This window comes from Aethina tumida, chromosome 4 (assembly GCF_024364675.1).
Source record: "Aethina tumida isolate Nest 87 chromosome 4, icAetTumi1.1, whole genome shotgun sequence".
Classification (NCBI taxonomy): domain Eukaryota; kingdom Metazoa; phylum Arthropoda; class Insecta; order Coleoptera; family Nitidulidae; genus Aethina; species Aethina tumida.
This window is the reverse complement of record NC_065438.1, coordinates 1,917,191-2,060,381: the sequence shown is the minus strand read 5'-3', so window position 1 is coordinate 2,060,381 and position 143,191 is coordinate 1,917,191. Positions and strand designations below refer to the sequence as shown.

Sequence of the window (143,191 nt, the reverse complement as noted above, 5' to 3'; positions counted from 1 at the left end):
GAAATATTTCAACTAAAATAAAGAAAAAATACAAAAAACACACTGTTAAATAATAAATAAAAAATATTTAATGTTAAATACCATTTTTTTGGATTAAATTTAGGTTCTGATTGTTACTGGGGTTTTAATAAAAGTAATTATTTTATTTTTAACATTAAACATTATTTGTAGATATTTTTTTTAAATATTTTTTGATTAATCTAAAATAAAATTTATACTAATTACACAAATTTTAGAAATATTTCAACTAAAATAAAGAAAAAGTATAAAAAAACACTCTGTAAAATAGTAAATAAAAATTATTTAATGTTAAATACCATTTTTTTAGACTAAATTTAGGTTCTGATTGTTACTGGGGTTTTAATAAAATTAATTATTTTATTTTTAACATTAAAAATTATTTGTAAATATTTTCCTAAAATATTTTTTGATTAATTAAAGTCAAAATTTCTACTAATTACTCAAATTTTAGAAATAGTTCAACTAAAATATAGAAAAAATATAAAAAATACACTGTTAAATAGTAAATAAAAATTATTTAATGTTAAATACCATTTTTTAGATTAAATTTAGATTCTGGTTGTTACTGGGGTCTTAATAAAATTAATTATTTTATTTTTAGCATTAAAAATAATATGTAGATATTTTCCTGAAATTTTAGTCTAAAATAAAATTTATACTAATTACACAAATTTTAGAAATATGTCAACTAAAATAAAGAAAAATTATAAAAAACACACTGTAAAATAGTAAATAAAAATTATTTAATGTTAAATACCATATTTTTAGATTAAATTTAGGATCTGATTATTACTGGGGCCTTAATAAAATTAATTATTTTATTTTTAACATTAAAAATTATTTGTAGATATTTTTCTAACATACTTTTTGATTAATCTAAAATAAAATTTCTACTAATTACACAAATTTTAGAAATATTTTATCTAAAATAAAGAAAAAATATAAGAAACACTCTGTAAAATTGAGGTTCTAGTTTAGAGTGGGGTACTAATAAAATTAATTACAATATATTTTTAATTTTAAAATTTATTTGGAGATATTCAACTTCCTGTTTTGATTGAAATATTAATAAGATTAATAGTTTTATTTTAAAAACCATTTATTGATACTATCCATAAATGGTATTTATAAATAAAAATTAGTCGTACAAATAATTTCTCTTTCAGTTATTAACATAAATATTCAAAAATCGATATTTCCCTTAATTTATTATTCCAAATATAAATCAAATTGATCAAAAAAGGAATGTGTATCGTTCAAACATACAAATTAGTGAACGTACCACAGAAGAACGTGGCGCAGACCAACTTTCAACAAGTGACGTCATGTGGTTTCATCAGGAAATCGTCCATTGTGGCGCCGTCCTTGCAATCGCACGAGCAAATCTCGACTCCTGCGGGCCACGGAAATCCAAACACCAAAAAGACTATTTCAACGAAAGAATTTCACTGATCACTCCCAGTGAGAATTTCAATAACAATATCGATTTCAATAAACACACCACCGCCGAAGGATAAATCTTTTAATGGCGACATCAAATTTTGTGGGGCGGCTGATGTGTTAATAAATTTTAAAGTTGCCAACTCGTAAAATGGATGGTCGGTTTTACATACGCCTGGAAATAGAAATGACAACGCCATAAAGTCCTTTAATTAAACTCGGCGATAATGTTTGCCATGTTTTGTGACGGTCCCGAATCGTTATTTTCGAATTAAGCTCCGAAAGGGCCCATCTGTTTTTAAAATAAATGCGTTATTACGTCCATCATATTTTTTAAACACACGTAGTAAGCACACCATAGTAAATTAAAAGAAAAAACAATGGGAGAAGTCAAAAACCTGACGCACTCAATTACATAAAAATTCAATTATTCCACGGGACAATTATTTGTCGAAATCGCCGTATGAATTAATCCAATAATTTGTTGTTGTTCGTAGAGTTTAAAGACCTGCGCAGCCTTTTAATTGCCTTTGTCGGTGCACGACACACTTCTATTGTAAATTGTGAGACGCAACTTAAATATTTAATATTATTAAAAAAACCACACACACGCATATATACAGAGAGAAGCAGTTTGGGTGACCAATTGATAGTTGAAATGGTGCAGCGGCTCTCGCAGTTGGCACGGAATTACGCAACCGTTTCAATGGCCAACTCTCTCTTCGAAGATATAACCGCCCACCGTCAGTCCATATAGAAATTGCGAATTACATCACCTGTTTGGATTTCAGCAAAAACTAGTCGGTTATATTAAATGTAGTTACAATGGGATTGTTATCGATAGTGTATTCCATGGGATTAACCCAGTAAATTGGATGGGATCCACAAACAACCTGACGTGTGGATGGTATCATCGTTCTGATGAAAAATGAGACAGGTGGTTTTGAAATTATTGTTGTTTATGTTTATGTTTAATTGTGGATGGTTTATTAAACTTTTTATTATTGTTAATATTTAGTAATAAACATCTAATTGTGTTCATCATCATCAAACTTTAATTTTGTTTCAAAAAAGTTTATTTAACTAAATAAATACTTTAAGTTAATTCGTTGTAAAGGACAAATTAATGAAGTTTAAGATTGTAACAAGTTCTAAAATCATTCTAAAGACATTTGTTTTGGTACTCCCAAAATCAAAAGGACAAATTAGTAAAGGAATTTATTTAACAAGAGGATAAATTAATGAATAAGCATTTTAAGACAACAAAAATTTCTGAAATCAAAGTACTCTTAAGACGTTTGTTGGTGTACATTTTTGAACAATAAATAAAATTGAACGACTTTGAAAAACCTGAAAGAGTCAGAAAAATCTTAATATTACAATTTTGATTTAAAGAAGGTATCATAGAAAATAAACCCATTAATTTGTGCCCAAGAAAAATTATGAACCTGAAAAACCTAAAAAAACCTAGAACTAGAAGCATTTGGTACTCCCAAAATCAAAAGGACAAATTAGTAAAGGAATTTATTTAACAAGAGGGTGAATTAATGAATAAGCATTTTAAGACAACAAAAAGTTCTGAAATCAAAGTACTCTTAAGACGTTTGTTGGTGAACATTTTTTGAACAATAAATAAGATTGAACGACTTTGAAAAACCTGAAAGAGTCAGAAAAATCTTAATATTACAATTTTGATTTAAAGAATGTATCATGGAAAATAAACACATTGATTTGTGTCCAAGAAAAATTATGAACCTGAAAAACCTAGAAAAACCTAGAGCTAGATGCATTTGGTACTCCCAAAATCAAAAGGACAAATTAGTAAAGGAATTTACTTAACAAGAGGATAAATTAATGAATAAGCATTTTGAGACTACAAAAAGTTTTGAAATCAAAGTACTCTTAAGACGTTTGTTGGTGTTAATTTTTTGAACAATAAATAAAATTAAACGACTTTGAAAAACCTGAAAGAGTAAGAAAAATCTTAATATTATAATTTTTATTTAAAGCAGGTATCATAGAAAATAAACACATTGATTTGTGCCCAATAAAAATTATGAACCTGAAACACCTAGAAAAACCTAGAGCTAGAAGCATTTGGTACTTCCAAAATCAAAAGAACAAATTAGTAAAGGAATTTATTTAACAAAAGAATAAATTAATGAATAAACATTTTAAGACCACAAAAAGTTCTGAAATCAAAGTACTCTTAAGACGTTTGTTGGTGTACATTTTTGAACAATAAATAAAATTGAACGACTTTGAAAAACCTGAAAGAGTCAGAAAAATCTTAATATTACAATTTTGATTTAAAGAAGGTATCATAGAAAATAAACCCATTAATTTGTGCCCAAGAAAAATTATGAACCTGAAAAACCTAAAAAAACCTAGAACTAGAAGCATTTGATACTCCCAAAATCAAAAGGACAAATTAGTAAAGGAATTTATTTAACAAGAGGGTGAATTAATGAATAAACATTTTGAGACTACAAAAAGTTCGAAAATCAAAGTACTCTTAAGACGTTTACTGGTCAACATTTTTTGAACCATAAATAAGATTAAACGACTTTGAAAAACCTGAAAGAGTCAGAAAAATCTTAATATTACAATTTTGATTTAAAGAATGTATCATGGAAAATAAACACATTGATTTGTGCCCAAGAAAAATTATGAACCTGAAAAACCTAGAAAAACCTAGAGCTAGATGCATTTGGTACTCCCAAAATCAAAAGGACAAATTAGTAAAGGAATTTATTTAACAAGAGGATAAATTAATGAATAAGCATTTTAAGACAACAAAAAGTTTTGAAATCAAAGTACTCTTAAGACGTTTGTTGGTGTACATTTTTGAACAATAAATAAGATTAAACGACTTTGAAAAACCTGAAAGAGTCAGAAATATCTTAAAATTACAATTTTGATTTAAAGAAGGTATCATAGAAATAAACACATTGATTTGTGCCCAAGAAAAATTATGAACCTGAAAAACCTAAAAAAACCTAGAACTAGAAGCATTTGGTACTCCCAAAATCAAAAGGACAAATTAGTAAAGGAATTTATTTAACAAGAGGGTGAATTAATGAATAAGCATTTTGAGACTACAAAAAGTTCGAAAATCAAAGTACTCTTAAGACGTTTATTGGTCAACATTTTTTGAACAATAAATAAGATTGAACGACTTTGAAAAACCTGAAAGAGTCAGAAAAATCTTAATATTACAATTTTGATTTAAAGAATGTATCATGGAAAATAAACACATTGATTTGTGCCCAAGAAAAATTATGAACCTGAAAAACCTAGAAAAACCTAGAGCTAGATGCATTTGGTACTCCCAAAATCAAAAGGACAAATTAGTAAAGGAATTTATTTAACAAGAGGATAAATTAATGAATAAGCATTTTAAGACAACAAAAAGTTTTGAAATCAAAGTACTCTTAAGACGTTTGTTGGTGTACATTTTTGAACAATAAATAAGATTAAACGACTTTGAAAAACCTGAAAGAGTCAGAAATATCTTAAAATTACAATTTTGATTTAAAGAAGGTATCATAGAAATAAACACATTGATTTGTGCCCAAGAAAAATGATGAACCTGAAAAACCTAGAAAAACTTAGAGGTAGCAGCATTTGGTACTCTCAAAATCAAAAGGACAAATTAGTAATTAATAACAATTAATAAGATTAAAAGACTTTGAAAATACTGAGTCAGAAAAATCTTAACATTACAATTTTAAGGAAAATACAATATGAAATAAACTATAATTAATTAATAATTTAAAATTTCTATGACCCTTATTGACTGTTTTCGTACCACAATAGATGTTGTAGGTAACTTCTGTGCGTGATTGTAGATTTATATTGAACATTAATTTTTATGGTGCCTTTCTTTTGTTACTGATAGTGACTTAATCGCATTAGTGATACCACCATAATAGATTTAATCACCGCAAACAATTGTCACGTTTGCGGTTGAGCCATCGCCTCCGCACAAGGTGTCCACACAAAACCCGGAGCAATTGAACAGGTGATCCGTGGCGGTCGGTTGGCTCAGTTGGCATCGGATCGGCTGTCTGGATTTGCGTTAACTGGGGCGGTTTAACAAGTCGGTTCGACCGTTGGAAACGATGCGACGGACGCGATGGCATGGCACCCCGACATCGGACAGGTGTACCGCGGAGGACAGCCGGTCTTTCGTACGCGGCATCCTTCCGACGACGGCCCAGACAGGTGAAATGCAACCGGCCAACTTGCAACGTGCAACGTGCAACGTGCACATACGAGTTTCTTTCTTTTGCCCGCAACCGAACGGCCGGCAGCCAACCGTGGGTCGCGGCACCACCAACTGAAGGACAACTCAAAGACTTATCAACTTCCTCCAACCACATCCATCAACATGGCCAAAGTTATGAACCTAGAGGAAGACTTTTTAACTCCAATTTAACACCAGCTTTATGTAACAAAAGCAATTATGATGATGATATGATGAATGCACTTCCTAATAACACAGACGTGCAGTAAACATCTAATTAATTAGAAAACGGACAAGCTGAAGACAAATTTACTTAACCAAAGTTCATAACTTCTCAAAATCTATGTGCACAACAGATGGATTTAACCGTTACTAACTACAGTAGACTAATTAATCAAACGTAAAGTTGTTGATTGTTTCCTCAACAGTGCGATACAAGTTAGCAAAAAGGACATGCATTGCACGTCAACTGTCACGATGTTATGATTTGTACTGTGCACCTGCATTTCAGTCGGACTTCTTGTTGCAATTAAAATGTATTTATTTCAGTTTTAATTTAATTCTACAGACCACTTGCCTCGTTTTTTCAGGTTTTTGAACAAAGGACACTCGTGTCTGTTGCTAGTTTTACATTATTCCTTCGACATTTCAATTATAAATAATAAAAATAAAAAGTTATTATGTATGAGTTAAATACATTGTATATTTATATTTTTCTGACTCTCATTTGTGTCATTTTAGTCTTAAGAAAACGTTCTTTCAGAAGCTTTTGTAGTCTTAAAATACAACCTTTTGTTATAAAAAACTTTTACTAATTTGTCCTTTTGATTTTGGGAGTACCAAACGCTCTAGCTCTAGGTTTTTCTAGGTGTTTCAAGTTCAAAATTTTTCTTGGGCACAAATCAATGTGTTTATTTTCTATGATACCTTCTTTAAATCAAAATTATAATATTAAGATTTTTCTTACCCTTTCAGGTTTTTCAAAGTCGTTCAATCTTATTTATTGTTCAAAAAATGTACACCAACAAACGTCTTAAGAGTACTTTGATTTCAAAACTTTTTGTAGTCTCAAAATGCTTATTCATTAATGTATCCTCTTGTTAAATAAATTTCTTTACTAATTTGTCCTTTTGGTTTTGGGAGTACCAAATGCTTTTAGCTGTAAGTTTTTCTAGGTGTTTCAGGCTCATAATTTTTCTTGGGCACAAATCAATGTATCTATTTTCTATGATACGTTCTTTAAATCAAAATTATAATATTAAGATTTTTCTGCCTCTTTCAGGTTTTTCAAAGTCGTTCAATCTTATTTATTGTTCAAAAAATTTACACCAACAAACGTCTTAAGAGTACTTTGATTTCAAAACTTTTTGTAGTCTCAAAATGCTTATTCATTAATGTATCCTCTTGTTAAATAAATTTCTTTACTAATTTGTCCTTTTGGTTTTGGGAGTACCAAATGCTTTTAGCTGTAAGTTTTTCTAGGTGTTTCAGGCTCATAATTTTTCTTGAGCACAAATCAATGTATCTATTTTCTATGATACGTACTTTAAATCAAAATTATAATATTAAGATTTTTCTGCCTCTTTCAGGTTTTACAAAGTCGTTCAATCTTATTTATTGTTCAAAAAATTTACACCAACAAACGTCTTACGAGTACTTTGATTTCAAAACTTTTTGTAGTCTCAAAATGCTTATTCATTAATTTATCCTCCTGTTAAATAAATTCCTTTACTAATTTGTCCTTTTGATTTTGGGAGTACCAAACACTTCTAGCTCTAGGTTTTTCTAAGTGTTTCAGGTTCATAATTTTTCTTGGGCACAAATCAATGTGTTTATTTTCTATGATACCTTCTTTAAATCAAAATTATAATATTAAGATTTTTCTTACTCTTTCAGGTTTTTCAAAGTCGTTCAATCTTATTTATTGTTCAAAAAATGTACACCAACAAACGTCTTAAGAGTACTTTGATTTCAAAACTTTTTGTAGTCTCAAAATGCTTATTCATTAATTTATCCTCTTGTTAAATAAATTCCTTTACTAATTTGTCCTTTTGATTTTGGGAGTACCAAACACTTCTAGCTCTAGGTTTTTCTAAGTGTTTGAGGTTCATAATTTTTCTTGGGCACAAATCAATGTGTTTATTTTCTATGGTACCTTCTTTAAATCAAAATTATAATATTAAGATTTTTCTTACTCTTTCAGGTTTTTCAAAGTCGTTCAATTTTATTTATTGTTCAAAAAATTGACACCAACAAACGTCTTAAGAGTACTTTGATTTCAAAACTTTTTATAGTCTCAAAATGCTTATTCATTAATTTATTCTCTTGTTAATAAATTCCTTTACTAATTTGTCCTTTTGATTTTGGCAGTACCAAATGCTTCTAGCCCTAGGTTTTTCTAGATTTTTTAAGTTCACAATTTTTCTTGGGCACAAATCAATGTGTTTATTTTCTATGATACCTTTTTTAAATCAAAATTATTATATTAAGATATTTTGTGACTCTTTCATATTTCTCAAAGTTGTTCAATCTTATTTATTGTTCATGAACAAAGTTCTTAAGAGTACTTTGATTTTAGAACATTTTGACTAACTTTGAAGCATGTTTTCCTTGGACATCACTATTATATATTTTATATTTCAACTGTTTATACAGAGCCAAACTGATGACACCAACCATCAACAGAAAACCAATACTCTTGTGAGGACAGACGTGCCGAATTTGGCGCCGAGGACAAAGCAATTTAGCTACGGACATCGACGTTGAACCTTTTTAAATTAGTCGACTTTTTACCAAGAAGGTCACTAACAAATCCTATTAATTTGGGTCACGCAAAATCACCATGCGCACGTATTTATTTTCTACGCACCACACGAAATTATCTCCGTGCCATTAAAACAACGCAGAAATTGTTTATGGATTTTATTGTTAATGCACAAAACAAAGCTAAGACCAGAACGGTTGCCGCGTGTATATTGACCTCAAAAACGGTGTAGAAAGTGAAATTTTATTGCTTTTATTTTATTCAAAGGAGCCAATCGTCGGCGGAGCACGGTTTCTTGTGTCTGTTTGCTTAAATCCCCGTTTGGTGATCCACCCCGGCCAGTCCGGGAATTATTTATAACCACCGAAGTGTTTGGGGAGTCCTCGGCGTTGGTTGCTTCTTTTTGGGTCAATTTACGTGTCAATCGATGCGTTGATTAGAACAAAATTGTAAATAATGGCCTGAAAACGTTACTCCGAAGGGTCCGTTAGATGACAGTATATATTTTGTTGCATAATTGATTCATGTACTGTTAAATTACTGTAATAGAAAGTTCGATGGCTAATTTGGACAACGTAATAAATTTTTTCGACCGAAATACAGAACGATGATCTCGACCATTAGCACCATTATTTAGTCCTGATTTGTTGTAGTTTGTGTCACCACTTACTTAAGGCATTTATTTTGATTAAATACGTGTGTCATTGTTTGAAGCCGGATAAAATCGTTGACGGGGTTATCTGTAGGTGGTAGTAAAGGGAATCGATCCCCCAAACAAAGCCCATTCACACGAGCAACAGTCGCCCCCATCGATTCGACGATTCGGGGGCGTCGCGACGCCCCGAAACGGACGGAGATCGCGGAGATCACAATCGGGCCGTGCGTCCGTTGACGAAATCGCATGTTTATCGGCGGCGGCGATGCGGGGGCGGCCCGGCCCACGTCGGGGGGGTTGGGAAAAATCAATTCGTTCGGGGAACGAAACGGTGTGACGTAGAACAGTCGAATCGACGAGAACGGCTGAAAGAAAGATCGCAGGCGGCCCGAATGGCGGGTCGCCGCAAGGACGTACGCGATCATGCGATGCCGTGGACACGGTGGCGCACAGTGGGGTAACGCGGATGGTGTTGACTTTTGGCTACTTGAGATTGCTTTGAATTTTTTAGGTCCCTTAACGTTACTCGAGTTCTTTAAATTATTTATAGTCCTTGGATTCCATTAGTGGCTTTAAATTTCTTGGATATTGAATGTATTCTCTTTAAATTAGTTACAATTTATACATTATGTAAAATAATTACATCATATTACAATTTTTATGTCCTTTAATTCAAGATTTTTTATTTTCAATTATTTTTTAATTTAATTTGAATATTTAAATTACTTAAAATCTGTGTTTGTGTTAAAAAAATTCTATTAACATTTTGGAATTTCAGATTTTTTTAAATGTCCTAAATTTTTTAAAATTCTTAGACTTATATACAGGGTGATTCCCCTAAGTTATTCATTAAAAGTTTATAGAAAATGGAAAAAGTTTATATGTTTTCAGCCCAGTTTACATTTTTTTATATCCTTTAACTCTAGATTTTTTATTTCCAATGATTTTTTAATATAATTTGAATATTTAGATTACTCAAAATCTGTTTTTGGGTTAAAAAATTTCTATTAATATTTTAGAATTTCAAATTTTTTTAAATATACTAAATTTTTTAAAATTTCAGACATATATATAGGGTGATTCACTTAAGTTATTCATTAGAAATTTATGAAGAACAGAAGAAGTTTGTATTTTTACATCTCCCTTTATATTTTTTGATGTCCTCTAACTACAGATTTTTTATTTTCAATGATTTTTATATTTAATTTAATTATTTAAATTACTTAAAATCAGTTTTTGGTGTAAAACATTTATTAACATATTGGGATTTCAATTTCTTTTAAATATCCTAAATTTTTTAAAATTCTCAGACTTATATACGGGGTGATTCCCTTAAGTTATTCATTAAAAGTTTATAGAAAATGGAAAAAGTTTATATGTTTTCAGCCCAGTTTACATTTTTTTATGTCCTTTAACTCCAGATTTGTTATTTTCAATGATTTTTTAATTTAATTTGAATATTTAAATTACTCAAAATCTGTTTTTGGGTTAAAAATTTCTATTAATATTTTAGAATTTCAAATTTTTTTAAATATATTAAATCTTTTAAAATTTCAGACATATATAGGGTGATTCACTTAAGTTATTCGTTAGAAGTTTATGAAGAACAGATAAAGTTTGTATTTTTACATCTCCCTTTATATTTTTTTATGTCCTCTAACTACAGATTTTTTATTTTCAATGATTTTTATATTTAATTTAATTATTTAAATTACTTAAAATCAGTTTTTGGTGTAAAAAATCTATTAACATATTGGAATATCAATTTTTTTTAAATATCCTAATTTTTAAAAAATTCTCAGTCTTATATACAGGGTGATTTTTTCCAAAAATTCTAACAAGTTGATGATCTAACTAAAATGTCTGTAAAGCCAACAATTTTAACGTTGGAAAGTTCATTTTTGGTATTCACGTTAACCAAGAACCACCTTTTTAAAAACCATAATTTGTACACGCAAATTTTATACAGAGTGTTCGCTATTTACGTTTAATTTTGAACATCTTACTACTTCAATGATTTTGTTATTTTCAATGGAACACCCTGTATATTTTGGTTTTTTAAATTCTACATGTAATTACAAATAAAATGGCTATACCATAGCCTATACCTATACCTCATAGTTTTTGAGTTATTTATTTTCAAAAACCTTGACAGTTGATGATCTAACTAAAATGTCTGTAAAGCCAACAATTTTGATGCTGGAAAGTTCATTTTTGGTTTTCACATTAACAAAGAACCACTCTTTCAGAAGTCATAATTAGTACACGCAAATTTTATACAGAGTGTTCATTATTTATGTTCAATTTTCAACACCTTACTACTTCAATAATTTTGTTATTTTCAATGGAACATCCTGTATATTTTGGTTTTTTAAATTCTACATGTAATTACAAATAAAATGGCTATAACATGCCCTATACCTATACCTCATAGTTTTTGAGTTATTTATTTTCAAAAACCTTGACAGTTGATGATCTAACTAAAATGTCTGTAAAGCCAACAATTTTGATGTTGGAAAGTTCATTTTTGGTATTCACGTTAACCAAGAACCACCCTTTAAAAAGCCATAATTAGTACTCTCAAATTTTATATAGAGTGTTCGTTATTTACGTTTAATTTTGAACCTCTTACTACTTCAATAATTTTGTTATTTTCAATGGAACACCCTGTACATATTGGAATTTTAATTTTAAAAAAATATAACATAAATTATATATAGAGATTTATTAGATTCTTATATATAAATATATAAATCTTTTGATTTATTGGATTTTTGGTTTTCGAAATGATATTTTAAATTTATTTTTTTAAATTCAATAAATTAAAAATATTTTATATTAATAATTTACAGATTCCTCAGTATCTGAATTTTTTATATGCTTTAGATTTTTTTTCATTTTTAAAAATTTTTATAACTATGTTTTTTTTTTAATTATTTAATTAATTTAATTTTTCTGTGTTTTAATTTTACATGCCAAAATCTGTCTAAGAATTAGTTTTTAAGCAAAAATTTAAATTGTGACGTATTTTCCAAGGTCAGGAGATATTTTTTTTTATATTCAATAATCAAAATAAAAATAATGATACCCTTTTATCATCATCGATATTGAGTAAAGTCCAAAAACAAATATTTCATTTACAAACTAATCTATTTAAATGAACGTCGTTCAAAATAAACTTATAAAATATAGATGTGCTTATCCTTTAATTGAAATATTCTCCAAATTATTATATGAGGTCAAGGGGGAAATTATTGATTGTATTAATATTTTATTTCAACCTAAATTCGGCCAAAATTATATTAATGTAAGACATTATTATGATACTTATTCCTTTCTAGAAATTACCTTCAGGTCAATGAAATATTATAAATTTATCTAACAATATATATTTATTTTTAACACCCAGGTGCTCTATTTCCCTATATTTTTTTATGTCGGACACCAGATATTGTATTTGACACTTTCTCCCCCATTGTTTCGTTGTTTTTTTTTGTTCAATCAGTTGGTATTTGTTCATAATTAATTAAATCCATCTACATGAGGAGTATTCGTGCATCACACCGAATGAAATGACCATCGACAGACACATTCCAGTCATCCGGTTGGTCCGACAATGGTCTCCGAATCGTACACCGTCTACCTGCCCGGGTGGATTAACCCACATGCATAATTTTTATTGTTCACGTTGCCACGACTCCAGCCACACTCGAATCCGATCGGAAAAGAGTGACACCGCACGGTTCTCGTTTCGACGGTGCGACGTCGGAGAGCCGTCGTTCGCTCGCCCCGACCTACAAAACGGGTGGATGTGGCAACGGCGCATTGTAGTACTACAAGTAAACAAAGTGTGTACGAGTGCCCGCCAAGTATGTATACGTATACAGTCAATTTGGTTTGGCGTTTTGTAAGCGGCACGGCCGGTAAATTGGTCACTGACTTTTGCTGGCGGTCCAACACACTGCACAGTGGGAAACACCTACGAGAGATGCCGATTAGATATCTTCAGACGATCGGCAAGTATCACCGGAGTGACGGGGCACCTCCAAGCCACCGTAGGCATATTAAATTACTGTTTATATTTTGAATTGACAGTAAATACACTTTGTATCTGTTTTTTATCACAATTCAAGACAAATTTGATTGACTTTAAGATTTTCAGAGTCTATGGAATCTATGTAGATTCGTCAGATTCCATTTAAATATTTTGCTGCTTTCTTTAGATTCTATGAACTCTTTAAATTCTCTAGATTTCTCAGATTTTCTGATTCAATACATATATTGTTCAGTTTTTTTAATTTTGTTTAAGTTCTTTAGGATTTATTTATTCTCTATTACCCTAATTTATGTATTACATTAGAGATTTATATGCAGATTTGTAGATGTCTTGGATTTTCTAGATTTTCTAGATTCTTTCGACTCTCTAATGTTCTCAGATTCTCTCAACTCTCTAACTTTTCTAGATTTTTTTAATAGCTTAGAATCTTTAAATTCTCTGGATTACTTGTATTTCTAGATTCCTTGGATTCATTCATTTATTTCATATATTGTTTAGTTTGTCTCAGAATCTGTAGATTTTATAGACACTTTCAACTCTAAAGTTCTCAGATTCTCTCATACAATACGTACATTCTATGCTCATTTTTGGTTGGATTTGTTACTCATATTTCCTCTTTAGAATAGTTTAGTTTCTTTAGACAATCTTTCTTTAGATTTTTTGAATTTTCTAGATTTTTTTAATGGTTTAGGACCTTTAAATTCTCTAGACTACTTATATTTCTAAATTCCTTGGATTCTTTTAATATTTTAGTGTTTAGATTTCTTAGATTTTCTGATTCAATTGTTTAGATTGCCTCAGAATCTCTAGATTTTATAGACTCTTTCAACTCTCTAAAGTTCTCAGATTCTCTCATACAATACGTACATTCTATGCTCATTTTTGGCTGGATTTGTTACTCATATTTCTTCTTTAGAATTGTCTAGTTTTTTAGACAATCTTTCTTTAGATTCTTTGACTTTTCTAGATTTCTTTAATGGTTTAGGATCTTTAAATTCTCTACATTACTTATATTTCTAGATTCCTTGGATTCTTTTAATATTTTAGTGTTTAGACTTCCTAGATTTTCTGATTCACTTGTTTATATTGCCTTAGAATCTCTATATTTTATAGACTCTTTCAACTCTCTAAAGTTCTCAGATTCTCTCATACAATACGTACATTCTATGCTCATTTTTGGCTGGATTTGTTACTCATATTTCTTCTTTAGAATTGTCTAGTTTTTTTAGACAATCTTTCTTTAGATTCTTTGACTTTTCTAGATTTCTTTAATGGTTTAGGATCTTTAAATTCTCTACATTACTTATATTTCTAGATTCCTTGGATTCTTTTAATATTTTAGTGTTTAGACTTCCTAGATTTTCTGATTCACTTGTTTATATTGCCTTAGAATCTCTATATTTTATAGACTCTTTCAACTCTCTAAAGTTCTCAGATTCTCTCATACAATACGTACATTCTATGCTCATTTTTGGCTGGTTTTGTTACTCATATTTCTTCTTTTAGAATTGTAGTGTTTCTTTAGACAATCTTTCTTTAGATTCTTTGAATTTTCTAGATTTTTTTAATGGTTTAGGATCTTTAAATTCTCTAGATTACTTATATTTCTAGATTCTTCGGATTCTTTTAATATTTTAGTGTTTAGATTTCCTAGATTTTCTGATTCACTTGTTTAGATTGCCTTAGAATTTCTAGATTTTATAGACTCTTTCAACTTCCTAAAGTTCTCAGATTCTCTCATACAATGCGTACATTCTATGCTCATTTTTGGATGGATTTGTTACTCATATTTCCATTTTAGAATAGCTTAGTTTTTTTAGACAATCTTTCTTTAGATTCTTTGATTTTTCTAGATTTTTTTTAATGGTTTAGGATCTTTAAATTCTCTAGATTCTGTATATTTCTAGATTCCTTGGGTTCTTTTAATTTTTTCGTATTTAGATTTCTTAGATTTTTTAATTCAATACGTATATTATTTAGTTTCTAGATTTTCTAGGCTCTCTATTGTTCTCAGATTCTCTCATACAATACATATATTCTATGCTCATTTTTTGCTAGATTTGTTATTCATCTTTTTTCTTTAGAATTATTCAGTTTCTTTAGACAGTCTTAGATTCTTTGACACTTTTAGATTTTTTAATTTTTCTTTCTTAGAATTTTCAGGATTTTTTAAATTCTAGAGACTCCTTTGTTTCTATTATTAACAGTTAAATTTATTGAGTAATTTGTCACAACCTTAATTTTTTATAAATGTCTAATTCATAACATTTAAACCTTTTATATACGGAAAATTATTTGGAAAATCAGGTGGTGGTTATCGATTAACACCAGATATTATTATTATACATAAAATGTTTCATATAAGTAAATAGATGATTCAGAAAGCTTATCTTAGGTTATTCATATCATCGATGTGAAAGTTGGTTTCTACATAAAAATGTCACAAATATTAGACATATATATTCAAGATCAGTTTATTTAACTTTATTAAGGACACAATAAAAAATTAATAAATTTGAACTAGTCTATTATATGCATAATTCAAGTGGGTGATGAGATAATTCAAATCAAGAATTAAAAATCAATATTAATCTTGTCATTAATCCAAATGATAAACTAAAACAACTTTGAAGGTAAATGGAAAAATTAATAAGTTAATTTCCATCAAAATAAATTATGTATTTAATACAGTTATTCTAGTAACAATTTATCTTTATAAAGGAGTGAATAAAATTCACTTTAAATTAGGACGAAATAATCGTCGTTAATCCAACTGGTATTGTGTTACGACCGCAACACCCAGAGTGTTAACAGATTCGCAGATACTCCCATCGGCGGTGCTGCGAGCGTTGAGCTGCGCTTAGGCATCGAACCCTAATAGATGTGCGGTGGCTGATTAAATGTAAATTCGTTTATGAAACAAACCTGTTAGACAATGTGCATTCCCATGGCTGGAGGAAAACGCGGTGGCAGAACGCAAGGAACGAACGGGGCAGGAGTGTGGAATGGCGGAGAGGCGAAGAGACAAGGAGCAAGTGCAAAACACGATCGGCAACTAACTATATTGGAATTTCGCATAAACAGTTCTGTCCGATTCGAGCCAGGGACGTACGTCGACTGTCTCGTCCAGCTGAAGACCGCAGCTTTTTGGGCAACTCATCTTTGTTAACAAAAAATTCTTATAAAGCTCACCGTTCTTCTTCAGTTCAGTACTCTAGTGTCAGAACATAATTGTTGGGCTTATTCACAGGTTATAAAAACGTTATTGAGAAACATCATCATCTTGGTTATAATAGAACCTTCGAAGTGTAATGTTTTGCAAGTAACAGTTCAATAACATCTGTACCCTTCTCTAACTATGATTCTCAATCTTAGCATGGTCGTAAAACTTAACAGTTTTTAATCTGAATTAGCATAGAACTCAGTACCGAAGTCATTATTGTTTACATTAACGGTTTTGCATATATTACATAAATATAACCTTTTAAAGATAAACATTTTGACGTAAAAAAAGGAATTACAAGAAAAAATTATCCATACAGCGTATGCTCCTCATACGACATTGAGGTGCCTCCTCCGTAAGACAATAAAATTCATCAGTGGAATAGCTGTGGCGGTAAATCACGAGTGTGCTCTCGAAATAGAGCAGAGCAGACGGCGACGACAGGTGGGTGTGAGGAGGTGTAGAGGTGCAAACTTCGTATCAGGCCCCGAAGAAGAATTATAGGACGGACGGTAGCCAAGCACTATGGTGGCTTGGTTGATGGGCCGATGTCAGTTCAGCGATCGGACCATTGTGGTCGATGACCTGTTGCCCTGCGGCCACGCCGCTCGGTCCTCTCTTGCCATCCTGCTGGCTCGCTGTCCCCAGTCCACACGCCAAGATGCACGGCCAAGACATCGGACGAGCTTTTGGTGCGTGTGTGGCAAATATTAACCAAATATTAATCAATGGCTTAAGTTTAGTTTGTTGTTCAAGGTCAAGTGGTTAACTACTCAATAAATTAACAGTAAAGAAACATCGTATTTCCATTTCCAACAACAACAACACCAACAACAACGTTTCAACAGTTGCATTGTGCAGCTCCAATGGAGTTCAAGAGCACAATGCATCAATCGCCATCCAGCCACACTGAAAATGGACAAAGATAAACACCAGGTTGGGCATGTAAACAGCACCATCACCAGCTAATTCAAATCAATGAAAAGTGCAAGCGAGCGACACAAACAAGGTCACACCCTTTTTGTGACCATTCATTCATTCGAGCTGGATGCTCTCGTAGAAAAAGTCGAGCCGCCGTAAAATTAGAAAGTATTTACTACGGCACTTGTAAATACGCAGCGGGTTTTCAAAGACGGCGACGAATGGATGTCGAACGCGTATGCAGTGGATGTCGGGGCACGCGGCCCTGTTTTTATTGTGCCTCATTTATTGATTCGTATTCCCTAGTAAGATGAGCTCCGTGAACTGTTCCCCTCTTCGCTAATCTCTATCGGGACCCCTGCCATTAAACGTTTCGTTATGAATCACTGATGGACGTGGTGGCTTGTAGTCAAATGAGTCATTACACCATTTATTCTATTAAACTATTTTACTAGAACTTAATTAAAATAATAAAGATTTGATTAGATTAATAAGTTAAGCTTATATACTAATAATTTTTTATCCCACAAATGAAGTGAGTCACAAAATAATTATTTTTCTTGACTTAATTTTTACCATTTAATAAAATATTGTATTATTACATTTATCTGTTAAATTAATGTTGGGCGCCAATGTTACACGTTGGGCGCCAATTTTATTAAAAAAAACCTCAAAAAAATTAGTTGTATTAGATTAAGAATTAGCCCCACAATTTTAATGCTTATTATTTACATTTATAGTAATTAATTGACTGTGATTTAGTCAAAATCATGTTCTCCATTTATCATCTTGTGGTTGAAATATTTAATTCTAAAAAACTAATTTAAATTTAAAACTAAAGCATGATTAATTGTTACACATTCCGATTATAACGACATGACTAACATTATTACTAATTGTGGTTACAAATTTAATTGATACTATAAGGAAATTACTAAAGTGGTGGTAATTTTTTAATAGTTCACCTCCTAAAAGTTTAAAAATGTCCAAATAATAGGGCATATTTCAACTACTAACAAACCTATAAAATTTGACCAGGCCATTTCACGTTGAAACATGTTGCCTGGATCTTGGGATGACACACCAACAAACAGGAAATTGCAATAAAATAATTTAAAATAATCCTTTTGGAGAATTTCATGTTGGGACAGGAAAAGCAGCAATAATTTTTTGACTCATATATTGCGCAACATTATCAACATCCAACATTTATCATTAATAAATAAATGATAAATGTATATTGAATAAATGATTTTATAAAATTGTTATGTGAGTGAATCACGGTGGGCAAAAACGAATTTAAGCACAACTACCCCATCAGGTAATAAATTCATACAATAGAACATACCTGACCCCTTAAAAATTGGGTCGTTAACAAAAGAGAAAGTCTAAGCGTACCAGAATTTTTAAGAGTAGGTTCTGATTTTCTTTTTTCAATATTAATTTTCTAATATTAAAACAAGTGGCGCCCAACTTGTGACCTTATTGATGCATATCCAAATTATTTTTTAAATGTTTAATGTTAAGGAAAATACAAACAATATGTTTTCAAATACACATAACGTTTAAAAAATGCGTAATAAAATAATTACCACGTTTTGTATTCCTATTTCGAAATATAACGTTTCGTCATAATCATTGTGTTCAGTTCTGAGTTCAAATGCACAAAAGCATTCATACCCGAGTCAATTAGATATTTTCTCTAGTCTCGATGACCTTGTAAGAACTGTTTTCTAAAACATAACTGTCTTGAAGCCAACGAGGTTTTAGTAAGTAAATACATAAACGAGATCCACAATGTTATACATTATGGAATTTATTCACTTGTTTTAAATTGTTTTTTACTTTGTTTAATTTTATTTAATGGCACCATTATAAAAAAATTATGCAACTATTTGTTTCTTGCATAATGATAAAGAATTTTTTTTTAATTAAATACCAAATAGGAAGTTTTATTTATTTATTGTAACACGTTTGAAAATAGAACTTGACCTATCATGCAAACATTATTATAACAGAATTATTTATAATTAAGTTTTTAGTAGTCTGACCATAATTGAGTTGAAAATTAATTTGCTACATAAAAACATCACGTGATAGATAGAATTTAAGTTTTTATGTGTGGTTTACTACAGTGCATTTAAATGGAAAGAGCATTTGTATGCGTTGATAAGTTTTTAACGGAACCAAAATGTACCTTGGCACAGGTCAGTAATCGAACGTGCAATATTACGAGTGATAATTAATATTTTAACATTCTACTACAACAAATATTATGGCTAGATTGTTTTTATTATGAGTCAAATTTATTACGTTGGGCGCCAATCTACCACGTTGGGCGCCAATCTACCTCGTTGGGCGCCAATCTTACACGTTGGGCGCCAATCTATCCACGTTGGGCGCCAATTTTATTAAAATAACCTCAAAGGAATTACATATATTTAATAAAATTGGAATTTAGAGGGATAATTAAACACTATTATACTACTAATATTAAGTTTGGCGCCAAAATGGCGTTATTACAAACATTATTTTTAAAGAGTTGAGAATTAATTCATTATTTCTCAGGTTGGGTTAAAATAATAATTCTTTTTAAAAAATAATATTAGTTTAGTTAATAATGTTTGTAGTCATTAAAATTTCAGTTGATATTTGTGTTGCTCCTCAGATGATACTTACCAACATTTTCTGATATACAAGGGAAAAATCAATAAATAACAATGCATTTAGATATTAAAAATTTTATTTGAAATATATATAATATAATTATGAAGTCATATGTACAAGAATAAAATTACAAGTCCCTAAAACGGGACAAAATAAACAACAATTTGTGCTATGTACAACAAATCGCGCCTCGGAACGATCCAGACCGCGTAACTCGCGAAAACAAATCGCCAAAATGAATAATAATAATAAAAAAAAAATAAAACAACTGAAGTGACGCCGCGAAACAATGGAGCGACGCGTAGGAGAGAGAGACGGAGGATCGGGGTCGCGCGTCACGGCTACCTGTGCGAAAACTAAATGGAATGTATCTGAATGCGAGCACGAGAACTGGTCTGGAGCGTTACGGAGGCCACAATTGTCTCACCCATACGGATATTTATACAAAAATACAATCGGACTGTAGGGGACGCTGCGAGATACCAAAACACACGCACATCTGTACACACGAATGGGGTTGTGTTCTGGCGGGAGATGCGTCGTTTCGTATCTGATTGAAGAGCCCTGTTTCCGCATAGTTAACATCTCACTATCACATGGTCTGGTATTATCAATACCGCAGGAACTCTCTTTGCAAATCTGGGCAATTTGCAAAGAAAATTGGTATTGTTCGATGCCTGATAAAGGGGAGATCTTGAGACGCCACAATGACACCATGGACAGGTCCACTGCCCACGGGTTTCCTTTTGCCTAGACATTGCCTACGGTGGATTACACGGTCATGGCAAGAAAGGGCCGCTGTTGTATACTGTCCGGCGTGTCCTTGGCTTGTGCTGAACACAGATCCGGTGTCGACATGGATCTGTTGAGTTTGCCTTCACCCATACTGAAGCTAAATATTGATACCAGTGATGTGATGCGATCGATTTCCATTGCTGAACCACCATTGTTGACTTCTTGTTGCTGGCTCCTTTCGGCCTCGGCCACCTCTTTGCTGACGGCGTCGGACAGCAAGGCGGCGTCATCCAGAAAAACGGAGTCGTCGGTCTCCTCGTCTTGCTTGCTCCTCTTGGGCAGGATGGACTGGACAGCCTCCTCGGTTTCCCACTCAGCCACGGCGCGTCTCCTCTTCAGGGATGGCGAGTTGCAACGCTCCCTAAGTACATTGTTACTCTTGTCCAGGTCCAAGTAGGTTAACTCGGAGTTGGAGTGGTAAGACGGGGGATGGTTTTCTTTGTCCTGGTTGTTCGCACACTTTACGCAGCTGGGCTGGAGGAACTCCTGGAGGTTGTCGCTGCCGGAGCTCTCCTGGAGATCGTCGGGCAAACCTGTGGCTTCGAGGCCGGCTTCCTCGACCGTCAACCCGACCAAATCTTCCTCGGGCACCGGGCGGATTTGGATTGGAGTCGGGGGTTGGCAGTGCACCATATTGTAGGCCTCCTCCATGAAGATGTACCGCGCTTTCTGGAGCACGGTGGCCACCAGGAGGTTTTTGTGTAAACTGACACCACCGCGATGAGATCGGCTTTGTGCAATCTTCGTTAGGGAGATGCCGATCAATCTTTGTGCTTCACTAGCCATTTTCACAAATGTTATAACTTTTGTTTATTTCAAACTACACGCTTCTGATCACTCTCTAACCACCACACTGTCAAAACTATCTCGAGCGAGTTCTTGACTAAAATGCAGAGGATCACGCTCCGACCTATACTTATAGCTTCACCACGTGACGTCACAACCTACTTTCAACGTGTGCCGGACCAATCAGGCGACGGCCTTGTCGACCGGAGCCGTCGAACACTCGGGCAAGAACGGTGGACTTGTAGGCGATAGCAACAGAAGCACATTGGGTTCAATCAGCGTGGATATATTCCTTATTATAACCTCTATATACTCGCTACGGTAACGCTTATTAAAAGCGGAAGTTGGACGTTTGGAAAAAACACATCTTGCGTACGCAAACACACAAGATTTCTTTGTCTGATGCATACACACAACGGCGACGGGATTATTCCTGAATATGTGATTCACGAATTGCTCCGACCGTTTACGGTGCCATTCTTTATCTTAAAAATGCTGAATTACTAAGTATTATTACGGTTATTAAATAAAACAATTCAGTTCACTTATAATTTGTCTTTAACACTTCATAAAACGGCCTCATGGTGGGTTGAGTTATCTGTATGGATTGAATTATTTGGTTCACATTTTCCTTAACCAGAACAACAGTTCTGAATTGTAATTTTTCTACAAAATTCTGTAGATCAATTGTAAAGTAACATACGGATTTATTGTTAAAATAATGATAATTTTCTTCAATGTGTGATTCATAACAATTACACCAATAATTACTCAATTAAAGTTGTACCCATCAACTTCAATTGGCCCCGTGTATTGGACATTGTTATATGATTCACACATAGGTGTTTAAATATGTAATATTTTCAATCAGGCTTATGCAACTATTTTACAAATACAAATATATAAAAAATAAATATTTTTATAAAATAAATAAAAAAACTCAAATATCAATGTTAAATTATTTATGTGATGATCTAAAAATAATTCTGATATCAATCTTCTTATCAATGACGTACGAACTTTATCAGTTTATAAAATAATATATCATGATATATAAAATTTTGCTGCGTTTGCTACCTAGAAAGTAAATCCCAACAATAAAATGACCGTCATTAGTTATACACATTCACTTTCCAAAGAAGAAATAAAAGAAATTCCCTTGTAAACATTTTTTAAACAGAAATAAGAACTCTGAACAAAAAATTTTAATTAAATATTTTATACTCCAAAAAAAAATTGAAGAAGTTTTTAAGGGACTGACAAAATTTCACATACATATTTTTGGTATATTCGTAATATTTTCTATAATATAAATTGAATATTAAATAAAGGTACATAATGCACAGTTGTTAATAAAGATGCTTTTTATATTATTTGTAATATAAGTTTTAAATGATGAGACGTTTCCTTTATTTCCCCCAATGTTCTGTAAGAGGGCGCTGTTAACCCAAGCCATTGACTGACTCCATTTTAATATTACAATTTTATTAATTTAAATTTAGTTACATAAAGCATTTATGCTCCTTAACTATGAAATATCATTAAATATTAAATGTTAACTAAATATTTCAGAAATTCATTCTAGCAAACTCCAGAAAAGTAATTCCCTAGTGGAAGAGGATTGTTGGCGAACCTGCCTGTCACAGTTATTAAATAATAAAGTCAAAAATGTCTAGTTTACGGCAATTAACAAAATTTTCGAAAGAGCTCCTGTTGAAAAACAACAACATCATTGCCGCGGGCGCCGTAAGGAACTCCTCCGACTGGGTGCCACAGGAAAAAGTGACCCACACTGGACAGGTTATAACTAATAATCGTACCATTCCTCCCGAATCTACGGTAAACTTTTACAGAAATGGGAAGCGGACGACTACAGGTTGGCCCGTTTCGTAGACAGGCCGAAGCACGTCAACCCCAACTTCGCCATTGATTTGATCGCACAAGTGCCCCCGAAGGCTTGCAAGGAACGTGTTGTATGGTGTGACGGGGGCAGCGGACCCACCGGACACCCCAAAGTTTACATTAATTTAGTAAGCCTGTTGCCATTCCTGTACATGAATTATGTAATTGCTCTTTTCATTTGCTTCAGGACAAGCCTGGTGAACATTCTTGTGGATACTGTGGATTGAGATTCTATAAAGAAGACTCTCATCACTAAAGAGACTTTTGGGTAGTATGTAAATATTTTGTTGCTTAAATAAAAATTGTAACTGTAAATACATGGAGTTTTATTCGATTTGTTTTGTGCATGTATTGTTACATAAGCTATTATTTTGTAAACGTAAATATTATGTAATTGAATACTATGTTATTTTTTCATTTTTGTAAAAATTGATGTTTCCAGAGAAAATAATGTAATTAAGACTTTTTAATTCTTATTTTTAGGATATTAAAATCAAAATATACATTTTAGTAACTTTATTATCCACTATGTGGTAAGACTGGCTAAATTGACGAGGAAATTTCAAATATTAATTAATGTGTTAAGTTCATTATAGACAGGCAAATTGGAAGAATCAGAAAAAAAAATCTTTTATTATCCACTAGACAAATAAAAATGAATTCATTAAATCACAGTGTGTCTAGAAAAATAATCAGACTACAACTGTCGAACAAAACTAGAATAGGATTAGATGGTAACAATATGTTCACTGTCCACCAAATAAAAGTTTGGACCCTAGATACATAGAACAATTTTGGAACTTTAAATTTATCCACTCATTTGTCCATTATTATTAACTTTTGTCAAGGCAAGCCTGATTTAAATATCAATATTTATTGTTTGATTTTGACACTCTGTATATCATTGAGGACATTTAATTTCTATCCACGTTATTCATAATTTATTTTTAACATTTAACTGAGTCTTATTACTTAAAAACAATTATAATTGAATACTTACTATAAACTGATGAATTAAGCATCTTTTGGGGTCTTATTAATTGACTTACAAATAGTTCCTTTACCTTCTATAGCTGATTTGGTTTCAAACTGAAATATTTCACCAAAATATATATAGTTCCTGAATATAAAATATCGATTACATTCAAAAAATAAACCGTTATAAGTAACCAGATGGGGGGTTATTTTACATTTATTAAAGTTGGCAACACTTATGACCTGCGCAGAACATTAGTACAGTGACGCGCTTTTTTCGGCCATCATTTCCGCCTGTCCTCTTGTGTGTGTTGTTTTGTAGGTAAGTTGAGTGCTTTTTATCCAAACTTATTTGCTCAATCATATGACTTAAACCTTGTTTAATTTTACTAAACCATTTCGCTTAGCCTGTAGTTCGTTTTAAACCTTGTATTTTTGTCAATAACTGTTAGCTGAGGTTGAAAAACCCGATTTAAAATTTTATGTATAATCCGCCATTGTGTGTGTGAACAAGTAGGCTGACGTTTAACGGTCGTTTGCAGCCAGTCTAAATAACCGATAAAACCAGTTGAAAATGGCCGATGCCGACGATCTTTTGGACTACGAAGATGAGGAGAACACCGAGCAGACCGCGACCGAAACGGCGGCCGCCGGCGAAACGAAGAAGGGCGTCAAGGGTACCTACGTATCCATCCACAGCTCCGGCTTCAGGGACTTCCTTCTGAAACCCGAAATTCTCAGAGCCATTGTGGACTGCGGCTTCGAGCACCCTTCTGAAGGTGAGTCTTTTTTGTTTGTTTTGTCGGTTGTTTGAACCGTGCCCTGATGTGACGTCACCAGTTTATGTTGTGCAATGTTTTTCAATCCGCGTCTCTTTCAAAATTATAAGTACAACGATTATGTCACTGAGTTACAATGATGAATAAATTACTTCTTTCGCGGTTTCCACCAGAACTCCTGTAGTGATGGCCTAGAAGCTCTGATATCACAGCTGTGAGCTTCGTTCTTAACATTTTAATGGAACACAAGTGACCGATGTGTGTATGTTTCAGTTCAACATGAGTGTATCCCTCAGGCAGTGCTTGGCATGGACATTCTGTGCCAGGCCAAGTCTGGTATGGGTAAGACGGCGGTGTTCGTCCTGGCCACGTTGCAGCAGCTCGAACCCACCGACGACGTCGTCAACGTCCTGGTCATGTGCCACACAAGGGAGCTGGCATTCCAGATCAGCAAGGAGTACGAGCGTTTCAGCAAGTACATGACCAACGTCAAGGTGGGAGTCTTCTTTGGCGGTCTGCCCATCCAGAAGGATGAAGAACTGTTGAAGAACAACTGTCCTCACATTGTTGTCGGCACCCCCGGCCGTATTTTGGCACTAGTCCGTTCCAGAAAGCTGAATCTGAAGCATCTCAAGCACTTTATCTTGGATGAGTGTGACAAAATGCTGGAACTATTAGGTAATTATAATTTTTATATATATGTTCCTCAAGTTTGGGCCTATATTCTTGTAATAATACTATGATGACAATAATAGGTAGGGACAACTGAAATATTTGATGTTAACTGGGCCTATCCTGACAAAGTTTGACCTAAATAATACATGTTTAATTTATTATTTAAGTTTCTAATGTGTTTGTTGTACTTTTTTCCAGATATGAGAAAGGACGTACAAGAAATCTACCGTAACACGCCGCATGGAAAGCAAGTAATGATGTTCAGTGCCACGCTCCGCAAAGAAATCCGCCCCGTCTGCAAGAAGTTTATGCAAGATGTAATTCAACTTACTACTCCTTATTCTACTACTACCACTACTTCAACCCAAATGAGTTACGGCTACCATCACGCACCCAATCGCAATGCTGCTGCTATTCGAGAACGGGGTTAATAAACGAATCGGAAACGAAAATACATGCGGTGTATCACACTAACGGAAAAATGTCCTTTTAATTTGCTATCGCGGACCTATTTGGGAAAACTTAGTGCACTGTAGCCCGACGCGTAGGTGGGGGTTGGGCCGGGCTAAGAAGATGGAGTTGGAAGAAGACAAGAAGAAACGAAAATCGCGTGGGAATGCGTCGTTTAGAACATTTTTGGCCGTGCTACAGTGTTGAAAAATTGCTTAGGACACGTCCACGTTTATTAATAAAAAATGTCAGTCAAAAACAAATTTCGCCTGCCACACTTGGTTTATGTTTTCTGTTCTGTTTCGATGCAACGAAGAGTCTCGAGGATTTTATGTTGTTTTCTATCTAACTATCCGAGTTGTGCGTAGCGGAATATGGAAAGCAGCGATGGGATGCGACACACCTCTTTAATGTACGATGAGAAAGCCAGACCCTCAACATCCCCTGAACGAATTAATCAGTCAGTAACTATGCAAGAGAGTGAGCTGTTTTAAATTATTTATCAAATTTGCAGTCTTGGAATAGCTTTATTTAATTGCAGTCTTTGTTACCTTTAAATGTAACTAAAGTAATAAAGATATTACAGAACATAACTTGATTTTATGTCTGCAATTTTGTAAAGTTGATCCTAAACTTTCAATTTAACTTTTAAAGTATTATTTCATGATGATTAACTTATTCTTTCGCGGTTTCCACCAGAGCGTCTCGACGCTATGATGGCCTAAGAAATCTGACCTTTTTCTAACAGCCGCTTAGCTAGTCTGATGTTACAAAAAGGTCCCTGTGCCCTAACTGTTTCTTTTGTTTAGCCCATGGAAGTGTATGTGGACGACGAGGCCAAGCTGACGTTGCACGGACTGCAACAGCACTATGTCAAACTAAAGGAGAATGAGAAGAACAAAAAACTCTTTGAGTTGCTTGATGTGTTAGAATTCAATCAAGTACGTATCCATTTACTTCAACTTATATATAATACTATAATGAATTTAAATGATGAAAATAATTAATATGAACTTGTTGATTAAACCAGAACTCTCTCACTGAATTAATTAAAAAGTTTTAATCTGTAGAACAAAACTGTGGTCCAGATTATTTAATGGGTGTAATTCCAGGTGGTGATATTCGTAAAATCAGTACAAAGATGCATGGCATTGGCCCAACTATTGACAGAACAAAACTTCCCCGCCATAGGAATCCACAGAGGAATGGAACAAAAGGAGCGTCTGTCCAGATATGAACAGTTCAAGGACTTCCAAAAGGTTTGTATTAATTTTGATTATCTTAAGTATTACATTGATCTTCATGATGATAAGTGGATGTAGGGACATATGAACCCCAGTGATTTGAAAACATCTTTTTGGGAATCTTACTGACTTCTATATCAAACAGTCAATTTTTTACTTAAATCAAGACACCTCCAATAAATTTGATGTTTTTGCAGAGAATTTTGGTGGCCACAAACCTGTTTGGTCGTGGTATGGATATTGAGAGGGTCAACATCGTCTTCAATTACGACATGCCTGAAGATTCCGACACTTACCTTCACAGGGTGGCCAGAGCTGGACGTTTTGGTACCAAAGGTCTGGCCATCACTTTCGTGTCAGAAGAAAGTGACGCCAAAATCTTGAATGAAGTACAAGATAGATTTGATGTCAATATTACGGAACTACCTGATGAAATTGATCTTAGTTCCTACAGTAAGTTTTTAATTTTTTAGCCTTATTGCAGAAACTAACTTATTGTTTTTTTATTTTCAGTTGAAGGACGGTAAATTGACGACTTAACGTTGTATGTTCTTAGATAAGTGTAAGCATGTGTTGTGTTACTGATTAAAGTATTATGTACTTTTACCTTTCAACGTTTTGTAATAAAATTTCCTTATGAGTACCTCCTGTTTTGATCTCAGACGTCTGGTGTTGACAAGGATGATTGTAACTATTCCACAATCTTGTGGTACTGATGTTTAAGGTGATACAGATATTTTTGTTGGAAACTATAAGTTTGAGGATTTAACTCTGTAAATAATTGTAATTTTAAGTTGAAAAAGAAAACCTCTTTTTATATTGTATAAATAAATTTTGAAATCACTTAATTTTGTGTGTTATTTTATTATATTTAGAACATAAGAACAAGTATACTAAGTTCTGAGAGAATAAAGTATTTAATTTAAATTACCTGTATTAAGTATTAAAGGTGATTTTGAGCTGATTCAACATAATCAAATTAATTACTACAAATTACTTAGCTGATTCGTAAATTTGTAGTCTCTTAAGAAGTTAAATATTAAGCAAAAATTGAGTTAATTAAATACATGAATCGTTTTCATAAATTATTCAATATAGGATATTAGATTAACTAAAGTAACGAGTTATAAACATTTAAAAAAGAGATCAATACAATTCACTTATTCACCCAAAAGCATATTAAATAAATTATTACAAAATATCAAGTCCTCTTGCAAAAATACATTTGACGCATGCGTCAAGCATATCTTCTCTGCGCCATCTTTGTTGTTTATCTGCGACTTTGTGTGTATTATTCACAAAATTAACCAGACAAAATTCGCCACTAATTCTAAGTAAAAATTGATCGACCTAAACCGTTATTTTGTCAAATTTAACGTTATTATACTTCTAGTCGGGATAACCAACGCGTTACGTGACCAGACAAATCCCAAGTGTAAACATCTTACTCATCAGATGTGCAAGTAAATAATCTAAAATGGGAGCCGTTTTTGGTCTTTGTTCTGCGGCACAGGTAATTAGTTTAACACTAACATAGTAACCTAAACTGAAAACTTGCATTTAAGCTCGCCTGTTGCTGTGGAAGTGCAGCCTGCTCATTGTGTTGTTCGGCATGTCCATCATGCAGAAACTCGACGTCCACACGTATTATGTATGCTTTTATGCTGCTGGTTACTACTATAGTAGCCTGCATTACTTTATCACCAGGTTTGCAGGATGTATTGAAAAAGGTAGGCTGACTCGGTGTGTTTTTGTTTTGGTCTGACCTAGTTGTTGTTTAGGTACCATTCTGTAAGAATGGAACTGGGAAGTACTTGCCAGATTCTGTGGTATTTGACTGCGATAAAGCTGTAGGATATTTGGCTGTGTACAGGATATGTTTTGTTATGACTTGTTTCTTCCTACTATTTGCACTGATGATGTTAGGGGTAAAAACTTCTAAAGATGCTCGAGCAGGAATACAAAATGGGTAAGATCATTGTTAATTACTTAATTTAATGATTAATATTGATAATTCTAGTTTCTGGGGGTTGAAATATATGGTGGTAATTGGTGGTGTAATTGGGGCCTTCTTTATACCTGAAGGATCATTTGCCACTGTCTGGATGTACTTTGGTATGATTGGCGGGTTTCTATTCATAATAATCCAGTTGATATTAATTGTTGACTTTGCCCATTCTTGGGCTGAAGCCTGGGTTGGAAATTATGAGGAGACAGAATCTAGGGGTTGGTTCTTTGGATTGATTGGCTTTACTTTGTTAAATTATGTCATCAGCATAACTGGACTCACGTTATTATTCGTGTTTTACACTAAGGTAATTCATTTGGTATTTTTTCATGAAATTTTGTTACTAATTTATATTTTAGGCCGGAGATTGTGACTTGAATAAATTCTTTATTTCCATTAATTTGATTCTGTGCGTCATTATAAGTGCCATCTCAATTTTACCATCTGTGCAAAACAAATTGCCAAGATCTGGACTCTTGCAGTCATCTATTGTCACCCTGTATGTTACCTATTTGACTTGGTCTGCTGTTTCCAACTCCAAAAGTAAGGTCTATGCTAAATACATCAACTTGTGATTAATTATATTGTTTAGGTGAGTGCAATCCTGGAATTTGGGGCATTTTTGGAGTAAAATCTGAAAACCATAACATTGATGTTATTGGCCTCTTAATTTGGATGTGCTGTGTTTTGTATTCCTCCTTGAGGACTGCAAGCAACTCTTCAAAGATTACCATGTCTGAGAATATATTGGCCAAAGATAATGGAGCAGGTAAGCATTCTTCCAATGCTTTGAATGAGTTTTTTAATTTGTGCAAGACTTAATTAGTACCCTTTTTAGTTATAACATGTATTTTTTTAAGAAATAATACCTTGAATGTATTTTGTTTGAATTTTTATTGATGAATACCATTATTTTTTATTTGTTTAATATCCCATAGCATTATGTAGTGAATGTATTGTTTCTGTTCTGTTTCGTTTTTATGTACAAACACTAATTATCGTATCTTTTTTCCATCCAGTCAGGGGATATGGCTCCGAGAACTTGGTAGAAAACGAAGGTATGGTGTTTCTTTTATTTAATTTCAATTCTTTAGTTCCTAACACGTTTAAAATGGTTGAAGGTTCACCACGTAATGCTGTGGAATGTTTAGGCTTTCTAATCAATATTTCATTTATTTTTGTTTCCCGTGTGTTATTCTAAAATAGAACCGTATACCCCTCTGGCAGGTAACGATGGCGGCGAAAGCGGTGACGGCGGCAAAAAGGTCTGGGACAACGAGGAAGAGTCGGTCGCCTACAGCTGGAGCTTCTTCCACGTGATGTTCGCCCTCGCCACACTCAACGTGATGATGACTCTGACCAACTGGTACAAGTAAGTGTGAATAATTTTTGGTTAAAACACAGTAAGTCATTCATAATGAATTTTTACAGACCAAACTCGAGTTTGGAGTCGTTTGGTGTGAACGCCGGCTCGATGTGGATCAAGGAGATTTCAAGCTGGCTATGCTTGACGCTTTATGCTTGGACATTGGTCGCGCCCATCCTGCTGCCCGACCGTGAATTCAATTGAAGAACATGCGACCTTTGAATATGTTATCCCATATTTATTGCATTACTTCACTGTGTATGTGATATTTAATCTTAATCGGCTGCCACATTCGGCATTTGATTATATTCAACCCTAGTTTTAATCATGATATAAATTATATGTAAGTAGAATTAGTTTTTATTTGAACATGTTTGTACTTTTTCGTTTGTTATATGATATCACAGTATGTATAATAAATGCTATCTCAATACAATAATGGTTGTTTTATTAACAAAAAGTCATAATAATACTCAATCAATGAGAAAAAATAAAGAAATAAATTTTGTTCCACCTTTCTGGCCACCACTGTATACGATTATTAAAAATTAAGTAGAACAAATCAGCACCTGCAAGCTAATGAATTTGATACTGAATAAAAGTGCTTATTTAGGTGATTTGTTATTTAATTTTAAATATTAATTAAAAATTTAACTCCTAAAATGTGTTATATTTGACACACACATTCCTGCTACCTATTTACTAGATAATTAGCCCAATTAAATAAATAAATTATATCGCCTTTAACTATTTACTATCAAATTTACTTTTTCGTTCATTTTTTGTCTTCGTCCATCAAGCAGAAACCCACGTGGATTGCAGGAATCAATAGCAGGAAACTTAGACAACCCCCTTTACACATGCTCATAGGCATAATAGAAAAGGAAAGAGAAAATACTCATGAGCGTATTAAACAAAGAAGGGGATCACGGATTTCGGTTTATTCTTGGGTTGAATGTTGCGTTGTTTTAACCATGACATCATTTGTTTAGTATCTTCGTAGATAGGAAATTGTTTATTGCAAAGTAAATGTAAGGTAAATTAACTGAAACACACTACAGTTCATCTCTTGTGTTGTTAGGGTTAACAACTGGATTAATTCGACAAGTCGTTTATATAAAATTCATTTAAAATGAGTGCTAGCAAAGTAGATCCTGTTGACAAAAAACAGGATAATAATGGCATTATTAGTATTATATTCAGCGCCTTAAAAAAAGTAAGTATACACCTACATATGTTTGTGTGACCTATAAAATTTATTGGATGAATCAACTAATCAATATGTAGCATCTGTTAATTTAAGTTAAAAACGATTTGAATTTCTTTATGCGTGCTTGCCTTTTGATTATTTAATTCATTTGAACGAGTTTAACACGTATTTATGACTCAATCTTTACCTGATACTTATTTTTAACTTAGTAAATGTGTACTAACAACTAGTTGTTAGTGTAAAGTAACCACCTAATTACCGAAGTATTAATATTGACATTTTAGATAAAATTTAATTACGTTGAGAAAAAATAAAATTAATTATAATATACCGGCTAATAGGAGCAGGAAATATGAATGACACATCGTCTATTTTAGTCAAAATCTTATCCTATTTCCGGAAGAATTTTGTCTCACAATCAAATTTATTCTGCAGTTAAGAAAGGAAATACATTAATGCACTTAAAATAATATATATTTTATGGTAAAATATTCAAAATTGATGTTTATTAAATTAAACAATATTTATTATAATTTAACTACACCACTGGATTAAACACCCTCTAAGTTGGGTATAAACCAATTTTAATAAAAAACTTTTTCAATTGTATTGGTGTAATTTCGGCACATGATTTGTTAATTCCACCACGATCGAACGAAAGCTTAAAATTTAAAAGTATTTATATAATAAGTGTAGTATCACTAGTGTAATATTCCGTTATCGTTGAAAAATAACATAATTTGTGCTATTTTTGACAGCTTATTCCCTCAACCATTTAATTAAAAAATAATTCATAAGAATTATGAATAGGCATATTTTTTTATGAAATTTAGTATATATCCATTTCAGAAAGTGTTTATTTCAGTGGTGTAGTTAGATTTTCTATAAAAAAATAACGAGTATAATTTCTTCAATATTCATGGCTAAAAATACAATAAATATAAGTATATGGATATAACTAAATAAATAAAATAAAATTTAAACAAATATTTTTAAATTAATTAAAAACAGATATCACAAAATTATGGGGCACTGTTTTGTATAACAGAATTGCCTTAATTATAATTATTTAATAAATAATTGTTATTATTCTAATTGACAGAACTTAATTAATTGCAAGATAATTTAGTAAATATGTTTGTTTTGTGACATACTTGTATGACTTTTGATAAATGTATTCATATCCAAAAATAACTGGAAATCCAGAATTTAATTATCTAATCTTTTAATTTTTTGAGCCGACATGGTCCAATCTAATAATATATTTTATTCCCAGATATTGGTTTTAATTTTAATTACCGGAAATATGAGTAATATATATATTTAGATATACAAGAGTTTTGGATATATTTAGAAATGTTCTGAATTCTCAATATATCCTATGATTATCATGTTAACTTCCGGTCTCATTATAAGAAAAATATAACACTAGTTTACAGCAAAGACACCTTCTTTTAAATATGTTTAGATGTGACAAACACATTTTTTCATTAGTAATAAAAATGACTGATTCAAAATATTTGGTTTAGGTGTCAGTAGTAGGAATAGTATATTTTGCTGGCTACATGCAATGGTCGGTCGCATGGTTTATCGGTCCGGTAATATTATTTGTCCTGCGAGATCAATGGAAGAAAACCAGCGACCGACGAAGAGCCATCGCCAAAGCCACCGCTTTGGCCAGCGAAGAAGACGTAGTTTTGGCACGTCTTAACGATTTACCTGCTTGGGTAAGTCGAGGTAAGTCAAAAACTTATACAAATATTCACCCACGTGTTTTTAGGTCTTCTTCCCCGACATTGAACGTGCTGAATGGCTGAACAGGGTTTGACAACTTCGATTTTTATGCTTTCATTGCTTTTAATGATGGAATTTCAGATTATCAAGCAAGTTTGGCCCAATGTGAACCACTACGCCAGAGAAATTGTTAGGGACTCAATCCAGCCAGCTCTTAGGACCAACTTGGAAAAGTACAAACTTACAGGTTTTAAATTTGAGCGCATTATATTGGGCACCGTTGTACGTATTAAATCATGTGGTTATTCCAATTTACAATAGTCCCTTTCAGCCTTTTAGAATTGGTGGAGTCAAAGTTTACGACAAAAATATTGATAGGAATGAAATTGTGATGGATTTAGATATATTGTAAGTAATTTGAACTTGCCACCCAAGCACAACTTATATGATTTATTTCAGTTACGCTGGAGACTGTGACATAACATTTTACTTATCTGGAATGAAGGGTGGTATTAGAGATTTTCAGTTACACGGGATGCTCAGAGTTGTGATGAAGCCATTAATAACATCAATCCCCCTTGTTGGTGGCTTACAAGTCTTCTTCTTGAATAATCCAGACATCGACTTTGATTTAGTTGGCATTGCTGACGTCTTAGACATGCCTGGCTTAAGGTAAACCCGAAATAAACTTAATTAATGGTACTAATTTGTAACAATTGCAGCGATATTCTCAGAAGAATTGTAGTAGAAACTGTAGCCTCCATGATGGTGCTACCAAATAAGTTCCCCATCAAGTTGAGCGAAGAAGTCGAGGCCGTGGAACTCAAAGCTCCAGAACCTGAAGTAATTAACTCTATCATTAACAAAACACACTCAAAAAATCCAATTATTTCAGGGAGTTCTAAGGGTGCACGTCTTTGAAGCCAAACATCTGATGAAAAAGGACATAAGTGTCTTGGGTAAAGGTAAATCAGACCCATACGCGGTTGTCACAGTTGGAGCTCAAGAGTTTAAAACCAAAGTAATCGACAACAGTGTGGATCCAAAGTGGGATTACTGGTGCGAGGTGAGCCCCAATTTGTACTAATTGCATGCCCAGTTTTTGTTCTTTATAAATATTTGAGTTTTCAATATTATCTAACTAAACTTTCAACTTAGATCATGAGCTTTCATGTTTCAAGCAGATTCACGAACAATATAGTTTAGCCACAGTCTTGCAAAATTGAATTAGCATCCATGACACCATTTCTAACAGTAAATTCAAACTTGACGGTTTTGTTTTTTACAAAAATTGATTTCATTACTAGTTTAATGTATTGGAATCCAATGGTCAACAACTATATATTCACCTATGGGACAAAGATGATACAGGTGACGATGAGTCTCTTGGAAGGTAAGAAATCAATCAGTGAGCAAAATTATACCCTCACTGTTCAGGAACTGTTTCAAAATGAATTAAGTGTTAATTTAATGTGGGTTCAACAAATCGTTCCTGAGCAGTACACAGAGAATTGTTTACAATCACTCATGAGAGTTTTAATTTAAAACACGACTAAAATCGAAAGCTCAGTTTTCTGTTTAGCCTTTTGGTTCTCTTCCTTCCTGTCAGTGTTTCTTATCTTTCATGTTTATTTAAATTAAAACTCTAGTTTCAGGCTTTTTTGCTTTTGCTTTTGCATGGATATTTATTTGTTTGTCAAGTGTAAATATTTTTAGAAGTTTCCACTTGTTAAACAACAATTTATGGATGTATTTTTAAATAATCTGAATCTTTTGTAATTTATTCTTTGGCGCATAATAAATTTAAGACCGTTTGGTAACACAAACCTTTCTAACATTCAGGGTGTAGTGTCATCGTCAGAGGCACAATTCGTGACGTGCTCAATCTGGGATTGGGATCCAAAAATGCCCATAAATTTGCAAGACGATTATTTGGGAAGGTTAGATAATAGTGGCGTGTTTCTTGTGTTACTAAACAAGTTTTTGAGGGTGTTTTTTCTTTGCGATTTTTTAAGCGGATCTTTGTGCTACAATTCCATGATCACAATTACTTTTTGTGTAGTCTGTCATGGACAATATGACCGGTATGCAGCTTCATATACGCTTGTATGATAAAGACAAGGGTCAGAAGGATGATGACCTAGGAAGGTACCGAACAAATTCATCTATTTACACTTTTGTTACTATATAATGGACATGAAAACATGATATAATTGACAATTACAATATTTGAACTTGATCATACAATGAGAACATCTTTTCATGTCCGTTTAAAAAGAATATTCGTCGTCATTCTGTTCCAACTTGTGTAAATATCTGTATATAATACATTTGTATATACTCAATTCTTAACAGCTTCGCTCAACTAACATATTTTTATAAAAATTTCTGTTTCGCTGATTTCATTGACTCATTAATTAATAATGACTGTTAACATTGTTATGGCAATGTCAATAAATTTGTCGTGGTTTAGGGCTACCATAGAAGTCTCCAATATTGTTAAGAAGGGAAGTGATGACATGGTAAGATTGAAATTGTGTCTATTTTCATTATTTTAACTTGATTAATTTCAGTGGATCACTCTGGAACAAGCAAAACACGGAATGGTGCATTTAAGATTTACTTGGCTAAGTCTGAGCAAGAACTATTCTGATCTCAAAGCTGTAAGTCAAAACCTTAAGATTATATTTGTAATTATTACTATTAAATCTAATTGTAGATTATTGCTGAAACTCAACACTTGAAGGCAACGAACCTGCACACTGCCTTATTGACAGTTTTTGTGGACTCCTGCAAGAACTTACCAGTATGTTGTGCTAATAAATAATAGCTACAGACTTTGTACCATTTTTTACGTTGTAGCAAGCACGTGCTTCAACGAAACCCGACTCGTACGCAGTTTTAAGAGTAGGAAACAGCACCCAACAAACCGGAGTGCAGATGAGAACCATCCATCCAGTTTGGGAACAAGGTTTCACCTTCCTGGTGCCAAACCCCGAGTCCCATTCACTCTACCTATCCATCATGGATCAAAAAACCAACACAGAAATCGGCCAGTTGACTTACAAAATCAGTAGCTTGTCCACCAAGGAGAATTTGGAGGTCAAGAAGGAGCCTTTCGCCCTCCTGAAGTCGGGCCCTGAAAGCAAAATCGTCTGGTCAATGCATTTAAGAGTGAGATTAATAATTTTTGTGTTTGTGTTTATTTAATCAATTTGTTTTAGATTTTGAAAGCTTCGCCAAAGCAAGATGATGAGCCAATGATGTCTGATGCACCGGCTGCTGAGGCAGCAAGTAAACCAGGCAAGCACATGTAATCTGTGTATATGTGTGTAGGTTTACTTTTGATATTGTTGCAGAAATAGCAAGTATGGAACAAAAGTCGTCTGAGCCATCAACTCCAGCGCCAACAGCTGAAGACGAACCAGTTCCAGACTCACCAATGTCTCAAATGTCTGTGGCCCCTTCATTTACTGAAAACTCTGGCGACGGTCTCTTGCACAGGACACCCAGTGTCACCTCGTAGGTTTCCCTCCTAATTTTTTTAACAAACTGGTACACCATGATTCGTTTTAGGTCCGCCGGCGAAGCTGGATTGGGCAGGATCCAATTAACCTTGAGATACAGCTTGCAAAGGCAGAAGCTCATTGTGGTGGTGCACAAAATAGCGTAAGTACTTTAAGACCGTTAAATATACTCATTTATGCGTATGTACTTTTAGGAACATTCCCCTAAAGGACCCCTCCAGCATCCCTGATCCTTACGTCAAGTTGTATATTTTGCCAGAACGTGCCAAGGACTCCAAAAGGAAGACATCGGTATTTATTTATGTTACTATGTTAATCCATTATATATATACATCTGTTTCGTAGGTTGTCAAAGATAATTGTAATCCAGTGTTTGATGAGAGCTTCGAGTATGTGATAAATCAGGCGGAACTACCCAATAAACAATTAGAGGTGACCGCCTGTACTCAGAAACAATTGTTTTATTCAAGTAGCAACGTTTTGGGACAAGTACTTTAATTAATCGCTTATATAATAGGTTTTTTCTTATTAATATGTTTTAGGTAATCATTGATCTATCGAAGCTGAATCTCACTCAACCATACAACGTCTGGTTTGATCTGCAACCCGAAGAGTAAGGGTGGAATCTACAACGATTAAAAAATTGTATTTTTATATTAAAATATTACACTATTGTTGATGTCACTTTTATTTCATATTATTGCTGATTGTGAGTATTAACAACGTTTTACGCTTATTGATGTACTTTTATCGTTGTTCATGTGTTTATATTTAGAATCTCGTAATCAAATTTTATCAAAGAGATTTATATATGTTACAAATATTTTTATTGGAAATATTTTAAATAAAATTTATTATATATACATTGACCAATGTTGTTTTATTTAATTTATAAGTCCCTTGTAGTTTATTCATTGAAAGCAGTGATATTTCATTGATTACTTTGGTCCCAAATGTTAACTAATTTTTCTTTTGCGTGTCCAATACCTAATAAGGAAAGCAATAACATTTTAAATTGCGTTTTTCTCATTGTAATCACCTTTCCTTTGTCGGTCACGTGATATTTAAGTTTCTAGACCTAGTTCACCGCAATTAATCACTCCGGTTATTGATTATCAAAAAACTAAGCAAATTTTGGTTGCTTGATAACATCTTGCATATCGTCAATCTTACTTAGCAGGTTTAGTTTGCGTCGCATAATCAAGCAACTAACACTCAAATTTATTCAATTACTCCAATAAGCTTTATTGAATAAACTGGACTGCAATGTCAAATTTAATACAAAAATAGCAAATATTAATTACTGGGCGACCCGCAATGTAGTTAGTTAGTTAGTTAGTGGAGTTTTAAAGAAACGACTCGTTGTAATTAGTGGTGCAGCAATTAAGAGGTAAATATCAATTGTAATTTTATCAGTTTTAAATGTTTACAAGATAAACGAATTACATTACGACATTACGACTTGTGTCTGTATTAATTAGTTTGGTTATCGGAAATTATTAATATAATATTGGAATTTTGATAAGAAATTAATGAAATTTTGTGTTTGCACCACCTTGATAAAGTATTAAAGGTAATTTAAAATAAATATGACAAAACAAACTTAATTTTTTACTGCATTTAGATAAAATTAATAACCAGTCAATTAGCACAAGTTTATGATTTTACTCTTGTAGGCAAAAGTAGCTAAATAAATATTTTGATGTTAATAAATAAGACAGTAAAACAATGAATATATGTAATCGTCCATTTAATCATTCAAAACAATGTAACGAAAGCCTAATGGTTATCCATTCAAAAAATTTGATTGTTTTGCGTATCGTTCATGCATAAATATTTATAAGAACGGTTTCAGGATACACCAGTGGATACATCATGTACGAACACCGCCTGTTTATGTGGCACGCGATTAATTAGAATTGTTCACCAATCAGCATCAATTTGTGGTGTTATAGTTTGTTTCCATTATCCCAACACTTCCTACATTTGGCTCATGTTGAAACTCTTGCTCCAGATTTATTTATTAATATATGATTCTCACGTTCTCATAGATTTTTACATTTTTTTTTGATCAATCAATGCGGGATTGATAACAAAGTTTATCTAGTCAACTAACTTATCTATAAGATGGGAGCAAAGAGGTACGTAATTAGTACAACGGGTTACTTGTAAGTGAGATTTTGTGGTTTTAGCAGAAAAATGGTTAACGTTGTAACGAAAATTGTGCCTGCAAAGATAAATATTTACAATATATTTCAACAATGTTTGGTGCAGGTATGTATAAATCAGTTCAGGAAAAATATATTAATACATATTTAAATTAAAAACCATTTTCTAGTTAATAAATAATATTTTAATTAAATATTTGATCGTGTATAATTTTTAAGGGCTCAGCAGGAATAGTATTTTACTTAATCGGCTACTACGAATTTTCACTCTTATGGATTCTGGTGCCGATTGTCGGCTTCACAGTTAGGTCTGCATTAAAAGACAGAGCAAAACAAAAATGCAACTTCATTAGGAATTTAAACAACTTCGGTGAAAAAGAAGTCATTGGCTGCATTTCAGATTTGCCCCCATGGGTAACCCTCACCCAATCGTCAAATAAATTTTCTACTTTGGTATTTTGTAGGTCTACTTTCCCGACTTCGAAAGTGCAGACTGGTTCAATCAAATAATCAAAAGGATGTGGCCTTTTGTTAATCATTACGCCAAAGATTATTTGGTGGACTATTATCAATCTTGGTTGGCTGAAATTATGGATGGTTATCAGTTAAAGGGTTTCAAGTTTGAAAGAATTGTTTTGGGGAGCCAACCCATTTATATTGGGGGTATCAAAGTCCTACCCTACGATAGGGAAAGGGATCAAATCACCCTGGACCTGGATATTAAGTAAGTTTATCAATCCTTCCAATGGTAAGCCATAACTTTGACATGAATTTAGATATGCTGGGGACTGCAACATCACCTTCCATTTGGCCAAAATGAAATTCGGAATACGCAACTTTCAAGTGGGTAACTTGCTGCATTTTGTACACAGCTAAATGTTAAAAATTTTAGTTGTATGGCTCCTTGAGGGTGGTTTTGAAACCTTTCATTTCTTCCATGCCTTTGGTGGGGGGTATCCAAGCATATTTCTTGGAGAATCCAACTATAGACTACGACCTATTTGGGGCTGCACAGGTTGGAGAAATTCCAGGAATTAAGTAAAAATACCAAAATCTAATGTACATAATATACCAAAACTCGAAATTTTAGTGAGATCATAAAAAAAACTATTGTGAACAGTATAAATTACACCATGGTCCTTCCAAACAAGTACACCTACCAATTGAGCAATGAAGTGGCTCCGAGTACCTATCTGGAGATTCCTGAGGTAACACAATAGAAGAAACGTATGTACTACAATGTATTTATTTTATTTTTAAAGGGCTGTTTAAGAGTACATCTCATTAAAGCCAATAATTTGGAAAGAAAGGACATAAAATTAATTGGCAAAGGCAAGTCTGACCCTTATGCTGTTCTACGAGTTGGTGCTGAGGAGCACAGGTCGAAAGTGATAGACAGTGACATCAACCCCCAGTGGGACGAGTGGTTTGAGGTTTGATTTCTCGTATTCATTAATTCAAGGCACAAATAAATTTTCTGTAGTTTAAAATTCTAGAAAAAGTTGGACAAAAACTGTTGGTCTCCATTTGGGATAAAGATCCAGCTGAAGATGAATTTTTAGGAAGGTAATGACTTAACATTAAAATATTAAAAACACAATCAAAAAAACATATCATTGTAGCTGCCATATTGACATCAGTGAAGTTATAAAACTGGGAGACTTGATACTAGTGAGTAATTGACTTTAAATTAATTAAATTACAAGTTTTCAACTCATTTTAGACCCCACAACTACAAGAAGTCAAGCACGGAAGTGTCAACCTACATTTAAAATGGTACTCCTTAAGTACTAATCTTGAGGACTTGAACGCAGCTAGCAGTGAGCTACACCAGTTAAACGTGCCATTGTCCACCTCATTTCTGACGGTCATTGTCGATTCCGCATCAGGTCTTCCAGTAAGCCAACACTTCATAAATTACATGGCATGTTTTAATATATTTTTTAGCCCGTTAAATCGTCAGTAAATCCAGACCCGTTCATTGAAGTGCGCCTTGGACACACAAAATACGTCACCAAAGTGAAGGAAAAGACCACCACTCCTGTTTGGGAGGAGGGTTTCACGTTTTTCCTGGACAACCCCAATGGGGCTTCGTTGCAGTTAAAAGTATTCGATTCTAAGACTGACCACATGTTGGGAACGTTAACTTATGCGGTTGTTGACTTATTGAAGAAGAAGAACTTGGAGCTGACCAGAGAACCATTCAAGTTGCCCAATGGAGGCGAAGTTGTTTTGTCGCTTAGTCTTAGGGTAATATTTAAATTAATTATAAAGGTGGAACCTTAAAGCTTCTTTTTACATCAGATATTTGCTGCCAAAGAGACAGGCAAGGAAAGTGATGATGAAACCAACGACACTGAAAGCACAGTTGAAGCTGTAACTGATGAGCAAAAGCCAAGCAGTAAGTACTGTTAATTAATCAATATAAATAAGCTAATTGATTATTTTAGAGCCAAATCAATTAAGTAAGCAGGATTCGTTTATGAGTAACAGCAGTGACATTTCAGTAGCTCAGTAAGTAGATTAATTTTGAGTGTTGCTTGACCATTACTTGAATATTTGTAGATCTTACGTTCCTGGAGATGGAAAAATTCAAATAACCCTTCGATACAGTCCACCAAGGCAAAGATTAATTATAGTTGTTCATAAAGTTGTGTAAGTATTAAGAGTTTTTAATTACATTATGTACATTGAGATAAATTACAGAGACATCTTCTATAAAAATCCAGATAATCTTCCAAACTTGTATGTGAAGATGTACTTGTTACCTGAAAGAGAAAAGACTTCAAAGAGAAAAACCAAAGTAAGTAAACATGATCAGTTTAAGAGTTTATAATGTCATCTACAATTTTAAGATTAAGAAGAACACTTTGAGCCCAGAGTTTGATGAGACGTTCGAATATTTAGTAGCTCAAAAAGAACTGGACACCAAACAGGTCGAAGTGTCTTTGGTAGAAGACAAAGTTATGAAAAACCCTGTTTTAGGAAAAGTAAGTAGTCTGTTTTAAAAAGCCATGTTTATTAAGGATGTTTATTGATTACAGATTTTGATTGACCTGAAGAACTATGACTTATCATCTTCTGTTACTGAATGGTTCAATTTTGGGGACCAGTAAATTTTATTGATAATTATCACCGTCATTTAATTGTTTTATTATTTATTTACCTAATAATTAAGAAAATAAATAAACATTGGAATACTAAATGTTTTATTGCCCACTCAACAACTTAAATAGCCAAGTCGTGCATCAAAGAGCTTTAGAAGGTGCCTCTATCCTCTCTCAAATGGGAATGGCAACAAAGACAAAATTGGAGCTCATTAATTTAATCCAATGCGCTCATCTATGCGCACCATCTTTTTTTTTAATAGAACTCGTCTGACCCTGAAGGTCTGAGGCGTCACTATTCGATTTTATACAATAACCTGTTACGCTACCAGGATGGTAAAATAAAACATTACGTCAACATCAACACACCCATCAGTCCGGCAAAATAGCGGTGATTTAATTTATTGAACATGGCGCTCCGCCGTCTATTACTTGCCCAATAATAATAAACTATCAATTTCCAACATATTTCAGTGTTTTGTGCATCTTTGTAACGTTAGAAACTAATGTTTGTATCATGACTCCCGAAAGTAAGTTCGAAATTTTTAAAAGTAGCTTGTTTAGCAGTAGCGCCTCACCTTTTTTATTTTTGTTCTAAAGGTTAAGCACTTTCAAATACGTGTCATCGATAACTTTTTTATCACAGTACAGTTATAGACTCGTGTTTCGTTTTAGGGTTCCACCGTTAAAGCTAGAGCTAAAACATTTAATTTTTAAAGGTACCAATTAAATATATATTATCGTACACGTCATTTTGTTCGTATATGTTGTTTTTGTTTTGTTTTTGTCATTTTTATTTTCATGTGGTCAGATAATGGGATAACTGTTAAAAATCTGTGTATAGAGATAAGAGGCTCCCTCTAGTAAACAATAGGTGACCTTGAAGAACCTCGTTGAAGAAATCTTTTAAATAAGAATCTTAGAAATATTAAAAATTTAGTACTATTTAAATGTGAAACAAAAAATAATAAAAAAAAATAATAAATAATATAAAAACGACATATTTTTATTCATTAAGAAACTGTAACTTGTTTGCTTATGTAAAACATTAAATCGATAATAAATTAAATTAAATAAACTGCGAAATTTTATTAAGTGATATTTATATACTATTATTGACTCACCTAAAAAACCATCACAGATAAATAATAATCGCATCCTTCAATGTATCTTATCGATTTTACACCGCAAAACACACAGAACTAGGCAGTCCATATGCCAGTCCAGAGGCGATTTGCAAAATTCGTTCATTAAACAAGTGGCAAAGGTTAGCAGTGTTAATTAATATTTTTTAAAGGTTCAGACAATGATTGCAGTGCCTTAAACGGTGACAAACCGAAAAAGAAAAAAATGCTTACTAGGGAATTTGTGATCAGCATCTTAAATAGGGTAAGTATGGAATTAATATTAAATTAATAAATTTTTATATGTTGATTTAGAGGAACAATTAAAAAATATAAAAAGCCAATATCCAAAGCTTTATTTATTTGTATTGAAGTATTTATTTATTTATTTCTCATTATGTTTTAAAATTATTTTTAAATTAGGACTAAATTTAAATTTTCTATTTTTCGTCTAGTACATGAAATATTTATGTAGGTGTAATGTCTAGACAGACCTCCATTTTAAAACTATTTATTTTCATTTATAAATTGTTATCAATAATTGATTGTCATTATATTATTATATTAAAACATGATAAAGTTGTGTAAGAAGACAGTTAAAAGAGGGTAATAGTAGAATAAATTAAATTATTATTATTAAATCTGGGTTTTCTAAGAATTTTTATAATTTATTTATAAAATATTAGAAAAACACTGTAATTTATGGTGTAGAATTGTTTATATATAGTCTACAAACACACAATTCTAATATTTATAGTTTATAAATAAACAATTCTACTCATAACTGCGTTGTTGAATAAAAATATGTAAATTTGTGTCTGTGTTAATTTGAAAGATTTATATTTCTTTATATTTTATGTTTACGGACTTACTTACGTGAATAGAATTATTTGTGGTTTTCTTAATATCTAATAAGTAATACTTTTAGAATTTCTTCAGTAGAATCAACAACACATTACTCTAAAAATACCTCATGACACATTAAATTTAAAGTTAATGGTGTAATTTTTTTAGATTGGCCTTATTTTCCTGGGATACATAGTTGCCTATATGCAATGGTCCCTAATATTGCCTTTAGTAACTGTGGGAACACTGGTGTGGCTTGAGAACAAAACCAATAACACCAGCGCCAAAATTAAGTCCAAAAGTATAGCCAGTACTTTAGGCAAAGAAGAACTAGTACACTTGTTAAACAACAAACTCCCATCATGGGTAATTAAAACCAGAATTAATAAATTTAAAAATAAATATGGTGATTTCAGGTAACATTTCCAGACAGGGAAAGGGCGGAATGGGTGAACGAATTTATACTCACAATGTGGCCCAACATTTCCAACTTCATAATCAAAAAGTTCAGAACGAAACTGCAGAACAGTATCAGGAAAAAAATCGACTCGTTCAGATTTGAGGAAATTGATTTTGGAGAAATTGTATGTGTCTTCATATATTTCATTCATTCATTTTATTGCATCACATTTTAGCCTCCAAAAATTGACGGGGTCAAAATATACACTAAAAGGAAAGATTGTATCATCATAGACTTTGATATTTTGTAAGAAATTCCCTTAAAATTAAAAAGTTTAGTAGTTGTATTGGTCAATTTTAGCTATGACGGAGACTGTGACATACACTTCGGAATGTCCGGCAAAGAACTGGGCAGAATCAGGAACTTCCAGTTGGGAGCAGAAGTCAGGATTATTCTCAAGCCACTCCTGGTGAAGATGCCTTTAGTTGGAGGGATGCAAATATTTTTCTTGAACGATCCCGACATAAATTTTGAAATCGTCGGCTTCTCTAAACTTCCTGGTCTTAAGTAACTTTTATAACTCCAACTACTGCACAACTTACAGTTTAATGCATCAATTTTAGTTATGTGGTACGTCAGGCAATTGAGAAGAGAATCAGGAAGAAGATTGTATTCCCCAATAACATTACCAAGAAGTTCTCCAAAACCATCGAAGCCTCAGAGCTGAGATCTTTGGAACCAGAAGTGCTGTCCCTTAAAGAAACAACTAAACAATTACTAATATTTTGTCCTTTTAGGGTATTTTAAGGGTACATGTGTTTGAAGCCAGAGACCTAGAAAAGAAGGACAAACTAGGCAAATCCGACCCTTACGTAATATTATCAGTGGGGGCACAACAATTCCAAACCCCCACCATCAAGAAGACTCTAAACCCTAAATGGGACTACTGGTGTGAATTTATAATTTTAGACCCCTTAGCTAATATTTTAAACTTCTACGTCTGGGATGAGGACGACCTGAATGAAGACGACTTCTTGGGAGGGTAAGCTCAATTATGACATCCCTATTAATAGTTAATTAATACATAATTATCTCAGTGGAGGCACAGAAATACATTCCGTCTTAAAAAAGGACCACAACGACAAATGGTTTAAACTGGAGAAGGCCAAACATGGCGAAATCCATCTAAGATTTACATGGTTGGGCTTATCCACAGTTTATGGTGACCTTCACGCGGTTTGTCCATTGCAGTTCCCTTTAGATAGAAACCTTATACAACATGTTTCAGATGAGAAAGGAAACGGAGTTGTTGAAGGTAACCAATTTGGCACAATCACTTTTAACTTTCTACGTAGATTCAGCAAGAAACCTACCCAAATCCAAGACATTCACCAAACCACACGGCTACTTCAAAGTGATTTTGAACGATAAAGTTGTCTACAAAAGCAAGTCTAAGAGCCACAACTCTGATCCCTTTTGGGAGGAGGGAACCTCTGTGTTGGTCCATGATCCGGAAAAAGAGAACGTCCTCATTGAGGTCTGGGATAAACGGTCTGAGTCTAAACTGGGCTTCTTTGAGTATTCTTTGACTAACTTAACACATCAGCCTAACATGCACATTAGCAAAGAAGTATTTCCTCTAGTTGTAGATGACCCAGACAGTTCGGAGACCCAAATAGTTCTATCACTGCAATTAAGAGTAATAAACAATAACTCACTAACAGATAATGATTCTAAATGAGACCATTTTAGATTCTAACCAACGCTTTATTTGAGGGAGACCTCGAAAGTGACTCAGATTCTGACGACGACATTAAACCACCATCACAACACTCATGTTCACCAACTGAGTCGTCGTTATTTGAAAAAATCAGCACAGGTAACCATATTCGTGTACTATATCATACTTGATAATGTTTCACGTGGATTTTATTGAAGATTCTTCAGTGAGTGATTCATCCAAGCCCATGACGATTGAGGAAACATTATCTTCTACTTCGTTAAGTAGAGTTGCCACAACGCCTTCACCTCCAAACAAAGTTAAGAGGATACTCAGCATGAGCACACCTAAAACCATGAGGAGGTCTTTGAGTAAAAAGTAGGTGGGATCATTTTCTTGTTTTTTTTGTTATACCATTTGTTAATTACAGAATTCCGTGTAATTATGGCCGAATTGAATTGACTTTGGACTATAATATGCAGAGGCAGAGGCTCGTGGTGAAGGTCCATCAGATTGAGTACGTACTTGTTAACTCTGTTTGACCTTTTGGTTATTTTGATTGAGCATTTACAGAAACTTGACTTTGACGGACCCTGAAGACCTACCAGATCCTTACGTTAAATTAAAACTGTCTGTTCCAGGACAAAGTCAAATTAAAAATAAAACAAAAGTATTTTTTATCAAATTATATTTGATATATTTATAAATCGAGTAAAATATTTTAGGTGATAATTAACTGTTGTAATCCAACTTACGAAGAAGCTTTCGATTATATTGTGCCGGAACGTGATGTTGCCGGATGTAAACTAGTCATAACTGTGAAAACCAAAAAATGGTTTAACAGTCCTGTTTTGGGACAGGTAAATAAATATTTAAATTCAATAACTTCAATAAAAATGTTTGTTTTTAGACTGCAATTAACCTGAATGGATACTTAGAGAAAACACCCAATAACTTTTGGCTTGATTTTGGACCAGAAGAAGAATCAGATTAGTGTTATTTATATATTGTTTAAGCTGCATATATATTTTAATCATGTTTGTGCTTTGTTGTTTTTTTATCCGGTGTTTTATACATTTTATTTATAAACAATATTAATAAAATTGTTCACTCTTGTTGATGAAGTATTTATTTATTTTTCTCCTAATAACAAAAACCAAAAACATTGAAATTCTTTCTTAATTACGATTATAACCGCAATTAGTTTTCTTGACATTTTTAATTTTAAAACGTGAATGAGAAAGTGGAGTAAAAAAATATTATATACTCGTTTTTGTAATTACAAAACAATTTGAATGTCAGTTGTAATTTACAGTTACTTATGATAATTTTTTCATCTATAAATAAATTTTTATGGTTTGCTTAAAAAAATAGTGGTAAATTATGCATTATTGCATTTTTATAACAATCTAAGTAGGACAAAAATATTAAATTATTTACTATTATTTACTATCAAACTTATCAATCAGAGAAATCTGGTTAAATATCCCAATTATCTATTCAGAATATTTAGGAACAATAAATTTTTTATTAATAAATAAAATATTTTATTAAATATTCCAATTTATTGATAATTTTTACATTTAATTTTGTTTCTAACCAATCAATTTTAGTTTGTTTAAAAATATACAACAATAAACAACAAAATTTATATTTGTGAAACATTTATGAATTGCAATTGTAACAAAAATTAAATAAATACTTGCGTGTTTTTAATAAAATAAACAATATAATATATATAAATATACAAACATGAATATTTTAATTAATTGATAATTAAACATTAATCTGATCAGTTCAAAGTACTTTCCACATATATTTTATAACTATTATCTAATAAAAAATATATTTTTTCTACAGATTATTAATTTTTAGTACAAAATAACCAATATAAGTAAATTTTTTCCCTTTTTAAATTACCACTGAGTATTATTAAAGTTGAAATAAAACCCTAAATTAATTTTTATTGTACCCTATTTGTTATTAAATTTACCTAGAAGACTTAAGTACTTATTAGAGTACCAGAATCTACAAGAAAATTATAGGAACTATTAAATAGTATCATTCATTTCTACTAAAAGTATTCAATTAATAAGTCAAAGATATTATTTTCCAGTTAATAAATTTTGAATTAAATATTTGGACAATGATATTCATAATTCATAATTAACCAACTGGATAAATTACTCAAATAATTTGAAACGGATGTTTTATTTTTTATTTCTGTATAAATAAATGAATTATTTATTATTTATTCTATAAATATAATATAAATATCGTTAAATTTTTGATAAGCATTGTTTTTTTAAGTCTTTGCTGATTATGAAAAATGTGAATTAGGGAAAAAACTGCAAATTTACAATAATCAAAGCACTTGCTAAAATTAGTATAAACAACAAGTAGTCATATAAATATTCACACATTTACGTCAACATTGTTTAATTGAATAAACTGATGATAAGTAAAAATAATGTATTTTGTTCAATTGATTTTGTAACTAAAATCTCATCATTAGCCAAAGAAAATCACGAATATTAATAATATTCTAAATATTTATATAATTATAGTATTGAATATTGTAAAATTATATTTAATTTATCATGAATTTAATTACAAATTAATAAAAAAATATTAAGCTTAAATTAAAAAGCTTAACAACATGAAAAAATTTGAAAAAAATTAACACAAAGTATTTTTAGGTTAGGTTAGGTTAGGTTAGATTATATTTGGTTTAGTTAGGTTAGGTTATATATTATATAATTAATTTAAACAATGTTTGGTTAATTTAAACGTAAGTAATTTAGTTATGTAAAGGAAAGAATAATAATGGGATAATATTATAAAATTAATTTTATTTTACACAAGAAAAAATGAATAAAATATAGTTGACACAATAAATTATTTAATTAATAAATTAAAAAGCTAAACAAAATGAAATATTTGAAAATAATTAACAGAAAGTATATTTAGGTTAGTTTAGGTTTGGTTTGTCTAGGTTAGGTTGGGTAAAGTTAGGTTAGATTAGGTTTGATTATATTATCCTAAGTTATATATAATATAATTAATTAAAACAATGTTTGGTTAATTTAAACGAAACCAATTGAGTTATGTAAAGGAAAAAATAATGATGGGCAGTGTAATAAAATTATATTTACTATTAGAAATATTGATACAATTTAATATGTCTACAAGTAGTGAAAGAAATAGTAGATAGCAGTAAAATTTTATTGAGTATATTAAAAAATTAATGTCATTTTATACAATAAAAAATTAGTTGACACTTAAATAAATTATTTTTTTTTTCTAATTTTGCATGCATAATTTTATATTTCTCCAAAATTACCCAGATCTAGTTTTTATGACCCACAATATTAAAATATTTGATCTTTGGACCAGGCGATTTATGGAATTCCTTCTAGTGAATCAGTACCGTACTTTGAACCAAGAAAAGGAAAGCCAAAAATTAGTAAAACAAATTAGGAGGATTATCATCCAAGTTAAATGTTAAATAAATACAACCAATTAATTGTTTTGCATGACTCCAACTTCTAGAAACAACCACTAAATGGAGAATAATATTTGCTCAACAAAGGTTAAAACAACTCAAAATTATAAGCCACGGCAAATTGCTATTCTTATAAACAAACACCACAAATTAATACAAAACAATTATGCCTTTCGGCACGAGGTATAATAGCAGTCATTTGTACAGTGCCTTCGGTCAATTCCTCGAAGGAACTCCGAAACGTTTTGGCGGAGTGACGAATCGTTTCGCACTGTTACGAAATTTTTGGACTCTTGGACTTTGCACCCAACGTCAACTTTTTTTGCACCATCATAATAGACGGGATAGTTCTTCGATTTGCACTTAAATTAAGTCGGGTAATTTGCGTTCAAGGTCCCTGATTCTTGTTTCTAGACGTTTGGCCGTTGGCACGAACCGCCGGGTCTTCGTGGGACTTCATAAAATCTGGAAAACCCTGTGTTGGTACATGCACTTACGGTTTTACACTTCTATTTTGCATGCACGCCATAAAGTCGGATTTAAATGAGAAGTAAAGTGCATCATCTCTGTAAACTGGTGACATTCACGGTTTGCTTTTGATGTACTCACGTATCTTGTTGTTTTTTCAAGTAGATGTATTGTTGGCTAACTCTTAATGACCATGCTTTTATTTGTGTCTATAAATAAATTAATAGTTTGTGTCTAATTCGTCAGTGATATAAGATCATTGTTAATTTAATCAAGAACTCAGATCTCCACTTTGGATGTGGAGTGAAAGACAAAATTTAAATTTCTATTATTAGCATTTTGTTCTTTGGTGCTATTTTTAAATTGGTCTATCCATGTTAGTGGCACAAATTGTTTATTAATATTTAAACCCACATATACAAAAAAATTAACTACCGTTGATTTATCCTGTAAATGTATTCACAAGACAAGATTTGTTGTCTATTGGAAACTTAGGTGTGACCATTGGTAAAATCCCAACTAAGTAAGGTGTTGAATTTAAAAATGGGACGTGTACACATTTCAGTATAGTAATTCGTACAGGAAGTTGTAAAAACCTTGAAAATCGTCAAATAATTATCCGCGATGATCTGATAAGTTTTGGAGGTCTTGTTTATTTGCAGAAGTATTTAGAGTCAATATCTTAAAGGCTCGAAACATGTTAATCTCATTGCCGAATTTTTAATATTCATCTAAGCGTGAATGAGTCTGTTTTGCTTCACTCCATGTTAATATTATCGCATCCTGTATGTACAGGTACTTGTTGTGTCTGAAATAGGAAGTACCAGTAATTATTAATTTATAAATATTGATTTAAGTTGTGGAATTCCTGTCAACTAGACTAACATTAAATTCAAGGCGTCGCCTTCAATGAACTAGACCTTATGAATTAATATTTGTCTCTTAAAACCGTACCAAGGTGGTACAAATCCCACAAAATTGCGAGGTCAATATTGAAACCAAGTCCGTTAATTTGGCAACCGACTGAAAATTCTGGACAAACCGTTGTACAAATAAAGCTCTATCGAAATCGATTGTTAATTAATCAATTAATTAATGTACACATGTTTTATTTTTCTGGAAACTAACAGTACATTAACTTTCTGGGTTTCAACAAATCGTTGGGTGTATGTGGTGCATTACAATTAACCATGTGCCGATTTCGGGTATTTGTAAATTGTGGTTTGAGTGCAAAGTGTTATCTAATAGTTGCGATTGAATTTACGGTTGTGTTTGGGAAGTGTTGTGCAAAATGGTAAATTGGCGTTTGCGAAATTGGGTACTACCTACATTTTTCTATATTTAATCTCTGCAAGATTGACACCGCACCTTAAGGATTTGGTGAGCATTTTGAACAAGTGCATTGGGTCAAAAGTGGGCCACTTAATATTTTTGCATTTAAATTAGAAGAAATAAAAAATATATAATATATATTTATTTAAATATAGAATAATTCTATACTGTATTATTTATTTAAAAATATGTTTTCTATAACTAATTAATCATTGAAAACATATTTGACATATTTTATTAATTAATGGTCATATAATTAGAAAAATTTAATTTATTTGTTTAATTTGATAAATTTATCATAATATAAAAAATTTAAACAATTATTAATATTAATTATTATTAATAAAATTTTGAATAATTAAACAATTTACGTCAAATAATTGTATAAACATCTGAAAGAACTTAGAAATAATTTGTTAAACCTAATTTTTCAAAACGAGTACTCAATAATTTAATATTTTTGAACTACCACTATTTCTGAATATTTTATAAAATTTTTTATCTTAAAAAAATTAAATTTAAAATGTTATCATATATTTTTTTAATAATTTTATTTTATAAATAATATAAGTTTGATAGATATTTGTTTTTATACTTCTCTAATCACTTAAAATTTGAAATATAGATGTGATTTATTAAAATTCTAATTTTTTACATATTAATAAGAAAATTTGAATAATTAAACCATTTAATTACTAATAATTGTACATATGATTAAATTTTTAAACTAATTACAATATGTGAATTAATATATTATTTAATAAGTACGAAAAATAATATATCAAATGTGACCTTTAAAAATAAGTAACTTAATTTACTTCAGTTATATCTAAATAAATATATTTTTATTATTTATTTTGTGTAATATATTTATTGTTAATGTTGTTGGTGTACAATAGACATCTTACTCATATATTTTTTTAATAATTTGTTTTTTACAGAAAATAAACTAATAACAATATATAAATTAATATAATATTTAATATTTTTTTTAATTTACTTATTACAAACATTTTTATTTCATTTTACTTATTAAAATTTAATGTATATAGAAATTATTAAAGCCTTAATTTTTTCCATATCAATCAGAAAATTTTATTAATTAAATCAATTAATCACTAATAATTATACATATAATTAAGTTTTTGAACTAATTACAATGTGAATTAATATATTATATAATAATAATGAAAAATAAGATACTAAATGTGCCTTAAATATTAATTTTCTGCATAATAATAAAAAATTTTATTAATTAAACAATTTATTAATAATATTACAAAGAATTGAGTCTTTTATTAAATTGGAAGATATAAATTAACATATTATTTAGTAAATTCGAAGGAATGACAAAATGACTTTAAAAAAAAATCTTATTTATACATTTTTTTAATAATTTTATTTCATAAAAAACATTTTCTAGAAACTTACATTGTTACTTATGTGTTGATTAATAATATTTTACTTTGTTAATGTTTGAAGTAGGTATTTTCATTTTCTACATATTAATTACAAAATTTATTACTAATATTTGTACAAATAATTGAATTTTTAATATAATTAGATGTAAATTAATATAATTCTTATTGATTGGTTATCAAGAAATATTTTTAAAAGAGAATAAATAAAATAAATGTCTTTAATTTAATATTTTTGAATTTTTGTTTATTAAATTAAAATTTAAAGTATTAAAGAATTAATAAGATTTTTTTAATTATTATTTTATAATATTTGTATATATATAGTCTATAATTCCACTAAATAATTTATATTTTTAATAAACTTAATAACAAATATACTTTCAAATATTTCTTCTTTTCTAAAATGAATTAAATTCAATTCAACTGGATTATGTTGGTTTATGAAATATGAATATTTAATACTGCATATTTTACAATTTTATACGCAGTTATGTTTATTACTTAAATAGTATTGAATTATGCAAAATAAACAATATTATACATATTCTAGTATTAGTCTTTTTAAGCATTTTGTAAACATCAAGATATCCAATACATTGTTTCATTTATTACAATTTTATATGCAATATTACTCTTGGTATTGAATTAATGTTAAATACACAAAATAATATTAATAGTATAGTATTTTTTTCAAGAAAATATATAAAATTTCAACACAGTTGTTTAAATATTATCACCATTAATTAAAAAAATTGGCACTTTATTATTACGTATCAGATTCATGTAAAAAACTCGTTTATTAACATATCCAGCAATAATTAGCCACTTAGAACCTGCGTTTTTTTTTAAATTGCAGGTGAAAACAATTTGATATTAATATTTTAATTAAAAAATAATCACGAATAAAGATTTTAGTTTCCCATTAGTATTGTCCATTGCTAATTTTTTAGATCACAATTACCTTGAAGAGTTTATTGTAGTTTGGGTTACCACATTTGGGGGTTTTGAAAGTCCTCAAATTTTTCTAAACGATTAGCATACGTTCATTTAAAATCTTCTATTGTTTCGGTTTTCCTAGAGTTGTTTATTCGCCTTGTGGTGTGAGAATAATTTTTAGTAATATTTTAGTAATGTCTATGTTTAACACCATTGTGTGCACAATGTGAGACTGACTCGTCTAAGCCTTCCCATAAATCTGCCTTATAATTATTTTATAAATTAACACAAACATTAATTATGGTTAATAAACGACATTTACTTTGGGCCCGAAAAATATGGCATTCCTCGTTTTCGGATGCAACAAACGCTGGCAGGACTTAAGGTTTTAAATATTAACGTTTGGCAATGTTGTGATATAACCGCAATTAAAAATCGTTGGGTAATTTTTCTAAATGCTGCAATTACTCGTAGATAGGAGGTTGCCGCAACTGTGTCCAAATTATGCCAATTTTTAATATGTTTTAATATAGATACAAATTTTGAAGTGCAGGAGAATTACGATTTTGTTGATTGGCAACAAATTAATCAAAAATAAATCCGGTTTTTAGGCATTAGCTTATTGTAAGACATGGTTTAAGTAAAAAGAAATACAAGTGACAATCACCAATCACCAATCAGCCTTGATGATACCTTATAATGTCATAATTCTACCCTTTAAAGAAGGATAACTGGCCAAAATTATTTTCAAAATAAAATAAATTTAAAAATTCATTAAATAAATATTTCTGAAATATTTGTACAATATAAAACAAATTTACAATCTTATAGATATATTTTTTTTAACATTTTTATTCTATAAAAATTATTTCCTGCCATATATTAATCTACATCAATATTTTATATATTTTAAACATTTCAATTTTTACTAATTTTACTACTTAAATATTGTTTGAAGTAGATAGAATTAATAACAATTTTAATTTTTTACATATTAATCAAGAAATTAAATTTATTTATTAAAAATAAAAATAAATAAAATTTTTAGACATTAGTTTATTGTAAATCATGAACAAGTCTTCTTAAGTCTTAGATAGTACCTTCTAAGATGAGGATCTTATCTTTCTAAGAAGGATAACTCTCCAAATTTAGTTTTAAAATAAAATAAATTAAAAAATTCATTAAATAAATATTTATGAAATATTTGTACAATATAAAACAAATTTAAAATCTTATAAATATATTTTTTTAACATTTTTTTTCTATAAAAATTGTTTCCTGTCATATATAACTCTACATCAATAGTTTATATATTTTAAACATTCCTATTTTTATTATTTTACTACTTAAATAAAATTTGGAGTAGATAGAATTAATTATAATTTTATTTTTTTACATATTAATCAAGAAATTTAATTTATTTATTATAAATAAAAGTAAATAACATTTTTAGACATTAATTTATTGTAAATCATGAATAAGTAAGAAAAGTAGAAATGACAAATCAGTTCACCAATCAGTCTACTTAAGTCTTAGATGGTACCTTCTAAGATGAGGATCTTATCCTTTCAAGAAGGATAACTGGCCAAAATTAGTTTTAAAATTAAATTAATTAAGAAATTCATTAAATAAATATTTCTGAATTATTTGTACAATATAAAATAAATTTAAAATCTTATAAATATATTTTTATTATATTTTTATTCTATAAAAATGATTTCCTGCTATATATAACTCTACTTCAATAGTTTATTTATTTTAAACAATTTTATTTTTAATACTTTTATTGCTTAGATAAAATTTATTACAATTTTACATATTAGGAAATTTAATTTATTTATTATCAACGAAAATACATTAGTTTATTGTAAATTTGAATTAAGTCAGAAAAAACCAGACTTAAGTTTTAGGTGGTACCTTCTTTGTTTTTGATGTAACATGAAATTTCCCGACTATGATAATAACAACATACACAAGTACTTAACAATAACAAATGATATAAGTACACAAACAACAAAAATATTTAAATAAATTTAAATATGAACTTCAACTACAGATTTTAATTCAAATCACTGATCACTGACAAAGTTCTGAGGTATTTTAGTGACAAATTCAAATTCAAGTCCAGGGTCAACAAAAAATTGAAAATACACATGATAATTCAATTGACAACTACGTTAAATTACAGTATTTAAGTTATACACACATGATTAAGTTTTTTCTAGTTTAATTATAAGCTCAAGGTGCTCAAAAAAGAAGATCAAATAAGCATGATCCCACCACGAACGAAACTAAAAGTTGTATATATGCAAGTGTTGTGGTAAGAAGGCAGTTTGTTTGTGATAATGACCATGGAACAATTTAAAATTATTTCAATTGTGCTTCTGATCAGTTCCGGTTCAATTGATGGACTTATCGGAAATAAATATTGTATGGTGGAAAGATTATACTCAAACTTGTCAAAGACACAAGTCTGTGGTAAGTCATTTGAGTTTAATAAGTCAAGTGCATTTCCTGGAGCAATATTTTTCTAAAATGTTACGATTGCACAAAAGTATTATGATGTTTTAATTAAGTTTTTTTAATATTGCACTAAAAATAACAGATGGTATTTAACCAACTTATATGTTGTTATCGAAATTTATACTTTCTCTGGCGAAAAAAATCCCGTTTGACCTGAACATTTTGCAAAATTTCGAAAGAGCCAGACGCGTTGCAAAACCTTTTTCGATTTTGACTATCCAGCGAGGAGTGAAAGAATAGTGTGGAGTCCACGCTAGGTGGACACATGCAAATTTCGAGACCGACAATTTTTTATGACGCATGGTAGGAGAAGCACATACGCGCCAATGTTGGGTTTGAACGCTCCAAGACATACCAACCCCACCATTGGTTTACGAACAATTCGATCTGCAAAAACCCGATGTTAACTGAAGTACACATTACTAAAAGTGAAATATAACCAATACGACCTGCTCAACTCAACTCAAAGAAAAAACTCAGTTCAGTCACACAGTGCCACACCATGATCGGAACAACATTATTTCTCTATTGATACTCAACTAAATTGAAGAAAAAAAATTAAATTAAAATAAAATAAAGATGCGGTCGTTCGCGTTCGTAGTGATAATTTATTTTGTGTTCACCAGAATCAACTGTGACATTAATTCGAGTTACATTGAATCGAAATACTCGTACTTAGGTTTGGTGAATAAGACGAACAGCAGCAACTTTTCGCCGTTGAAGCTGAACCTGACGCTGGAAAATGACATCAAGTTGGAGCTGAACATCAAGGAGACTTTGCTCAGCAGGGAGGAAAGGGGGAAGTTGTGCCTCAAAAATGTCACCAGGTGCAGGCAAAATGGTGAGTAACTTTTTCTTTTAAATTTTATATTTTTCTAATTTTTTTTTTAATTTTTAATTAATAAATTTATTTTTTTAATAGTGACCAGAAAAATTTTGAATAATTAAAACTTTAAAAAACAAATAACTTAAATATTTTTGAATTATATTTTTTGTATCATAATAAAATATTAAAAACTTATTCATAAATTTTTGAAATAATTTCATTTAATAATAAATTTTTTATTTAAAACCTATATCTTTAATTTGCTTATCAGCATTGCTATTTTTAATCCTTTTATTACTTAAATCAAATTTGAAGTAGATTAGAATTTAAATTTTTTACATAATGATCAGGAAATCATTTATTATTAACATTTTTGATTTATAATAGGTTTTACTTAGATAAATCACATAATTAATGAATAATTGAATTTTTAATCTAATTTAATCAAAGTTAACCTTTGAAATTGAATAATTAAAAAAAAATTATTAAATAAATTTTTCAATTATATGTACAATATAAACTAAATTTTAAATATTATAAATCTTCTTAACATATATATTTTTCTAACATTTTTATTCTATAAAAATTATTTCCTATATAACTTTACATTATTACTTTATTAATTATGGACATTCGTATTTTTAATACTTTTATTACTTTGATAAAATTTAAAGTAGGCAGAATTGTTTATAATTTTATTATTTTACATATTATTTATTATCAATATTTGTATTTAAATACTTTACAAACATTTGTATTTTTCATACTTTTATACCTTTTATTGAGGTAAATTTTGAGGCAGTTTTTACATGTTAATCAGACAATTTGAATAATTAAATCAATTTTTTTTTAATTGTGAATATAAATAACTGTTGTTTCTGTTGTTCATGAACAACAGAAATTAAAATTAAATTCTTTATTTTTTAATTAACTTTATTCCATAAAAATATTTTTATTACTTATTATCATTATTTTATTCAGTAACTTTTCTGTTTCTTAGAAAATAATAATAAATTTTTTTAATAAATTTCAATTTATATATTATTAGTAAAAAATATTGAAAACAATTCCAACTTTTTTTATATAATTTGTATTTTAACATTTTATTTATGTAATATTTTTTTTTATTTTTATATTTTTTTATTAATTTAAAGGTTTTAATAAGTAAATTTCAAACTAAAACAATTTTTTTTTATAATAAATAAACTTTTTTATTTTTTCTATTTAAAACCATAATTTTATATTCAAATGCAATAAAATATAAAAAAATAAATAAATTTAAATTAATTATAGAAAATAGTTCATTATACTTTTTTTATTTTTACATTTTTTTATTATTTTTAATATTTTAACAAGTAAATTTCAAACAAAAATAATTTTTTTTCATAATAAACTTATTTTTACTACTTAAAACCATAATTTTATATTCAAATACAATAAAATATAAATAAATTCAAATTAATTATAAAAAATAGTTTATTATACTTTTTTATTAATTTTAAGGTTTTAATAAGTAAATATCTAACTAAAACAAAATTTTATTTATAATAAATAAACCTTTTTATTTTTACTATTTATTTTATATTCAAACACAATAAAATATAAATAAATTTAAATTAATTATAAAAAATAGTTTATTATACTTTTTTATTAATTTTAAGGTTTTAATAAGTAAATTCTAAACAAAAACAAATTTTTTACATAATAAACTTTTTTATTTTTACTATTTAAAACCATAATTTTATATTCATATACAATAAAATATAAATAAAATAAATAAATTCAAATTAATTATTTTTTTATTTTAAGGTTTTAATTTCTAAAACAAAATTTAATTTATAATAAACTCACCACTTACAACACATTATTATAAATATTTTATATTGAATAAAATTTTTAATTGGTTCTAAATAACTGGATTAAGTTGTTCATTATTTCAATAAAACACAACATTTTGGCATCGACAAAGTAGTTTATTGCATCACACGTACTTGAACTTGAAACATTATGAAAGAGAAATTTCACTTGATCCTGCAATGTTAAAAGTGCCATTGCAAAATTAGCTTAAATACAATATTATTGGAATACCAAATGCACAGCTTAATTTTGTTTATAAATCGGTGGTACCCGTCCGTGAATCAGGGTTAAGTTTCCCAACACCAGTACCAAATGCGTAATTATGCTAACTATATTTGCAGTATTTAATATTCATATTTTAACCAAGGATTCTTTATGGTCAAATGATGCTCCAAACGTAGATTATTAATAAATTAAATAAGGCACACACATTGACACGAGTCAATATTTGGTAACGATTTTAGACGGTTCAATATCCAGGTAAAATACTTAGACTAACTAACCACTTTAAATGTTTTACGAACACTTCTATATGGTGGATTAAAAATTATACTTTTAAATTAGCATTGATGTACACCTGTTCTTTTTAATCAAAGTCTACTAATAAATTTGTACAATATTAACTTAACTGTTTTCATGCCATGAACATGAGCATCATTCAAATATTTGAGATTTATTATCCTTGCCCACACAATGGTGCCGAATCTAAAATTATAACAAGGAAAAAATTTGTGGGAACCCCATTCAAATTGTATCAGTATAATTTGTTAACAATTTGTACTAATTTAAAATTAAAATTTCAGCCCACCTGTTGATTAATATATATTGTGTTGTCAAAGTTTTATCCATAATAATTAGTTCCCATTGAGATCACAAGAATAAGTGACATTAACAATTATACAATTTGTTTAAAAGTTGCTCTGGTTTTTATTATTCAATATAGTGAAAAAATTGCAGGCCTTGAAAGACTTGAAAGTTACCCATACAATTATTGTTGTTATCAATATCAAATTGTGGTTAACACAAACATTTTTCCAACGACAAAAGCTTAAGTAAATAATCTAATACACGCCATTTTTACTTAACACTTACTTAAGTAACCAATCAGGGTATGATCGCTTAGTAACACTCGACTGAATGACTGCTGAATCTTGATAAGTAAAGATATCCTTAATTTATTCTATTGCAGTATACATATTGTATATTTAAACAATTCGTCATGTTTTAGTATTAGCTCATAGTAACCAACCAGTACTACATTATGAAATTAAATAATTGGGAATTAATGAACGGTTTTTGAGGCGCCAAAATAATTTTGTTTAAACAATTATGATTATTTAAATAACATGTTTTAAGTCGTTATTTACTTAGTTATTTGCTTGTTGTACGTTTTTAATTATAATTTGACACTTGCTTGTCTCGTAAAAAATGTTAAATTTGCTGCGTCTCACATTAGCCAATTTTATTAAAAATAGTTAAATAGAAAATTGCATTAACTACTGCTGTTAAATCAGTGTTTACGATAGTAAATTTTGTTCATGAATTTAACACGAATTAATATTAATATCCGGAACAAAGTGAGATACACTGAAATATTAATACATTGATGCCAAAATGATTTTTTAATGTTAGAAACAATCTCCGTTATTACAGCATAAATGCAAAAAAACTTGCGAAATAACAGTAAATGTTCAGGAGAGAAATGTTGTATTTCACAACCACTTCAACCCATGCATTATAGTAATTAATAGATATAGGTACTGACAGAGCTGAATTCATAATTTATCAGTACCACATCCTTGAACTTTTACATGTTATCCAGTGCAAATACTTTTACGACTAGTCGAATCCTAGTAAAGGAGTTTCTAAATTAATATTTGGGTTCGTTGTCCGTCTAGTGTGCTCCGCATGCAGTTGTAAATTTGGTAATTTTTTTATATCAAAGCTGTCGACCTGAATTTGGCAACTTCTTAAGTAAGATCAGCGGCATCGGCTAATACGTGTTAAAGGCGATATATGTGAAATGGTTGCATTATTAAAAGTTCAATGAATCTGTTATACTAATTCGGTTTGGTTATTGCCAAACAAGGAAGTTCTTTCGGCGCAACTTCCTCGTGAATTCATCGGTGGACATGCGATAAAATCATTTTTATAAAAGTTATTTTGCAAGTCGTACCTTTCGACACGTCAGTTTAATTTGCAATGTTGGGTGTATTATTGATGTTCTTTATTGTTCACTCACAAAATTTGCAATATTAGCTTTTAAATTACCTAATTTCTTAGGCTCATTTACTGAATAAATTAGACTAAAAATGTCATACTTCACATCCAAGAGGGGCCTGAGATGTCTGTGATAGAAAAAAGTAAGGATTCTTGGAATTGGATAAAAAATAAAACCTCAATTTAACATTTTCAAGTATCATTGAGTGCTAAATATGACATATAGTATAGTTGAATAAGTTGCTATAATTATGTCCACTACTATACATGTTTTGTACACTTACTGGACAAAATTCATCATCATTCAAATCATTTCATGAAATATTTGAATTAGTTGCTATAATTATGACCACTACTATACATGTTTTGTATAGTCACTGGACAAAATTTGAATTAAATCATTTGATGAAATATATGAAAAAATGTTTAATTTTAAATTTTGTGTAACTTCTTTAGTCACCACACACACACACACACATATATGTACTTCTTCTTTGTGATGAAGAAGTAGAATATCTCTTCTATTGACTATTGACTTTAGTCTAAACCGATGGAAATTGCTGTAATCACACCAAAACTATCAAAAAAGGCTAATTTGTGTTGCATGTACTGTTATCTTCACTTAATTTGTGTAGAATCCACTTGTCCAACCGTTTGATGAAATTCCTTGCCTGAAGCCTCTTCATCAGAGTTAATTTATCACAGCTTAATTTCTTCGTTGGTGTAGGCCTCAGGACGACCTTGACGTTGTCTATCTTCAACGTATTAATTTAGAATTTGGAATGAAGAAACCAAATAATATATACAGTTTTAAACAAATCATGAACCAAAAAAGTCGATTAGATTTCCGACATCTGATATCAAAGATTAATTCTACTGTCATTCAGTTGACAACTAACTCAAGGCTACCTTCACCCCAATTATTACTATGGAGTCTGTTAATTATGCCTTAAAAGTCATTCAAAGGATTTTGGAAAGGATGTAGGTTTGAGGAAAAATTGTCAGAATAATGGAAAGTGCAGTGCAGAAGGACAGACATGAGTTATATTGATTTACAAATTGAAAACAATTATTTAAGCTACCACATTCACTTTTTAACAACCATGTAAGTACACGCACATTATGGTGCTAATTAATACGTCATACACAAACATTTTAAAAATAGAAGGAACTAATCAATCAATACGCCCAACACCATCGAGGCACCAAGACAAAGGGACCAGGATGAATTAATGTCAACTACAGAAGCACTTATTAATATTTATTCTTAGTAATTAGCCACTCAAGGTAAAGATTTAAGAGGTACGTGCTATAAAAATCGGTCAATAACATATTTCATCATATGCTACACATTGCTGATTGGAATTCTGTTGACAATAAGTCTATTTTTTGTTTTGAAGATTTATAAAAAATTGTGGGTTTGGCTAATTAATAGCTTATATAATTGACACGACAGAAACATTCAACCGGTTTAGTTTGTGTTATCTAATTTAAAAGGTTGTAAGCTTCCCACTTCCATTGAAGATGCAGCTTTATAATGTTCCAAGCTATTAATAAACTTAATTGGTTATAAATAATAAAGTTGATTATCGATCGATTGCTTAAAATATTGACATTAATATCTACTGGCATAATTTTTTACACACAAAGGACCTTGCAACTTCTTACTTTTGTGCTGCATTGTGAACACAATAACCACCCAATTATAATTGCCTAACAAACAATAAGTTTTAGTACATAAAACTATTAAATAATAATTTCGTTAAACGACGTCTTTAAAAAGATATTAATATGGCCTATTATGACCATGAAAATTTGGATGAGGTCGCAGACAATACCATTGCACCTATTACATAACGTCTTAGACTAGGAAGAAGGTCAGTGGTACGCAATATCCGATTCTAATATAACAGTTCAATAAACCTGCTACTACTAAATCTTTTTTTAAAAAATAAGGAAATAATGAATCATATCAAGGACGATAAGGAGCTAAATTTTTTAAATTCCTACGTCTCATATTAATGTAAATCATCTCGTTCCGATTAATAAATAATCCTGCAGACCTTGAACCATCTCGAGACGCCCGGTTTCGATTGCAGTTTTTTGTTCTCTAATTTTTACAGACTCAATGTCGACGAAACAGGTTCGTGTACAATTGCGTTGCGGTAGGACTGCGTTGCTCTAAAATGGGCCCGATGAAGTGAATGTCAACGAGAGCACTCCCATCTCGAAGACATATGTTAAACACAAGAACAAAGGTTATTAACCCATAAATGTATGCGGTTCTATAAATATTTCATTCCGAGGAAGTTACTCCTTTTAAGCAATCCATTATCTGATTTTTTGTTTGACCATCAATGGGCTCCGACGCGGTGATTCAGTGGCTGAGGTTTCTAGACCAAGTTATCAATGGCGGCAAACAGATTCTTATCTGTAAATCTTTATAATTGATTTGGCTGTGTTAAATATGCTGTGGTATAAATAAATAATTTATATATAACATGATAATGTTGTTTAATGTATTCCTCGACATCAATCAGTGTAGACTTCCTCATATCACAATTTATCTTATCACTGTGGATATAACTAAATTTTTGTGTAGTTTTATCCCTGTTGACAAGTTTAATATAAGCTAAACCATCACTTTTTTTCTTAATTAAATTGGTCACTAAAAACTATTCGTCCCCACTCCTCTGTGGTGCAGTGTCTGTGATCCTAAAGAAGACAAAACTTTTCAAAGCTTCCTCTTGGTCAGTTTCTCTAAATTTTTTAATAATATGGGAAACGATTGACTTATTTAGTCGTAAACTCTTGGTAATGCTGAATTATAATGGTACTGGCACCCAATTCAAGTAATAGGGCATTCTTAACATATTTGAATATGTTTCTACAATTATGACCACTACTATACATATTTTGTATACCTAGTAGACAAAATTTAAATTAAATCACTTTATAAATATCTGAAAAAATGTTGTTGCTATAATTATGGCCACTACTATACATATTTTGTATACTTACTGGACAAAATTTGAATTAAATCACGTCATGAAGTATCTGAAAAAATGTAATTTTAAATTTTGTTTTATTTTTTCTAATATAATAATTACTAATATTAAAAATCATAACAAGAAGACATGGAGGTTTTAAAATTAATTATTTGTTTCCATTTCAGCATTTATAATTATTTGCTTACGGAAATGCGAAAGTGGAATTAGTTAACGAACGAGGAATTCTAGATCAAGTTCAGTTGAAAGTGAATTACTCCTATCTAACATAAATAAATTACATCTTGTGACACTACTGTCTATTTACAATTTACATACGTGTATTTACGCATTTAACTTATGTAACTGACTCTTAAATACTCGAAAAACTAGAAAATTAATTAATTAAGATATTATGCGTAAGTTTTATTTACATTAATGATGATCATCTAAAGTCTTAAGTTATTTAAGATGCAATTCCTTGAGAATTTTATGAAATACGTACACATTACATTGTGCCCATAAATTAAAACAACTTTTTAAAAAATACGTGTACCCAATTAAGTTTATAGTAAATATTTTCATACAAAATAATAAAACAATGCTGTGAAGTAAATTCCAACGCAACTTAACATTTGGATGCGTTTTGCTCATGACATATACAATTAATGTGGGTGTAGATGAATAAATCTAGACAATTTAATTGTAATTCAGTATATATATCTCATTAAACTCAAGGCTTTCAATTGTTAAATACACAAATTTACAATGAGTATACGGATCTTTAATTTATCTGATTCCATATGTGAAGCAAATGATTAATAATTTAAGCTTATGGCTTCCTGGTGTTTGTACTTAATTATACAGGGAAAACCAGAAGTTAATTAATTTTTTTTACGTTCCAGACTTTGAATATGAAACAACGACTTCGATCCTGTCGAAAACGTTATTCGCCAGGAGTCCACCCTTCGACCTAAGCAGGATAAAGGGTGTGAGCCTGCAATGCCAAAGAGAAAGCAAAAAATACCTGAAGGACTTAGCCAAATTTAAAATGTGGGCATTAAAAAGTAAGTGTAATGAATTACAACATTTAATTCAAACAAGACAATAGTTTTATTTAGACCACATCTTTCACAATTCGCCACGTAAATAAATAAATGTCGCAAAATAGGCGTAATTGTTTTATTTTGCATAAACATTCAAGTCAAATTTCGGGTTTGTGCAATATTCAAATTAGGATTGTGTTTTAGTGTACGACTCCACTGCCAAGTTGCCTTCTGGAATGTTAAATGGCAACATCAATCAATTAGGGGATTTCGATATGTGTTTGAACGCCATTTCAGAGGAGCAAGACATTTATGGGAAATACTGCCTGGCTTACATGCAAATCGACGCTCCTCACAGCTCGTACCTGTCGGGGATTCACAGATTGATCCACTCACATTTTCACTTCAAAAGCAAACTAGAAGACGTAAGTTAATAAATGGCAACTTTGTCATTAGATGTTAAGGTTGGTGTTTCAGCCTGGACACAGGGTGCCAAGGTTTTCTAGTGTGAATTGGGCACTGTGTGTTCCCAGCTCCTGCTCTACCAAAGACGTGGAAATTGGATTGAAAGAGACTGTCAATAGCTTTATTAAAGACACTGAAATTAAAGTCAAATTTGAAGTTGATCCTGCCATGTGCCAGTCGAAAAAAGATGCCAAAGAGATACCAAGATCAACCTGGATTGCAGGGTAAACCTACGAATTGCCCAAAAAGGTTGTTGTACTTAAAATGTGTCTTATTGTTGTAGTGGAATATTTCTGACTGTAATTGTTGCTGTTCTACTTGCCTCAGTATACGAAACTTATACACCAAAAGAACAACAAAGTGAGTCTATTATTAACAATATCAGAGTAAGATTAGATTTTGACTGTCATTTTTTCAGACGAATGGATTATGGCTTTTTCACTTAAGAAAAATCTTAAATCCATGTTCAAAATTAACAAAAATCCTAGTGATATCGAAGCAGTACATGGAATCAGATTTTTAAATGCCATTTTGTTGCTGCTGGCTCACAAATCTATGGCCCTATTTTTCTTGCCTTGGGCTAACAGAACAACATACGTAGAAGTAAGTATAAAGCAGTACATTCGTTGAATCCTGTATAAAACAAATGCAATAAATATATAAATAATTCATTGCACACAATTTAATTCTATTTTAACGCTCTAATGATTTCAATTACGTTTTGATAACAATCTAACGCATTCACTTACATGTATTTACATTTACTTACGGTCTTCATTCATCCAGGTGTATTATAAATTATAATTTATAATGTCTAAAAACGATTTGTTTTCTTGTGCCTACAGACTGTTAGTCAACCCTGGACCGTAATTGGAAGAGCTGCCAGTCTATACACGGACCCGTTCATAATGTTTTCCGGGGCCCTCACAACTTATGCTTTACTTGGCCGATTAGAGAAGATGAAGAAATTGAATCTTTTCCAAGAATATGTTTCAAGACTGATGAGAATTTTGCCCACGTTCGCCGCCCTGATTTCCTTCTGCACCTTCATACTGCCCTGGCTGAACAACGGCCCCATGTGGAACTTGGTGGTGACGCACCACTCGCACATTTGCAAGAAGAACTGGTGGAGGAACTTGTTGTTCATTCACAACTACTTCGGATTTAAAGAAATGGTTACTGGACTAGAATTTAATCTTGTGTTCTTAGTTTTAATTGTTGGTTTTTTTAGTGTTTGACCCACACTCATCACGTGGGTATTGATACACAGTTGTTCTTCACATCACCATTTCTAATTTACACAATTTGGCGTTGGCCTAAGAATGGTTCTATTGCACTTTTGGCAATAGCCACCGTTTCCACTATTATGCGTTATTATGTAACGTACACGATGAGACTGTCCAATTACATTCACTTTGGCACATCGTAAGTGTTCATATGATTATTTAAGACATTTAAGTAACTTGTTTTTTAATTTTTTGTTGCAGAATTCAAGAGTTGTTTGATACAGCTGATTATATGTACATTTTACCAGTTCACAGAGCTACAGTCTACATTATGGGCATATTTTTGGGGTACTTGCTTCGATTTCACAGAAATACCACATTAACCATAGTAAGTTCAAGTAAAATTGTTACAATGACTTGTTTTTGTAACTTAATGAAGTCTTTCTGTTTTGTTATACTTTGTTATTAGTTCTATGACTTAACAACTTTAGATATAAAGTAGCACTTTAAGAAAATTGAACATTTTTTGCCTCTTTTAAGGCTCAGCTTCGTATAGGAAACGCATTAGCTTTGTTCAGCTATTTGACATCATTTTTGGTGCCATCATTTATGGGTGACATCGATTATGTCTACAATCCAACGCATGCAGCTTGGTACGCAGCATTTGCACCCATATTATGGTGTTTCGCATTCGCCTGGATCGTATTCACCTCCCACATAGGATACAAAGGTAAGCCACCACTTAATTGTAATAAATTTATATAAAAAACTTTTAAATTCTTCAGGTTTCGTTGGGGAAATGTTTTCTAAGCCAGTATTTACGTTGTGGACCAAGATTTCGTACACAGTGTACCTGACACAGTTCCCTGCGTATTTCTACAACGTTGGAATCACCAGGAGTCCCGAGAACTATGAATTTTTCAGGACAATGGTAACCAGAGTCTTTTTATTAAAGTTATTTTAATAATCCAATCCGGTTTTATTTCAGTTCAACTTCAAGGAATACTTGTGGATACTGGTTTTGTCTTGCACATTGACACTGTTGTTTGAGTCACCCTTCCAGAATATTAGGAATATAATATTCAGGAAGACTCCAAGGAAAATTTCAGAAGTAGCAGTAGAGAAGAAGATTTCGTAATCTTTAAAAGACTAGCACGTAGTTTTAAGTTGTACAAAGTATTTATAATTAATTGTATTGCAGTATTTGTCTTATCACAAAAAGGTTATTTTTATAGATTTCTTGTTAATTTAATAAAAAATATTTAAAACAGAAATTTTAGTATTAGTTATTAAATTAAAAATGGGTGAAAGAAAACGAATATTCTTAATATATTTATTGTGTTATAGATATTTTACATTAACATATAGAAAGAACTAACATAGTTGATAAAAATAGTTTAATTAGTGCCATTGCAAAAATAGCATATTTATAAACTAAATCTAAAGAACCTGTACAAAATCTAAAAGGTCTCTAATTAAGTCTTCTTTATCATTTTTGTTTGACAGATAAATGATAAATTATACAACTTGTAGTACATTAATAGATTATCCTCATTTGAGCCACAAAAAATAACACAACTTACTCATGCAAATAAATAAGTAGTAATTCTTACTCTATTCTGATTAAATGATTAGAGTTACATTACAAATTACCAAGATAATTTTAACGAACTAATAGAAAACTTTAGTGTCGAGCAATTCATTGACAAGCATAGTAAAGGCAAATCTGGCTGGACATCATAACATAATAACCGATAATTGATTTATGCCAACGGTTTCTCTTCAGGTATTGTTGGACTGGTCACTACAGAACCGGACCTGGAACGACCTGCTTCGTCCAGACTTTGGGTCGAATTTGAACGGGAAACAACCTTGGTCTGAAACAATCAATTTTATCCACTGATTCATTAATTAATTTGATTCAGGGTGGTACCTTAACGTTTTCGTAGGCGGAGCCCACTTTTTCTTCTATGGATTTGAACGATTCGGAGTGTCTCATCTGACCGATTTTGTTGGTAATGCTTCCGGTGATGCCTCCCAAAACGGATGTTGTTTTTTGATAGCTAAAATCAAAACGCGTTGGCAAATTGCAAAATAATTAGTTGTGGTGTTATGATGGTGTACAATGGTTTCATGTTAAACATTCAAAACTGCAACACATGCATAATATTACAAAAATATTTACAGTGATAACACTGTACAATGTCAAGTTAGTGAGTAAAAAGTACAGACATTTACGTACTAAATTAAATTAAATATGAATATGAACACAAAAGTTAATTTTATGTAGTTACCACATGAGAATACCATTAATGAAATTTTGCCACAAACATGGAAACATGCACTGAATAGTCCCAACAAGGAAATACTTACAGTGGTGCATCAGTAACAGCTTTGGTCACTTGCCCAACTTTAGTTTCCACAGTCTGATATCTGATAAAAAATAAATTCATGCGTTTCTACAAAATCAGCCAAAAATAAACTTAAATAATATATACTAAGTATGGCCTCCCTCCTCGGATAATAATTGTGGGGAGTAAAGAATCTAATAAGAAAAGAAAAATGGCCTGCAGTAAGCAAGTTTTAATTACTGTTGAATCTGCATTTAATCTAATCTTCCTATCTTGAATTAAATAGAAAAATCATGCCAGGAAACCAGCTCGTAATAACTTACACGTTGCTCTCCTTAACATTTTTGATGCCCTGATTGATGTCGTCGGATACCTCCTTCAAGAAGGTGATGCCGAGGTTCCTCTTCAGTTCGGCACTACGTTTCATTTTGGAGGCCAGTACCGTCCTCAAGGTGGCGATCTCGTCGTCGATCTGGGCCAGCTCTTCCCTCCACTCCTTCTCCTGTTGCTCCTTCTCCTCGGGCGTGAGATGGGATAGGTCTGGAGCCACATGATCTCCAGCAATGGATGCCTCCTCTAAACCAACACCATTAGAATTCACAACTTTTTATAGATATCAGAAACTGCATACAATTATTAATCGTTCATTGATATAATACAAAAAAAAACCTTTGTATTTTGGTACTTAAGATAAATTATGGACAATAGGAACGATAATTGTAAAAAAGTGTTTAATTTTACAATTATCAATAGACATTAGATAGTACCTGAGGCATTAAAGGCTTAAATAACAAATAAAAGTTAGTTTCAATGCAATGGATATTGTGGATGCTTTTATTGTAAAAATAACAACAGTACGTCAATTGATTAGACATCAAATTGGGAATTAACTTGCCCACAACGCACACAAATTAGTTTGATCAGATGATTTGACCTTTGAGAGGAATTCAAAGTACTAAAGCAACAAATGGTACTGTGGCTACATACCTAGAAAAATTTTTGTAGATTTTTAAAATACACCAGACAAAAAATATGATAAACACTGACTGTTTATCTGTGACACATGTACTGACGTCTAGCCTAACCTCTACTTAATAAAACACTATAATTAGAAGACTATTAACATACACACACACACATGCCAACTCGGCAATTTGTCTAGCACCAGTGTGTATATTTGTGTTGATGGCTACCAACATAGAACACAATTAAGACCTATGGTACTCACTTATTTTATTTATAATAAACATCGTTCCCAGCAGTGGAATGATAACGCACGATAACGGACCGACTACTGCATTATTCAATGCCTCCAAAGTTTCCTCTCCGTTTATGTTCAATCCTATTATCGGGAGAAACCGTGATTTTTTTCCAACTTGTGTAGCAGTTTGGGTTTGGTCAAGACGCTGCGTGTTTGAGCGATTTCGCGTAAAACAATGTACAATTCTAAAAATATACTGAGTGGAACGGAACACTGATATGCACGGTATGGAATATATCTTCCGTATGCCATGATATAATGTATTTATTAATTCGGCCTATAGCGAGAAATGTGAAAGGTACGACGTCGAATTGTTTTAATCACACAAATAAATTCACTTTTTACTAGTTACTTGTTAATATAGAAGTTAAAAATAATTACCTTTTAATCTAATTGATTATTATTTAATTTAAACACTCTTCTCTAAGTTTTCTATAGTGATTTTCTAAGAATGTTACTTTCTTTATTATTAATTCATATTTAATTATTAATATAAAAATTTATCTTTAAAAAACATTTTATTTTATATCTTCTTTTATTATCTCTAATTTTTTCATTATTATGAAAAGTGGCTTTATTTTATGTTTTTTTTAATGAAAATTATTTTAAAAACTAATTTATTTATATTACATCATACTTTATTAATATTAAGTATATATATCCTGAGGTTTTTGTTGTTATATTATCCTTATACAGTAATAAAAATGGGCGTTATTAAAGAGTAATTCGTAGATATTAAGTGAATTCAAAATTGTTTGAATATTTCTCATTTAATAAGACTGTGCCATACATAAATATTTCAATATTTCTTCATCAAACTCCTCAAAAGGTTGAATTTAATTTACTTGCCTACAATTCAATGTAATAAAGTTTTTCCATATTGATATAGAGGTTAAATTGTAGGGGGTTCCCCTCTTTTTCTCGACCTATTTTCTACGCCACTGAGTATTTTTCAAAATTTTTAAGCTTATTAAATTCATTGTATAATTTAGGAGAAAAATATTCTCTTGATTAATTTTGATTATTACAGTCGTTTTTGAGATATTTTAGATTTAATGTGCACTTCATTTTCTTCAAACATTAAATCTGAAATATCCCCAAAACGGCTGTAATAATCAAAAATAATCAAGATTATCTTTTTTTTTCTAAATTGTGCAAAGAATATAATAAGCTTAATGGTTTTAAAAAATATTCAGTGGCGTAGGAAATAAGGCGAGAAGAAGAGGGGAACCCCCCCAGAATCAATACTATTATATCATTATGGATAATTAACAATTTTTTAAGCAAATCATGTTAATTTAACATATTTTAAAAAATAAATATGTAAAAATCTATATTTATTTTATATTAAGGTTGTAAATGACAAATAAGTAAATTTAAATTGAAGTTAAAAAAACCTTACTCAGAGGTAACAAGTAATTTTATATAAATTAAAAATAACACAATAAAAGTGACATAATTTCAATACGTAGTTCACGGATGATTTATAGGAATAGTCTATTTTATTTGAGGAAATTGTGATCTACTGATCAATTTCTGGTAACTGCATAATCAAATCAGATTCAACACCAAATTTGACTAGTCTAATTTATTCAAATTACGTCATACCACACATTAATGATATTTTAACATTAACTATAAATATTCTTGTGGTTTCTGGTCATTATCCTAATGCAGAATTATACAGTCTAATAAAAATGTATGCCATTAAGCCAATAATCTATAAGTACCAATTATCTTTATTAATATCAATTCAATTCAAACCAATTATGTATCATCAGGAGGTATTCCATATTTCTTATATATTAACTTCTTTCTTCAACGAATTACATGTGTTTTAAATTAATTTGTGGGGTGGACCAAAAGTAGACTCACCGTTGCCGTTCATGCTAATATCTAAGTACTTCCTAAAGTTATTGTCTTTGGGCAGCCTGGCCAGGTACGGCTTGGTCAGATCGCAGTACGTAACGCGAACCTGCCGTCTGAAGTTCCTGCGCTTGAAGAACGTCCTGATGATCGCGTTCGCCTTCTTCACCGTAATAAATTCCGCCTCCACATTAACACTCTCGTCGTTGCCCAACGAGCCCAAACTGTTGCTGTTTATCTCGTCGAAGTCGAGCTGTCGCAAATCGAACAGCTCCAATTCGTTCTCCAATAAGTCGTAGTCGCTCAGGTACTCGTTGTGATCCGGTTCGTCTAAGCTTGGCGTCAACGTACTGTCGTGCGGATTGAAGTACGGGTCTTCTATGTACTCGAGGGAGTTGGGTTCTTCATTTCCGGACATCGTACATGGCGTTGGGGTTGGTTTTTGTTATCACATATTGCGCGACGGAACGAGCAGTACTGGCACGGTTGGCAAATTTTTCGACTACCTGAGCGTTTGGGTACCGTTTCTTTGCCAGCTTTCACCTCATGGTGCCTTAACAATTTGATTAGGCAATCCACAATACCTCTCTCAGGTTAATTAATGTCTAATACAGGAACATAATCTTGCATAACGTAAAAAACAAAGTAGTACCGTTAGATGAATCATAAAGGGGCAGCTGGGCGAAAGTATTGAGAGTAATAAAGGATAATAAGGATTCACGTGACACGTCATAACTCAGAAAAACAAACAGATTGGTTTAAATCTAAGGCAAATTTTCCAATAAACTACAGATTAGTACACTGGATTAGGTTTATTCGATAATAAAAAAATTGAATGTTACTAACTTTATTTGCTTACCTGTTGTTGGACTGATATTGTTCATTTTAATGTTGATTATGTGTCAGGATGAACACAAAACAAACTCTACAAGTCCTTTGCTACAAATAAATAAAAACGAACACGAATTATTGTTGACAGTGGTGAAAAAAATTAAATCGATTTTTGCGAAATCTGTAAACGTTTAGCTGAACTATGATACCGCTCGGTCGGTATTAATGAACCAAATTAAACTACATAACTTAATTTATATCCATTTTAATTAATAAGCGACAAAATGTAAAATATTATCCGTTAGTAATTTTTAATGTCGTATTTTATAAATTGCCAAAATTCAAAAATTCGGGCATTACACAACAGATGACAGCACATGTTCACTTCAATGTCGCCAACTGTTTATAACCCCTAACATTTTCCGTAGTTAGGTTAAGTACAAGAAAAATGTTACGCCTGGCAAATAATTTAAAGAATTTAACACTACAAACACAAGAATTAAGCCCCAATTACACGAACCTCCAGATTTTGAGATGGAGGCGGAAACCACGGTGGTTGCCGGTTGCCAAAAGCAAGATGTTCAGAATACCAAAAAGGCCTGAAACTCCACTGGAAGAAACTCTTGAACTACAACGTTTGTATAATAATTACCGCACGCAAATGAAGTCCATTAGGAGACACCTGTTTTACAAACACAATGTGCAGTTTCAAGCCAGTGAAGACCCAGAGCAACAAAGAAAGATATTCGAGGAAGACTTTGAAAGGTATTTAAAACTATGGGCAAAAACAAATATATTTCAATAATTCTTATTTAATTTAACAGATGTAATGAAATAAACAACAAATGGAATGAGCAGCAAAAGGTGCTAAGAGAGAAACGATTAGAAGAGGAGTTGGAGGCTCAATTAGACTTTGCCAGAAAACGCATTGAAATTGAGTTAATTAAACAGGAAGAGAAACAACAAGAAGCTGATGAATTTGTCAGACAACTGAAAGCAGAAGCTAAGACTTTCATTACTAGAGAAAATATAGATCAAGCCATTGAAAATGCTTTAAATAATCCAGTGGATTATAACTTTGCTTTGACTCCCAGTGGAGAAAAAATTTTCGGCCGGGAAACAACTTACAAAGAAGATAAACAGAAGATTAGTGTAAAACAATAATTTGTTAGAGATTTTAATAAAATGTTACCATTAAAACATAAAATAATTTATTAAAAAAACATAATTATGTAAAAAGTGATTGCAGAAACTCTTCCCTATTCTCCTCCTTATCACTGGTATCCATGTTCTCTTCTGTTTTATCTTTAACACCAATTTTATCCACATATTCTTTGTTGACAGTAACTTTACCCTTCTTTTTCTTATCCAAATTAGCAGTGAAGTAATTGGTTTTCTTCTTGGCCAATTGAATTTCTGCCCTAAGTTTCTGTCTTCTTGCAGCCTTTTCATAAGCTAATCTTTCATGTAAGTGAGGCCACTTAAAGTTGGACAAGTATTTTATGTTCCAGATACAATCATACTGTTTAGATTTCTTTCTTGTGTCTACTTGTGTATTATTTAGAGCTGCCGCCACTTTTTTAGCAACAGACTTTCGTTCAAACTCCACCCAGCCTTCTGTAAACTTTTTGGCCACCTTTCGTTTCTTTTTCTTTTCTCCAGGTTTAGGATCTACAAATATAAATAAATTACACATGGAAATTGCGTAAAAATTATTTATTTATTACCTGTATCTGCCAGTTGTAAATAAACCCGTCCAACTTTGCCGAATTCACTGAATACTTCTCGAATTTTGGTCACATTCATGTAAAGGGGAATTGTTGACAAATATATTATACCGCGTTTAGGAGTCTTTTTCGGTTTTAACGCCTTTGAAGAGCCTGACACCGGTTCTTCATTGTCTGATTCTTCCTTGTTTGTTGTCATTTTCCTGCAGTGATTTCTTGCACACTTCTGCAGTTGTTTGTGTGTAACACGTTAAATAGTTAGGTTAGGTCGAGAATTGGGAGGGAGAAAACGTGGTAAATTTAAATTTTGGTATGTGATAATTTATTAATATTAAAATATTTATTATTCTTCTTAAAATCGAAGATAATTGTTATTGTATATAAATTATAATTAGATAATGTATTTGTGGATGTAAGCTAAGAATCAACATACGTAATTATAACGTTTTGACTAAAATTGTTGTGATGATCAGTGTGGCCATTCAGCAAACCGACTTTCTGTGAACTCGATACTTGTTGCAGTTGGGTTCCGATTCGGAAACCGAACCGTGCCGAGCCAAAGGTGTCGAACGTGTCTAACGGAAATAACCAATTCACATAAAGTCGGTTTGCTGAATGGCCACACTGGTGATGATATAATCTTAAGGGAAGAATCAGTTAATGAGTAAACGGGTTATCGGTAACACGTGTTCTCGTTGTAATAACAAAAATTTGTTGTTTTACTTATGAAAATTTAGGCTTTTACATTTTTATAGATTTTATTAGGACTGGGAAATAAGGTAATAATAAAACCACTAAGAAATAAGATGACTTACAATATATATACAGTTTATTGCCTAATATCTACACACACAAATAAAAAAGTTAATAATAAATGTATAAAAATTACGTTATTAAAAATTAAAAATCTACGCTGCGAAAATGGCACGTTAATTAATATCACAATCATAAATATTGCATCTCTATACAAAAGTATATACAAAAACTTAAATTCAAATAAATTTGAAACATTTCTGCTTGTCATGCGGTATTCGAGTTTTAAATAGTATTGAGTCTGCCCGAAATTGAGTATTTAATAACGGTGTGTATCCAAAAACCTAAAACAGAATTGTTGTATTGAAAATATGTCAATATACAATGATATCTTACTTGTGAGAAGAAGTTAATGCATTTGTGTCTTTCTTGGAAGTGTGTGTCGTCTTCTGATAAACTTTGTGGACATCCTGGACATCTGAAAGTCCATCTAGATGTTACTTTTACTGGAGGTTGTCTTGTAATGTGGCTAACAAGGAAATTCATGGCTATATCTTCACAGTTCATATACTCATCCACTTTATCTCTAATTGCCTGGGGCAAATATTTCCAATACAGGTGCAAATAATGCCTGTAATAATACACATGTAAGTATTTATTAGTTAGTGCATTAGTGTAGTGATTTACCTATGTAAGAAGGCTGCTCCAGTAAGTACCATGCTGAGCTCACAGCTGTAGTTGGAGTTGTACAACCAGGAGTTTTTGGTGTTGACGTCCCAGGCGTGATACCTCCCGGGGAACCCCACAATCCTGCTCCTGTGCTCGCGCCACACCCTAAACCCGAACAGAATCTCGTCGTGGCGTAAGTGGGCGTCGTCGTCCACAGATAAAATAGCCTCCGTATTCAAAATATCTAAAGGCAAAAACCTGTTATTTAATGAATTTCGGGCCGCCTTTACTATGTGAACCGGCGCTCCGATATCGGGCCATCTGAGCTCTGGACTCGGGGGACGTGGTGAGTTCCACACAACCACCACGGAGTTTAAGTAAGGGAGGCCTCGCAAACGGGCTATGGAGTCGATCAGGACTTGTTCACGCTCGTAGGTCAGCAACAGAACTGTGAACTGTTCGCGGGGGTTGTTTCCTCCTAAAGCTTCCGAGAATTCCTTTCCAGCTCCTGAAAAAGTAAAGTGTTGATTGAAAATTAATTAAGAAAAACAGGGGAATATAATTTTTACCTCCGGATCCTTGACCAATGGGCCTAAACCCTCTCCCCGACCCCATGAATTTGGCGTCCGACGGCAGAATTGGGTCCATCGGCGTCGCGGCGTACAACCTAAAAGGGTCACCCCAGTCGTTCCAAATCTCATGTCCTTGGGTCAACATTAAACTGTAGTTCCTCCTGTAAGCTGGACTGTTATAGGGTAACTCCAATGGACCCAAACTCTCCTCCTGTTCAGTGTCCACCGCCACAGAGACCAGAATAGGCTGGAATGTCTCGTTGAAGACGCTCGTAGCCGCCACGGTTTCCGCCGGGATGGCCGGAATGTTCAACCTGTTGCGCAGCACAGCCACGATAGTGTCTAGGGTGCTTTGCACTGAGGCCAGATACTTTTCCCACACCAGTCTGCCCTGCTTCCTAAACAAAATTACATCCTCATCAGGTATTGCCCTTAAAAGGAAATGTAACTCGGTGATTCGGGCCCTGGGCAGGAAAATAGCCACCCTTCTCCACTGTATGACCTCATTGTACGCCAAAGTGACTTGGTCGCCCCCAACTATGACGGGTATGGCTGCAGCCCTCAGTGCTTCATAAATCCTAGCCTCAAGGAGAGTGGTGGTGATCAACTCCGGGGTTCCGGGGGCGAAAATCAGCACGAACGTCGACTCCTTCAGTATCGCCCTCCTCGAACTATCTGTACCGCACAGAGCCCAATCCTGTGGGGCAGTATTCGTATTGTCGTCGCTGGCCAACACACATTCAAACTCAAACAAGAACTTATCGGACGTGTTCGTCTTTTCTAGGTCTTTCAGGTGTTCCAATATGAACTTGTCAAGCTCCAGATTTTCTTTGGCCATATCCGAATCGTCGGGGCCGTAAACGTTAGTAGGAACGGAACCGTGACTCTTCATTTCACCTTGGAAAGTCAATAAGTACTTGCGCCTGCTCGGGACCATGGGGGCACATTCCTGCCATACGTCTCCGCCCGGCGGGCCCAAAACGGGCGACACAACCAGGTCAAAGTCGGGACGGAAGTTTTTATACGTGAAGGTGGACTGGACTAGTATGGCACGTCCTGAAAATAATTAATTATTGTTTGGTAAACCTGTACTGTTAAATTATAATGCTAACATAAGTATAAGATAAGTGGATTTATCTAAAAATGAGTCAATACGAATTATTTACTTTAATTTTTAAGTACATACCTGTATCTATGTTGGAGAAAATATCTCCTGATGCAGCAGTTAGGTCCCTCCTGGCCAGATTAAGCAAAACATGATTCCTACCATCTCCACCCCAATAGGGAAGCCTTTTCAAGGCAGCTGAATCCAAAGGTGGCAAATTTAAATGGTTACCTACATTGTCACTGACATCATCAGTGTCTCTAAGTGCTTCCCCAACTAGCACCAAAAAAACACAGGCCTCCTTGGGATCTGTGGTCAAGTGTGGGTTGTACCCCAAAGTCTGCTTCAGGGTTGTTTTTAGAAACCCATCCACATCCCAGCCATAGTTCATGACTGGGTACTGATCTGGGTCATACAAATAGACTGGAAATCCAGATGTTAGGGAACATCTGGAGTGGTCAAAGCATGAAAACATCCTGCAATTTCTCGACAAACCTGCTGGTAAAGGTGGCAGATTTTCAGGAAGAATGTTAGCAGTTAATTTCTTTGGCAGTGCCAAATCTGGTGTGTTCTGTTGCAGGGCTTCCATTTGAGCAACTTGGGCTTGTTCTACTGAGATCTTTAACCTGTTGAGAGTAGTTTGTTGGTGGATTATCTCCTGTTTCAGTTCATCTATTGTTTTGGTGTAGGATTGCATGTCCTGCAATAGTTTCTGTCTTTTTTGTTCCATGTCTCTTAATTCACTCAAAACTGACCCTCTAATCCTTATTAATTCTTCTACACCCACTTTGAGATCGAAATTTTGATTGAAATTAAAATCGTCGGACACATCTATGTGCGACAAAAGACTAGCTGAGTTTGTGTTAGAACGTTCTATCCTGGATAAATAAAAATGCATGATAACGGGTGTGAATATTAACACTGCGATCACTAAAATCACAATTCTGGACATTCTCATATGTGCCAGCCAGTGGCAAAAATCGCGTTGGTGCTCTGATATGAGCATTATGCCGCATTCACTGAAATTTTCACAAGCACTCCATTAACACAACATTAAATTTTAAGTCAATAAATCAAAAGGAATTAGAGTTCCGGGGTTGGACATTTTAACTTTGTTTACATTTGCACTACCATAACATAACCTAGTTCCTACAGATGACGCAAATGATTTATTTTAAACTGAATAATTTTTAAGTCGTAGTTACATTTCTTATTAGGAATAAGTGGTTTATTTATGTATTTTTTATGTATTATTCGTTCGTTCGTACTTTAACTGAACGATTGCTGTCACCGCTACCACTGACAGATAAAAAGTAACCAGATGAGTCCGATTAAATCCCTAAACATAATCACTACTGCATATACAGTGGTGGCCAAAGAAAAGTATAGTGCCCTAATGCATATACAGTGGTAGTCAATCGAGAATCTCGACATTTTTATCCTTTAACAAAGTTTAAACAACTTCTTATAAATCTTTAAAAATGTAAAATACAAAATATTGCTTTTGTTATTCCTTAGTTATCTAGTTTACGTCAAATACTAAGAAATTTTGGTTAAATATTAAAAATTATATTATGTGTAATGGGTATTATTAGATATTTACGTAATAAATTTATCAAATTATATATTTAGGTTCATAATTTATAAGAATAACAAAAAGATAAAAGTAATTTTAGACATCATGACAAGTGCAATTTGATGGTTAAATAAGTTTAAATAAAACCACAAATCTAAAAAAATAATATATATTATACAATTCATTTAAAAAAATTCAATTACAAACAATAATTCCCTATTCACATTCGGGTACGAATTAGGACGCCTCCAGAGAATGAAACGATAAATGGTCCATTTTCTTGGATTCGGCCTTCTCGTCGGACACGTTCCTCACACTGGACAAATCCGAGTCGCCGGAGAACGCCTGCACAAGCGACACTTTGCGCTGCACCGGAGTCGACGTCCTTTGCTCAGTCTTTTCCTGCGACTTGCTGTGTATCGACGACAAGTCTGAAAACTCACCCAATAAGCTGTTAGATGTGTTCGATGCGAGTGTGCTCGAGGAGATCTTTTTAATTAACTGTTGTCGCAAGTAGTTGACTAAGTTGGAGTCGCGTTTGGTGTTTGCTCTACCTGATTTTTGTCCCGGCTCCGAGTCGGTGCTGCTGGAACACAACGCCAGAGCTTCTTTAGTTTTGTGAAGGGTCGGGATCGCCCATTCCATGCCGATGCTCTTCAACATCGCCTCTATGGATTCTATGTCGTCGCTGGAGCTTGAACCTAGGGTGGATATAGTTTTGGATGTCGTCCCCGATTTATTCGACTGCTCCATGACTTTTTTGACCTCCTCCAGAGAAGAGTCAGTTGTGGTTGAAATACTAGACTTCTTTAAAGTACTATCTGAGGTAGACTTTAGATCCATAAATTCAGTTTTGGTAGAAACATGACTTTCACCTTCTTGAATGGCGCTTAGTTCATGGGGAAAACCTGAAATGTTTTGGTTGAACCTCTTTGCTACTATAAGACCTTTACTTGGAGGCGGCTTCTTTTTGGTGTCTTCAAGGGGTAGAAACTTGGGGAGTTTTGGAATGTTTGCCAAAATACTATTCATCATAAAGGGCGGATCCTTGTCGGTGTCGTTTTGCACACTTTTCTCTGCTTTAAGCTTTTCTGGAGGACTATTTACCAGACTGTGGAGTCTTTTCAGTAATTCATCATCATTTGCTACTGGTTCATCCTTTTGCATTTGTAGCTCATCCTCCTTGAACTTCCTTAACTTTTTGGCTAGGTCCATATCTATTTCCAGCAACTTATTCATGGATGCTTCATCCTTGCCACTGGCTGTGGAGCTCGACTTAGCCGTAGACGAGTTATTAATATCAAAATAAACAGTAGAATCCTTCTCAATAGATTTATTGGAGTCGGGCGGTCCAGACGTTTGGCCTCCAATAATCTGATTTCTCTCTTCACGCAGCTTCTGTATCATGGCAGCCAAATTTTCAATTTTCTTGCTCGTGGTATTAGTAATTTCGGCATATTGCTGGGCACAATTTGTCCTGCAGTCCACGACAGTACTCGATTCATCTAAAACGGTCGACGATTTGGATGGGTCAGGCTGAAAATAGTCTTTAGGAAACTTACTTTGGGGGCATATTGGAACATCACAGCTACCGTTCAGAATACTTTCTTGGGTTACGTCTTTGTCTTGGGACGTGCTCAAATTTTCCAAAACTTCTGGTCTAGTTTTAATAATCTGCTTCAGCAGTTCATGTACTGGATTTGGGGGGATATTCGTTTCTATTTCTACGACGCTTTGGTCGGGGGTTGTGACGGAACTTGAAGATACGCCCAAGTTATCCATAACAAAACGTGGCACAGACAACAATCTTTCCACTAAAGCTTGTATGTTGACGTCCTCGTCTGAGCTTGTTTCCAAACGTTTTGTTCTGGACTCACTATTTCTTTGCTGAGGTTTCCTGCGTAAGTCATACAGTGATTCGTTGGAAGCTTGTGAAAGCTCTGGAGGACTGAAATAGGAAGTAGAGGAAGTGGAAGTTTTATTAAAAGTATCCCTCCAGGATAACGATTTATCTTTTGGTAGAACTTTATGACTAATTGGTTTAATTGGTTTAGTGGGTGATTTTTTACGTGGTGATTTAACTAGAGGTTTTTCAACAACAGGTTTTGGTGGAGGTTTTGCTGGTTTTTCTTCCTCAGGTTTCAGACTTGTAATTTTTAATGGTTCAGTTATGACTTTGCCATCTTGAATTTCAACTTCTTTCCCGTCGTTAATTTTTATCAGTATTTTAACTGGTTCAACCTCAGCTTCCTTGCAACCACAGGGAGTGTGTAGCTTTGGGCACATTATTTTATCTTCCGATTTTTCTTTCGGTGCCGTATCTTTTTCAGTCTCCTCTGGTCCCACCTGCAAGACCTTATCCTTGACTGGTTTTGGTGATGTTTGTGTACTAATATTTTGTAAAACCAAAACATTTTTGGGGTATCTTGGTCGTTGTTTTGAAAGTAATTTGTCTGATTCACTTTCTTCAGTTTGAGTAGTTTGTTTTTTAGGTTTTGAGCTTCTCCCCTTGTTCTTAGACTTCTTCTTGGGTGCCTCCTCAGACTCATCCAGGTCATTTAAGTCCCTTAACATTTGTATGACACTTTCGTCTCTAGGCAGCTTTTTAATTTCTTCAATGAGCTGCTTCTTTTGCATATCGAGGCTTCGCAACAACTCCTTGAATTGGGATTTTCTGTCGCGATATGTGCTTTCCGACATTGCATTGATCATGTGTTGAACTTCTTCTGCTGAGAACAACTGAGACTGGTTTTGATTCATTGTCCAACTTCCTACATCTTTCCCAGAAGAGTCACGTTCCTGCCTTCTTCTGACGTCACTTTTATCCTTTTTCGAGTTTAGGGTGACAACTTTGGGCTCCAAGTTTGGAAAACTTTTAATGTAAGCGTTTTCCAAGTGGTTCTGCTTCTTCCTCTCCAACTCCTTTAGTCTTTCTTCATTCATGTGATACTCAGGCCTGTCAGTGTGCAGTTTGGCCAGTCGTTCCTGTTTTTGAAGTAACGGCAGCTTCTGCATCATTTCCCTGTAATCTTTCTGTACTTTTTCCCTCTCCAACGCCTTCTTGGCACGGTCCTGGGCTTCCTTGTCCCTTTGTTTCATTTTCTCCCGGTATTCCCGTTCCGTAGGTAATCCGGGGTCAATTTCAATATCATTTAGGCCGATTTTATCCACCGATATTTCCTGTAACGATTTACCTTCGTATTTGTTGGTGTGTTCATAGTAACTTACTTTGTTGGAGTCGAGGGAGGCGGTCGATTTGGAGACGGGTAAGTCCGCATTTTTTAAATTAATTTTAGGTTTTTGGGGTATTTCAGTCTTGGATATGTTCGTTGGTTTTGACGTTTGTGCAATATTATCAGTCTTTTTGCCGCAACAGTTACAATAAGTATAATTTTCTTTACTACAAGGACAATGTGCTTTGCTCAATTGGAGCGCAATTGGTTCAAGATTTTTACAGCAACAGCTGCAATAAGTATACCCAGCTCGTGCACAATCACATGAGATGTCGTTGTTCAAATTTCTCGTAATAATTGCGTCACGTACTTTCGTGGAGGTCTGTAACAAAGGGGGGTTGTCTGCGGCTATTGTATCGCAATAATCTGGCTGACTGGCCATTATGGTGCGTCTTTTAATCCTGTCCGATATTCGGGAGTCGTAATATTCGGGTCCGCATGGTGCTCTTGCTAGAGGAGGGGGCTCCGTTTCCACGTTAGAACATTGTACACCTATGCTTGCCTGATGAACTTCATTTGAATGGTTTTGTGTGGTCTTGCTTGGAAACTGGTTGCATTGGTCCATTAAAATTTTTGGTTGTGCTGAAAATACATGCATATAATAAAAGAAAACTACAAAATAATATAAAACCTTTTGCTACATCCTGATCACAGGAACTAATAGAAATGTCGTCGGATTCTTCTGGTATATCAGGTAGACCACCATCAGAAACAAAGACATCATCTAAATTGTCCCCACAAGTACTATTGGAGGTGCCAGTACCTTGTGGTACAGTAATACTGATATTTGTGGAACTTGGCTTCTTTACTTTACTACTTACAATTTTTTTGGGAGAATTTCTTTTAATATTAGCCATTCTTGACACTCTAAAATGGAACATTATACACAAATTTTGATGTAAATTACTTTAATTTTACCTTGAAGCCTCCATACTTTTTACTTGACTTTTTCTGTTTTTAATTGCTTGTTTTTCAGCATCTTTTACCGCCTTCTCATTTTCCAAGCTCCTTTGCGCCACTTGTTCCCGTTCAGCTGCCCTCTCACTGCTTCTTTGCCTCTCTAATTTATCCTCAATTTCTTCTAGGACCACATCATCAGCTTCCTTGTGCCCCATCCCAATCTCGTCCAGAGCCTCCTTGTACTGTGTCTGCAGTTCTAGCAGCTTCCTGTTTTGCCAGCTCTTCAGTTTCTGCTTACCATCCTTCTCGATCTCATTCATTTGCTTCTCCTTTTCCTTTTTCACTTTGTTACGAACATTCTCAGCAATATCTTTGGACTGCTGTCGTACCTGTTGCAGCCGCATGAGCCGCCTCTTATCGAAATCCGACTTCGACTGATACGTATCGGATGCGGTGACCATTTTTCCTTTGTGTATTTTCACCGGGTTTCCACTAACAGTAACATTTATCGACATTGTAGCCGTTAACAAACATAACCTTAACAGCACTACCGGCCCAGAAAACGCATGTTAAGATTTAAAACAACGGTTAAACACTTTAAAAACTATACAGACAAATCGCGAGTAACATTAATAAAACTTGAAAAAACAGAATTTGACACATTTCAAAAAAAACAAACAAACAAGTGTCAGTTTTAAATTTGATGTTAGTGACGGTTTTTTTACAAACTGAGTGCAGTTTCCTGTAATTGTAGTTGGAGCTGTTGATCATAGATGGCGCACACTTCCATAATGGCGGTTTGTTTAATAACAAACATAGTATTTGTTTATTAGTTTTTTTATAGTGGCAAATACTTTTGCGAAAGTTTGTTTGTTTGTGCATTTGTTGACTACATTTTTGTGAGTAAGCAGGTATTTATATAATTATGTGTTTCTTTATATTTCTTTAGTTTCAAATGTTTATTTAAAACAATAAAACAACTTTTAATATTTGGTAAAATGATCATTAAAAAGGAAAAGGTGTGGTAATTAAAGACGAATTAGGTATAATATATACGTTTATTATTAAATTTCACAATTTAAATTTCAAAAATCACTCAATCATTTGCTCGTGTAAATAATCATATAATAATGTAATGTCTGTAAATATGATTTTCTCTAAAATACGTACGTCTTATCTAAAATTATACAATAAAACTTAACACAAAGGAATATAACTTAACATTAAAATACATGTATATGAATACTCTGAAAAATATATTATATAAATATTCTAAATGTAATTCAATGATCATGATCAATAATAAAAATAAAATGAAAGACACAGAGGTAATGAAATCAGTTGTCTATATCTAAACTGCTCACAAACTAATGCTTAGTTCTTTTATAAACGTAGGAAATAAGTATTTACAATTCAACAGATCGTATATGATACAAAAGCTTACAAGTGTAAATAATCATGCCTCCGCATTATAAAAAATTGCAATTAATCAGCTTCCAAACTACCCCTCTGTTGTTTCAACCCGTCTTCAACAAACAACACGGTAATTTGAAAACGCAACAGCGTGAGGATAATATGATTACGATTTATGGCAGGTTCGTCATCCAATTCAGTTTTCTTACCCGGGAAAAAATAGTACAAAGGAAAATAAAGTACAAAGTAGAATTAATATGGCTTTTAAAAATATGGTAAAACTGTACAGCCTCAAGATTTTACACAAAAAGTACTCGTAACTCATTAATTTGGTTGACGAATGGTTTGAACGAGTGACTAGGACTTCCATTAACAAACTGCAGCTATTTAATGTTATGTAATCATTTGCCTTTGTTACGTATCGATCACTTTTTATGTAAAATCCGTCCCGTACCGACTACAGTTCTATGTAAAGGTAATGTAGCGCGTTACGATGATCTACAAAATTTTCATTTGGGTTCTGAGATCACTCGTTTTACACATAATTTTCATTGACTCAGTACGTACGCCCATCATCCCGAAACGTCGAACAATAAGCGCACTTATGTACACACAAATTTATTGCCATTTTATTTAAGTAATTTGAATCTCCGTTGCGAAGTGTTTCAGTTGCTTCTGTGACCACCATTTCTTTCTCTCCTCCTTTCACTCTCTTTGTCTATAGTTATGGCTAAATGTTGGTAGATTAAGCTTATAAATAAACATAACGAAACATGTCAGATAGTTCTCTCAATCAGCGGGGGGGCGCCCTAAGATACAGATTTTGTTGCGGGTGCCTCTCCGCAAAACTACTCTACTAATAATCTCATCAACAATGACAACAAACACAATAACATTCAACTCTATAATATGTATATAATTAAACATCTCGGTCTTAAAAATACTTATATATAAATAAATTATTTTAGTAGAAATAAAACATTTGATTGCTTATACTGGATGCGTATATATATAAATAATGATTTTCCAGTCAAAACGTACCCATCAACTGATACAAACCGTTTTAAGGGGTCTTCTTGTTTATATAAGATGACTTGAGGTTCGTTGTTTCTTTGGGTACAGTAATACAAACACAGATATAGCTCGATTGATCTTACAGTTAGATCAGTTTGAGAAGAAGGCTGCAAATTACGATTTCCTTGTCGAAGCAAAACGTAAAGGCAAATTGTCATTTCAGCTTGGGGGGCGTCTACAGTAAAAATTTAAAGCCTTATTCTTTGGATAATTTGTATGTGTTAACACGGAGGGGGATTTCATCCCCGTTACAAAATGAGGCCTCACGTTCGCCCGATGCGGAACATCGTACTTTTGAGCAAACGCAAAAAAATATCAATTAATTGTACTGTAGTGCAGTATGAGATCTGGGGGGCGGGGGGCAAACCATCCACGATTCATGTCCAATCCTTTATATAGAACACAATGTTGGATTTACGTACTTCAAAGCACAGTGTTAATTGTAATTCAATCGCCGAATCGGCTGCACGCCTTTTTCCACTTGCACTGGGTGCACCATTGTTCCCTGTGCTCCATACCGTACACCTTGCGGCACTTCTTGTTCTCACCGCGCACACGACGCGGCGACACCGGCATCTTGGGGCTGTTCGGCCTCATGGAGAGCTTGAGGAGCTTGTGGGGCGACTGCGGCACCATCGGGGGCGCGTTGAGGAGATTGCGGTAGTTGCCGACGATGGCACGCTGGTAGTCGGGGTCCTCGTGCGGCGGACGGGCCATGTCTCTGTGGGAGAGGGTCGGAGCCGGGCTGGTCTGGCCCACCTCCAGCTCCGTGTAGTAGAACTCCTCCTCGTTCTCGGCGCACAGTTTGTCCCTGCAAAGAGGAGGCATGCTTTAGTGGACGTTTCTTAGTAAATTTTATCGAGAGGCAACAACTGGCGTCGCCTTCAAAGTGCTAAACAATGAAGTAATAAACAAAAACAAGGATAAAATCAAAATCAACGAGGCTTCTAGTTGATAACAAGCCACGACAACAAACAATAAATTACTCGTTGTCGCAGCTAATTGCTTAAAATTACTGCGACGATCAATGACGATTTATACTAATAACTAATTATTTTTGTGCCGCATACACGTGTCAATTTAAAACACAAATATTTGTTCTAACAACGCGAAGACCTTCGCTTGGATCGGTGTGCGTAACACAACAACATAATCGACGTCGTCCTCCAAAATACGGCTCAGCAATTCGCTTCCCAGTCGTAGTTTTTAACGGTGCATTTGAATTTCAACTCGCCTAGCCTCTTGTAAAATTCATCGCACAAATCGCATCCGATTATATTAAAACGTCGTAACGGAATTTCGGCGGTTTCATGGCCACCGAAAAAAAAAAAAAAATATCATACCTGCGCACACACAGCTGATCCGCCTTTTATAACGGTCCAAGGTTGCTTGGCTCAACCTTGCGGCCCGACGAAATTCAATTCGGACGGATTTTTACATCCTACTGCTACTAACTGAGCCGTTGTGGCAAGTAACAACTGTAATGTGCCACTTCCTGGTCTTCGTGTGCACGAGCTTATCGGTGAATCACCATTTTCGGGCGGTGGCTTGTTGGACAATTAAACCTGAACATGTTTGTGGCTCTTGGAGGCAATGAGTAACGCAGGTTCACACCGAAAAACCAATTAAGTTTCGTTATTGGTGTGCCAATAGGTCCGGTATTTTGGGCGGCCAACGGTTGATTGACCTTTAATTTAAACGATGGGCGGACCTATCCCAAAAGTAGCAAAAAAACATATGCAAATTGCAAATTTAATTAAAACCGTTGAGGTTATTATCATATACTTTTTAATATAGAAGATTACGGATCTACCTTCATCTAATTTTTGATAGCAAAAGTTGTCTTTCTTCTTCAAATCATAATAGGAAGCTTCAGGTTGGCCAATTCCGAAGATTAATCCATTTTTGATTCTAAATCATGGAAAGAAGTTTCCAGTTTTGAAGATTAGTTCATTTATAAACTTGTTTTAAGTTCTTCCTGTTTGTTTTAGTGGTAAAAATTCCCTTTCTTCATCAAATTATTGGAGAAGCTTCAAACTGAAGACGGTTTAATTATCAATTTTGAAACTTAGTACATTTATTAACTTATTTTGAATTCCTCCTGTTTGTTTTGGTAGCAAAATTTTCTTTTCTTCATCAAGTTATTGAAAGAAATTTCAAACTGAAGACGGTTAAATTATCAATTTTGAGGCTAGTTCATTTAAAAACTTGTTTTGAGTTCTTTCTGTTTCTTCTGGTGACAAAAATTCCCTTTTTTCGTCAAATTATTGGAGAAGCTTTAAACTGAAGAAGATTTAAGTACCAATTTTGAAGCTAGTTCATTCATAAGCTTGTTTTGAGTTACTTCTGTTTGTCCTGGTAGCAAAGAATACCCTTTTTCATCAAATAATTGAAAGAAATTTCAAACTGAAGACGGTTGAATTATCAATTTTGAAGCTAGTTCATTTAAAAACTTGTTTTGAGTTCTTTCTGTTTGTTCTGGTGTCAAAAATTCCCTTTTTTCGTCAAATTATTGGAGAAGCTTTAAACTGAAGAAGATTTAAGTACCAATTTTGAAGCTAGTTCATTCATAAACTTGTTTCGAGTTACTTCTGTTTGTCCTGGTAGCAAAAAATACCTTTTTTCATCAAATTATTGAAAGAAATTCCAAACTGAAGACGGTTAAATTGTCAATTTTGAAGCTAGTTCATTTAAAAACGTGTTTTGAGGTCGTCCTTTTTGTTGTGGTAGCAATAATTTTCTTTCTTCATCTAATTATTGAAGGAAGCTTCAAAATGAAGATGAATTAGTGATCAATTTGGAAGCTAGTTCATTTATAAACTAGTTTTGTGCTCCTCCTGTTTATTGTGGTAGCAAAAATACCCTTTCTTCATCAAAGTATTGGAGGAAGCTTCAAACTGAAGACTGTTTAATTATAAGTAGTGAAGCTTAGTTAGTTTTTAAACGTGTTTTGAGTTCCTTCTGTTTGGTGAATTAAATTTATGAATCCTCTGTTAATCACATCACTATTTACTATCAAGGACAGTACCGAATTTATAATTATGTTCTATTGCGTCACACTGGTAGTAAACTAAATAACTGACCAACCGAATTTGGGACTCACAACTTGATCTCAGTCCCAATAATATCTATTTTTAGTAATTGTTAGGTTAACAAACTCCCATATTTTAGATTATTTCATCCGCCAGCGACTCAATAATTTGGTCGAAACAGTAAACATACACAAAATAAGGGAATCGAATCTATTTTTAAACTGCACGCGTGGCTGAAAAATGTCAATACGTGGTACATGTATAGGTTCCAAACACATAACAAATAATTGTACGATATCAGTTCGCCAAATAACAAAACACCCACCGAGTTAAACGGGCCTACGTGCATCGGGACACAAGGGCCAACAAGGGTGTGTGTTTATATGACTCGCAGGTAAAAAATTCGGTTTATATTTTTCCTTTGCCGGTCTGCGTTCCGTGGGCACCGTGAGTCAGGAGCGGGAGGTCAGACGAGGTCGAAGACGGGGGGTTGTTTTATTTTTGTTGGGCAAGGTCATTTGCCTAATGCTTTGTTTGAAATACACAACCACCGACACTGTTACTGATCCCCCGTTCGTCGTTGGTACTATTTCCATCACAAAACCATTATCTCTGTGTGTCTATTAATTTAATATTTATTGATTTTCGATTTCTACATCTGTCGAGGCCGTAAATAAGTGTGGCAATTTAGGAGGGATTGATGTACTGAAATTGTTAATTGATTAAGCTGGTGTTAAATGGGGCCAAAATGATTTCAGCTCACAGAACAGATCAGTGAATTGGATTTACATCACCGAAGCCCAAACAACACATGCGCCGTCAGTGCGGGATGCACAAGGCTAAATTTTTTAGGTGTGACGATACTAAAAATTGCCACAGCCAGATAAAAAAGCGACCATTGAAAACATGTCCGAGTGCCAAGCGGGCTTAAATTGACCAGCGACGATTTGATTCAAAACATTCTTGATGTAGTATCTAGTCAAGGTTTGCGTGTGCAGCACAACAAAATTTTTCGGTTGCTCAATCGAACTAAAATTAAACAGATACAAACACACACACAGGCTCGTCGAGAACAAGGTTAGGTTCGGCGAGTACCGGGTACTGAACACGTGGGATTTATTACATTACGTACAAACAGTTTTGGGGAACACACAAACTTATCACAATTTCGACAGACAATACTCATATTTTAGACCTTGTGGTTGTTCCTTGTAGTACCAAATTGTACTATTTATAGCTGCAGGATGTGTGGCATACTTTTTACCATTAATCTTAAGGTTTAAGGTCACCATAATTTGTGTGGTGAACAATTTATAGTGAAAAGTACTGGAGCAAGTACTGGAAAAGCCCAACTACAGACCTACAATGTTGTAATTTATGTAAAAAGTATAATTTCTCAGTTTTTACGGTACTTTCATTTATAAATTAAATAGTACACCGAGAAAGTACCCAAAAAAATCCAATAACTGGGACTTCCACAATATAATTTACGTAAAAAATAATGAGTAGTAACTGTGAATGGTACTAAAAGCACGGGGGAATTCCCCCAACACTAAAAACCTAATTATATATAAACATCTTAGTGGAATTACAAAGTAATTACAAACAAATTAGCAATAACTTGTTTTTCCAACCAGATTCTTCAACAACAAAACGACATTTTTAATTCCAGTACCGTTGAAAGTAGATCCTGGAACGCTTTTGTTTTAAATTTCATTTTTAATACACCTGTAAAAAGCTTCAACTGCAGAAAAAGCCCATTTTTTATCTGTGGTGACAATGTTTGTACCGACCAATGATAAAAAATAGATAAACATAGGCACGTTAATTGACCAGTCGAGACAACTTTTTTTCCTTGGGCTTTTGTAGCACAAATAATTTTTTTGTTTGATGTAATTACGGCGACAACATGCAATAATATTTCGAATAACAGCCCAATTAATGTCGTCTGCAGTACGAAAATTCATCACATTTTATTTGGTGATTGTTTGTCGGGGAGTCACGAACCTTTATCTATTTAAATGCGATTGCGTGGGCGTGTTACGTCAAGGCCCAGAAAAAAAAATACTAATTTTAATACAAATTTTCGCGGGGTACTCACTTGAGATGCTCGTTCCTGACGTGCGCCTCAATGTCCTGGTTTGTTTGGGTGGTTTTGATGCAGCTCGGCCATGTGCATTGGTAGATGATTCGTGTGAGGTTCTGGAAGAAAATAAACACGTTTTTACGACTGGGAATTGTGTGGAACATGTGAAATTTATGCATATCAACGGTTTTAATTGGTTTTGTAATGTTATAATAAACAATTTTTTCATTTTGTCGCTATCTAAAGTACTGTAAGGAAATCACAATTAATCCAACGTGTATAAATTTAATTAATCCTTGATTTTGTAATTCTATAAGTGCAATTAAATGGCATTGTTTAAATTTTTATTGTGAATACACGTGTACAAATTTAGATTTGTGAAATTGTACTTTCTCAGATTTGTTACGGTTTTTAAAAGGAACTTACAAGTAATATAAAGATAAAATTAATTATGTGATAACTATTTTAAAAAGTAGAAATGCCATAAAATTTATTGCCTCCTTTAATGGTACTTGCTTACCGTACCATTAACCAGTATTGAATTGACACAAAAATATAGTTATGGATGTTTTAACCTAAAATTAACTGAAACACATGCACAGCCTCGTCGAGAACAAGGTTAGGTTCGGCGAGTACCCGGTACTGAACACGTGGGATTCATCAAAATTTCCTTGAAGTACTAAATTGTACAATTTATAAGTGCAGAATGTGGGGCATAGTTTTACTATTAATTTTTAAGGTCACCACGTGTGAACAATTTAAGTACTGGAGCAAGTACTAGAAAAGTCTAATAGCAGACCTATAATGTTGTAATTTATGTAAAAAGTATAATTTATAATTGCTGTCAGTTTCTATACGTCACAGTTTTTGAGGTACTTTCATTTACACATTGAAAAAGTACTGAAAAAATCAATTTACTGAGACCACAATTTATGTAAAAAAATAAGCTGTGAATGGTACCAAACAGCAACAAAAATGCTCGGGGTACTACCCTACTCCTAAAAACCTAATTAAGCAACTTGATAGCAATGAATTTTGTGATAACTATTTTAAAAAGTAAAATTGCAATAAAATTTAATGCCTCCTTTAATGGTACTTGCTTACCGTACCATTAACTAGTACTGAATTGACACAAAAATATAGTTTTTGTGCATGTTTTAACCTAAAATTAACTAGATACAAACACATGCACAGCCTCGTCGAGAGCAAGGTTAGGTTCGGTGAGTACCCGGTACTGAACACGTGGGATTTATTAAAATTTCCTTGTACAATTTATAACTGAAGAATGTTCGGCATAGTTTTATTATTAATTTTTAAGGTACTTCTTATTTTTAAGTGAACAATTTAAAAAGTACTGGAAGAGTCCAATTGCAGACCTTCTACAATGTTGTAATTTATGTAAAAAGTATAATTTATAAATGCAGTTTCTAGGTGGCATAGTTTTTAAGGTACTTTCATTTACACATTAAATAGTACATTGAGAAAGTACTGGAAAAATCCAATTATGGGAACTTCTATAATTTATATATGAAAAAAAAATCAGTAGCTGTGTATGGTGCTAAACAGCAATATAAATGCACGGGGTACTCCCCTAGTACTAAAAGCCTAATTAAGGAACTTATGTTAGTAGTAACATAAAAATGAAATGAATTATATGATAACTATTTAAAAAAGTAGAATTGCAATAAAATTTAGTATCACTTTTAATAGTACCTATTTACAGTACCGTTTCACTAGTATTGAAGTGACACAAAATTATTTTATGTTATTCAAAAGTATTCTTCTAAAGGAAAAGGCATTTTAACTCTGTTAATATTCTAATTAACATCAAATCAATCAACATCAAACCCAATGCAAATTATTTAAACTTGAAAACATCAGAAAATTTAGATGCAGATATGTTTAGGGAAAGAATTGACGTAAATGTAGGATTGAAAGGAAGAGACATTTAGACTTTATTAATATTTTAACAAACAACAAAGTGTCCAATATAAAAGCAGGAGTCGCCATTATGATACAGACTCAGACCATTATATTCATGTTTCGAGTGCAAGTTCCACGGGAATTTCAAGACAAAGAATGAATCCGAACGCCGAACGACGCTTTGTTGTTGCTCCATCCTTCTTCCACACAAAAACAATCCCCCCGGTGACGTAGGAAAATGGCGAGAGGATCGATATGTTTACAACCATCTCCACGTGTTCCCAAATCCCACTCCTTTAACATTGTCCGTTACGCCCGCATGTTGTGGAAACCACCATTATTAACTAACTAACTGTATGCACAGTTATTTATTTATTTATTGTTGAGTTGTTGAAATTCAGCCTTGTAAATGGGTTCGGTTCTTCCTCCGACCTCGTGCATCGGGTCCAAGGGTGCCGTACACCGACGATTTCGGTGCAACAACAAAAACCGTACATGTAGTCGACCTACAAACACTAAAATCGCCATTGATTAGAGAAGGTGTGTCGTGCCTGGTGTGGGTTCACGTGTAGCTAGGAAATTATCTGCGGGCAAGGCTACCCGTGCACGGTCGCCTGTAGTAACCGAACGAACGAGCTTAAGGACTGTAAACGTGGTGGTTTTAAGGTTCAAAGTTGGACGGATCCTTTGTCCTTGTCCTCCGTCACGGAGCTTGCAGCGGGACGATATTGATAACACTGTAATCGGCCGGGCTATTTTTGGAACCGGCAACACTTTTCCCGACTCCCCCAACTCCATTTCATTCACTCCTTTTAAGGAAAATCAGTCACTTCAGGTGTTGCAATGGTGTTTACCAATTTTTACGTTTTTTGGGTCAATGTTACTGGTACTGGTACTATTGCAGCGTGTTGGTCTAACTTCTATGCGCTGCTAATTAACATAAATTTGCAATTGTTGTTCGTCCGCATATTTCCCCAGCTTGTTTATAAGTCTTGTGTCCTTGTTTTAATTTCATTCTGGCCACTAGCGATGACTACAACTATAAATACTCGTTTGTTTATACGCTGAAACATGCGTGCTAATACGTAGTGTGTGTTTGTTTAGGTAAATCCGTATTTCTTGCTTAGATAACTACGTATTTGTATGACCAATGGTATCGGACTAGTTCCGCATTTCACGCACCGAAAACATCCCCGTTTGCGGTCGACTAATCGACTAGATAATTAACACTTCTTCTATGGTGTTTATTGCATGTACACAAAACAACCAGCACACACGTTTCCGGTGTTATGTTGTGAACAGGAAGCTTAATATGACGATTTGCTTTATTTTTCATGTGGTTTATCGCCTGTAATTACGCCAACACTCAGTCATTTTTTTAGGAGGGCACAAGTCATATCTCTGTATTTAAATTTACTAAAGACCATTTTCAAGTTTCAATAATTCACATTGGGTACTTTGATTTTGATTAGAATATTAACAGAGTTAAAATGTGTTTTCCTTCAGAAGAACACTTTTGAATAATAGAGGAATCCTACATGTAACTTCTTAGATGGAAGTTTTATCAGTACTACTCCTTACTCTTCGTATGTTGCCTAATTGTCTATATCCAAATTTACTAAGGACTATTTTCAAGTTTAAATAATTCACTTTGGGTACTTTGAGGTTGATTAGAATATTAACAGAGTTGAAATGTCTTTTCCTTCAGAAGAACACTTTTGAATGACAGAGGAATCCTACATTTAACTTCTTAGATGGAAGTTTTATCAGTACTATTCCTTACACTTCGTATGTTGCCTAATTGTATATATCCAAATTTACTAAGGACTATTTTCAAGTTTAAATAATTCACTTTGGATACTTTGAGGTTGATTAGAATATTAACAGAGTTAAAATGTCTTTTCGTTCAGAAGAACACTTTTGAATAACAGAGGAATCCTACATTTAACTTCTTAGATGGAAGTTTTATCAGTACTATTCCTTACTCTTCGTATGTTGCTTAATTGACTATAACTAAATTTACTAAGAACTATTTTCAAGTTTAAATAATTCACATTGGGTACTTTTATGTTGATTGGAATATTAACAGAGTTAAAATGTCTTTTCCTTTAGTTAGAACACTTCTGAATAACAAAAGAATACTACATTTAACTTCTTAGATGGAAGTTTTATCAGTACTACTCCTTACTCTTCGTATGTTGCTTAATTGTCTATATCCAAATTTACTAAGCACTATTTTCAAGTTTATTTAATTTGTGTACTTTGAGGTTGATTAGAATATTAACAGAGTTAAAATGTCTTTTCCTTTAGAAGAACTCTTTTGAATAACAGAGAAATCCTACATTTAACTTCTTAGATGGAAGTTTTATCAGTACTACTCCTTACTCTTTGTATGTTGCTTAATTGTCTATATCTAAATTTACTAAGGACTATTTCCAAGTTTTAATAATTCACTTTGGGTACTTTGAGGTTGATTAGAATATTAACAGAGTTGAAATGTCTTTTCCTTTAGAAGAACTCTTTTGAATAACAGAGAAATCCTACATTTAACTTCTTAGATGGAAGTTTTATCAGTACTACTCCTTACTCTTCGTATGTTGCTTAATTGTCTATATCTAAATTTCCTAAGGACTATTTCAAGTTTAAATAATTCACTTTGAGTACTTTGAGGTTGATTAGAATATTAACAGAGTTAAAATGTCTTTTCCTTTAGAAGAACTCTTTTGAATAACAGAGAAATCCTACATTTAACTTCTTAGATGGAAGTTTTTACTATTCATATGTTGCTTAATTGTCTTTATCTAAATAGTTTAATAACCATTTTAAGTCCAAATAGAAAGCATTTTTTTAAATATGGATGTTTTTCCAATAACGTCACAAATTGCAGTTGCTGTTGTTTCTATGCAACAAAACTATCTAACCATGCATATTAATAATTATGACTAAACCAATAAAACAAAATAAAAATGTGCATATCAGCAAAACGTCAAAATTACGAACAGAACAAAGGCTTTGGTTCCCAGAAACCTATCAACACAATCAGATATCTCGAATTAAAAAAAAATCCATTCGACTGAACGTATTCGAAAACCCGACTTTGCGATAAACGCTTTGTAAAAATTCAATGTCAACGTATTATTGGAGATAACGAGGTGGCGAGTACGTCAATCCCATTATCTCGCATTCAAAAACATCCAAGGTACAATGCCAACGGGGAACGAGGAATGCGGAGCTTTCCAACCGAGTTTATGGTATTTTCGGGAGAAATGGCAGGTGTGAATATTTCCAACCCTCGCGTACAATGAACCCGAGAAACAGGTAGCACACATTCGGCGCCTTCGGGTTTAACATCCTCCCCGCACACCAGCTGCATGTGGAAGCCCCAAAAAAGCTCTCCCAGGCCGCTTTTTTTTTCCCGAAGCCCGAAGAGACTGTGCGCGACGTCGCGGGTCATCGCGTCGGTGCGTGGACAACGAACGGTTTTCCGAAGGCGACGAAGGTGGTTTTTACGCGTTACTTCTGCGGGCACGTGGTGAATCAAAACATCAAAACGGCGCCAGCGTTGCCACGCCAACGGTCCGAACCGGTAAACATGCGCATCTCCCGAGAGCTGGCACGGCTCCCCGGAATCCTTTATTTTTTACCAGCTCGCGCAGATATTGGCGACAAGGTCCCCCGGGTCCGAAGTCCACCCAGATCGTAGATCGGACCGTGCGAAATTGGCCGCGGTTTGTTGGCTTTTTCTGGTTGGGGAGTTTCACCGGATCGGTTGGGACCTGTTGAACATGGCAACCACGTGGCATGGGTCCCTATTGCGATGTAAACATAACAGGGGCAATGTCCTCGATGCATGAGACCTGTGTTGGCCCCTCGCCCTGTCCCCCTTCCTCGCCTCCTCCCCTGAACGTGGCCATCAAAATACACTGCACTCTTCTCAGTGTGCCTTTGTGGCCGTGTGACGTCATCCCATCCATAGCTAAAGCCGTGCAAGGGAATTGTTGAATCGATCTAGGCTAAGTAACATTACTTGTTGTTGGTTCTTTGTTGCAACAATCGCAAGTGCAATTTCGTTTTTGCAACCGATTTGCCCGGAGGTGGTTTATGGATTGGTTGCAGCATCGGTGACACGTTAATCAACTGATCTGAGTTAATTTGCGGTTTCTCATGTGATTATCAAATTACAATTTTGCCCTCTTTGTTAGATTTGGGGGGTCCACACAATCAAAATATTTATTTTATATAAATAACTAACAATATATTTGTATAATAAGCCTAAAAACCCTCTTTGTTAGATTTGGGGGGTCGACACAATCAAAGTATTTATTTTATATAAATAACTAACAATATATTTGTATAATAAGCATAAAAACACGTGATAAGATAAAGACGAAATAACTGTGGGTTACCTACACTTGATAAAAAGTTTTAATTGTATTGTATTTATAAATAATAAAAGTTTTAAACACAAAGATTAATAATATTCCTTAAGTATCTAAAAAACTAGAACCTTATCTTTCAAATTGAGTAATCCTAAATTTTTGTTTAATAAACAAGTCAAGATTTCCATTGAATTGCAAATTTTTAAATCATGTAAATCAACAAAATTGATTTAATTAAGCAATTGAAATGTCAAATTACTAACTAAAGTATTGAAATTTTATGTGCTTATGTTTAAATATTTTATTTTTAGATGGTCAATATTAATTTCTTAACGAATAGGAACAAAAAGATTTTGTTCTTATCTTTCAAATTAAGAAATTCTAAATGCTTTTGAATTGGAAATTATTAGATTATGGAAAACTGGGTTAATTAATAAATATAAAAGTCATATTAACAATAAAAGTATAATAAAATACTATTTTTTAAGTATCTTCATACAAATATCAAAATCAATTTCTTAAGAAATTGAAGAAATAGAAAGAGTTTCGTCCTAATCTTTCAAATTATTAAATCCTAAATGTTGTCTTTACAAACAGGGAAGTTTTGCTTTGAATTAGAAATTATTAGATCGTGCAAATCTGTTAAAATGGGTTAATTAATCAATATAAAAGTCAGATTATCAATAAAAATATAATAAAATAGTATTTCTTAAGAATTTTCATACAAATATCTAAGTCAATTTGTTAAGCAATTGAAGAGATAGAAAGAGTTTCGTCCTAATCTTTCAAATTATTAAGTCCTAAATGTGGGGTTTACAAACAAGGGAAGTTTTCCCTTGAATTAGAAATTATTAGATCGTGGAAAACTGTTGAAATGGGTTAATTAATCAATATAAAAGACAGATTATCAATAAAAATATAATAAAAAGGTATTTCTTAAGAATCTTCATACAAATATCTAAGTCAATTTGTTAAGCAATTGAAGAGATAGAAAGAGTTTCGTCCTAATCTTTCAAATTATTAAGTCCTAAATGTGGGATTTACAAACAAGGGAAGTTTTCCCTTCAATTAGAAATTATTAGATCGTGGAAAACTGTTGAAATGGGTTAATTAATCAATATAAAAGTCAGATTATCAATAAAAATATAATAAAATAGTATTTCTTAAGAATCTTCATACAAATATCTAAGTCAATTTGTTAAACAATTGAAGAGATAGAAAGAGTTTCGTCCTAATCTTTCAAATTATTAAGTCCTAAATGTGGGGTTTACAAACAAGGGAAGTTTTCCCTTGAATTAGAAATTATTAGATTGTGGAAAACTGTTGAAATGGTTAATTAATCAATATAAAAGTCAGATTATCAATAAAAATATAATAAAATAGTATTTCTTAAGAATCTTCATACAAATATCGAAGTCAATTTGTTAAGCAATTGAAGAGATAGAAAGAGTTTCGTCCTAATCTTTCAAATTATTAAGTCCTAAATGTGGGGTTTACAAACAAGGGAAGTTTTCCCTTGAATTAGAAATTATTAGATCGTGGAAAACTGTTGAAATGGGTTAATTAATCAATATAAAAGACAGATTATCAATAAAAATATAATAAAAAGGTATTTCTTAAGAATCTTCATACAAATATCTAAGTCAATTTGTTAAGCAATTGAAGAGATAGAAAGAGTTTCGTCCTAATCTTTCAAATTATTAAGTCCTAAATGTGGGATTTACAAACAAGGGAAGTTTTCCCTTCAATTAGAAATTATTAGATCGTGGAAAACTGTTGAAATGGGTTAATTAATCAATATAAAAGTCAGATTATCAATAAAAATATAATAAAATAGTATTTCTTAAGAATCTTCATACAAATATCTAAGTCAATTTGTTAAACAATTGAAGAGATAGAAAGAGTTTCGTCCTAATCTTTCAAATTATTAAGTCCTAAATGTGGGGTTTACAAACAAGGGAAGTTTTCCCTTGAATTAGAAATTATTAGATTGTGGAAAACTGTTGAAATGGTTAATTAATCAATATAAAAGTCAGATTATCAATAAAAATATAATAAAATAGTATTTCTTAAGAATCTTCATACAAATATCGAAGTCAATTTGTTAAGCAATTGAAGAGATAGAAAGAGTTTCGTCCTAATCTTTCAAATTATTAAGTCCTAAATGTGGGGTTTACAAACAAGGGAAGTTTTATGTTGAATTAGAAATTATTAGATCGTGGAAAACTGTTGAAATGGGTTAATTAATCAATATAAAAGTCAGATTATCAATAAATATGTCATAAAATAGTATTTCTTAAGAATCTCCATAAAAATATCAAAATAAATTTCTTAAGAAATTGAAGAAATAGAACGAGTTTTGTCAAATTAAGAAATTTAAACTTTGTAAACAAGTCAAGCTTTTCATTGAATTGCAAATGATTAAACACTGGAAATTCGAAACTGGGTTAATTAATCAATTTAAAAGCCAAATTTTAACAAAAATGTAGTTGCATATGCACATCTTTAATTGTTTTCATTATAATACTTTTTTTAAAAACCTTCTTTCAAGGATCAGTATCAATTTTGTTATAAATTGAAGTTCTTTGTTTTTAGTTTTGAAATTTTGGCTTTATGAACAAGTAAAATTTTCAATTGAATTGCAAATTATCAAATCGTTATAATAATTAATCAATTTAAAAGCCGGATTATCAACCGAAATATAGTTGTGTATGCACATGTTTAAATTACAAGCGAACTTATCGGTGATCTTGAATTACTATGCATGTTTTGGGCTACTGCTTCCGAGATAAATCAATTCCTATTCATTGATGTTATCGAAATCCGTTTTGGTTAGGCCTACGCACCCGTATTACACGTTTTAAACAAATGTTAACCACTTAATTATGTGCATTAGTAATAAAAATAATATTTGGGAACGTGAGCATCAGTTGGGAGTTGCCAAAAGTTTTATAACGTCCAATATGTTTGCCATTTAACGCCGGGATGACGCAACCCTGTGTGTAATAGTGTTTGTAAACAGATTGTCACAAATGTCTCGATATAAATAGTGTCGATAAAAAAAACCTTAAAAACTAGAAGTCAGACTCGGTGCAAAATGGGTCGCAAGTGTGGAAATATTTTGGTGATTTTTGCGTCTCACATTTTCGATTTATATAATTGATGTGATTAATTAGCATTTCGGAAGGCCGACCGATAATGTGACGTGCGTTACGTAGCGGGAAGGGCAAAGATTATCATTTTAACAGAAAATTGCTTATTGTTATTCGAACAAGCTAATGGTCTATTATTTGTGACCGTTGGTGTGTAAAATGTGTGTTAAACTATGAATAAATCAGCGGACAACGAAAGTAATGGAATTTATGGGTCGAGGAATAATGTTTTGGGGTCGCGGAAAACGACGACGCTTAAGCCATTTTTACTGTCGAATCGTATTGGGTGCTTAATGCCGATAATATATAGTAATGACCTTTTGAAATCACGTTGACCATTTCGGTTCGTTGGTCGGGTCATGTTATTCAACAGTGAAACGTGTTTATGGTCGAATAACACTACCTGTCCTGCTGACTGCTGCCTACGAATATTTTCACCGAAAGTGCATAAATTTTTGTGTAAGAGAGGTCGGGAAAAGGTCAACGGTATTATTTTTATCGGGTTGTGTAAGTTAATAAATATACACGAGTGAGTATACACGAGTTTTTTCCAAGAGCGTAATTACTGTCATCCTTGTTTATAATCGAGGTGAAACAATACAATTTCCAGAAAGGGGAACGATACCAATTTAAATGCAAAATTATTAGTTTGCCTCTTTTCTCACAATACTAGTTTTAATTTAGTGTAATGAAACATGAGATAACGAAGTTTTATCATCATAATAACGTATTACGACAAAAAGCAACAACAACAATCTACTTTACCATGGAGCAGTTGTGCTAAATGGATTTATTCTTGCGATTTAATCAAATCAAAACCACTGATTCAAAATATTTATACATACAATACAAAAATCAGGCTGTTTACAAACAAATACAACTAAGTTTTGTCGACAACCAAATATTGTTTTGTAAGGAATATTTATTAATTAATACGTTTATGTACCTTGGAAATAACAACAACAATAATTCTAGAATTCAATACTTGACCAATGTTTTAAGTAAATATTCGTAGGTTCTCATGAAATCAACACGTTGTGATAAGCACTATATCAAAACATTTGTCTGTTTATATATTTAGTTTACTTTGATAGAACAGACAATGAATTATTAATGATCAAACAAAATTCTAAAATAAATTCGTTGGTAATAATCAACAATAGTAAAATAAGTAATTCTAGAATTGAAGTTTAAAATTTCATCACTGTGAAATCAATACGTTGTGATAAGTAATGATTCAATACATTTATCTGTCATTCTGTTTATAAGTTTATTCAATTTAATTTCATAGAAAAAGTGTCTGGTAAAACAAGTGCACAACTTTGTAATATAATATTGGTTTGTAAGTAAAACTTTCTGTTATATTTGGTGTTTCTAGAATGACAATAACAACAATAATTCTAGAATTGAAAAAGAATGAAATTGTCAAGTGTACCAAACGTGTGTCCATTAATAAGATTTTATGAAAACAAAAGGTTTTGATAAACACAAAAGCTAAATAGAAACATTTCTAGAAAAGCTAATTAATTGTTCAAAAACTTAAAAATCAAACGAAATTCAAAAATAAAATCGTTGGTGACAGTCAAATATTGATTAGTAAGTAAAATTTTGTTATATTTGATGTTTCTAGAATGACAATAACAACTATAATTCTAGAATTGAAAAAAGAGTGAAATTGTCAAGTGTTTTAAGTAGATATTCATTCATAATATTTTATGAAATCAAAACGTTGTAATAAACACTGATTCAAAATTTTTGGTAAGCTTAATAGAAAAATTTCTAGAAAAGTTAGTTAATTTTTAATAAATTTAAAAATCAAACGAAATTCAAACATAAAATCGTTGATGACAACCAAATATTGTTTAGAAAGTAATATTTTCTGTTACATTTTATATTTCTAGAATGACAGTAACAACCACAATTCTAGAATTGATAAAGAGTGAAATTGTCAAGTGTTTTAAGTAGATATTCGTTCATAATATTTTATGAAATCAAAACGTTGTAATAACCACTGATTCAAAATTTTTGGTAAGCTTAATAGAAAAATTTCTAGAAAAGCTAGTTAATTATTGATAAATTTAAAAATTGAACGAAATTCAAACATAAAATCGTTGATGACAATCAAATATTGATTAGAAAATAATATTTTGTTACATTTTATATTTCTAGAATGACAATAACAACCACAATTCTAGAATTGATAAAGAGTGAAATTGTCAAGTGTTTTAAGTAGATATTCATTCATAATATTTTATGAAATCAAAACGTCGTAATAACCACTGATTCAAAATTTTTGGTAAGCTTAATAGAAAAATTTCTAGAAAAGCTAGTTAATTATTGATAAATTTAAAAATTGAACGAAATTCAAACATAAAATCGTTGATGACAATCAAATATTGATTAGAAAATAATATTTTGTTACATTTTATATTTCTAGAATGACAATAACAACCACAATTCTAGAATTGATAAAGAGTGAAATTGTCAAGTGTTTTAAGTAGATATTCATTCATAATATTTTATGAAATCAAAACGTTGTAATAACCACTGATTCAAAATTTTTGGTAAGCTTAATAGAAAAATTTCTAGAAAAGCTAGTTAATTATTGATAAATTTAAAAATTGAACGAAATTCAAACATAAAATCGTTGATGACAATCAAATATTGATTAGAAAATAATATTTTGTTACATTTTATATTTCTAGAATGACAATAACAACCACAATTCTAGAATTGAAGAAGAGTGAAATTGTCAAGTGATTTAAGTAGATATTCATTCGTAATATTTTATGAAATCAAAACGTTGTAATAAACACTGATTCAAAATTTTTGGTAAGCTTAATAGAAAACTTTCTAGAAAAACTAGTTAATTATTGATAAATTTAAAAATTAAACTAAATTCAAACATAAAATTGTTGATGACAACCAAATATTGATTAGAAAGTAATATTTTGTTACATTTTATATTTCTAGAATGACAATAACAACCACAATTCTAGAATTGAAGAAGAGTGAAATTGTCAAGTGTTTTAAGCAGATATTCATTCATAAGAATATACGAAATCAAAACGTTGTAACGAACACTGATTTAAAGTATTTGTTGTTTTAGTAACGTCGTAGTGTTTACGAACAAATTTAGTTTAGTTTAATATAAACATTTCCTAGAAAAGTAAGTGAATTGTTGATAAATTTTATGATCAAAGGTAATCAAATATTGATTTGTAAGTAATAATTCTTGTAAAGTTCGGTGTTTCGAGAATAACATTAACAACAATTCTATAACCGAAGAGTGAAATTGACGACTGTGCGTCGGCAGCGAACGCAAATCGCAGGTGGCTGGATGAAGGCCGTTCACGTTACATAAATCTGTTTAATTCTGATTTTCTATAAACAGCACCGGCCGGGTGCGCCTTTCGCTTTCGACCGGCCGAGGAACGATTGTTTTATGACTGTTGTGTGCACAAAATCAAAACACCGATACACACGTAAACGCGACCCGGCATTTTCTAAAACCTATTCACCGGGAGCTTTCACTTGGCCAAGTCGGAGAATCGAAATGGATCGGCTGCATGAAGGTCGCTGACTTTGTAGATTCATCCCAAGTGTGGGTTGTCGACCTTCCTCTCCATCCATGCAACCATCCGAAGGGTAACTTTAGAGGCGAGAGGCAATTACTTTTTTTTTTCGCCGCATCTTCGGCTACGGATTAGTCCGGGAGGGTAAATAGTGGCGGGTTCGTTACTACGTCGAGTGGAGTCCCCGAATTATTCAAGTGTATGTTTACTCGCTGCGTTTATGCATTGTGTTGGTATGGGCTTAAGATGTATTCAAAGATATTACGGCCGGCGACTGAAAGAAGTCGATGAACTCGCGGTGATTCAGGTAAACAGAAAATTTGCCCGAGAATACGAAGTATCATGGATGTTTATAAGGATTGAGTTTACTAAGCTGTCTAAAATATGGTGAATCCAAAAATGAAGTAACTTAATAAATGAAAGTAAATGTAAATGATAAACTACTACAAGCAAAAAGTTGTTCTTAATGTTATAATAGGCACTAAGGGAAGAGTAATGAGCTAAAACCAATTATTTATACTCAAACACATCTATAGCATCTTAAGCCAGCAAAATAGATGATAAAATTTGGTGGAAGAAGGCAAGAAGTATCTTGGAATGGCCTTGAGTCTCTCCCAGAAAGGCTGAGGTTAGTAAACTAAGCAAAAAATGGCCAATCCAGAAATGAAGTAACTTGATAAATGAAAATAAATGTAAATAATACACTACTAGAAGCAAAAAGTTGTTTTTAATGTTATAATAGGCACTAAGGGAAGAGTAATGAGCTAAAACCAATTATTTATACTCAAACACATCTATAGCATCTTAAGCCAGCACAATAGATGATAAAATTTGGTGGAAGAAGCCAAGAAGTATCTTGGAATGGCCTTGAGTCTCTCCCAGAAAGGCTGAGGTTAGTAAACTAAGCAAAAAATGGCCAATCCAGAAATGAAGTAACTTGATAAATGAAAATAAATGTAAATAATACACTACTAGAAGCAAAAAGTTGTTTTTAATGTTATAATAGGCACTAAGGGAAGAGTAATGAGCTAAAACCAATTATTTATACTCAAATACATCTATAGCATCTTAAGCCAGCACAATAGATGATAAAATTTGGTGGAAGAAGCCAAGAAGTATCTTGGAATGGCCCTGAGTCTCTCCCAGAAAGGCTGAGGTTACTAAACTAGCTAGAAAATGGTCAATCCAGAAATGGAGTAACTTGATAAATAAAAATAAAAGTAAATGATAAACTAGTAGAAGCAAAAAATTGTTCTTAATGTTATAATAGGTACTAAAGGAAGAGTAATGAGCTAAAACCAATTATTTACACTCAAACACATCTATAGCATCTTAAGCCAGCAAAATAGATGGTAAAATTTGGTGGAAGAAGGCAAGAAGTATCTTGGAATGGCCTTGAGTCTCTTCCTGAAAGGCTGAGGTTACTAAACTAGCTAGAAAATGGTCAATCCAAAAATGGAGTAACTTGATAAATGAAAATAATAAAAATAACCAATTATTTATACTCAAACACATCTATAGCATCTTAAGCCAGCACAATAGATGACAAAATTTGGTGGAAGAAGAGAAGAAGCATCTTGGAATGACTTCATTTGAGTCTCACCCAGAAATGCATCAAGTGTAAACAAATCTAAATGATAAAAATGTGGAATCGAAAAAAGTGGTCGTTCCCAATGATATAATTGTTAAAAACATGGTAATAAAAGAAGAGTTATGATTTAAAAAACAACTAATTAGACTTAGTTGGTATCTTACAACAACAAACATGATAAATTATAAGTTGTTTTCGCAGCTAATTACTTGCAAATTGTTAAAACATCAATATTTTGCCCAATAAAGAGCCAAAATTCTCAGCACAAACAATACATCTGACACAACAGTAAAATAATGATGTGCCACCAAATTAATGCGGCAGAAGACACAGCATACGTTCGCTTTGTTTACTTTCGACATTAACATATTACACAATCATTATTTATTGTTTTGGGTGTAATACAATATTGTAGATAGATAACTGCGTAGCAACTGCCTTGATTTCCTGATCTTCTGAGACGCCAAGTCTGCCGCTCAAAGTGGCTGAGTCACTGCCAAAGTAACTGAACCGATTGTGAGAAAAAAACTGTCCGACATTAATGAATGGATGCTTCGTCCGATTTGAATAATCATTTTTACCTGGCACGATGCAGAATTTCTCTGCGCCTAACCCGTCCTTGACTGGCACGGCACGTGTCAATGTGAAACGCATTGCCATTAGAGAACTGAAAGTTGGAAACGTTCGAGTACATCATGGAGCACCGATGCACGAGATTAAAGTGCGTCGAAGGTCCATGTTCCCAATGGAAACAATCAGCCGACACGCGGTGCCAAACGAACGTCCGGACCTCTGAAAATAAGCGGGGCGGCTGGACGAGAAAAGTCACCTTTGCTGCCCACTGCGTCGTGTTCGTGTGCACACGAGATGCACGAGGCCCGTTACGCAATCCGGCTTGGTGGATAGGTTAGGTGGAGAAATGCCGGCCGGTTGCGAACGTCGAAATAATACGCCTGGCATCGGCAAGGACAAAACTATTTACGTACTACTATCAAGGTTCCACGCTCGCAACGCCGCACGGGCTTGGCTGGATCAAGACGTGCCCAACGTTACGGATATGTCGGAGCGTCGAGTCGGCTGGGCTGGTAAACAAACAATTATTGAGTGTGTTGGTTTGTGGACCGGCTCGTGCAAACGTTATCCTATTGAGCAATCGGCCGAGATCTTGCCAGAATTAAGCGCTAATGTGACATTAACAATGCGATATAAATAGACATCTCTCTTATCTGATGGCGACGACTTCCTGGTAAAATTGTCACGTTGATAAGGAATTTTCACTGGTCTCATTTATAATGTTACGAAAAACTAGCACACTATCTTAAGTCTGTAGTAAATGTCTTAAATTATCTTATCTCAATTATTAGATTTGGAAAAGCTACTCCACAAAACGGTTCCACCTTATCTTTAAGGTTATTGACTAAGCAACTTCAACCACCTTGAATGATCTTATCCAAAAAGGACTTATTTATCTTATTTACATACCTTTACAAAGATGGATAAACGTTTTTATATTATCTGAGGTTTTCTAGTTTCCAGTGACCTTTATTTCTTTGATTTATCTTATCAGTAAGAAAATTTTCTCTAATTTATATATAATATTTTGAATAGCTAAGCTACTTTTCATATTATCTTAGGTGTAAATGATTTCCATCTGTTTGAATTATCTTATCAAAGAGGAAATTTCATTTATTTCATCTGTAACATTTCGTAAAGCTACTCTACAAACGTTTCTACATTATCTGAGGTTTATTGGTTTATAATTGAATCATTGAATTATCTCATCAATATGAATATATCATTTGTTTTACTTTGAAAAGCTAATCAAAAAACGTTTTCACATTGTCTGAGGTGTTTGGGTTTATAATTTCTAGTCTGTAGGTGACTTCTGTTTTATTAAATTATCTTATCTATAAAGAAATTTCATGTAGTACTTCAAAATATTTCATAAAGCTAATCAACAAAAGTGTTCAAATTATCTGTAGTTTATTACTTTATAATGTCCAGCCTGTAGGTATCTTCTATCTTATTAAATTATCTCATCAATAAGAAAGTTTGATTGTCCAATTTATGGTACTTCGAAAAGCTTATCAACAAACGATTTTACATTATATGAGGTTTTTTTGGTTTATAATTTCCAGTCTGTAGGTCTGTTTTATTAAATTATCTTATCTATAAAGAAATTTCAAGTAGTACTTCAAAATAGTTCAAAAAGCTAATCAACAAAAGTGCTCAAATTATCTGTAGTTTATTACTTTATAATTTCCAGCTTGTAGGTGTCTTCTATCTTATTAAATTATCTCATCAATAAGAAAATTCGATTGTCCAATTTATGGTACTTCGAAAAGCTAATCAACAAACGTTTTTACATTATCTGAGGTTTTTTTGGTTTATAATTTCCAGTCTGTAGGTGACTTCTGTTTTATTAAATTATCTTATCTATAAAGAAATTTCAAGTAGTACTTCAAAATATTTCAAGAAGCTAATCAACAAAAGTGTTCAAATTATCTGTAGTTTATTACTTTATAATTTCCAGCTTGTAGGTGTCTTCTATCTTATTAAATTATCTCATCAATAAGAAAATTCGATTGTCCAATTTATGGTACTTCGAAAAGCTAATCAACAAACGTTTTCACATTATCTGAGGTTTTTTGGTTTATAATTTCCAGTCTGTAGGTGACTTCTGTTTTATTAAATTATCTCATCTATAAAGAAATTTCAAGTAGTACTTCAAAATATTTCAAAAAGCTAATCAACAAAAGTGTTCAAATTATCTGTAGTTTATTACTTTATAATTTCCAGCCTATAGGTGTCTTCTAGCTTATTAAATTATCTCATCAATAAGAAAATTTGATTGTCCAATTTATGGTGCTTCGAAAAACTAATCAATAAACGTTTTTACATTATCTAAGGTTTTTTGGTTTATAATTTCCAGTCTGTAGGTGACTTCTGTTTTATTAAATTATCTTATCTATAAAGAAATTTCAAGTAGTACTTTAAAATATTTCAAAAAGCTAATCAACAAAATGCTTCAAATTATCTTAAGTTCTTTAGTTTATAATTTACAGTCTGTAGGTGTTTTCTATCTAATTAAATTATCTCATCAATGAGACAATTTGATTTGTTCAATTAATGGTACTTCAAAAAGCTAATCAACAAACGTTTTCACATTATCTTAGATGTTTCAATTTATAAGCTCAAAGCTGTAAATATCTTCTATCTCCTTAAATTAACATAAATTGTTGTTTCATCAAAAAGCTAATCCATAAATGATTTTACGTTACTCTAGAAAATTTAGTTAATTATCTTTAAACTTAAATCACATAAGGTGTTATGAGGATCATATACATTTTACTGCCGATGTAATTTAATTTTTACCAGTGTCATCTGACATCACCGTAAACTTTATTGCCGTTTATCGATGCAGAGGTAACTGCTTCAAATCGTACACTTCCTGACACAAATAAATGTTATTGCATCCAGCTTAAGCTAAATAATAATAGCGGCGGTTTAGACTTTCACGTTTTAAGAAACAAAATAAAAGTATCAATTGCGGAGATCTCGTGGTTCGTCATGCGTGAGACGAGAATCTCGGTCCGGTCAAACGGCTTTGGGGGAAACGGGGGATTAGAAACTATTTTCGTCAATGTGCAACTGAAACGTTACGTAAAAGTTTCTAAATGGAATTAAATTATTCTCCTAGACAAAATAGCATTGGCATAATATCGGACTTTCACTCGAACAGGAAGATATTTAAAATATGCCATTGATTTTGCTATTAGAAATCAGTAATTTGAAATTTTACACGAACGCACGGATTTGTATTGTTCAAAAGCGTTTTATTTCTGGCTTTCTAAAAGCACGTAGTGTGTTTATGTAAAACAATTCTTTAATAACGCAAAACGTTGTGACATCGCGACGCAATCGGATCGTGATTTCGAACAACTGTTATTCGAAAACGCCGCTGAAAAATAACTGTACAATTTTTACAACTACAACATCACCAAACACTTAATCATTCGATCTTGGCTTAATGTTATAATTGAGGAAACGACCTGGATCCGACTAATGGCGGGCTCAGACTTACCTTTTTCTTGCGGGGCATCTCGTCGGGGTAGTCCATGACGATGCCCTCGTCGGACGCTGAACTCGTCGACAGCGGCGTCGAATTGGGCGAGTAGGTACGGGGCGGGGGCGACGGGGTCGATCTGTAGGATGCTGACGAGCTGCTGCTTCCCGGAGATGAGCTCAGCCACGACGATAACGCTGGAAAGAGGAAGTGCGTTGCAGTGTTTTCGTCATCGAGATAGTGTCGATATTGTGTTTGTGTGGACGGTTTCCAGAAGTATGATTAATGGGGCTTGATTGCTTCAAGCAACTACCTGACTAACTGAGTCACTTGAAGAAGATACCCTTCTTCCTCTTTTATCATGATGTTGATGATGATGATGATGATGAAAGGAAGTGAACTAGTCCTGGAGAAATTATAACTTTAATTATCAACCTAAGATTTATTAGCAAAGATAACAGCAGAAGGTCCGTTTGTTTACACTTTCTGTTTTATTAAATTATCTAATCTGTAAAGAAATTTCAAATAGTACTTCAAAATATTTCAAAAAGCTAATTAACAAAAGTTTTCAAATTATCTGTAGTTTATTACTTTATAATTTCCAACCTGTAGGTGTCTTCTATCTTATTAAATTATCTCATCAATAAGAATGTTTGATTGTCCAATTTATGGTACTTCGAAAAGCTAATCAACAAACGTTTTCACATTATCTGAGGTTTTTTGGTTTATAATTTCCAATTTGTAGGTGACTTCTGTATTATTAAATTATCTTATCTATAAAGAAATTTCATGTAGTACTTCAAAATATTTCAAAAAGCTAATCAACAAAAGTGTTCAAATTATCTGTAGTTTATTACTTTATAATGTCCAGCCTGTAGGTGTCTTCTATCTTATTAAATTATCTCATCAATAAGAAAGTTTGATTGTCCAATTAATGGTACTTCGAAAAGCTAATCAACAAACGTTTTCACATTATCTTAGATTTGTTGGTTCATAATTTCCAGTCTGTAGGGGACTTCTGTTTTATTAAATTATCTTATCTATAAAGAAATTTCAAATAGTACTTCAAAATATTTCAAAAAGCTAATCAACAAAAGTTTCCAAATTATCTATAGTTTATTACTTTATAATTTCCAGCCTGTAGGAGTCTTCTATCTTATTAAATTATCTCATTAATAAGAAAATTTGATTTGTCCAATTTGTGGTACTTCGAAAAGTTAATCAACAAACGTTTTCACATTATCTTAGATTTGTTGGTTCATAATTTCCAGTCTGTAGGGGACTTCTGTTTTATTAAATTATCTTATCTATAAAGAAATTTCAAATAGTACTTCAAAATATTTCAAAAAGCTAATCAACAAAAGTTTCCAAATTATCTATAGTTTATTACTTTATAATTTCCAGCCTGTAGGAGTCTTCTATCTTATTAAATTATCTCATTAATAAGAAAATTTGATTTGTCCAATTTGTGGTACTTCGAAAAGTAAATCAACAAACGTTTTCACATTATCTGAGGTGTAATTAATTGGTTGACGCAACTACCTGACAAACTGAGTCACTTCAAGAAGGTACCCTCTTCCATTTTTGTCATGATGAAGATGATGATGATTATCAAAGGAAGTAAGCTAGTCCTGGATAAATTATAGTAACTGTTAAAGGTTATTTTTATTGGCAAAGACAACAGCAGGAGGTCCGTTTGTTTACACGTTGCACCAACAACAAGTCCATAACAATTTTTTACATAACGCACGTTCTTGACTCTCCTTATTTATAATAATAATTTATACCTCGCTCGTGTGCATTTTTACGTATAATTCGCGGGAGGCAAATAAATGACCGGTTGTCGAGCCAAGAACCCGATAATAACGTGCAATTTAATAATTTCATGCACGTGTTTCGTCAACAAAGTCCCAAGCTCGGCTCTCAGCGCCAAAATGGCACGCGTCATGATCTGCGGACACCTCATGTAACAGCTATTCTTTTGTCTTGCTCAATGTCACACTGCCCTTTGTGCGGTGTGGCAATCGCATTGTCCTGGAAAATGTTGTTTATGGGTGAGACAATGGCGAACTGGGCATCCGCAACCTCATGATGTGAAAAGTGAGGTAAAAGTGGTACTTTCTAGCGTGGTCGACCTTAGTGAGCACAATTTCGTAAGTGTTTGGTATTGGCCGGCATACTCAAAAGGTTTCTAGTCCGCCGAAAACATGTCTAGGTGTACTGGTCGAGTTTTTCTACGCTAGGTACTTTCATTCAGTCGCCGATATCATCGAAGACCCAGTTTGCAACGATCGTTTTCAATGGCAAACGCTGCTGTAATAGGAAACGTCTGATATGCGGGTGTGTAATGGCTATGAGCTGTTAATTATTACATATCAACACTGTATAGGTTTCGTTTTATCTCTCCCGTATTTAGAGTGCAATAAAAATGTGTAATGCATTGTTACGGATCACGTTTCCCATCGTTATGTCTTGTTTCGTAATTCCTTTCAATGGATTTCCATCGCTTTTTCTTCTGTGGGAATTTTTGGTTTTAATTCTTTTGTTTATTAACGGTGCGGATATTATCTTTCAACAATTTTGGCACCTTCAATTCTCACTGTATCGTTGTATCGTTCCATTGTTTCAGGTGTGCATCAAAATATTATTCCTGCACGCAGGAAAACATAAATTAACAATTCACTTTTAAAGCTACTCATGATGTGTGGTTTGGAATTTATTGTCTGTAAATATCTTCTATCAACTTAATTTCTGTATTTATTTCAGCTACTCCATAAACGGTACCACCTTATTTTAACTTCTATGTTGTAGTACTTAATTTCAAAAAGGTAATCAACAAAAGTTTTCAAATTGTCTGTAGTTTATTACTTTATAATTTCCAGTCTGTAGGTGTCTTCTATCTTATTATATTATCTCGTTAATAAGAAAATTTGATTGTCCAATTTATGGTACTTCGAAAAGCTAATCAACAAACGTTTTCACATTATCTGAGGTTTTTTGGTTTATAATTTCCAGTCTGTAGGTGACTTCTGTTTTATTAAATTAGCTTATCTATAAGAAATTTTATGTAGTACTTCAAAATATTTCAAAAAGTTAATCAACAAAAGTGTTCAAATTATCTGTAGTTTATTACTTTATAATTTCCAGCCTGTAGGTGTCTTCCATCTTATTAAATTATCTCATCAATAAGAAAATTTGATTGTCCAATTTATGGTACTTCGAAAAGCTAATCAACAAACGTTTTTATATTATCTGAGGTGTTTTGGTTTATAATTTCCAATTTGTAGGTGACTTCTGTTTTATTAAATTATCTTATCTATAAAGAAATTGCATGTAGTACTTTAAAATATTTCAAAAAGCTAATCAACAAAAGTTTTTAAATTGTCTGTAGTTTATTACTTTATAATTTCCAGTCTGTAGGTGTCTTCTGTCTTATTAAATTATCTCATCAATAAGAAAATTTAATTGTCCAATCTATGGTACTTCGAAAAGCTAATCAACAAACGTTTTCACATTATCTGAGGTTTTTTGGTTCATAATTTCCAGTCTGTAGGTGACTTCTGTTTTATTAAATTAGCTTATCTATAAGAAATTTCATGTAGTACTTCAAAATATTTCAAAAAGCTAATCAACAAAAGTGTTCAAATTATCTGTAGTTTATTACTTTATAATTTCCAGTCTGTAGGTGTCTTCTGTCTTATTAAATTATCTCAACAATAAGATAATTTGAATGTCCAATCTATGGTACTTCGAAAAGCTAATCAACAAACGTTTTCACATTATCTTAAGTTTTTTAGTTAATAATTTACAGCCTATAGGTGTCTTCTAACTTATTTATTCCATAAGAAAATTATGATTTGTCCTTCAACGAACGTTTTTCAGTTGTCTCAAATTTTTTCGTACTTTTTACAGTATTTTACTTTATAAATTTCAGTCTGTAATTGCCTATTTCATTGAATGATGTTATCGTCAGGGAATTTATTCATTTATCCAATTTATAGTATTCCCCAAAACCTAATCCGCAAACGTCCCCCCATTATCTTAGGTTTTTCCCACTTGTCGTATCATTGTTTCAACTTCTCATAAAAATATTATTCCAACACACAGGAAAACAGAAATCAACGATTAAAAGTCATTCACATTTTACTATCACTGTTTACCTTCTCATGTTTTCAAACCGGAAGCAGATCCATCTAAGCATTTGATTTCATTGAGGGGGAGGGCTAATCAATCACATCTAATGCGTCTTGACACATTTGGATTTCATAACAAGGACAAATTTAAGGGAGGTTTCGTGGCTTACCTGTGAGGCTCGGCGAGTGCGGCGAGCACGAAAGACTCATCAGTACCAACGCGGCGCTGCACTCGTCCATTTGGCTGTCTTTCGGAAGCTGAATATCGTCCTGACTGTGACTCGGACGTCTTTTACGAGATCTGCAAACAAGTCCATCCATTAATCGGTGATAGAGTACAGAGAAAAATGAACGTGCTTCGTCGTAAAACTGATTCATCGCTCTCAGCGACGATAAAAACGCCGCCGTGACTATTTATCCAGTTGTGACGACGTTCGTACGAACGTTACGCAATCAAATGTTGATGCTAACGAAAAACCTTGTTGGGTTTTATCTCACGCAGGATGTGCACGGGGACGAAACGGTTTGAGGAAGTGAGATTTTTACGTTTTACATTCTCCTGCCCCAGTTACGATCACTTTCCTTTTCTTGGCACTTTTACGATTTTCGATTGTCAAATTGGCATTGTTTAATGACGATGGGAAAGGAATTAATTGGGCAAATATCACAGCCTATCCTTGTGGACAAGCTTTCTTGTGCAACCTTTAACGTAACAGCTAAATCCTCTCAAATTATAAGTGGGTATTTATTGAATTTCAATTATTACATCATTGTAACACAAGGGGGTATTAAGGGGGTCTTAATGGGCTTTGTTACATGCAGAGAAAAGCTTGACAATAGCTACAAACTACATTTTAAAGTGCTCTTTGTTCGAGTTGTTCAATGCACTATCACTGGTAACATCAGCATTAATAGAGTCTAAATAGAACAATGAAATTTTAAATTTACACACGTAACGTTTATTCTAATCATCGTACAACCGGATAATTAGTCCACAAAAAATGTGTAATTACCATATTATAGGTAATATGGGTTAAATGGTTAATTATTTTGTTGTTTGGTGTCGTCACGTTGAAAGTTTCTTGTGGAGCACTTCGGATTGGTTCTGCCCGTCCATAAATCAAGTAATTATTTGTTACGTCTCTTTATTGCCCATTTAACACACCTGATTATAAGGAATGGGTTTCGAGTTAACGGTGTTGGTGAACGTTAAAATTACACAGTAGTATCATATCAATTTTATTGCCAACAAATTATTGTTCGGAGCACGTCAATTAATCCCGATCCCGTGTAAAAAGCCCAACGACTTAATGAGCATGCAATGTGGAACGTCAAATTGTTATCGTTTCTCACACACACCACGATTCCGCCGTGCGTTAATTGCGGGAGAAACGGTGCCGGACGTGGTACTTACCCGTGGTGGAAGGACGGGGCCGGCACGTCGATGGTGTGGGAGGCGGTCCTCTTTCTGTCGCCCGCCATGTCGGCCAAACGGGCGAAGTCGGTGTCCTGGTCGGCCAGGCGGGCCGACTTCCTCGACTCCAACAGGCGCACCTCCTCGAGGCGTTTGGGCACCTCGAACGGTTCCTGCAACAACCCAAATTTTGTAAGTTGCACGTTCGTTGGAGCTTGTTTTTGTCTTACTGCTTTGGTCATAGCCAACATTGTTTTGACACACGTGCGGTAAATATGGTTTATCGGAAGCGTTTGCGCCTTAACGATGGTCAGAAAGCGGCAATTTACGTCTCATTTGCAATTAGAATAGTAAAGGTCGAATGCGTGGCTGTCGCCAAGCAGACTGCAGTATTATTATCTGCTAATACACGCGAAACTATTTTACTATGGCAAACAATAAACGGCGGTTACGTCAGTACCGGACGTCAAAGTATGCTTTTATCGTTGCTTTGCGAATTTTGGTTCAACTTACTGAATGAGGTAATGCTCGTACTTTATTGCCTATCTCGTGGTCGTACCACAGAAGTTGTTTTGATCTTAGGCTGGTGCATTCTAAATTTTTTAGTTAAAATGCAATAAAACCGTTACCGTATTATGGCAGCAAAAAAACATTGTAAACAGATATTGTGGCAACAGTCAGGCGCTTTTGTTACAGCCTTGAAAGCAGGAATTGTCGAAGCGTTTTTGCTCCTTTGCACAGTTAATTAGGTGGTATGGTTAACATGTATTATTTATTTATTTATTTATTTACAAGATCACTGCAAGTACAGCCAATAATTATCTTGTTTGGTATTGACCATTCCCAATAAATTCATATCTATACTCTATTCAAACTAGATGCAAATATTTTGTTTTATATTGTTCAGTCTTTCATATTTAAATTTTGCCTTTTGCATATTTATTTAATTTAATTTATATACAGTAAATAATATCATTTATTATGGGTCTAAAAGAATATTTATTTAATATATATTATTTGGATATTTTCAGTTGTTTTCTTCTCTTCTGCCTTAAGTGAATACACTCTGGTACTCTTTAAAATACGTTGGTAACATTGAGAAAACACCGATTATTAGCTTGTCGTGTAATTATTACAGATGTTGACTTTTCTAGGTCAAAACCAAGTCATATGTGAAAATTAATATTTATTTACAACCCAGATAAAATTAAACTGACATTTTGAGACGTGATTTTTTTATAAATATATATTAATAAATAAGTATCTCATTGAAACTGTCCAAAAAGAAAAATAAAGTTGGTTTTGACTATTCCCAATAAATTCATACCTATACTCCATTCAAACTCCATATATTAAATTATTATTATCCAAAAGAACAATACTGTTTTGTTATAAATAGATTCGTAAAATTAAAATCCCAACTATTAATGAATAAATATTTCATTGTAATAGTATAAAAAGAAAAATAGAAAAAGCTTAAAAAGAGATGGTACTGTACGTAAAAGGACACAGAAAGTACAACCAATAATTATCTTATTTCTCAATAAATCCATACCTATACTACATTCAAACTAGATAGGAATGGATGACTGTAAATACTATTATGAATTATAGTATTAATTTTTATGTTAAATTATTTAGTCTAGTTTTAATATTTGAATATTTTAGTTTAGCACCTTATGTGAATAAACTCTACGTTGGCAACATAGATAACACTGGTTATAAACTAGTCGTGCAATTATTACAGACATTGACTTTTCCAGGTCATCTGTGTTAAAATCAATATTTATTTACCACAAGGAGAAAATTAAAACCACATTTTTCGACGTGATTTTTTATAAATAGACTCCTGAAATTAAAATCACAGCTATTAATAAATAAATATTTCATTGGAAAAGAAAAATAGAAAAAGCCTAGAAAACGGTTTTGAATTGCCCGATAGACCATTTGACCATTCCCAATAAATTCATACCTATACCCCATTCAAACTAAGTGGATGGATGTTTCTTATTGATCAGTGTGGAAGAGTTGGATTCATACTTAAATTTTGCCAGGGAAACATCCAGGCATAAAGATTAGTACCATGTGGGTTATATATTTATTTAATTTGGTATTATTATTTTTCATTTAAAATTACAGTAAGCCAAAAGAAAATTTGTCTAAAAATATTATGTGGATATTTTTAGGTGTGTGGTACCTTATGTGAATGCACTATAGCCTTGTGCTAACATTAAAATAACATTGGCTACTATCTTATCGTGCAATTATAACAGACATGGACTTTTCAGGTCAAAACCAAGTCATCTGTGTGAAAATCAATATCCACCACCAGGATAAAATTAAACTGGCATTTTTAGACGTCGTATTTTTATATAAATAGCCTCGTGAAATTAAAATCCTCGCTATTAATAAAAATATTTCCATTGGAACGTACCAAAAGGGAAAAAAGAAAAAGCTTAGAAACCGGTTTTGGATGGAAATAGAAGATGGTACGGTACGTGGTGGCATCTAATTCGATTGTTTATATGCACCCAATGTAAATGTATCATTTCAAAATACGCACATGGCGTTTCAACATTACGGATTTGGGTTTTTAGGACAAGGTATATTTGTCGCCGACGGTGGATTTCCCACCAAATATTTCAAGTATTTTATGCGTCACACCGCACGAATATTACCGAGTAAATGATGTTGATTAATTACAGTTATTGGACTGGTGGTGGAGCTACAAAGTTGCATTTAACTGATAAAAAATTAATAGGTGTTAATAGGACTTACATTTTAATGTTATTGATTAGTGAAATGGCTTTTTAAAGTACCACATTAAATGTACGGTAATGGCTAACAATTTAAAAGTTAAACAACTATAAAAGTTTCGAAGTACCATTTATTATTATATTGTCACTTTTTATTCTGGCATTGTGATATTCAGTAATAGTACCTGTAGTTCAGAACAGTAAATTTTTAACAAAAAAAAATATGTATAAAAGTGTCCATATTTGTGAAAGTAAACAGGGAAAGTCAACGTGAAAGTTCGCGTTGCATCGCTGTAACAGCTAATCTAACAGGTGATTTTAAAACTAATTATTTCAACACGGACTCACCAGCCGGAATTAATAAAAAGCAAATTATGTAAAAAGTCTCACTTTGTTCTGTATCAATTAACTCTTACATTTAATGGTGGTACCTCGAATGTTTTTAAAAATAATATTTTAATCAAGGACGAGCTTTAACTTTGATTTATTATAAATAACAATTCTGCAACGCCCCTCTGGCCAGAAACCTTGGGGGCCCATTCACTGAACCATCGAAAGAACAACAACAAACAAAAATACGTGAAAATGATGTCACCAAATTGAAAAACACGGGTACAGTTAACGAACAAATACAGCGATTCCGTTAGTCAGCCGATTTGGGTCAAGAAACGACGAAGAAGATGTAGCACCGTACTACCAGTACGAAACACACGGAGACGCGACTGACGTCACGTTCACATGGTCCAATCTTTTCGGTACGACGTGGTACTTTTACTGCACACTGATTACTCCACCCGGCGGTACTCGGCGCTGATTAATGGCGATTTCGATTTTGTTCGAACGTCGCACTTGCAATCACGTTTTTGGCACCATTACCCAAATCAATTATTTCAACAAACGGTACTGCTTGTTTGCGTTTGCACTTCGTGCACCATTGCTAACTGGCAGCTTAATTTTATTAAAGGTAATCAGTACCAAAAGGTACTTGCTCAATTAATTAAGGTGCTGCGTTGCTTAAATTGAGTCGTACTGTCCAATTTTCCTCACGAAACACATCGTTAATGACACGACATCATAAACCCATCAAGCAGCACCAAATTCCATTGCCCAATTAATAAATATATTGTGCTATTAAATCCCAGGCATTACGTTCAATTTGCTCTCGTAACTCATCATCGATGACGCCAGGCCGAGACCATCGAGCGGGTCCGACGTCAAACCCAACGGAACAGAAATCTCCCACACGGCCAACCTAAAATTAGACCGATTGCAGCAATCCGATGCGTGCCTCCAATTAAACAAGAAAACTCGGGAATCCTATTAAAGCTCGTTTTCGTGGGACTAATTGATTCGGGCCCGAAAAGAAACGCGGTGCGACGTCGTCATTGGTCCAGGCGTCCCGGGAACGAAGGGATACACGTGCCACGTTGCCGTGTCTTCCCCCACATCACTTTCGGAAGCCTAATTGATTGAGTCGTCTTCATTGATTTTTTGGAAGACGACGTGAGTGTGTGTCAAAGCAATTAGTACCTTTAAGGTACTGAATTGTGCGTCTCAATTTTAGCTGGTAGCCACAACAGTTGTGACACCAGTAGAAAACTATAATTAACTTCTTCAAACACTGCGATTATTTACCCATTTAATGATGATTAAAAATGTGTCTATATTGGCCGTTAATTTCGACAGCTGGCTTTCCTCATCACTCTTAACAGGATAGAAGCATTTACGAGCCAACACAAGACATTAAAGATGGAAGGCTGGCAGTGGCAACGTGGAAAGAAGTGCATCGGGCGAAATGGGACGCTGGCATGCCCTAGAAACCCAGGCAAACGCGTGCGACCTCATTCTGATATCGACCTGTGACCCACTTACGGCCACATTTTGGCAACACGTGCCTGACTCGCTTCGCTTTGCCTATTACATTTGCTTGGAGGTCAGAACTGCATCCTGGTTATGTTTGCTGATTAAGTCGATTTGTCGCAATGTTTATAAATAAAACGGATACCTGCCACGCTGCATAAACATTGTGGTTGAGTTGTGTAGGGGGGAATGTGCCATTTACTTGATACAATCCCGTTTAAAATAAAAAGACTGACAAAACTAGTAGCAGTAGTAATAGAAAGTCGTTAATTGGTGCGATATAATGAAGGTGCTCGTTCCGGAGTTATAATTAATTTTTGATTGGAAATAAGCTTGAAGTGCAGCAATACCCATTAGCACGTTAATGGCTTTCCATTGTGCGTCCAGCACAACAACAAAATAGAAATAAAGAAAGTTTTGTAACATCTTGCATGCATTTGCTAATTCTCTAAACTAATGAAACCCAGTGCCGTTATACACATAATTGCATTGTGGATAAACTAGGCCACAGTGATGCCTAAACTTAGAAAACACCGGCAAGTGTACTGGAAAATTGCGTTGTACAATGGAATTGATCCAAAGCATATTAATACAGCATATGGCCCTCTTCCACAACTAAAAGGATCAATTCGTCACAGCACGATCAAAACAATAAGATTAACCAAGTCGAAACACGTGAGTGCACGAATGTGCTTAGCAATTTTCTGGTTTCATTTAATTTCTTTTGATGCACGGGTCATTGGTAAGGTCTAGGTCGTACCCAACGACCATACGACTGTTGTGTGGTGCGTAGGTCGCGTTGCAACACCCGAAATTCAATAAAACAGTCAAAGTTGGAATGTTGCATCTTGCATTGGTAATAGACTTGTTTATGTAATGGTTGCACAACGAAGGACGTTCAATTTGGCGAGTGGGTGGTACGTGCTAACGAGGACATATTTGGGCGGCACTGAAGCTGCGACTGGGATGATTTTATCAGTGCTTTAATGCAGTTTTTACCTAAATAGTAATGGAAGACGATAAAAAATTGAACCTGTTTATTATAATGGTCTATTTGTTTGGTTTTGTTCAGTTGTGGCTGGCAAAAAGAAGGGAATCAGATTTGGGCGACACTCCAAGTTTACCAAACGAGTTTATCTCGACAAATTTGATGTAATTTATCTGTATTTATAAGGAAAACTTGGTTGGGATTTTGCCAAGAGTAAGGCAACAGTTTCTTTAGGAGAACGTACCAAGTGTACGTCTATATTTTTTTAACAAATTTGAATAAATTTTACTAAAGAAGGAAGTTGAACTTTTTGATTAGAAAGAAGAAGGAAAACTTGATTGATCAATAAGCAGGAGTCTTGTTTCTATGACTATATCTATATTTTTAAACAAATTTAAATAAACAACCAAAGAAGAAATTTGTAAATAATCCAAAAGTGTTACCTGAAATACCTTTCTACCATTAAAATGTTGGGCGCCATTTTATGAGGCATTGATAGTTTTATTTTTATTCATTTTTGTCCCCCAATTATTAAAACAATCGGTTTATTAACTATTTATTGTATTATTTGAATATTTTTTCTTGAATAAAGGAATGTAACGGATTATATATTGTAATTGTAAGAGTTTAACTTAAATGTTGGGCGCCATTCCAGCTGATTTCAAGATAATATTTCCATTTTAAACCATATTTTTCAAAGGAAGCTAAAATGGATCAAGTGTATTTTAAGGTTCTTTACAGAAATAGGCTCTAATTAGAATATAAATTTGTATTTAAGGAAGGTTTATATCTAAAATTTTATATCTTCCATTAAAATGTTGGGCGCCATTTTATGAGGCCAACATCCATAGTTTTTATATTTTTACACCCCCAATTATTAATAGAAGTAATCCATTTACTAGTTACTTATGTTATTTGAATATTTCTACATGAATAATGGGAAGTGAGGCCTTAAGTAAGGTAATTTTAAAGGTTTAGCTTAAATGTTGGGCGCCAATCCAACTGATTATGAGAAATATTTCAATTTCAGACTATATTTTTTAAAAGAAATTGAATGGATTAAGTATATTATAAAGTTCTTTACACAAATAGTCTCTAATTAGAATATTAATTTGTATTTAAGGAAGGTTTATGTCCAAAATTTTATGTCTTCCATTAAAATGTTGGGCGCCATTTTATGAGGCCAAAATCCACAGTTTTTATGTTTTTACAGCCCCAATTATTAGTAGAAGTAATCAATTTATTAGTTAGTTAGGTTATTTGAATATTTTTACATGATTAAAGGAAAATAAGGGCTTAAATATGATAATTTTAAGGGTTTAACTTAAATGTTGGGCGCCATTTTAGCTGATTTTAAGATATTTTAACTTCATTGCATATTTTTCAAAAGAAGCTGAGTGGATCAAGGTTCTTTAAACAAATAAACTCTTATTAAAATATAAATTTCGATTTAGGAGAGGTTTATTTCAAAATTTTATGTCTTCGATAAAAAAGTTGGGCGCCATTTCATGACAGAGGTAAACTACCAAAGAAGAAAGTTGTCAATATTTTTAAACAAATTTGAATAAGCAACCAAAGAAGAAATTTGTGGTGTGACGTTTTGTTCCAAGTGCAGATACATTTCCACCGTCATTCATCGTGAACGTCTCGTCCGTCGAATCAATAATCGAAAAGTGTTTCCTGAAGTACCCTCGAGGTTCGAACAAAGAGATCGAGCCAATTAGCAATACAAAACCAATGCAGCAGAATGGATGTTTACAGCTCGTTCTTGCCGGCGGAATAATCGATCTTCATAATGTCAGCGGTTGGATGCATGAAGAGTGTAAGAGAGAAAGGTATCACATAATAGCGACCTCAAGCCAAGTTAACAGGCAGGTTGTTTCATTTCAGTTGCGAAATGTTTCCCAATCGTTGTGGCAACGAGAGTCTCTCGGACACAAGTACAACAACAGCACCGTTCACCCGGCACTCCGCTACTGTATCATAACCTATATTTATCTGGCACACAACAATGTGTGACCGTTAAATATTTTACTATCAAGTGTCGACTGTGTTTATCTCACACCCACTTGCGATTTCTAGAGTGCTCTTTAATTGTTTCACTTTTGTTTGGGATTTACTAGGCAAACAGAACGTCGTGGGCCTTGCCATTATTTACCGACTGCGCAGTTCTTGTATTTAATGAAAATTTATCTAACTAATAATCAATGCTTGGTTAAGTAATAACAACGCGTGAATAATATGCGCAAATAATTTTCCTAATAGGTGTTTCGTAAGCTCGTTTGAATTTTTTTAACGAAAGCCGGCACTGCTGGAACATCGTGAAAGTTATGTTTTGCAACGAAAAAATATCCATCCAACTAACTGAATACGTGAAAACCATTCATGAGGAAACCGTGAGTTTTTTGTTGTTCCGTGCGTAAGGTGAAAGGTCTAAGTATTCACACAAACACACACCCATGTTAGCACAGATTCAACGGGCCGAAGTCAGTTTTGTTGTTCACACAGAACAATCCTTTGGCAAACTGGCAAATACTTTCATCATCATCGATCCTACCTACTTTCTTAATAAATTATTTAAAGACCTGCTCAGATGTACCGTTTCATTAAAGGCACTTTTGTCGAATCCTGTACAATTTACGGCTCACGCGTGCTACTTACGTTTTCAAGCGTACTCGCAGGAATTATTCATTCCGTTATGTTACTTGGGCTATGATAGAGTAAACCACGCTATTTTACAATTCCTTACATGATCAAGTTTAATGTATTCCGATGTGGCGATACATTCGTGCTGTCCGTTTTAATAAACGGACCGTTTATTTCGATTTCCGTTTCGTAGCGAAACTATGTCGCCCTTTTACCCGCGGGCATGCTTTTACTAATAAAAATTTCAATATGTCTTATTGCCTAATCAGGCGGGCACTGCACAATTTAATTTAGATGCCCAAAGCTATTCTACAACCATGTAAGTAATTTACAGTCAATGATGTCTAAAATGCCAATGGTGTAATCATGCCAATACCAGCTAATCTTGGCGAAACTGCATACGACAAGGTCTTCGTGTGACCGCACACCTTCTAAGACCAAGTGGACGAGCCAAGACCATCGAAAGTCCAGCGCCAGGTTCATGTAATAACAATCGTATTCAATGTTTAAAGTGACTGGTCGATACGTTGGGCGCCATTTTACCACGAATCTGAATTAGAGCCCGTCATGACAGATTTAATTTATTATTTACACCTCTAGTTGAGTAAAATGAGGTAAGAAAACTGGTAAAAATTGGAGCTTTTTGTTCTTAATTTAAACGTTGGGCGCCACATTAGCTGATTCTAAGTTTTATCAAAAGAAGTTGAGTGGATCAACTGAATTGCAAGGTCGCTTAAACAATTAAGAGTGCGATTGGAATGTAAATTTGCATTTAAGTGAGGTTTATATCCACAATTTTGTTTCCGATTAAAATGTTGGGCGCCATTTTATGAGACTAACATTTATAGTTTTATTTTCATACCTCCAATTATTAAAACAAGTAATCAGTTTACTAACTATTTATATTATTTGAATATTTTTACATGAATAAAGGAAAGTAAGGGTTTATATGTGATAATTTTGAGGATTTAACTTAAACGTTGGGCGCCATTTCACCTGATTCTGAAATAATATTTCAATTAAATCTTTTTTTTTAAAGAAGCTGAATGAATCCATAGGAAGCTGAAAGTATTTTAAGGTCCTTTATACAATTAGACTCTAATTAGAATATAAATTTGCATTTAAGGAAATGTTATATCCCAAATTTTATGTCTTCTATTAAAATGTTGGGCGCCATTTTACGAGGCCAACATCGAGTTTTTATTTTTACACCCCCCAATTATTAATAGAAGTAATCAATTTAATAGCTAGTTATGTTATTTGAATATTTCAACATGAATAAAGGGAAGTAAGGGCTTATATATGGTAATTTTAAGAGTTTAACTTAAATGTTGGGCGCCACCTCATCTGATTTTTAAGATATTTCAAATTTAATACATAATTTTCAAAAGAAATTAAATGGATCAAGGTTCTTTAAACAAATAAACTCTTATTAGAATATAAATTTGTATTTAGGAGAATTTTATATCCAATATTTTATGTCTTCGATAAAAAAGTTGGGCGCCACTTCATGACAAAAAGTTCCTATTTTTATTTATTTTACACCTCTAGTTATCAAAAAAAATGTTCAATTTACTAAATATCTATTTCGTTCAAATATTTATACATGAATAAAGGCAGATAGTGCCTTAAATATTGTAATTTTAATTTTTTAACTTAAACGTTGGGCGCCAATTCAACTGATTTTGATAATATTTCAGTTTTAACTCATACATTTTTCAAAAGAACCTGAATGGACCAAAAGTGAATTGCAAGGTTATTTAAACAAGTAGACTCTGATTAGAATACAAATTTGCTTTTAAGTGAAATCATCCATAATTTTATATTTTCGTGTAAAATGTTGGGCGCCAATTAATTAATTTTGATTTAATTTAATATATTTAAGACTTGTGTTGTCTTAAGTGGACTAGACACGCCAATTAATTTTTTTAGAGATAAACCGAAACCGTTGCGGCCTTGAACCATTTTCATCAATAAAGAGAGACGCATGCGGCTTTCCACCAAAACATTTTCGTTTGACCCAGTTTCCAGCCGAAGCCTGGGCTCCTGCAATCGAGTCTGTGACCGTGCATAAATACTTCTCTTCCTGTTTCTTCATCGGCTGAAGAACGGTTTCACTGCCCGCGGCCGTGCGACGACGTTTCGGCGGTACCCGCAGGTGCAATTAGTACCCGACTCGGATGCAAGGCCACCTAACACCGAAGCGTCCTTTTCGTCGGTGGCGAATTTTTCGACAATGCCACCGTATGCAGATACATGCAAATCGACCGAAGTGTCCGGCTTGGGAATCGACCCGTTGCGTTTCGGGCCTGTTTGTTTTGATGACGTCACAAGGATGCAATTATTACGGTGGGGATTTTCCGTACATGCGCCGTGGCTCCGGACCGCAGCGGCTCAGGTGAATGCTGGTCGGAACATGAACTGGTGCTCGGAGCCGAGTAACGGGCTGGGCCGATTTGTTATTGTGCGTAATTCTACCAGTTACTTTAGTCCCAATTATGCGTATTTTCAGCGCGTCGTTTCGACGTCCCTTTGTGTCGGACCGATGGCACAGGTTCAGCCGGGGACACGTTTATCTTATCGCCGTCCGATTGGATCAGTCGTCAATAAATATTTTACTTTGTTTACGTCTGATAATTTCGCACACGAAAGGTTTTACTATGATACTAGTACTAGTTGGGGTACTTACGTCTATGCCGGCCGGATGGATCCTGATGATGACTTCGTCGGTTTCGGCGTGGTGGTTGCAAACCTCGCCACTGATTTCCCGACCGTTGTGGGTGACGAAAACTTTCTGTCCGGACACGAGTTCGGTGCCTAGGACTGAATTAAATCCAGGACCGATGAGATCACTTTCGAAGAACTCGGCGGTAGTTCTGCCCAGGTTGCCTTGTCTGGAATCAAAACGCACGGTGTATCTCGTGTTCGGCGTCAGATTGATGCAGTTGTTGTTCTCGGAGAAGTTCGCTGGTGTTTTCACTGCTTGGATTACGCCGGAATAGTACTTTCCGTCTTCGCCGGGGGCGCAAACTCTGGTACCGATTATTGAACGTTTCGCTAGACGTTTACCCGTAGACATGATTGATGAAGGACTAATCTAATTTTTAAATAAATACGATGGATGACTATTAATAAAACTATGATACGATAGAGTTCAGTTAAAATTTTCACAAAACCACATCATCTGTGAAGTACAATCTCCTAACTAACAATTTTTGCACTGATTCTTGTTGATGATTGAAACACTCTACTGAAACATCAAGTACTAATTCGACAATCTTGTTATCGTAACTAATGCACATACTCATAATAAGACAGGTAAAATGGTTGTCTCGACAATCGAAGGACCTCTATCACCGAAAGCAGTTCAACGTCGACTGAATTTGCCGGCCGGCCTCTGCATCAACAGCTGATTACAGAGAACCTGACCGGTATCTCCGTCCTTCTCTGTCCGCGCTAAATGACAGAGAACGTCGACTGGCATCGCGCCATCGTTGCCATCATTCCGTCCACACACGACGCCGGCTAAACAAAGGAAAATTCACGGACACTTTTCCGACACAAAAGCGACATGATTCCACGAAAAACTCGCACTGGCCTTCCAAAGAAAACACCTAATTTATCCACAACTATCTATTCCTTCATTCCATCACTCCTCTAGCAAACTAATTCCTTATTTTTCTTTGTGATGTGATTAGTTAGATGAGTTGGGCCTTCTTCCACTTAACAAAAACTACTTCACAACAACTAAGTTGGTGGTGGTAGTGTTCATCTTTGTTTTATTGTGCTTTATTTCCAAAATGCTGGTCCAAATATTGTCGCCAACTAGTCTCTAATATAGAGATTTATAATTAGATATTTTTAATCCAACAACATTATTATCAGTTATCTTATGTCCAAAGTACAACCGTAATTTAATACAACCTTGCCTTGCTTTGTTCCCCAATCGATAAACCTCGCAGTGTTTATACCCATGCCTCTAATCTGGCCGAGATCAATCCGATATTCCCAACTCCACCAGGTTTATCAGAAAACCGACAACCATGGCGGAGTACAGATTCCGTAGCAAGCCCCGGTTTACAGCTGATGATAACAACAAAACCACGTGACCGGTGCCAGCTCCCCGATTGGTAGGACCAATTTGTGACCTATATACAAAGCTATTGGCCAACTGGGAGTGGGGGAAAAGGTCACGCAACACACATACACTAGAACACGGTTTCGCAAAAGGCTTTTTGTCGGCTCGTGGCCTGTCCCAGCGCAGTTTTGTTGTCTTTGTTTGGTTTGGCTGATGCGGCACATCGATAGACGATAATTGATTTGTTATTGTGTTTGTTAATTGGGGATAAATCGGCATTTTTACGTTCGACTGGGGGATAGATAAATAATATCAATTGTATTTCAAACAAAGTCATGGCCACTTGTTATACTCCAAACACTGGTTATTCTTAATACTTTTATTACTAATAAATACATATTCAATATACTTTGGATTTAATATCAAAGTAATTCATCAATCAGACAAGATAAAATTATAATCGGTCACTTTCTTGTTCTTGTTTTGGTCTTCGATCAAAATGTTGGGCGCCATTTTACTACAAAACTAAATCAAATACGCATCTATAGTTTTTATTTTTTTTAATTGGATACTTTTAGTTGAGTAAATGGAGGTAAGGAAATAACTGGTAACACTCATATATTGTAATTTTATGTTTTTCACTTAAATGTTGGGCGCCACTTTAGCTGATTCTCAGATTTATCAAAAGAAGCTGAGTGGATCAAGTGAATTGTAAGGTCGTTTCAACAATTAAGAGTGTGATTGGAATATAAATTTGCATTTAAGTGAGGCTCTTATGCACAATTTTATATCTTCGGTTAAAATGTTGGGCGCCATTTCATGGCTGAGGTAAACATCGATAGTTATTTTTATTTATTTTGCACCCCCAATTATTAAAAAAAATAATCAATTCACTAACAATTTACATTATTGAGACATTTCTACGTGAATAAAAGGAGCTAAGGGCTTATATATTATAATTTTATATTTTTAACTTAAACGTTGGGCGCCAATTGAACTGATTCTATAATAATTTCTCAATTGCAATTAATATTTTTCAAAAGAAACTGAGTGTACTAAGTGAATTGCAAAGTTTTTTAAACAATTAGACTCTAATTGGAATATAAATTTGGATTTAAGTCAGGTTTATTTTCAGAATTTTGTATTGGACTAAAATGTTGGGCGCCATTTCATGACAGGTAAATATCGACAATTTTTATTTTTATTTATTTATGCTCCTCAAACTATTAAATTATATATAGTAAGTCAATTTACTAACTGTTTATACTATTTGAATAATTCTACATGAATAAATGGCTTATATATTGTAATTTTAAGATTTTAGCTTAAATGTTGGGCGCCATTTCAGCTGATTATAAGATAATATTTCAATTCCAATTCATATATTTTTCAAAAGAACTTGAATAGACTAAGTGAATTGAAGGGCTGTTTAAACAAACAAATTCTGATTACAATATAAACTTTTATTTAAGTGAAATTCATCCACAATTTTATATCTTTAGTAAAAATGTTGGGCGCCAATTTAATAATATAAAACAATTAATAAACTATATGTATCTATTATTATAATTTGTAAATTTTTACTATTAATTCTATTAAAATTATTAATTTAATGTTTATTTACTCAGAACATTACCTAGGTATATCCCCTTTATTGAAACATATGAGTAAATACAATAATTTTAAATGTGAAATCATCGTTTCCGTAAAAATAAAAATACTGATAATGTAGTATCGTTTATCATTATCAACATCAGTATATTATTAATACATAAATTGCATATTTATATTTGTAAAAATTACTGATAGTATAGACTAACAAATTGGGTACCCCTTATTATTAGTTCTCGGAGATACAAACATAACTGTTTATTAATAACCAATAATGTGTGTAATTTGAGATTTCGCTTTAACCAGAATTAAAGAAGGTTTTACGATTTATTGCCGCATTGTTTTCACTGGAAACGGACACAAAACTATTCAAATTATGTAAATTGAAATGAGCAATAATTTTATGGATGACTCGTGTATGTACATAGAGACAAGTAGGGCCGACTCATTTATAAGCACTTAACCACAATAAGTTGATAATGGGTATATAAGCTAATAATTACCTCACAGATTTATAAAATTAAATATTAATTAACAGAATATTACGATAAAATAATATACATCGTTTCATAGACATAAAAATTAATGAATTACTTTATGTTTTATTTGAAGTTTATTTCTGTTAATTAAAAAATCTGTCTAATCATCCACATTTTATCAATATATAGTAGATATTAAGATGTCTTTTTACTTTTAAATAATTTTAATAATTATTCATTATCAATTTAGTGATAAAATCCATTGATCTCATCAGTTCTTTTAATTCAAGGAAAACTCAAATAATCCGATTACCTGACGGTCTTGAGGCGGGTGTTTTTGTGAAATTTTTTTGCAGGTCTCGATTGCGAATTCGCGGTGAGGGCACGTGGGATCCGCTATTTTTGGGACCGGGCTCACGTGAACCGATCCACAGCACTATTGATTTTAGTGACTTCAGACCAGACTCGGTGCGTTTTTCAGTTCGGCCGGGTATTTGCGAATTTTCTAAACTGGAACGAACGGTTTATTAATACGGGAAAAAAGCACAATCGCACGTGAGTCAGGGCGGACTTCGAAATGTAAACTCGAAATGGCGGAATTAGCGGACAAGCAAAATGCTGTAGTAAGTGGTTCAAAGTCAGGCAGTGACTAATGATGTTAGATTACATGAAATTACGCATCACGTGTGTTTTTCTAGTAAATTTATTGGAAAAAGTACAAAGAAATGTGAATTTTTTCAGATTTTTGTTACTATAAAATACACCTTTAACTCAGTTTAAAACAATTCTGAATATAATTTTTAAGTAAATGATTAAACGAGAGAGATATTATTCTATATTTTTATTTTATTAGGTCATTCTTTGATTTTTTACTTATATTTAATCAAAATGTTGGGCGCCATTTTACTAGAAATTTGAATATATTTTATTTTTAAATATTTTTGAATGATTTTTAATAGAATATTACCAGTTAAGTAAATGAAGGTAAGAAAATAACTGGGAATAATTACATACATATTTTATTAGGTCATTTTTTGATTTTTTGTTGATCTTTGACTAAAATGTTGGGCGCCATTTTACTAGGAATCTAAATTTCAAGTAAATATGGATATATTTCATTTTTGAATATTTTTTTAATGATTTTTAATATTTAAGTTAAGTACATGGAGGTAAGAAAATAACTGGGAATAATTATAATACACTATAATTTTATATTTTTACTTAAATGTTGGGCGCCACTTCATCTGATTTTAAGATAATCATTATAATTCATATATTTTTCAGAGGAAGTTGGGTGGACTATGCAAATTATTAGATTATTTTAATTTAACTAAATATTTCCAATTGAGAAAATGGAAAAAATAATTGGTAACAATTATACATTACAATTTTATATTTTTACTTAAACGTTGGGCGCCACTTCATCTGATTTTAGGATAATCATTATAATTCATATATTTTTCAGAAGAAGTTGGGTGGACTATGCAAATTATTAGATTATTTTAATTTAACTAATAATTTCCAATTGAGAAAATGGAAATAAATAATTGGTAAAAATTATACATTACAATATTATATTTTTACTTAAATGTTGGGCGCCACTGTATCTGGTTTAAAATGATAATTAAAGCTAATTATCTTCGAATCAAATAAAGCCAAACATTTAAAAATATGAAATTTAAAATATATAATTATTACCAAATATTATTACCTCAATAAAATTAATATTAATAAATTAATAAACCAAAATTTGAATGTCCATTATAATCTGGAAGTAAATTAAAATAAAATGTCTTAAATAAAATGAGGAAGAAAATAAATAGCATAGTTAAAAGGAGAATAAAGAGAGCTTTTTTTAATTTATTTCAGAATTTTATATAAACATTTATTCACGTGTACATTTTGTGAGTAACTACAAAGAGATAAAATGTTTTGTAGGATAACTGACAAAGCAATTTCAATTATAAATTCATAATTTAATGTTACCATAAAGTTTCCAGTAATATAAAAATATATTTATTTAATGAATTTATGTTAATTATAAGCTGTAAAAAATATAAACAAGTGGTATCATTAAAACTTGGCTAGGATATTAAAATTATAACTGTTTTCTTAGCCTTAATAATTTGAGAATTATAAATAATGACGTAAATATTAAAATCTAGAAATACCTAGATGAAAAAATTCATAACTTGTTGTTATTGTTGTTGTTGTTATTGTGTGTTTTTGCTTTTACATTCAATGAACAATTATAAGCTTAAACATGCACCTCAATTGATATAATCAAGTATTATCCATAACAAATTGGCGCATTCGTGATTTCCATAAACTAAAATATATAAAATTAGCATTCACCGGATGTTGCTTTATAATACACCAGATGTAATTTAATTACTTTCATTATATTTGTCTGGTTTGTACGTTTTAGGAAGTTGTCTCGTCGCCTAGGTCAACTGCACAAGTGTTGTGTACGCCATAGTTATTTCGATAGTTGCAAAACAACTATATTGTTGTTTGCTTCACGCTTAAATGTCACTTGATTTTGAGAATCGCAGTAATTTACCATTAAATGTTAATGCTGTCATAACAATAAACCATTTTTCTTTAATTTTTTTATTGCAACCATTACTTACTAAAGTTGTTGTTGTTGTTTGATTTGTACAAATCTGTAAATAATGATCGACAACTTAATCTTAATTGTTTGGGGGACGAATCAAGAATAAAAAGTGCAGGTAAGGAAGCTCGTCAAACACAAATTACCGGTAATGGTTCGAAAATATTCGGCAATTAAATGCGGATTCATTAAACGATAATTATAAAACTCGGCGGCGATTTCGAGTTTCCTGCTAGAGCGAAATCGAATCCGCGAAAATTGATACAACGAATTATTACACGTTAATCGATTCTCGTTAGACACGAACTTTGTATTCACGCTTCAAATTCAATTTCTGGGAAATAAAACTGATTCCAGATGTTTATAATTCCTGGTACAACCTTATAGGCAATTCCAGAAGAAATATTTGAACGTTATTTTTGTGGGAGGTATGTTTTTACATTAATGCCATTTATCCTTATCGAGATTTATTATTTTATCTGTTTTGTGGTCGATAACAAAGGCAATTTAATTGTAAATATCTCCTTCATAAGTGAGTAAATTTAAAATTTCTGAGCTTTGAAATGCATACAAGGTTATTTTACTTATTGTTTAAATTATAACGAAGTAAACTTAAAGTAATAAAAAATTTAATTCATGATTTATGATGAAAATATACAAATACGTATTCAAAATTTAATGAACAATCAATTAATTAATAAATAATATTTCCTAATCATTTTATTTTTATATTGTACAAGTGTAAAATGAAAAATAAAATTCAAAAATCTAAATTTTGGTATATTAATTTATCAATATATTTTTTGCTGTTTTGTAATTACAATATTAAAATTTTTGAAAATGTATAATATAAATGATAAATTAATGATTTGTTATTTAAATTTTTTTCAAAATTCATGAAAATTTATAACTTGATTTTTATCAGAACTATTTAATAATAATAATAATAATAATTTTAGTTTTAATTTGTTTTAGAAAATATTAATTTATTGTAATATTGAAATTATGCAACAATTTAGTAACATTTTTATATCTTAATGTATTTTTTGTATCATTCACAATTGGTGTTAATTTAGTTCAATTTAATGAACAAATTTAATTTTAGTATAATTTTTAAGTATTATAATTGTAATATAGATTTATGAAAATGTAATTTACTCTTTAATTTAATTATTTTTAATCAACTTAATGACCCCAAATTTATTTTTAACAAATTATTTTCTTAATTTATGTATAATTTTTTAATTAGTTTCATCATCTTTTATATTTGCACCTTAATTTATATATTTTAATATATTTTCAATAACTTTTGATATCATTAGTTCCCACGAATGTAGTTTTTTAAGCAAATTGGAAATTGGTAAGAAAGTTTGACACAAAATTAAATTGTTCAATTATTAGTAATTTCAAAAAATGACTGACACTTATTATACCATATGGAAAGCATAAAATACAGCGTTGTTTTAATTTATTATAATGAATCATAAAATGAACTGTTTAATAATCGAGAAAGTTAAACTCAAACAAAACAATAATTCGTATGCAAATCCAAGAAAAGCTCCCATAAACTCAACAGAATCTTGTCCACATTTCGAACGCAGTTGCCAAATAGGAAATATAAATAAGCAAAACACAGCGAAAGTGAAACGACTACATTTGACATTGCATTTAAAAATTTAATAAAAGGTTCGCCGGATTAATTCAATGACACTGGAGGCCACCAGGAACACCGTCGTAACTGTTAAAATTGCAAAAACAATGTAATATTTATTAATGCATATGAATTATGAACCGAGGTTAGTTTTTGTTAAGACCATAATTTTTTTTATTCGTTCATAATTTATTGGTGGTATTGTCACAAACGTATGCACAGGACACAATCGAATAACACAACAATTCTAGATTGTAATTCCGTGCTGGCCAAAAGAGTCGCGGTACGAAAAAAATTAATTAGGTAGTAAAACGTAAAGGTCAAATATTAAGAAACCTGTTGTGATAAACAGGATCATTTTTCTGAAGGTTTTTCTCTCAAATCGTACGTAAAACTTTAATGGTAATTAAAATACGACCGAATTTAAATATTTAAATGCCAAATGTTCGCCTGATATTGAGTTTCGTGCCTCGTTTTAATCGAATTACAATAAATTGTTTGAAGATATTTTTTGTTGGTAAAATTTTACGTAGAAGTTGAAAATATTAATAATTTTTTAAGTAGGGCCAAATTATATCTTCGAAAATTGGAATAGGTGTCAATTATTTATCTATCTATGGATATAATTGGGCGCCACTTCATTTTTACTTAAATGTTGGGCGCCACTTCATTTTTTACTTAAAAGTTGGGCGCCAATTCATTTTTAATTAAATGTTGGGCGCCACTTCATCTGATTTTACAATTGTTATAATTCATGTATTTTTCAAAAAAAGCTGAGTAGACCAATCGAATTGTAAGGTTAAAGTTAATTTGTTTATCACTGACTGTGATTAGATCGTAAATTTGCATTTAAGTGAGATTTATCCACAATTTTGTATCGACATTGGAAATGTTGGGCGCCACTTTTTAACTGAAGTAATTGTTAAATTAACGTTTTGCTTTAAGTTTTTGCCACAGATTTAATTTTTATTTATATGTACACGAAAATCACATATTTATTTCCTTCTCATTACTATATTTTCTATGTTTCAAGCAAGAAAAATCACAGAAAACATCAAAACGAATGCTTTTTTTTACTTGAGTGTCTAGAGGTTTGTAAAAGAAACGTTTTGATCTCACAGGCGTGGTTCCAGGATAAATATGACTCTTTTACTGAAACAGACTTTTATACTTTTATCATATTTTGCTTATTTTATGTTGTAACTCAAACTAAATCAAACACAAACTCTATAATTGTATACATGATGATATTTAAGGTTATTTGTTGTTCATGGTTTTTCCAGGAACAAAAACGTCGATAATTATGTAAAAATTGTTGTTTGGAATTTACTACAATTAAAACAATTATACTATAGGGATTAATACGTCCTTAAAAATACATTTCTTGTACTTCCATCTAACTTAATTCCTTCTAATTAGGGCTAAAATTGTTCATCAATTTGTGAACCTTTAATTACTATAAAAATGATTAAAAAAATTGAACACATACATTTTTTTAGTAAAAACAGTGTACGTAAATAAATTATTTTGATTTATAATATTTGTAAAATGTAAAACAAGACAATTCTACATTTTTTTAATGTGTAACATCATATAACACAATAATAAAATCATTGTAGTAAATTAAATTATTTAAGACGTTTCATAATTCCATGCTTTCTTACCATAAAAAAGTTCACTTACTATTGTCATGTAAGTGCTCACTGTGCATTAACCAGACACGAATTCTTGCAATGAAAGCTTGTAATTCGGTGCAGAATTGGAAATAATAAAATAAAAAAAAAAACAGAAATAAAAAGCCAACCAATTTGATACGTGGTCACGGCTTGTGAAACCTTTAATTATGGGCATTATTGTAGCGCTAGCTGAACTACTTTATAAACTAAAGCAACACTTTTAATTTTAAGCATCATTTATAATTCAGCCTTTTGCGGAACAAGGAAGTCGAAATAATTGCGTTCGTATGCAATTTCACAATCGCCGTCCGAAGAATGGTAATTGAATCGTCCATGCTAAATTAAACCTGGTTTGTCAATAAGATACCTGTGCATCATCGATCATTTGAGAATGAATAAACTTATTCGATTCGAGTCGTGTTGTTTGCACAACGAAATTGCATATTCCTGTTTTGTCAGGTACACAAATAAATAATCTAGAATAAGTTTCCGATACGGTTTTAGGTGATTGACTTGTTTCCATTCGAACGTTCAGTTTTGTTTTATCGCGTTCAAACATTATTTCCTAGTTAAAATAATATTAAGAGCTCATACGTGATAAATACGTCCCAACAGAACTTGAACTAGAATGTTAATGCGTTTATTGAAATCATTTCAAATTTAGGTTTATTAACCTCGCCAACGATAATGTATTTAAATTATTCCCATATAAAGTTTATAAAACAATGACTTCAAGTCAGAGTCAATAACCATAAAACTGTTAAACTGTTAGATTCGATTGATAAAAAAATTGTATTAAAATGCACTTTATCAGTAACCGTATCAATTTATTATTTAAATGCTTAGCCTTTGTACAAGGACGAATTTTTATTAACAACAGTGAAAATTGCAATTAATTATTTAAATATTTTTATCCAGGGACGTTTTTTCTTGTACTTCTGAGTATCCTACTTCCGCTTTCACCGGAAATGGACTTCCAAGCTTTATATTATATGTTAAAATAGAAAAAAAGTATTACTATAAGTATATTAATCAATTTTAAGTCCTTATATATTTTGTTATTTATACTACTGGTTATAGTTTCTTCAAATTTTAGCTTCAACACGTTATTTATACGTAATCAACCCATATTTTGACGCATGTAGCAATTTGATCAATAAAAGGCTCATTTAGGTTGCGTGCAGGGAAATAATTGGCAAGTGCCAAACGTCTAATTTATTTGGAATCCATTTTTTGATGAAATTAATTGCTTAGAGTCTCTCTTTAATGGTTGATTCATCTCACTTTAATGTCTGCCTTATATCCATGTTCCAGGACGACTTTGACGTTGTTCATCTTCAGTGAATTACCACATTTAAAATGAAGAAACTAAAATAAATTTGGACGAATTAAGGGACTTGAATAGAAGTGAAAGCTTTCTAATAGTATATACACTCTAAAACAAGAATGTTAAGATATAGAATTAAAATTTATTCAAATAAATCATAAAACCAAAAACGTAAATTACTTTTTCCAATACCTAATAAGAAAGTAAAAGCTGGTAACTGTCTAAATAATAGAAATCCGTGAAGATTCAGTAAATACTGAACAATTTTAATCAATTTACAAAAATATATGTACATCTTCTTCTTTTTATACATTACTTCTACATCAAAATATGTTTAATTATTTACAATAATTCGAAATAATCGAAATATTGAAATAAGTTTAGTTAATTTCGAATTCCTTTCATTTAGTATACATATATAAATATTTAAAACGAATAACTTTTGATTTAATTTTTAGCACAACAACTTTTTATTAAACAAACAAATTTATTATATAAATTAATTATTAATAATAATAATTATCCAAGTTCTAATGAAAATCTAAAAATAGAGTCAAATATAATAAAGTATGAGTATTAAAAAAGTCAGACAGAATGTGTCCAAATTTTTCAAACAAATTATTGTTTTATTATTAACAACAATTTTATCTTCTAATGTTAACAAAATGTTAAATTATTTAAAATTTTTGAAGCTATTTAAATTCTTAAATTGCTTTTTTTTTAAGATTTTAAGTGTATGACAATAATTTACTTTTAATTTCTTTATTAGAATTATCACAGCTTATAATATATTTAATAAATAAAGCTTTTATGTAAAAATTTAAACAATTTCACTCTCTAGTGTTGGCAAAATGTTATTTTAATTATTTGAATGTATTTAAATACTTATTTTTCATTTTTTGAAGCTTTTAAGCATATGACAATGGTATATTTTTAATTTCTTTATTAAACTTTAATTTATTTGGTAAATTAAGCTTATAATAACATTGGAAAAATTTAAAATAACATGATTTTAAACTATTTAAAATTCTTGAAGCTGTCTAAATACTTAAATTGTTTTTTTAAAGCTTTTAAGCATATGACAATGATGTATTTTTAATTTCTTTATTAGAATTATCGCAGCATTTAATTTATTTGATAAATAAAGTGTAGAAAAAACTTGATAATATTGCTTTTTTTAACCTTTTAAACTTTTTTTTAAGCTTTTAAGCCTACGACAATAATATACTGTTAATTTCTGTAATAGAATTATTGCAGCTTATAACATATTTCATAAATAAAGCTTTTATATGAAACTATAAACAATTTTACTCTCTAATGTTAACAAAATGTCGATTTGTTTTAAATTTTTAAAGTTATTTAAGTACTTAATTTCCTTTTTATTGAAGCTTTTAAGCACATGACAATAATATATTTTTAATGTGTTTATTAATCTTCGATTAGAGTTTTTAATTTATGTGATCAATAAAGATTTTAATAACATTGAAAAAAACGAAAAAGCAATTTAATTTTTTTGAGTTGTAAAAATTGTAAATTATTTAAAATTCTTGAAGCTATTTAGATACTTAAATTGTTTTTTAAAGCATTTGAGCATATGACAATAATGTACTTTTAATTTCTTTATTAGAATTATCAGAGCTTTTAATTTATTTGATAAATAATAACTTGCTAATAATATATATATACAAGAATGTTAAGATATAATATTAAAATTTATTCAAACAAATCATAAACCAAAAATGTAAATTACTTTTTCCAATACATAATAAGAAAGTAAAAGCTGACAGCAGTCTAAATAATAGAAATCAGTGAAGATTCAGTAAATATGCAAAAAATAATAAATACTGAACAATTTTAAACAATTTATAAATATACATTTTCATCTTTTTCCTTTTATACATTGCTTTTAGATTAAAATATGTTTAATTATTTACAATAATTAATATCAACAATAATTCACTTTCTACTTTAACATTAAAAACTATGCCATAATTACACATATTATAATTCCAACAATTTTAATAATTGAAATTGATTATAACTAATTACATAATGTAATATTTCTCAATTTACATTAACTTCATGCAGTACAATTACACTTTTGGATGTTAAAAACAACATTTAATAATGTGTGCATTTTATTTAACATATGTTTTAATTAAACTAGCCCAACTTTAATTAATTTAAAGCACGTAACTGGGAGAACTGATCTACCATACCACAAACCATAACCTTGGTCATAGTAACAGTAGATCATATCTACAATGGAATCTGCAACTAATTGTGAGTATCCTTTATTAAACGAGTAAATATCACAACTTCGAGATCCGATATAAAATTTTTACGAAACCGCACAATAGAATTGGGTCATGACTAGTGTTGCAAAACTATTCTGCAACCGTAACATAATTGGCGTTGCAGTTTTTCGGCAGTCGTTTCGTACGGTAGATGAAAGTTGTGCCCGGATCGTGCGTCCGTCAGCACTATTCGAAAAGAGAATGCATACATTAGACCGTAGCTGTTACCTTGTAAATTATGTTTGGAATTTCAAAAGTGTGTCAAGAAATTTCTACCAAGCGGACCCGGCATTCACGAATTTAACGGCGATTAATTGATATTGGAAAATTGGCCGCGCTAATGAATTTTGTAATTAAACACTTGGGCTGTTGCCCAATAAAGTAACAGGTTGGTACGGGGCAACTGTCCGACCGTAACTGAATAAATTTTCATCAATCTTTGGCGTTAACAACACCACCAAGCTTCTGGATCTATTCGAGATAACTAAAGCCATTATTATTAGTCGCATAATATGTTTCATAACTCTTTATGTACTTTCTATTTCGTTTATACCATTGTCACATTAATTTGCTGACTATTATCAAATTTTAAACATAGTTTATTAACCACAAAAGGAAAGGATTAAATAAACTAAGAGCAAACTTTGCTATTAGCATAATAATAAGTTTTGTTAATTAATTTTATAATTATATGTGATATTGTGTTAAAATTTGAATATGACACGAGCACTAAACATTGGTTACATTATTAAATTTAAATATACATATTAATTAACTTAAAAATTATTATTATAATTATTTGCCTGAAAGTTGTAATCATATAAAATGTAAGTTGTAAGTTTTTAGCAATTTCATTTATAGATAAGGCTAAACTACTAATATAAACACTTCAAATTAATTAATTAAATTTATATTTAACTGATAACGATGATTGAATTTTAATATAATTAATTTATGGAATGATCAAAATCAAATATTAATTTTATTCCTTGTTTGTTTTTGTCAAATATTAACAGATAATTTTTATTAAATTCTTGTATTAATTTCTCAAATTAAAACTAATAATTAACATTTTACAGGAATTTTATTAATAAACTTTATAGTGGTTAATTAAATATTGAAAAGACAACAGAAAAATTGAAATTAGTATAATTAATTAGATATTTCGAATTCCTTTCATTTAATATACATACATAAATATTTAAAACAAATAAATTTTGATTTAATTTTTAGCACAACTTTTTATTAAACAAGCAAACTTATTATATATAAATTTACATTTTGAAGCAAAAATTTTAGCCATAACTATCCAATTTCTAATGAAAATCTAAAAATGGAGAAAAATTAAAAATACATTTCCGGTGAAAGTGGATGTCAGATATACAAAAGTATGAGTATTAAAAAAAGTCAGAAATGTGACAGACAAATGTTTCAAACAAATTCTTGTTTTATTATTAACATAAAAAATGAGTCTTTTCTATAATTTGTTTATTAAAATCACAACTTTTTATATATAATATTGGAAAAATCTAAACAATTTTATTTTCTAGTCTTTTAAATTATTTAAAATTCTTGAAGCTATTTAAATAGTTAAATTGCTTTTTTAAAACTTTTAAATATATGGTAATAATGTACTTTTAATTTCTTTATTAGAATTATCTTAGTTTTTAATTTATTTAGTAAATTCTATCTAAATCTATTTTCTAGTGTTAAAAAAATATTAAATTATTTGAAATTCTTGTTTAAATAGTTACAGTTAAATAGTTACTTTTTTTGAAGCTTTTAAACATATGAATATAATATATTTTTAGTTTCTTTATTAAACTTATTACACGTTTTAATTTATTTGATAAACAAAACTTTTAATAACATTGTAAAGATTTAAAACAATTTTATTTTCTAGTATTAACAAAATTTTAAAGTTTTGAAGCTATTTAAATATTTAAATTGCTTTTTTAAAGCTTTTAAGCTTTATTTTTTTGATAAATAAAGCTGCAACCAATTTTATTTTTTAGTGTTTACAAAATGTTAAATTACTTAAAATTTTTGAAGTTATTTAAATAATTTAGATAATCTTTTTTTGAAGCTTTTAAGCATTTGACAATAATAAAGCTTTTAATAACAATGGAAAAATTTAAAACTATTTTATTTTCAGGTGTTAAAGTTGGAAATATTAATAGATGGAATGATTGATCGTTAATATTAAGAGATTTTATTCAGACACTTCTGTCTTGATGTATCACACATCAGACTTATTTTTTATTATTTGTTTATACATTTTTATAGCTACAATATTAATTATATATATATACAGAGTGCATGAAATGTCTCCATTCCTCACAGTTAACAAAATTTTAAATTATTTAAAATTCTTGAAGCTATTTATATAAATAGCTTCAAGAATTCAAAAAGGGAATTTAAGTATATACTTAAATTTCCTTTTTGAAGCTTTTAAGTATATGACAATAATATAATTTTATGTTCTTTATTAAATTTATTACAGTTTTTAATTTATTTGATAAATAAAGCTTTTAATTACATTGGAAACAATTTTTTTTGCAAGTGTTAACAAAATTTTAAATTTTTGAAGCTATTTAAATACTTCAATTGCTTTTGTTTTAAACTTTTAAGTATTTGGCAAATAATATACTATTGATTTCTTTATTAGAATTGTCACAATTTTTATTTTATGATATAAATAAAACTGTAAACAATTTTATTTTCTAGTGTTAAATTATTTAAAATTCTTAAAGCCATTTAAATACTTAAATTGCTTTTTTTGAAGCTTTTAAGCATATGACAATAATATTTTTTAAAGTATTTATTAAAATGATTATTAAATTAAATTAAATTTATTTGATAAAAAAATAACAAAATGATAAATTATTTAAAATTTTTGAA

The 143,191-nt window shown here is 32.1% G+C and overlaps 14 protein-coding genes across 24 annotated transcripts; 8 read left to right on the top strand and 6 right to left on the bottom strand.

Moving 5' to 3' along the window:
• Positions 1–20,055: 20,055 nt before the first annotated feature.
• On the bottom strand, positions 20,056–21,683 carry LOC109596366 (uncharacterized). Its single transcript, XM_020011899.2, has one exon. The coding sequence runs from the start codon at positions 21,576–21,578 to the stop codon at positions 20,769–20,771; it is 810 nt and encodes a 269-aa protein (XP_019867458.1). The 5' UTR covers positions 21,579–21,683; the 3' UTR covers positions 20,056–20,768.
• Positions 21,684–23,191: 1,508 nt separating this feature from the next.
• On the top strand, positions 23,192–23,795 carry LOC109596368 (probable NADH dehydrogenase [ubiquinone] iron-sulfur protein 6, mitochondrial). Its single transcript, XM_020011901.2, has 3 exons — positions 23,192–23,378; positions 23,432–23,608; positions 23,668–23,795. Exons 1-3 carry the CDS (start codon positions 23,247–23,249, stop codon positions 23,734–23,736), a joined length of 378 nt encoding a protein of 125 aa, XP_019867460.1. The 5' UTR covers positions 23,192–23,246; the 3' UTR covers positions 23,737–23,795.
• A 921-nt stretch (positions 23,796–24,716) lies between these two features.
• LOC109596377 (ATP-dependent RNA helicase WM6) lies at positions 24,717–28,451 on the top strand. Its single transcript, XM_020011919.2, has 8 exons — positions 24,717–24,777; positions 24,998–25,234; positions 25,508–25,912; positions 26,108–26,226; positions 27,169–27,300; positions 27,472–27,618; positions 27,801–28,056; positions 28,117–28,451. Exons 2-8 carry the CDS (start codon positions 25,030–25,032, stop codon positions 28,128–28,130), a joined length of 1,278 nt encoding a protein of 425 aa, XP_019867478.1. The 5' UTR covers positions 24,717–24,777; positions 24,998–25,029; the 3' UTR covers positions 28,131–28,451.
• A 381-nt stretch (positions 28,452–28,832) lies between these two features.
• On the top strand, positions 28,833–31,416 carry LOC109596356 (probable serine incorporator). 4 transcript variants are annotated; one of them, XM_049965798.1, is made up of 10 exons: positions 28,833–28,937; positions 28,997–29,116; positions 29,169–29,333; positions 29,385–29,572; positions 29,624–29,918; positions 29,971–30,154; positions 30,204–30,380; positions 30,631–30,669; positions 30,839–30,983; positions 31,043–31,416. In XM_049965798.1, exons 2-10 carry the CDS (start codon positions 29,081–29,083, stop codon positions 31,179–31,181), a joined length of 1,368 nt encoding a protein of 455 aa, XP_049821755.1. In that variant the 5' UTR covers positions 28,833–28,937; positions 28,997–29,080; the 3' UTR covers positions 31,182–31,416. The 4 variants fall into 4 exon arrangements, with proteins under 4 accessions (XP_049821755.1, XP_049821757.1, XP_049821758.1 ...); XM_049965800.1 differs by lacking the exon at positions 30,631–30,669 and having other exon boundaries at positions 30,818–30,983; XM_049965801.1 differs by lacking the exon at positions 30,631–30,669 and having other exon boundaries at positions 28,834–28,937.
• Positions 31,417–31,997: 581 nt separating this feature from the next.
• LOC109596355 (extended synaptotagmin-2) lies at positions 31,998–38,317 on the top strand. Its single transcript, XM_049966302.1, has 19 exons — positions 31,998–32,193; positions 33,717–33,914; positions 33,968–34,009; positions 34,063–34,203; positions 34,253–34,329; positions 34,381–34,593; positions 34,644–34,764; positions 34,817–34,987; positions 35,764–35,861; positions 36,395–36,443; positions 36,495–36,584; positions 36,641–36,727; positions 36,784–37,095; positions 37,146–37,165; positions 37,225–37,443; positions 37,498–37,590; positions 37,643–37,739; positions 37,794–37,937; positions 37,991–38,317. Exons 1-19 carry the CDS (start codon positions 32,110–32,112, stop codon positions 38,063–38,065), a joined length of 2,331 nt encoding a protein of 776 aa, XP_049822259.1. The 5' UTR covers positions 31,998–32,109; the 3' UTR covers positions 38,066–38,317.
• A 1,172-nt stretch (positions 38,318–39,489) lies between these two features.
• On the top strand, positions 39,490–42,799 carry LOC109596367 (extended synaptotagmin-2). 2 transcript variants are annotated; one of them, XM_049966314.1, is made up of 18 exons: positions 39,490–39,589; positions 39,644–39,722; positions 39,836–40,030; positions 40,081–40,340; positions 40,393–40,459; positions 40,509–40,654; positions 40,707–40,824; positions 40,879–41,049; positions 41,100–41,182; positions 41,239–41,287; positions 41,340–41,513; positions 41,564–41,866; positions 41,921–42,017; positions 42,067–42,130; positions 42,182–42,271; positions 42,323–42,419; positions 42,472–42,606; positions 42,661–42,799. In XM_049966314.1, the coding sequence occupies exons 1-18, from the start codon at positions 39,576–39,578 to the stop codon at positions 42,730–42,732; spliced, it is 2,214 nt and encodes a 737-aa protein (XP_049822271.1). In that variant the 5' UTR covers positions 39,490–39,575; the 3' UTR covers positions 42,733–42,799. The 2 variants fall into 2 exon arrangements, with proteins under 2 accessions (XP_049822271.1, XP_019867459.2); XM_020011900.2 differs by having other exon boundaries at positions 39,641–39,722.
• A 295-nt stretch (positions 42,800–43,094) lies between these two features.
• LOC109596363 (extended synaptotagmin-2) lies at positions 43,095–47,928 on the top strand. Of its 2 annotated transcripts, none has more exons than XM_020011895.2 (16): positions 43,095–43,253; positions 44,021–44,112; positions 44,862–45,059; positions 45,110–45,277; positions 45,329–45,399; positions 45,454–45,660; positions 45,717–45,837; positions 45,891–46,135; positions 46,191–46,329; positions 46,382–46,792; positions 46,846–46,972; positions 47,032–47,191; positions 47,244–47,330; positions 47,387–47,483; positions 47,539–47,673; positions 47,724–47,928. In XM_020011895.2, the coding sequence occupies exons 1-16, from the start codon at positions 43,241–43,243 to the stop codon at positions 47,805–47,807; spliced, it is 2,355 nt and encodes a 784-aa protein (XP_019867454.2). In that variant the 5' UTR covers positions 43,095–43,240; the 3' UTR covers positions 47,808–47,928. The 2 variants fall into 2 exon arrangements, with proteins under 2 accessions (XP_019867454.2, XP_019867455.2); XM_020011896.2 differs by lacking the exon at positions 43,095–43,253 and adding an exon at positions 43,304–43,442.
• A 9,475-nt stretch (positions 47,929–57,403) lies between these two features.
• On the top strand, positions 57,404–68,899 carry LOC109596362 (nose resistant to fluoxetine protein 6). Its single transcript, XM_020011893.2, has 12 exons — positions 57,404–57,839; positions 65,794–65,955; positions 66,139–66,359; positions 66,412–66,623; positions 66,683–66,759; positions 66,818–67,002; positions 67,245–67,574; positions 67,631–67,824; positions 67,887–68,013; positions 68,166–68,355; positions 68,411–68,556; positions 68,614–68,899. The coding sequence occupies exons 1-12, from the start codon at positions 57,578–57,580 to the stop codon at positions 68,761–68,763; spliced, it is 2,256 nt and encodes a 751-aa protein (XP_019867452.2). The 5' UTR covers positions 57,404–57,577; the 3' UTR covers positions 68,764–68,899.
• Positions 68,900–68,944: 45 nt separating this feature from the next.
• On the bottom strand, positions 68,945–73,701 carry LOC109596358 (tumor protein D52). 2 transcript variants are annotated; one of them, XM_020011890.2, is made up of 5 exons: positions 73,113–73,659; positions 70,300–70,552; positions 69,999–70,058; positions 69,559–69,688; positions 68,945–69,502 (listed from the first exon to the last, which is right to left on the bottom strand). In XM_020011890.2, the coding sequence occupies exons 1-5, from the start codon at positions 73,519–73,521 to the stop codon at positions 69,389–69,391; spliced, it is 966 nt and encodes a 321-aa protein (XP_019867449.2). In that variant the 5' UTR covers positions 73,522–73,659; the 3' UTR covers positions 68,945–69,388. The 2 variants fall into 2 exon arrangements, with proteins under 2 accessions (XP_019867449.2, XP_049821964.1); XM_049966007.1 differs by lacking the exon at positions 69,999–70,058 and having other exon boundaries at positions 73,113–73,701.
• Positions 73,702–74,318: 617 nt separating this feature from the next.
• LOC109596364 (probable 28S ribosomal protein S26, mitochondrial) lies at positions 74,319–75,144 on the top strand. The gene is made up of 2 exons (XM_020011897.2): positions 74,319–74,699; positions 74,759–75,144. The coding sequence occupies exons 1-2, from the start codon at positions 74,383–74,385 to the stop codon at positions 75,096–75,098; spliced, it is 657 nt and encodes a 218-aa protein (XP_019867456.1). The 5' UTR covers positions 74,319–74,382; the 3' UTR covers positions 75,099–75,144.
• LOC109596365 (activator of basal transcription 1) lies at positions 75,129–75,921 on the bottom strand. The gene is made up of 2 exons (XM_020011898.2): positions 75,662–75,921; positions 75,129–75,605 (listed from the first exon to the last, which is right to left on the bottom strand). Exons 1-2 carry the CDS (start codon positions 75,858–75,860, stop codon positions 75,163–75,165), a joined length of 642 nt encoding a protein of 213 aa, XP_019867457.1. The 5' UTR covers positions 75,861–75,921; the 3' UTR covers positions 75,129–75,162.
• Positions 75,922–76,463: 542 nt separating this feature from the next.
• Positions 76,464–80,036, bottom strand: LOC109596360 (exostosin-3). The gene is made up of 5 exons (XM_020011891.2): positions 78,842–80,036; positions 77,653–78,711; positions 77,102–77,591; positions 76,811–77,045; positions 76,464–76,758 (listed from the first exon to the last, which is right to left on the bottom strand). The coding sequence occupies exons 1-5, from the start codon at positions 79,764–79,766 to the stop codon at positions 76,654–76,656; spliced, it is 2,814 nt and encodes a 937-aa protein (XP_019867450.1). The 5' UTR covers positions 79,767–80,036; the 3' UTR covers positions 76,464–76,653.
• A 453-nt stretch (positions 80,037–80,489) lies between these two features.
• LOC109596352 (nucleolar protein dao-5) lies at positions 80,490–85,154 on the bottom strand. 4 transcript variants are annotated; one of them, XM_049966328.1, is made up of 4 exons: positions 84,488–85,154; positions 84,201–84,436; positions 80,891–84,151; positions 80,490–80,767 (listed from the first exon to the last, which is right to left on the bottom strand). In XM_049966328.1, the coding sequence occupies exons 1-4, from the start codon at positions 84,982–84,984 to the stop codon at positions 80,574–80,576; spliced, it is 4,188 nt and encodes a 1,395-aa protein (XP_049822285.1). In that variant the 5' UTR covers positions 84,985–85,154; the 3' UTR covers positions 80,490–80,573. The 4 variants fall into 4 exon arrangements, with proteins under 4 accessions (XP_049822285.1, XP_049822284.1, XP_049822283.1 ...); XM_049966327.1 differs by having other exon boundaries at positions 80,490–81,841; positions 81,899–84,151; XM_049966326.1 differs by having other exon boundaries at positions 80,490–83,516; positions 83,565–84,151.
• A 354-nt stretch (positions 85,155–85,508) lies between these two features.
• LOC109596372 (zinc finger protein 704) lies at positions 85,509–127,902 on the bottom strand. Of its 2 annotated transcripts, XM_020011905.2 has the most exons (7): positions 127,862–127,902; positions 127,247–127,807; positions 116,308–116,480; positions 115,064–115,194; positions 110,779–110,957; positions 92,090–92,190; positions 85,509–87,767 (listed from the first exon to the last, which is right to left on the bottom strand). In XM_020011905.2, the coding sequence occupies exons 2-7, from the start codon at positions 127,634–127,636 to the stop codon at positions 87,404–87,406; spliced, it is 1,338 nt and encodes a 445-aa protein (XP_019867464.1). In that variant the 5' UTR covers positions 127,637–127,807; positions 127,862–127,902; the 3' UTR covers positions 85,509–87,403. The 2 variants fall into 2 exon arrangements, with proteins under 2 accessions (XP_019867464.1, XP_049821855.1); XM_049965898.1 differs by lacking the exons at positions 127,247–127,807; positions 127,862–127,902 and adding an exon at positions 116,538–116,689.
• Positions 127,903–143,191: the final 15,289 nt, after the last annotated feature.

Coding starts and splice junctions, on each gene's coding strand:
- LOC109596366 (XM_020011899.2), bottom strand. CDS start 21,578: ATGGCTAGTGAAGCACAAAGATTGATCGGCATCTCCCTAACGAAGATT.
- LOC109596368 (XM_020011901.2), top strand. CDS start 23,247: ATGTCTAGTTTACGGCAATTAACAAAATTTTCGAAAGAGCTCCTGTTG. Junction 23,379..23,431: donor AAGTGACCCACACTGGACAG/GTTATAACTAAT, acceptor AAACTTTTACAG/AAATGGGAAGCGGACGACTA. Junction 23,609..23,667: donor CCAAAGTTTACATTAATTTA/GTAAGCCTGTTG, acceptor CATTTGCTTCAG/GACAAGCCTGGTGAACATTC.
- LOC109596377 (XM_020011919.2), top strand. CDS start 25,030: ATGGCCGATGCCGACGATCTTTTGGACTACGAAGATGAGGAGAACACC. Junction 26,227..27,168: donor GCAAGAAGTTTATGCAAGAT/GTAATTCAACTT, acceptor TCTTTTGTTTAG/CCCATGGAAGTGTATGTGGA. Junction 27,619..27,800: donor AGTTCAAGGACTTCCAAAAG/GTTTGTATTAAT, acceptor ATGTTTTTGCAG/AGAATTTTGGTGGCCACAAA.
- LOC109596356 (XM_049965798.1), top strand. CDS start 29,081: ATGGGAGCCGTTTTTGGTCTTTGTTCTGCGGCACAG. Junction 29,919..29,970: donor TATTCGTGTTTTACACTAAG/GTAATTCATTTG, acceptor TTTATATTTTAG/GCCGGAGATTGTGACTTGAA. Junction 30,984..31,042: donor ACTCTGACCAACTGGTACAA/GTAAGTGTGAAT, acceptor GAATTTTTACAG/ACCAAACTCGAGTTTGGAGT.
- LOC109596355 (XM_049966302.1), top strand. CDS start 32,110: ATGAGTGCTAGCAAAGTAGATCCTGTTGACAAAAAACAGGATAATAAT. Junction 33,915..33,967: donor TTAACGATTTACCTGCTTGG/GTAAGTCGAGGT, acceptor ACGTGTTTTTAG/GTCTTCTTCCCCGACATTGA. Junction 36,585..36,640: donor ACTATTCTGATCTCAAAGCT/GTAAGTCAAAAC, acceptor ATCTAATTGTAG/ATTATTGCTGAAACTCAACA.
- LOC109596367 (XM_020011900.2), top strand. Junction 41,183..41,238: donor GAAGATGAATTTTTAGGAAG/GTAATGACTTAA, acceptor ATATCATTGTAG/CTGCCATATTGACATCAGTG. Junction 41,867..41,920: donor TTTTGTCGCTTAGTCTTAGG/GTAATATTTAAA, acceptor TTTTTACATCAG/ATATTTGCTGCCAAAGAGAC.
- LOC109596363 (XM_020011895.2), top strand. Junction 46,793..46,845: donor TTCTATCACTGCAATTAAGA/GTAATAAACAAT, acceptor AGACCATTTTAG/ATTCTAACCAACGCTTTATT. Junction 47,674..47,723: donor ACAGTCCTGTTTTGGGACAG/GTAAATAAATAT, acceptor GTTTGTTTTTAG/ACTGCAATTAACCTGAATGG.
- LOC109596362 (XM_020011893.2), top strand. CDS start 57,578: ATGCGGTCGTTCGCGTTCGTAGTGATAATTTATTTTGTGTTCACCAGA. Junction 65,956..66,138: donor TAAAATGTGGGCATTAAAAA/GTAAGTGTAATG, acceptor ATTGTGTTTTAG/TGTACGACTCCACTGCCAAG. Junction 67,003..67,244: donor ACAGAACAACATACGTAGAA/GTAAGTATAAAG, acceptor TTGTGCCTACAG/ACTGTTAGTCAACCCTGGAC.
- LOC109596358 (XM_020011890.2), bottom strand. CDS start 73,521: ATGTCCGGAAATGAAGAACCCAACTCCCTCGAGTACATAGAAGACCCG. Junction 69,689..69,998: donor GCTGTTACTGATGCACCACT/GTAAGTATTTCC, acceptor TTTTGATTTTAG/CTATCAAAAAACAACATCCG. Junction 69,503..69,558: donor CCGCCTACGAAAACGTTAAG/GTACCACCCTGA, acceptor TGATTGTTTCAG/ACCAAGGTTGTTTCCCGTTC.
- LOC109596364 (XM_020011897.2), top strand. CDS start 74,383: ATGTTACGCCTGGCAAATAATTTAAAGAATTTAACACTACAAACACAA. Junction 74,700..74,758: donor TTCGAGGAAGACTTTGAAAG/GTATTTAAAACT, acceptor TTAATTTAACAG/ATGTAATGAAATAAACAACA.
- LOC109596365 (XM_020011898.2), bottom strand. CDS start 75,860: ATGACAACAAACAAGGAAGAATCAGACAATGAAGAACCGGTGTCAGGC. Junction 75,606..75,661: donor TTTACAACTGGCAGATACAG/GTAATAAATAAA, acceptor TTATATTTGTAG/ATCCTAAACCTGGAGAAAAG.
- LOC109596360 (XM_020011891.2), bottom strand. CDS start 79,766: ATGCTCATATCAGAGCACCAACGCGATTTTTGCCACTGGCTGGCACAT. Junction 78,712..78,841: donor TTTCTCCAACATAGATACAG/GTATGTACTTAA, acceptor AATTATTTTCAG/GACGTGCCATACTAGTCCAG. Junction 77,046..77,101: donor GGAGCAGCCTTCTTACATAG/GTAAATCACTAC, acceptor GTATTATTACAG/GCATTATTTGCACCTGTATT.
- LOC109596352 (XM_049966325.1), bottom strand. CDS start 84,984: ATGTCGATAAATGTTACTGTTAGTGGAAACCCGGTGAAAATACACAAA. Junction 84,437..84,487: donor AAAAGTATGGAGGCTTCAAG/GTAAAATTAAAG, acceptor GTTCCATTTTAG/AGTGTCAAGAATGGCTAATA. Junction 84,152..84,200: donor TGATCAGGATGTAGCAAAAG/GTTTTATATTAT, acceptor ATGTATTTTCAG/CACAACCAAAAATTTTAATG.
- LOC109596372 (XM_020011905.2), bottom strand. CDS start 127,636: ATGTCTACGGGTAAACGTCTAGCGAAACGTTCAATAATCGGTACCAGA. Junction 110,958..115,063: donor GCACTCGCCGAGCCTCACAG/GTAAGCCACGAA, acceptor TCCTCTTTCCAG/CGTTATCGTCGTGGCTGAGC. Junction 87,768..92,089: donor GTCAGGAACGAGCATCTCAA/GTGAGTACCCCG, acceptor TCCTCTTTGCAG/GGACAAACTGTGCGCCGAGA.